This window comes from Bubalus kerabau, chromosome X (genome assembly GCF_029407905.1).
Source record: "Bubalus kerabau isolate K-KA32 ecotype Philippines breed swamp buffalo chromosome X, PCC_UOA_SB_1v2, whole genome shotgun sequence".
NCBI classification, from domain to species: domain Eukaryota; kingdom Metazoa; phylum Chordata; class Mammalia; order Artiodactyla; family Bovidae; genus Bubalus; species Bubalus kerabau.
The window spans coordinates 17,935,961-18,062,805 of record NC_073647.1 but is presented as its reverse complement, the minus strand read 5'-3'; the positions used below and the strand labels follow the sequence as shown (position 1 = coordinate 18,062,805).

Genomic DNA, 126,845 nt, shown 5'->3' with positions numbered 1-126,845 from the left:
ACCACTAGACGTTATTACATCCACTGTCTACCTTGGAACTATCGTTATCTTAGTGATTGTGGGTTCAAAGGCATGAAGAATTGGCAAAGAACACTTCCTACAGACCTTAAAACGAGTTTTAACGTTGCATTTCTGTACATCTAATGCATACTATCTTTTTAGCCATTAGTGTAATTCCTTTGGATAAAGATAATATATTCAGAAAATATTGGGACCAAAAAATGCACTTGTTTCTTGCCCATATATATATATAGATGTATATTTTTTTTAATTTGGTGTTTGTTTATTTTGGTTACATTGAATATAGATTTGCTGAACAGTTTTGATGTTATTACTTATTTTTTTAATAAAAGTTGTATTGTTAAAGTGCCTCTGGAATTATTTTCTAATAAAGAACTTCGACTAAAAGCTGTAGATTTCCATACATCTAGGAGCGTTTCTTTGCTTCTTACATGGAAGCCTGATTACTTGGCCTACAGACTGAGTGCTTTATTCAATCTATCTTGTAGTTTTTCCTTCAACACAGTTAAAAGCTCACTATGTATACTTTAGGGATAACCAGATAGCTCAGTGGTGAAGAAGCCACCTGCCAATGCAGGATGTGCAGTTTCGATTCCTGGGTCGGGAAGACCCCCTGGAAAAGGAAATGGCAACCCACTCCAGTATTCTTGCCTGGAGAATCCCATGGACAGAGGAGCCTGGTGGGGTGTGAGCAACAGTCCATGGGATTGCAAAGAGCCGCACACAAGCACCCACATGCATCCATCATTCATCCATGTATACTACTGTAATTTTTAGAACTTTGAAGACTGGCAGGAGTCCCTTTATAATTTTAATAACCATGAAGCCATGGACAGGCTGAGAAGTTGTTTGACTCAATCATGAGTGAGTTTTATTTTTCCCTCTAAACATTGGAACTTCTTGAACTGTACTTTGAAACTTTGTTTGAGCTGCTATATTACTAACCTATTCTGTTATAAGAATACCATAGACTGGGTGTCTTGTAAACAATAGAAATGTATTTATTTCTCACTATACTGGAGGTTGGAAGTCAGTGAACAAGGTGCTGGCAGATTCAGTCTGTTGAGGACCCCTTCCTGGTTCATAGACAATTTTCTTCTTGCTGTGTCCTCACGTGGTGGAAAGGACAAGAGTTCTCCAGGGCCTCAATTACAAGGGCATTAATCTGATTGACTTGGGCTCTACCCTCTAGACCTAATTACCTAATGAGGCCCCACCTCCAATACCATCACAACTGGGGATTAGGTTTCAACATATGAATTTGGCTGGGAAAAGGGGGACACAAATACTCAACCTATGGCAGAAACATTTTGAAAGCCAATTTTAATTTTCACTTGTTATGTAGTCTACTCCTTGTAACTCATAGCCAAAAGACTTTAATTTTCCAGACTGATTTCTGCTGTAAATAACTTTGCAAAATTTCCAAAAGTTGCTTGTTTATGAGTGGACTTGGTGATATTCTAGTCTTTAGTTCCATTTCTGTATCTTAAGATACGTTTTCATTTACCATCTTAATACCTATTTTTTTTTCAAAAATCATGGTAAAATTATATAACAAAATTTACCAGTTTATTTTCAAGTGCATACTTTATGTGTTAATTACACCAAGTTTTAAACTTTGGCCCAGGAATAACATGGTTTTAGTGTAGGTTGTCTATGAATTTTCTCTGCCTCTGTCATAGTTTACAAATATGAAAACCACAGTCTTGCTATAGCAATTATTTTATTCAGGGTTGCATCTTTGTGTTCTTCCATAGGATTCTATTTCCACAACATATGTTCATTTTCTTAAAGTATAATGCCCTTAAAATTCTGTGTCCTATAGCATTTTTTTTTACTTCATTTAAATAAAACATCTCAGTATTAAGCTTGCTTATTATAGTCAGATGGGTTTTAACTGATGCTAATGAGTTTTAGCTTGACAGTCTGATCCCTTTACTTTCAGGCTATTAATAATTCTTTAACCTTATTCAGAAATAGCCATCTCACACATGAGTATTTCTTGGTTACAGCTGAATAAAAGGTGTAATTGACTTAGTTTCTATTTATCACTATTAGAAAAATGAACTTAGCTACAAAGACTGAATTTCTTACTGTTTCCTCAAAACTTTGCCAAAACACCTCTTTGGGCCTCATTGATTGGTTTAGCAAATGTTTACTGAGCACTTACTTTGTGCCTGACACTATTCTAGGTGCTGCTGGTAAAACAGACTGAAATCACTGCCCCTGTGGAGTTTTTCAGTGTTGGAAGACAACAGAAAATAAGAGAAGTATATAGTATGTTAGATAATGAACAGTACTCTTGAGAAAAGAACAGGAGGATAGTATGGATTAGTAGTTTCTGCTTCTGCTAAGTCGCTTCAGTTGTGTCTGACTCTGTGCGACCCCATAGACGGCAGCCTACCAGGCTCCCCCATCCCTGGGATTCTCCAGGCAAGAAAACTGGAATGGGTTGCAATTTCCTTCTCCAATGCACACTGGAATGGGTTGCATTTCTTTCTCCAATGTGTGAAAGTGAAGTCGCTCAGTCCTGGCCACCCCGTGGACTGCAGCCCACCAGGCTCCTCCATCCATCGGATTTTCCAGGCAAGAGTACTGGAGTGGGGTGCCATTGCCTTCTCCGGGATTAGTAGTTGGGAGGTTGCAATTTTAAATTGCTGGCCCAGATAGGCCTTCATGACAGGGTGACAACTGAGTTAAAGATGTGGAGCTGAGGAAGTGAGCCACTTGGGTATCTCTCAGAAAAGCATTCCAGAGAGAAGACAGCAAAGGGGAAATTGGAATCCTCACTCACTGCTGATGTAATGCAAAATGGTTTAGGCAGTTTGGTGGTTGCTCAAAAAGCTAAACAGAATTACCATACAACCTAGTAATTCCCCTCCTAGGTGTATACCCAAAAGACTCAAAAGCAGTGACTCAGTCGTACATGCATGTTCATAGCACTATTTCCAATAACCCAAAGAGGGAAACTGGCCAGATGTCATAAGATGAAAGGATAAATTCTATATTCATGATGGTGGTAATATTTATGGTGGTGGTTTAGTCCCTAAGTTCTGTCCAACTCTTCAACCCCATGGGCTGTAGCCTACCAGGCTCCTCTGTCCATGGGATTCTCCAGGCAAGAATACTGGAGTGGATTACCATTTGCTTTTCCAGGGGGGTCTTCCTGACCTAGGAATTGAACCCAGATCTCCTGCACTGCAGGCAGAGATTCTTTATCAACTAAGCTGTGAGGGAAGCCTTTGTATATTCACACAATGGACTATTACCTAGCCATAAAAAGGAATGAAGTAATGATACATGCTACATCAAAACACATGATGCTAAGTGAAAATAAAAAACAGGTCATGTTATGTAATTATATGAAATACATACAGTAGAGGCAAATCCAGAGAGACAGCAGATTAGTGTTTTCCAGGAGCTGTGAGGAGGAGGGAAGCAGGAGGAACTGCTCAGTGGTAACAGGGTTTTCTTTTCAGGGTGATGACCGTGTTCAGGCACTAGAGAGAGGAGGGCTGCACAACACTGTCAGTGTACTGAATGCCACTGAATTGTTCACTTTAGAAGGGTTAATTCTACAGTATGTGAATCTTCTAAAAAAAATCTTAGCAAACTAGGAATATGAATGAAACCTTAACCTAATGTATACCTAGTAAAAACATAGCTAGCAAATGATGAGAAGAAGAAAAAGGGCCCTGAAGTGGGATTATGCCTGGCTCAAGGAAGAGCAGCAAGACGAACAGAGCTGCAGTAGAGTTGAGGGGAGGGAGAACAGTAGTAGGAGATGGGGCCCGAGATGTGATGTGGACCTTGCACTATAGAGCCTTAAAGGCAATTGTGAAGATTTGATTTTTATTCTGGGGTAGGAAGCCATTAGTGGATTTTGAACAAAGGAATGTTTCTGTTTTGTGTTTTTCGCTTTTTATAAAAAGTGTGAAAAAGCTGGCTTAAAACTCAACATTCAGAAAACTCAGATCATGGCATCCGGTCTCATCAGTTCAGTTCAGTCGCTCAGTTGTATCCAACTCTGCAACCCCATGAATTGCAGCACGCCAGGCCTCTCTGTCCATCAACAACTCCCAGAGTTCACTCAGACTCAAGTCCATCTAAGTCAGTGATGCCATCCAGCCATCTCAATATCTGTCGTCCCCTTCTGCCCCCAATCCTTCCCAGCATCAGAGTCTTTTCCAATGAGTCAACTCTTTGCATGAGGTGTCCAAAGTACTGGAGTTTCAGCTTTAGCATCAGTCCTTCCAAAGAACACCTAGGACTGATCTTTAGAATGGACTGGTTGGATCTCCTTGCAGTCCAAGGGACTCTCAAGAGTCTTCCCCAACACCACAGTTCAAAAGCATCAATTCTTCGGCTCATTGCTTCATGGCAAATAGATGGGGAAACAGTGACAAACTATTTTCTGGGCTCCAAAATTAATGTAGATGGGGACTGCAGCCATGAAATTAAAAGACGCTTCTTGGAAGAAAAGCTATGACAAACTTAGCATATTAAAAAGCAGAAACATTACTTTGCCAACAAATGTCCATTATAGTCAAAGCTATGGTTTTTCCAGTAGTCATGTATGAATTAGAGAGTTGGACCATAAAGAAAGCTGAGTGCCGAAGAATTGATGCTTTTGAACTGTGGTGTTGGAGAAGACTCTTGAGAGTCCCTTGGACTTCCAGGTGATCAAATCAGTCAGTCCTAAAGGAAATCAGTCCTGAATATTCATTGGAAGGAATGATGCTGAGGCTGAAGCTCCAATACTTGGCCACCTGATGGGAAGAAATTACTCATTAGAAGAGACCCTGATGCTGGGAAAGATTGAAGGCAGGAGGAGAAGGGGACAACAGAGGAAGAGATGGGTGGATGGAATCACCAACTCGATGGACATGAGTTTGAGCAAGCTCCAGGAGTTGGTGATGGACAGGGAAGCCTGGCGTGCTGCAGTCCATTGGGTCGCAAAGAGTCAGATACTACTGAGCAACTGAACTGAACAGAGAAGTGTAGTTGATACAGCAAGGTGCTTCACTTATATATATATGTTTATGTGTATATTCTTTTTAATATTCTTTTGCTTTATAGGTTATTATAGGATATTGAATATAGTTTCCTGTGCTATACAGTAAATCCTTGTTTGTCTATTTTATATATGGTAGTGTGTATCTGTAATCTCAAATTCCAAATTCATCCCTCCTCCTTTCCCCTTTGATAGCCATAAATTTGTTTTCTATGTCTGTGAGTCTATTTCTATTTTGTAAATAAGTTCATTTGTATCATTTAAGATTCCACATATAAGTGATACGATATTTGTCTTTCTCTGTCCAACTTACTTCACTTAATATGGTTATCTCTAGGTCCATCCATGCTGCTGCAAATGGCATTATTTCAGTTTTTTAATGGCTGCGTCATATCCAAGTTTGTGTATGTGTGTCTGTGTGTGGGTGTGTACCCCACATTATCCATTCATCTGTCAATAGACATTTAGGTTGCTTCCATGTCTTGACTACTGTAAATAGTGCTGCTATGAAAATTGAGGTTCATGTATCTTTTTGAGTTAGACTTTTCTCCAGATATATGCCCTGGAGTGGGATTACTAGACCATATGGTAACTATTTTTAGTTTTTTAAGGAATCTCCATACTGGTTGTTAGTTCACATTCCTACCAACAGCGTAGAAGGGCTTCCCCTTTCCCACACCCTTTCCAGATGAATACAGGAGTGTTTTATACCTCAATGAAAAACAAAAATTCTTAAGTACAGTCAACAGGATCACGCTACTGCTGACTTGAGAATAGGACGTGGGGGACCAAGGGCAGAATCAGGGAGATCAGCTTGGAAGCTACTGTAATAATCCAGGTGGGAGATAACAGGGATCTGGGTTAGGATGGTAAGAGTGCAGGTTTATAAGTGGTTCAATGGGGCTAGATCGTGAAAGTTGAGCCAACAGAATTTGTTGATGGTTTTAGGATGTGAGATGTGAGAGAGAAAGTGTTTGGGGAACAGCACAATCAGTAGCCTAAGCAACTGGGAAGAGAATGTTGATATTAACTGAAATGGAAAAGGCTAAAAGAGGAGATTTGGGAGGGAAGGTAGGGACTTTGATTTGGGGCATGTTTGAATTTGAGATACCCATTAGATATCCAGTTGGGGAGGTCATGGACATTCTTATGTGTGAGCTTGGAGTTTAGGGGACAGGTCCAGGCTATCAGTAACATTTAAATCTTTCAAGTCACAAGAGTGAGATCTCCAAGGGACAGAGTAGAGGTAGAGAACAGACAGGGTCCACAGATAAAGCAGAGAGATGAGAAGGAATCGGCAGAGGAGACTGAGGAGTGGCTAGTGATGTGAGGACACCAGGGAAATGGCTGTATCCCTGACTTCAGATGTACTATTTGTAAAATGTGGATAATAACTTGTTCTGAAGTTCTTAGGTTTTATTATTCTATTTTGGTTATACCTATATATAATTTGTTCTTAGAAGAAAGTGAATTCAGAAAGTGTGTTCTTGAAACTCTATCTTCAGCTGATTTTTATCTGTTGAGTTTCTTGTTCTGTAAATTTTACTTCCTATTTAAACAGCTTCAAGAGATTTTCCTTGATACTAATATTATAAGCTTCAATCCCAAACTCCACAGTAAAGCCTCCCTGTAGCTTAAAGGGGCAGTTTGGTGGAGTGGCTAAGAGCCCAGGGCCTGCAGCAGACTGCCTAGATTGGAGTTCCTGCCCAGCCAACGACTAGTTTTTACTTTGGACTCTGTGCTTCAGTTTCTTCATTTGTAAAATGCAAGTAACACTACCTACTCCTAGAGTTAAGGGAATTAAATGAGTTAATATGTGTATATAGCACTTAGAGTAGTGATTGGCATACAGGAATGTAAGTCATCATTGTTACTATTATTGTTAGTCTATTACTACCATTCCTGATTTTATTTCTACCTTCTTTTATTCAGATTGAACGGCCCTAATCTTCCCCCCCTATTTTTCACTTCCACCTTCCAACACCACTTTTTTTTTCTTTTTCTTTTTTATTTATTTATTTATTTTTAAATTTTATTCTACTTCTAAACTTTACAATATTGTATTAGTTCTGCCAAACATCGAAAGGAATCCACCACAGGTACACATGTGCTCCCCACCCTGAACCCTCCCCCCCCTCCCCACACCATCCCCCTGGGTCGTCCCAGTGCACCAGCCCCAAGCATCCAGCATCGTGCATCGAACCTGGACCGGTGACTCATTTTGGTCAACTTTATTTTCCTAATCCAGTACCAGATACCTTTTCCTAACCTAGTACCTTTTTTTCCCTAACCTAGTACCCAATGATTCTTTCTCGAGAATCATTGTTCAAGCATACAGTACTGAAGGTAGGCATACCATAGCTTTCGGTGTCTCAAACTCACCAGACTTCTATTTTTAGGGAACATGTATGAACACTCCTAGGTCTGGGTCATAATTGTCTTTTATAAATAGTATTAGGGCATTTCCCCTAAATTAAACTGCCTTGTACTTGATCACACCATGGTTCTCCTCATATTCATACTCACGCACCTCGATTCTCTGATTTTGAGATCATTCTACAACCTCACTTCTGTCTCTTTGGTATTCGACCACCTGGAAAATCTTGCTTTCATCAACCAACTTGGAGAGCCTACTGTGCTCCTCTTCTACTGTTTTTAATCCTTCATACTGAAAAATATCTATTTATCCATACCAGTGGATTATATGGTGGTGTGAAGGGAGTTCAGCCTTGCAATAAGATAGTCCTAGATTTAAATCCTGGGTTTGAACCTAGCCAGCTGTGTGGCCTCCAGTGAATTACCTAAACGTGTCATGCCTCAGCTTCCTCATCAGTGAAAAGTGTGTGTGTGTGTGTGTGTGTGTGTGCATATGCAAGGCATATATAGAAATAATTTGGCCCTGGCCTGGAAAACAGTAGGCCCTCAATAAACGCAGCTGCTTATCCTAATACCATGAATGTTAGTGTTGTTCCTGCTTACTGGGGTCCAGCCCTGGTGGATCCAGGGAATTTGAAGCGGGGACAGTGTTGGCGAACTGGATACAATAGCTTTAATTATCAATTAGAGATATAAAAAGTAATAGAATAAGGATAGCTCAGCAGGAAATTCAGTGGAGAAAAGAGGCTGAATAACTTGGTTTACGTGGAAAGCTAATAAAATTCCAAAATAAGGAATTTGCATCACCTACATAGGCTGCAGGCGTCCTCCCGTTCTCCTGAAGGAGAGGAGACACTAAGGCCTCCCTGGTCAGATTTTAGAAGCCCAGGCATAATTAGTAGGCTTGACGAGCCTCCACGCTACAGATGGGAATTCAGCCAGAAGGTGAGAGAAAGAACAACATGGGGAGACCAAGCTTCGGTGAACAAGGCCCGCACTTTATTTTCCAAAGTAGTTTTTATACCTTAAGTTGTGTATAGAGGATAATGGGGGAAGGGGTAGGGTCCGCAGTAAGCCAGGCTTTCTTGCTGCAAACTTATTACATGCAAAAGTTTAGGTGATTTACATCATCTTCTGGCCCAGAGGCCTGTCAACATTTTAAGATCTTTCTTTCAGAAAACTTATTTTTCTCTAAAGGTGATTATTCTAAAGTCAGGCGCCACCCTCCAAAAGCATTAAAGTTGCATTCCTATAGGGCAAAGGTGTGGTGGGCTATAAAAGAATTAACTCAAGGGTCCAAGGTTACAAACACTAAAGCTATTACTTACATTCCTTTTTTTGTTTAATTTTATTTAATTTTATTTTTTTTAAACTTTACATAATTGTATTACTTACATTCCTATACACCAATTATATTAATCAATACACTCCCAGGGACACAGTAGGTAAGGGATATGGAAACTTAGGAGCAAACATTGGCCCAACAAGTGAAAAACGCTTCACCAATACAATTTTTAATCAATCTTTTAACTGCTCAAAGGAATCTGCATTTAGACAGTTTAGAACATCTCATGCCTCTCACGGCTGGGAGGCTCTGAACAATGACATGTGGCCGGAAGAACCTATTCAGGCAGGCTAGAGGACTTCCAAAGGAGTTTGTAGGTTGAAACATCCTTGGCAAGCCCAGGAACTTTATTAACTGGAGCTGTAAGTTAACTCTTTTTTAGAGAGAGAGATGGTGGTGGGGGACAGCCCCCCGTAAAGTCAGAGGTGTAGGTGAGAGCACAAAGCAGTAAAGTAGGCAGACTCTGGTTTTGGGGGTAGATGCTCGAGAATTTCCAGGGGGACTCCTGAGGCTCGATCCCACCTTTGCGTATGCCGAGCCTCCTTCCTCATGACCTTTGCCATGCGTGGAGTTTCTCACGTTGGCTCCCAGCACCTGCTGCTGCCCCTGCCATGACTGTTCTCATTGCTGTTACACTGTTACTACTGCTGGAAGGAGACCCTGGGAATACACATCAGTGGAATATTCTCACTGACAGCTTTAGAAGCAATCCATCAGCACTGTGGTGATCTGTAACTTTGGCTTATAGTTCCCAGGTCTGGCGATACATTCCTCCAAACTGTTAGGTGGATAACATCTTATTACAGAGCTTCAATTATACATGCAATAATTCTCTAATGTTGGAAATGAGGGTAGTTCTGGCTTTTCCTGTCACGACAATGATAAGACACTGACTCATTAAAAAATGAGTACAGAATCCAATCTGCTTTGGAGGAAAACATTTCTTCTGTGAAAGAATCCCATGTTTACAGGAAACTTTTTAAATGATTATTACCAGGAATTCATTTCCAGGGATCTCAGCTGCTTGTCTGAGATTAGCAGTGTTACTAGTATTATTACATTATTACTAGTATTAGTATTAATTAATACTAGTAATTTAATTAAAAAGTGTCATTGTATATACCAGCAGTAAAGTAGCCTTTCCTTTGGTGGTTTAGTCACTAAGTCATGTCTGACTCTTGTGACTCCATGGACAGCCTGCCAGGCTCCTGTGTCCATGGGATTCTCCAGGCAAAAATACTAGAGGGGGTTACCATTTCCTTCTCCAGGGGATCTTCCTGACCCAGGAATAGAACCCGGGTCCCATGGACAGCCTGCCAGGCTCCTGTGTCCATGGGATTCTCCAGGCAAAAATACTAGAGGGGGTTACCATTTCCTTCTCCAGGGGATCTTCCTGACCCAGGAATAGAACCCGGGTCTCCTGCATTGCAGGCAGATTCGGCCTTTCCTTTAGTAAAGCTTTGAAATGATTAAAAAGTCCCTGCTTTTCTCAGAAATTTGGGATATTTTCAGTAGATCTGGGAACAGCTCTGTTTGCCCCTTATCTCCTCTTTTCCTGCCCTCCATTTCCTCCAATGTATCTACCTGGGCAAGGAACAACAGACTGGTTCCAAATAGAAAAAGGAATATGTCAAGGCTGTATGTTGTCACCCTGCTTATTTAACTTATATGCAGAGTATATCATGAGAAACACTGGGCTGGAAGAAGCACAAGCTGGAATCAAGATTGCCAGGAGAAATATCAATAATGTCAGATATGCAGATGACACCACCCTTATGGCAGAAAGTGAAGAAGAACTAAAGAGTCTCTTGATGAAAGTGAAAGAGGAGAGTGAAAAAGTTGGCTTAAAGCTCAACATTCAGAAAATGAAGATCATGGCATCTGGTCCCATCACTTCATGGGAAATAGATGGGGAAACAGTGGCAGATTTTATTTTTTTGGGCTCCAAAATCACTGCAGATGGTGACTGCAGCCATGAAATTAAAAGACGTTTATTCCTTGGAAGGAAAGTTATGACCAGCCTAGACAGCATATTAAAAAGCAGAGACCTTATCTTTCCAACAAAGGTTCATCCAGTCAAGACTATGGTTTTTCCAGTAGTCATGCATGGATGTGAGAGTTGAACCATAAAGAAAGCTGAGCGCTGAAGAATAGATGCTTTTGAACTGTGGTGTTGGAGAAGACTTTGAAGAGTCCCTTGGACTGCAAGGAGATCCAACTAGTCTATCCTAAAGGAGATCAGCCCTGAGTGTTCATTGGAAGGACTGATGTTGAAGCTGAAACTCCACTACCTTGGCCACTTGATGCGAAGAGCTGACTCATTTGAAAAGACCCTGATGCTGGGAAAGATTGAAGGTGGGAGGAGAAGGGGATGACAGAGGACGAGATGGTTGGATGGCATCACCGACTCAATGGACATGAGTTTGATTAAACTCCGGGAGTTAGTGATGTACAGGGAGGCCTGGCATGGTGCAGTTCATGGGGCTGCAAAGAGTTGGACACAACTGAGTGACTGAACTGAACTGAGCTGAACTGAATATAGAACAGAAAGAATGCTTAAAGTTGTGCAAGTTTCTTTTTCTTGATAAAAATGTTGGGAATAGAAAGGGGCATTTCTACCTAGCAAATCTTCAGTATCTTAAGTATCCTTGAGTAAATCAGTAAATATCTCAAGCTTAGAAAATTAGGCCATTTAATCAGTTGTCTATTTATTGATTGATTTATCCTAAAGGCCAGATTGATTATTTTCTTTGCAGCCAAAGATGGAGAAGCTCTATACAGTCAACAAAAACAAGACTGGGAGCTGACTGTGGCTCAGATCATGAACTCCTTATTACCAAATTCAGACTTAAATTGAAGAAAGTAGGGAAAACCACTAGACCATTCAGGTATGACCTAAATCAAACCCCTTATGATTATACAGTGGAAGTGAGAAATAGATTTAAGGGCCTAGATCTGATAGATAGAGTGCCTGATGAACTATGGAATGAGGTTCGTGACATTGTACAGGAGACAGGGATCAAGACCATCCCCATGGAAAAGAAATGCAAAAAAGCAAAATGGCTGTCTGGGGAGGCCTTACAAATAGCTGTGAAAAGAAGAGAAGCAAAGAGCAAAGGAGAAAAGGAAAGATATAAACATCTGAATGCAGAGTTCCAAAGAATAGCAAGGAGAGATAAGAAAGCCTTCCTCAGCGATCAATGCAAAGAAATAGAGGAAAACAACAGAATGGGAAAGACTAGAGATCTCTTCAAGAAAATTAGAGACACCAAGGGAACATTTCATGCAAAGATGGGCTCGATAAAGGACAGAAATGGTATGGACCTAATAGAAGCAGAAGATATTAAGAAGAGGTGGCAAGAATACACAGAAAAACTGTACAAAAAAGATCTTCATGACCCAGATAATCACGATGGTGTGATCACTGGCCTAGAGCCAGACATCCTGGAATGTGAAGTCAAGTGGGCCTTAGAAAGCATCACTACAAACAAAGCTAGTGGAGGTGATGGAATTCCAGTTGAGCTATTTCAAATCCTCAAAGATGATGCTGTGAAAGTGCTGCACTCAATATGCCAGCAAATTTGGAAAACTCAGCAGTGGCCACAGGACTGGAAAAGGTCAGTTTTCATTCCAATCCCAAAGAAAGGCAATGCCAAAGAATGCTCAAACTACCGCACAATTGCACTCATCTCACACGCTAGTAAAATAATGCTCAAAATTCTCCAAGCCAGGCTTCAGCAATACGTGAACCATGAACGTTCAAGCTGGTTTTAGAAAAGGCAGAGGAACCAGAGATCAAATTGCCAACATCCACTGGATCATGGAAAAAGCAAGAGAGTTCCAGAAAAGCATCTATTTCTGCTTTATTGACTATGCCAAAGCCTTTGACTGTGTGGATCACAATAAACTGTGGACAATTCTGAAAGAGATGGGAATACCAGACCAGCTGACCTGCTTCTTGAGAAATCTGTATGCAGGTCAGGAAGCAATAGTTAGAACTGGACATGGGACAACAGACTGGTTCCAAATAGGAAAAGGAGTATGTCAAGGCTGTATATTGTCACCCTGCTTATTTAACTTATATGCAGAGTACATCATGAGAAACACTGGACTGGAAGAAGCACAAGCTGGAATCAAGATTGCCAGGAGAATATCAATAACCTCAGATATGCAGATGACACCACCCTTATGGCAGAAAGTGAAGAGGAGCTAAAAAGCCTCTTGATGAAAGTGAAAGTGGAGAGTGAAAAAGTTGGCTTAAAGCTCAACATTCAGAAAATGAAGATCATGGCATCCGGTTCCATCACTTCATTGGGAAATAGATGAGGAAACAGTGGAAACAGTGTCAGACTTTATTTTTTTGGGCTCCAAAATCACTGCAGATGGTGACTGCAGCCATGAAATTAAAAGACACTTACTCATTGGAAGGAAAGTTATGACCAACCTAGATAACATATTAAAAAGCAGAGACATTACTTTGCCAACAAAGGTCTGTCTAGTCAAGGCTCTGGTTTTTCCTGTGGTCATGTATGGATGTGAGAGTTAGACTGTGAAGAAGGCTGAGCGCTGAAGAATTGATGCTTTTGAACTGTGGTTGGAGAAGACTCTTGAGAGTCCCTTGGACTGCAAGGAGATCCAAGCAGTCCATTCTGAAGGAGATCAGCCCTGGGATTTCTTTGGAAGGAATGATGCTAAAGCTGAAACTCCAGTACTTTGGCCACCTCATGCGAAGAGTTGACTCATTGGAAAAGACTCTGATGCTGGGAGGGATTGGGGGGCAGGAGGAGAAGGGGATGACAGAGGATGAGATGGCTGGATGGCATCACTGATTCGATGGACGTGAGTCTGGGTGAACTCCCGGAGTTGGTGATGGACAGGGAGGCCTGGCGTGCTGTGATTCATGGGGTTGCAAAGAGTTGGACACGACTGAGCGACTGAACTGAACTGAAAGGCCACATTTTGAAGTGATTTTAAAAGTTGATTTAGTTATCTCAGTAACTTTCAAGTGACTTTGTGGTTAAATTACCTCAATTCCAAATAATTTAAAAGAAAAATATATTCAATGCTGCTTTATTTTTTGTTATTTTTCTATGATTGTGTTTTTGTTTTGTTTTGTTTTTTAATCTTTTGGCCACGCCTGTGGGATCTAATTCCCAGACCAGAAATCGAACCTGTGTCCCCTGCAGTGGAAGCACAGAATCTTAACCACTGGACCACCAGGGAAGTCCTGTTGATGCTTTATTTTAAAAACTGAATGATCTGGAAGAGCCTTAAGTCTTCCATTTTTTCTTCCTAAAGCCCTTTATACTAGAAGAATTGAATAAAGTATAATATACAAATGTTTACCCATAAACTACATTTCACATGCTATTTGAATCTTCAAAAAGCCTGTAAAGATGATTTTCAAAAGAGGAACAAACTGAGGTCACTTGTCATTCTGAAAATAAAATGGTATCATCCTCCCTGTTGGGCTTTGGTCAAATCTGAATATTTCCTTTTTTTGTTGTCTCACTGTCATGCACAAAAACAATTTTTTAAATTTATTTTTTAATTGGCAGGAAATTGTTTTACAATGTCATGTTGCATTTTCTTTAATGGAAGATCTGCACAATTCTGAAGCTTACTTCTGATCTGCAGACTAGGAAGCAACCCTTATCCAAAAGCCTAAAACTTGACCATCTTCACAACTGGCTTAAAACACATACGGCCATTGAAAAAAGCTAGTGCACAATCACACTATTCTCAGGGTTGTTCATACAAATGGAGAACTGGAAAGGTTCTTAAAAGTCCTTTCTTCCCATCTCTCAAATGGTATTAGAAGCTCTTCTAAAACATCTATTTTTTTAAAGTTCCAGCTGTTAGAACCAGCCCATGTCTAGACTTTCCATCCTCCTGCCCTCCCTCTCCTCCTAGGAGGACCGTTTGATCCTCAGATATCTGCTCAGTCCCTACCCTTGGGTTTTGGACTTAGCCCTCTGCCAAGAGTGATATCACCAGGTCAAGCCCTGGCATATAGGATCAGCTCCCAATTAATCTGCTACTTTGTCCTGGATGCAACAGGAGTAGAGCCCTTTGTCTCAGGCCCAGGAGCAGCTTCCTTCCAGGCTTGAAAGAAACAGAGACAAGAGAAGTTAGCGATGTGGTTCTGGCTCTGCAGTTAGACTTGGGTCACCCCTGCTCTGACACTGGGCAGCGGTGTGAGCCTGGGCAAGTGACTTTGATAATTCCATGCTTCAGAGGTTACTGTGAGAATCAAGCATGATAGTCCATGTTAAGCACATAACCAAGTACTTCAGCAGTGCAGAATAGACCGTAAAGTTTAGCTGCCATTAATAATTGTTGTTATTTGAGTTGGAGGTAGAGAGCTTGAAAACTGGGTGAGATTTGACATCATCCTCCCCATGGAATAATATCCCTTGAAGGACAGGAAGGACCGAAATACCTGGGTGCCTGAGTGCATGCTAAATTGCTTCAGTGATGCTCAACTCTGTGGGACACTATGGACTGTAGCCTGTCAGGTTCCTCTGTCCACGGAATTCTCCAGGCAAGAATATAATGGAGTGGGTTGCCATGCCCTCCTCCAGGTATCTTCCCAACCTAGGGATCAAACCTGCATCTGTTATGTCTCCTGCATTGGCAGGCGGGTTCTTTACCACTGGTGTCACCTGGGAAGCCCCAATACCTGGATAATTCCCCTTTATCTGCAACGTCAGGGTTTCCACCTGGGATTGGTGGGTAAGTATCAGATAAGCCAGGTTTCTTATCCACAGTTTAATCTGATGCTTCCTCCAGTACTTTAAATGCCGCGGGTCATAATACATACTTATTTTATTGCTGGAGAAGAGATTAAGTACCAACCAGAGTCAGCTCAGGCCATAAGGTCCATTTGTGTCTATTTCAACTGTGTCATGGCTTAGGGGATTCTCCCTGTACCCCCAGGGCTCTCTCTTCAGGCTCCCAGGGTTACTTACTTACCTAGATTCAAAATCTATCTCCCTGGACAGGTGAAATGCTACTCAATGTCTCCCCTCCTTCCTTGCCGCCAGACTGAGCATTCTTCAGGGGTCACAAATTTCCCTTAGGAGAGTTCAGCCCAGTGACTCAGTGAGGGAGCTTAGTTCTAAGAGTAACCCGTAACATGAGATCTTTACTGTGGTGTTTTTGAACTGTGCTGTTGGAGAAGACTCTTGAGAGTCCCTTGGACTGCAAGGAGATCAAATCAGTCAATCTTAAAGGAAATCAGTCCTGAATATTCACTGGAAGGAGTGATGCTGAAGCTGAAGCTCCAATACTTTGGCCACCTGATGGGAAGAGCCAACTCACTGGAAAAGACCCTGATGCTGGGAAAGATTGAAGGCAGAAGGAGAAGGGGACAACAGAGGATGAGATGGTTGGATGGTATTATCAACTCAACAGACATGAGTTTGAGTGGGCTTTGGGAGTTGATGATGGACAGGGAAGCCTAGTGTGCTGCAGTCCATGGGGTTGCAAAGAGTCGGATACGACTGAGTGACTGAACTAAACTGAACTGACCCTCTTTAAAAATTTAAAGTACTAGGGGAAGTGTTCTTGACACAAAAACTGATGGTGGTGGTGGTGGTGGTTTAATCACTACGTTGTGTCTGACTCTTGGGACCCATGGACTGTAACCTGCCAGGCTCCTCTGTCCATGGGATTCTCCAGGCAAGAATACTAGAGTGGGTTGCCATTTCCTTCTCCAGGGGATCTTCCCGACCCAGGACAGGAATTGAACCCGTGTCTCCTGCATTGCAGGAAGATTCTTTACTGACTGAGCTATGAGGGAAGGTTAGTTCGAAATAAAAAAAGTGATGGATATGTTTATTACCTTGATTGTGGTGATGGTTTCACTGAGTATGTGCATATGTCCAAACTCATCAAATTATATAAGTCAATATGTTCAGTTTTTATGTATCATTATTACACCTAAAATTCTTTTTTAGTTAGTAGCCTTCCTAGCTCCAGGTGTCCAAGTGCCCACACTGGGACCAGGATTCACTCCTTCTGTATGGGCTTCCACACCAGGACATGGTCAGCACCCATCAGACATTAAAGAATCCACCTGCAATGCGGGGGACCTGGGTTCGATCCCTGGGTTGGAAAGATTCGAAGGAGGGCCTTGCAACCCACTCCAGTATTCTTGCCTGGAGAATCCCATGGACAGAGGAGCCCGGCGGGGTACAGTCCATGGGGTTGCAAAGAGTTGAACATGACTGAGCGACTAAGCACAGCACAGCAAACACTTTCCAGCCTTCACTAATTTTACCAGCAGAGGGCACACAGCAGACATGCAATCTCTATTGAATTATCAGTCTTGCGTCCAGAGTGGTCCTCATAGTGTTGAGCTGTTAATGCTCCAAATTAGTTCTTCACTTTCCTCTCATGGTTAAGAGGCTCTTGTCTTCTATTTCAGATGAACAGCCCAAGGACATTTGCTATGTCTGGAACAGTTTCATTTATCCTAGGAAAGGATCACCAGGCTGGATTCTGTGGTTATCTAGATCACTAATTTTGAAGGCATGGCTCAGGAAAGGTAGTTGTAAACTTTAGGGTTTATCAGGATGCCTGCGGGGGTGGAGGGGGCGAGAGACACAGAGACCTGGAGGAACATCAGAATCAACTGTGCATATTAAAAAAAATTCCTGGACGTGGCCCCCAGATCTAATACATCAGAATGTCTAGGCTGGTGCCCTAGGAATCCATACTATAACATGTTGCCAAGGGATTTCATACAGTCAGCTCTGAATCAGCACTGGGGACCTACTGCTGCTGCTGCTAAGTCACTTCAGTCGTATCCGACTCTGTGCGACCCCATACACGGCATCCCACCAGGCTCTCTGTCCCTAGGATTCTCAAGGCAAGAACACTGGAGTGGGTTGCCATTTCCTTCTCCAATGCATGAAAGTGAAAAGTGAAAGTGAAGTCGCTCAGTCGTGTCCGACTCCTAGTGACCCCATGGACTGCAGCCTACCAGGCCCCTCCGTCCATGGGATTTTCCAGGCAAGAGTACTGGAGTGGGGTGCCATTGCCTTCTCCGTGGGGACCTACTAATCCAGGGCAATCTCTGGTGTTCCCATCTCAGTCCTGCTACTGCAGCAACAGCCCTTAGGGCCATGAGCAGTCATGGAGTCAGAAGTAGGTGTAAAGCACTGGGGCCTGGACCAGCCCTTCCTGAGGGAGCAAGGCCCCTCCCACTGAGGGGATGTGGAGGGTGGTCTCTAAAGTTAAGGTAGCAACTCTGTCCCCTCTGAGGGATTTTTTAATATTTATTTATTTGACTGTGCCTAGTCAGTTACCACACGCGGAATCGTCAATCTTTGTTGCAGCATGCAGGATCTGTTAGTCGCAGAATTCAAACCCTTAGTTGTGGCATGTGGGCTCAAATCCCCTGACCAGGGATTGAACCTGGGCCCCCTGCATTGGGAGCATGGAGTCTTAGCCACTGGACCAGCAGGAACATCCCCTATACTCTCAGATGTGATCAGAGAATAGCCACTGCGTTTGCCACTCACAGTGACAGGAGAAGCTGAACCTTGCTTCCCAGGGAGCTCTCAGCTTGTCTCCAAGCCCTCTGTCCCCACTCTGCACACAGGCAGGGTGGGCTGCAGGCAGCTACATTTGGGGGCCGGGTCTCCTCCCCAGCATGGCTCCAGATGGCGGTGCTTAGAGCAGCTTCTATCTCTCTGACTGAAGGGTCTTCCTGACAGAGTTATCAGTCACACTGAGCTCAGCCAGAGCCCGTCCTCAGGCTGAGTCGGGAGCTGAGCACATGCTCAGATATTGGTGGGGGAGTAGTCCTGGGGGTCCCAGTGACAAGATTCTACAGACCCAAAGGCTGAGCTGCAGAGTCCAGCCAGCTGTGTGGTTCCGAGCTACTGTCCAACCCAAGGGCATCTTAGGGACTCCTTTGGCCGGGAGTTGACGCTTCTGTCCAGCACTCGGGTTTCCTGGAGGTGTCTCATTCAGGGAGGGAAGTCCCTCTCTGGCCTCCTGGATACTGAATGGCCTCCTGTTCAGGCCTCCCTGGGTTGGGGGACTGACTGGAGGGAACCTGCCATCCCCGCAAGGGGAGAAATCCTGGAGCTTGGAAGGGACTTGAAGATGGTGTAAAATCATAGAAAAAGGCTAGACATGAAGTAAGACATTACTACCTCAGACAGGTAAGCACGCATATTCTTATCTGTAAAATGGAAGGTATTATAGCTATCTCATAGGGTTGAAGGAACATTAAATGAGCTACTGAAAGAATATAAAGTGTTTCAGCACAGCGCCTGGCATCCAGTCGGTATTGAAATGTTGGCAGTGACTTCTCCAAGTCTTGTCTCTGTAGCACAGGTTAAGACTCAAGGGTACAGGTCTGGAAAATGAAGGCGAACTGTAGAGGGGAGATGCTGGCCATCATGGATTGTTTCAGAGCCTCACTGGGGCTGAATGAGAAGCCTGCATCCCTTGAAGCCCCCTGTTCCTTATCACCCTCACAGCAACAAGGGTGTCACCATTCTCTGGATTCCTGTGTCCCCTTTCCTCTGGGTGCACCCTGGTAACAGCCCATTCACACGTTCTCTTGCTCAATCTGTGGGAGACTTGGGGACCAACAGGCCGGCCTGCTGCTGCCAGCAGGAAGTTCTGGGGCTGGAAGACTAGGTACAGCCTGGGGCTTCTCAGGATTCCTGGGGCCACTGTGGAGAGCCCCTGGACTTCTTGACTGTCTCCAGGTCTCCAAGCCAGAGCAACATCATCCTGTGTGAAGGGCCGGGATGGGGCAGGTAGGAGTGGAGAGAGCCTGCTTTTGGCAGCGAAACTCCCAGAGCCTTGGAGGGACCAAAAGGTAAATGTCTGGGGGCAGTTTTCAGAGTCTGACTTTTAAGTTCAGGCCCAACCAGTGTGAAAGTGGCAGCCACACCCTCCTCCTTTCTGTTCCTCAAATGCACAAAGTAATTCAGACAGTAAAGAATCTGCCTGAAATGCAGGAGACCCAGGTTTCCTGGGTTGGGAAGATCCCCCTGGAGAAGGGAATGGCTACCCACTTCACTATTCTTGCCTGGAGAATCCCATGGACAGAGGAGCCTGGCAGGCTACAGTCCATGGGGTTGCAAAGTCAGAAATGACTGAGCGACTAACACTTTCACTTTCACTAACTCCTGCCTCAGGGCCTTGGCATTCATTAGCTGTTTCCTCTGCTTGAGGTTCTCTTCACTCATGGCTGGTTGCTTTCTTTCATTTAGGTTTCATCTCAGGTGTCCTCTCTTCAAAGATGCCTCTTGTAAGCACTCTAATACGTTGCTCTCCCCCAACTCCCACACTTTCTGTCCATTTACCCCGTTTTATTGCCCTTAGAGTCCTTATCACTCTGTCAAACGATCTCATTTATATATCTCATTTCTTGTTTAGTGTCTGTCTCCTTTATGAAAGTAGGATTTTATTTTGTTCACCTCTCTATCCCCAGGGCTGAGAACAGAAGCACATAGTAGGTACTCAGTACACGTTTGTTGAGTGCTGGAAAGGTGTTGGATCTAAAAGAGGCAGTCCTGACGGTGAGAGAGGTTTTGGAATATTGTCATCTTGACCTTGTTAAAGCAGAAAGGGGCGTGATCAAGGCGGACCAGGACTCAAACTAAAATGCACCCATTAGGGTGAATGGATAAGTGTCCTCGCAGCCACTGAGAGGTGGCCTGACTCTGCAGCCAGGTCACAAGAGCCAAAAGACATCACAGCAGTCGTCCATATCCTAGATGAGGAATTGGCATCTGAAGTCTGAGACAAGGTCCTGGGGTGTTCCACTGCGGAGAAGCACAGTGACGAGGGTTCAGCAGGCAGTTCACCCATAGACAACAAGACCCCAGCTCCTCAGGTGAGATTCAGGGGCAAAATGTTAGGTGGCAACAACTGGACAGAAAACACAGCCTTAACCAAGATTACTAGGGAGACTCCAAAAACCAGAATCCAGGCAGAAACCAAGTCATGAGACCCAGAGTGGGAGCTGGGCTGAGCCTGAGGTCAAGTGGGAATTGGGCTAGCTGGAGAATTAGCCAGTGAAAGAGGCAGGACCGGACAGGCTGTTTGGTTGGAAAACACATCTGTGGCCCTTTGCTGTTGGGGCACAGGGCAGAGCTGTATTTGCCTACCAAAGACAGTGCTCAGCGGCTGTCTTCAACCCTCTCCCCTCCTCTTGGGCTTCCAACAAGAGAGCTGCCTTCAGCAGCACCCCTAAGCCAAAAACTCTCCCTGGGGCTGTTATGGATATGCCTTCAGAAAGACTTTTAGTTATTTTAGCCATTGGACGAGGAGCTGTCATATCCACAGGACCAGACATACAAGAAATACCTATAGGACTTCTGCTGGAGAGTGACCCAAAGTTCCCATTGGCTCAAAAAGCAATAAACTGCCCTGCCTGGGGCATGGGCCTCTCCAACCTTGGCTCCCCATGAGGGCTGCTCAGCTGTCAGTAGGCCAGACTCCTAGTTGCCCTCCTGCTCAAGCCACAGGCTCATTCCTGCCTCCCTACTTCTGCCCACTCCCCTCTTCTTTACCAATCCAAATATTACACTTTCTTCAACAACCAAAGTAAGTTCAGTGATTTTTTTTTTTTTTGGTGACCCCTCCATGATGTTGAATACATAATGCTCTCAATTTCCATAGCACAGTCTTACACTTGGTAATACTCTGGACTAATTTTTGTTCCCAAGTAGTTTCAGCATGTACCTTGTTCTCCTAACTAGATCAGAGGGCCCTTGAACGTAGAGGATGGATCCTCCTGCTGTATTTCTTCCAGAGCACCCAGCAAAGAGCTGGGGACATCATAGATCGATGTTAACTTGAACCCTGCCCTCTTCAAGAAAGGGCAGCGGGAAAGAAATATTTTTGGTACCTGGGGCTGCTCGGTGAAAAATGGGGAACAGGAGCTAAGGGCATGGGAAAGAACTGGGCCTGTTGGGTAACCTACACTTTGTATTTTTAAATTTTGGAAATAAAAGGAGAGCAGCTTAGTCTCGACATCCAGGGAACCTAGGAAGTAATGATGAGTCAATGTCTCCTTTTAGAACTTCTCTATCCCTCCCCCTGCACTGGCTGTCAAGAACCACATACCTGGCCTGTATTCCACCCCCTCTGGGTGCTTCTGCCCACTGATGACACCATATGAGAGAATGAATTAGTCCTGAAGAAGTGACTCAAAGGATGAGCATTTCAGGTGGCATAGAAGACTGATAGAAAGGGTGCCTAACTAGTAGGGTGAGCTGCCTCTTCTGCTCATCACAGTCAGAAATGTCTTCTTGGAAGAAAGCAAGACATGAAGGCATGTGATAATCTATACAAATTTTATTTTAATATCAATTTGTATGGAAACAAGCAGGTGTCAGTGTTACGCAGGCACGGAAAAAAGGGAAAGAAAAAACCCTCCAGTGATAATTGCTCTTGTATTTATACCATTTGGTTTCAACAGGGACAGGAAGTTTTACTGTTAGCTTCCTGTGGGAACTCCAGTTTTTGCACCTTTCCCTGCTGCCTCTCAGCATCACGATAGAGCAGAGATTTCTGAGCCTTCAATCGGCAAGCCAGGCACATGAAAATTGACTCCACATTCTGGCTCTCTTTGGGGTCCTTGGCCGACGTCTCAAATAAGAGCATGTTGTGGGCATCAGCAAATTTCAGGGCTAAGTTGGAGGGTACCTGGATCTGTTCCCTCAAGTCACACTTGTTGCCCACAAGCACTTTCGGGACTAGTGGGGGCACAGCATGCCCATTGCATTCTTGGATCCACATTTTGAGGTTGGTGAAGGAGGTCATCTTCGTGACGTCGTAGACAAAGACCACAGCATGCACGTTGCGGTAGTAGTGCTCCACCATGCTCTTGCGGAAGCGTTCCTGACCTGCTGTGTCCCACACCTGTACCTGGAAGATACAAAAGACCGACATTTGGAGTCAGAAAAGGAAACATGAAATAGAGATAGGCCAAAACATGGTTCTGTGGCACTATAAAAATGAGGTGACAAGCCCTGACACAGGAAGTGGTTCTTTGACAAATTGGCAGAATGGTCTTTATCAAAGTAGAGAGAGAAGTTTCTTCCAGCGTTTATTAAGTCTTTCTTAAGATTTTGAGTTGAAAATCTTAAGGTTTTTAGTTGAAAACCTGGAGTGTAAATTGGTCAATTTTCCTGGAGGGCAATTTGGCAATATTATCAAAAGCTTAAAAATGTACCAAATTTTTAGAGCCTAGAATCCCATCCAGAAATCTGTACAAAAGAAATAGCAAATAATGTAAATAAGTAGTTGAGATGTAATATACAGCATGATGCCCATAGTTACCACTGCTGTATGATATATATGAAAGTTGTTAAGAGAATAAACCTGAAAATTCTCTTCACAAGGAAAAACTTTCTCTTTTCTTGCTTTTTCTTTTTATTGTATTTGTATAAGATGATGGGTGTTCACTAAAGTTACTACAGTAATCATTTCACAACATATGTAACTAAAACTATTATGCTGTATACCTTAACCTTATACAGTGATGTACATCAATTACATCTCAATAAAACTAGAGGGGGAAGCAAAAAGAGAGAGATGTGGTCAAAATTCTGTACAAAGATCTTAATCAATTTTTACAAAACAGGAAACAACCTAAATGTTCACTAGGAGATAAACAGCTAAAATGCACGTGTGCATCTATACAGGTGGGCTCTTCACCAGCTGAGCCACAAGGGAAACCCATCTACACAATGGGCTATTATGCAGCCATTAAAATACTCTTTGCAAAGAATAAATCGTGTATGGGAATTCCCTGACAGTCCAGTAGTGAAGACTGTGCTCTTTCACTGCCAAGCTCCCAGGTTTGATTCCTGGTCAGGGAACTAAGATCCCACAAGCTGCACAGCATAGCCAAAAAAAAAAAAAAAAATTAAATGGTGCAAAAATGCTCACAAAATACAAGCTTAAAAAGGAGGATATAAAATATTTTGTACACTATGGTCCCAATATTTAAAAAAAATTAAACATAGACATATGCATAGGAAAGATCGGAAGTGTACAAAACTAGAATATTAATGGTTATTTATGAACAGTGGGATTTTAGGTGATATTTATTTCCTTTTTTGTATTTTCCAAATTTTCTACTGTAAGCATACATCACTTTGGGGTTTTAAACTTTTTTTGTATGACTTTTTAAAGAAAATAAAGTCAGTGTTAAAATCTCACTTTGTGGCTCAATTTATTTTAAATTCACTTCTTTCTTATGTAAAAGGTAAATTAGCTCATTGGAATTTTCTTCTGCATCTTAGTTTTTGGGATAAATGCCAATTAGCAACATACATAAAGATATAGTTCCCAGGGGATGCTCTGGAGTCTACACACATTCAGCCCAATCTAGTTTCCTTTATATATCCAAAGTCTTGGACAAGGGAAATCATGCTGAGAACAACTGTCCCAAGGCCTTGTACAATTCTAAGTTATGAAAGAGAATGTGGTAATAGTCACTAATTGACTACTATGGTTCTTAAAATGAAGTATAGCCTTTATTTGGAATTAGCAGTCAGTAAGTATAATCTAGTAAATACAATTAAATCTTTTTGCTGGGTAAACATCTTACAGGGCACTAGAGTCATCATTCTGAGCATCAATTTTCATCATCCAGGCTTCCCTTCATCTCCTTTATGGAGATGGGTGCCATGTTCCTTTGGCACGATCTTCAAGTCATCACCTTCTTCTATTCAGATTTCCATGTATTTTGGTCAGATTCTTCTCTCCTCACTTCTGGACTACAGCAAAGTCTTTTGCATTCTAGATGTCTTCACCCCAGTGGCTCTTGCATACTGCTTTCAAATCAGCCTTCCTAAATCGCTGCTTGTATCAGCGTGTCATCCTCCTCTTCAGCCAATTCCAACAGCCCTCTACTGTATATGGCATCAAAATAGAAACGTTTCTGTCTGCCATAATTCGACCCCACCCAACCCAGTTTCCAGCTACTCAGCTACACCTGGTTCATTCTGTCCTTTGTACCTTTGGTCCTACTAGTCCACCTTCCCCTATATAAGTGGTTGCCCCCAAATTGCTCTACCCAAATCCCACCCACTCTTCCACGCTCAACTCATATTCCACCTTCTTCCTAAAACCTTCTCCAATTTTTCAGTTCTCTTTCCTTAGGAACGTTTATTGTACTTTGAGTCTCTACCACACCATTTAGAATATATTTATTTGTTCTCTGGGCTTCCCAGATGGCTCAGTGATAAAGAATCCATCTCAGTGGTAAAGAATGCAGGAGATTTGGTTGGGTTCAGTCCCTGGGTCGGGAAGATCCCCTGGAGAAGGAAATGGCAACCCATTCCAGTATTCTTGCCCGGAGGATTCCATGGACAGAGGAGCCTGGCAGGGTGCAATCTATGGGATCACAAAGAGTCGGACACGACTGAAGTGACTGAGCACACGCGCATACTCGTTCTCTAGTCGTTTCATCAGTGTTCTTGGCATCCCTCCAGATAGACTGTAAGCAGTCTTTTTCTGCATCAGGTCCCTCATCATCATGCTTGTCATTAACATTGTCGTCTTGATCAAAAAGCAGTATTGGCCAAAGTCACCAAAACTACAATCCATCTGACATCCTAGGTATCTGCCAAGGATTTCAGAGACAACATTCGACTTTGGTTACCCAGAAAAACGTTAAGTCCTCAAAGGCTGATTTGCTTTGGCAAGCAGAGACAGAAGGGATTCTCATTTCTTCCACCTCTCTGGTGCTCTGAGCAGGAAGAAAGAGGAGAGCAGGCCGGGAGAGGAATGGAGGTCAGTGGAAAGAGGGAAGGTATCACCAGAGAATATCCTTACCACTTGGCTCCTGGTTTCCCCACCCCTACCCTCCGGTAGTCGTAACTCTTGCCTCTGAATAAGGCTGAATCCCTACCAGCTCTCAGGCGTGTGGCAGATGCTTTAACACCATGAGCTCAGGACTCTAAAAATACCTGCCACTAGCAGGAACACGGGTGGGAGTGTGTGAGGTGTTTGGGGCTGAGTAGGTTGCTTATTTGGCTTTTCTAAGGTAGGGCTTCAGAATGATGCACACCACCCAAGCCTATGGGGACTTGAACCTTTGATTTTGGGGGCTTGGAATTTCAACCCCTCTCTGGTGAGAGGGGAGCCAGGAAGCAGACTACTCACAGCAGAAAATCACAAGAACGGGTGCTGTGGCTTCAAGAGCCATCACAAAAGGAGAGCACGACAGTCAGGCTCTCTGAAACAGGAATGACCTTGTTTTGTTTCGGGGTTTGGTGTCCCAGTCCTTCTCGGCACCCTCATAAACCCCTGGCCTCTGTTGGACAGTGAAAGCAGCTCCTCCCCCTTTGGCAGCTGGCGTTCCCTCACCCAGTCCCCCTCTCCCCCATGGGCACAGCATCCACATGGTGGCCAGCGCTGGCGCCTGCCCCTAAGCCACACACATGCCCCCAGGACCCTTTTTTTCTCTCCAAGGACCAGTGGGGTTTAGTGGAGTCAAACCAACAAGGGTGCAAATCCCAACCCAATCACGTCCTACTAGTTAGGTGTCCTCAGGCAAGTTACTTATCTTCAGTGTCCTCCTCTGGAGACTAAGGATAAACACAGCAATCCTGTAGGGATACTGTGAGGATTAGCATCCTCATAAGTACAGGACACAGTGCCCAATACAGTCCCCCTTCATCCCTGGCCCGAAACCGCCACCACCAAGTCTGGTCAGACAGCTCATTGAGCGGGCACCCTTGGAAATGCAGCAGTGGATATGGAATTGGGAGACGCGAGTTCCAGCCCCTTCTTTCACTAACTGAGTCAATGACTAGGCAAAGGAAATAACATGTGAGAAAGATCTTTGTGCAATATAAAGTGTTCTGCAAATATTAGTTGTTGCCATTGTCTCAGGGGGCCCAAAAGCCCTGTCCTAGTAGCATTGCTCCTTTAATCCATTGGTTCTCTTCTTGGAAAGCAAGATGAGACAGCTTGGCTTCTTCTTTTTTTTTTTTTTTTTTAGCTTGGCTTCTTGATGATGAGCTAGAGCCAAGGCAAAGGCAACCAGTGGGGAGGGGGAAGAGAGAGGAAGGCCAGCAACATGTCCTGGTGGCTGGGGTCGGGCCCAAAGTGACAGGCACACTAGAGGAGCATCGAGGGGCACAGGGGAGCTGCCAAAGACACCTCTAGCCTTGTAAACCTTTTTCCTGGGGCTACGGCTGCCTGAGCAAGTCCCTCACCCCCTGCACGTGCTCTTAGGTGACTTAGGTATTTCTTTTCCCTAGAGAAGATATCTGGTATCTTTCTACACATGAGGTATGAGGTATGAATATCCTTCTGTTGAAGGCCGGTGAGGGAGGGTAGAAATGGAGAAAGGGAGAAAGTATATCTGTAATCTTTGGAGGATGCCCGAGGGGATCACGGGGAAAGTTTAAGACAAGTCTTTCTTCAGAGAGCTGGCCCATCCCATCTGCATCTAAGATACAACCAGCTTCACACGCCAGGCTGACACAGAGAATGGCAAAGGAGGACGGAGAGACAAAAAGAAACTCACACACAGCAAGAGAAGCAGCAGTGGAGACAGAGAAACAACCAAACTGATGGCTAATTAACCATTAAGCTAACTGGCAGAAGATGGAAGCTCAGAAGCCCTAAGGAAGACATGATGTCATTCTGACTGCAGGCAGCTTCTGAGGGAACACTTAGTTCATCCTCCATCCACTCGGTAATGTAACACACATGAGGGTGTTTTTCCAAGTGAGTGCGGAGGAAGAGAAATCCACAGTCTTGAGCGGCACCTGTCCCCAGCCATGGCTGACTGCAGGATGCCTGGTCCAGAGGCTAGGGCAGAGGGTGTGCCTGGCATGTAGGAGGAACCCAACTGGACAGGAGAAGATGCTTCCATGAAAATCTACAAAGAGGGGCTCAAAAATTAGAACTGAGTCTCCCTTCTACTACCTCCCCACCCCCAAACACCCAGTCCTGTTCGGCATTTTCCAATGCTTTTAGACTGAGACAGGCGCAATATGATTTAGCTAAACCTGTAAGACAACACTTAATGTTCTTTCAAGGAAGTTCCACCCTTCCCTTGGGCGTTGGGGGAGGCCTCCATCCTTCCTAGGCTGATGTCAAGAAGGCCTGTCAGTTTTCCCCTATGATGTCTCACTGTATCCCTGTCCCAGGTAACTTTGTGGGTTGGATGGACCACGGTGCTGGCCCAGTGTGGGGATTTACAGACTCTTCTAAGCCACCCTGGTGGCTCAGACGGTAAAGCGTCTGTCTACAATGCGGGAGACCTGGGTTTGATCCCTGGGTCAGGAAGATCCACTGGAGAAGGAAATGGCAATCCACTCCAGTACTATTGCCTGGAAAATTCCATGGACAGAGAAGCCTGGTAGGCTATAGTCCATGGGGTCGCAAAGAGTCGGACACGACTGAGCAACTTCCCTTTCACTTTCACTTTCTAAGCCAGGCAGCACAGTGTGTGGAAAGAGCACCAACAAGGGAATTAGGAGACCTGAGTTGTAGGCCGGGCCCTGGGTGATCTCAGACAAGTCACTTTCCCTCTCTCAGCCTGAGTTTCCTCTCTGTAAAACAAGGCAGTTGGATTAGAGATGCTCTAAGGTCTCTTCCATCTCTGAACATTCTCTGATTCTTACACTCAAGGTAAGACAGTAAAGGGACAGAAAGGAAAACCTAGGTACTCAGCACAACGTCTGCAGTGCAGCTGAAGGGGGCATTCTTGAAGGCTCATGAGTCCAGGGGCTGAAACCCTGGGCCCCTGGGATCCCATAAGGCTGGCTGCCTGGCATGCCACCTCCCCCTGTGCACAATCCCTCCCAGCCAGATATTGCCCGACTGGAGGAGAGAGCAGTGACAAAACACATGGGCTCTGAATTGTGGCTGAATGCTGGCCCTATCACAGAGAAGGCAGGACAGTGAGATGGTGCAGTGCTGGGGCTCCAGGGTCAAAGACCGAAGCTCAGATCCATGTGCCTTGGGGCAAGTTATTTCATCTCTCTAACTTTGGTCTCCTTATCTATAAAACAAGAACAGTAATAATAGTCCTAATTTCATAGGGCTGCTGAGAAGATCAAATAAGATAGTACATGAAAAGTGCCTAGCCTGGGCTCTTTGTTTCTTCAATAAATAGAAGTTGCTGTTGTTGTTATTATGATTATTGCTGACTTGCTGCAGGCTTTTCTTGATGTTCTTGTGAATCAGGAAATACTGGATTATAAATGTCGTGAGGGGGTTCCAGACACATAGATTGCTGACACCAAATGGGGCTTCAAGGCCCTACAGATGGCACTGGCATTTTGTTTGGTGTTGTAGTTTGTTTGGTTTTTGGCCATGCCTTATGCCATGCAGGATCTTAGTTCGCCCACCAGGAACTGAGCCTGGGCCCCTGCATTGCGAGTGCAGAGTCTTAACCATTGGACCACCAGGGAAGTCCCAGCACTGCCATTTTAGAGCCTGACAGCCTTCTCCTGCTGAACCTGTGGTCTAGGGCTGCCTAAGTTTGGGGACTTTTCTCTCTCTCCCAAAAAGAGGAGCCTTTGACAGTCACCTCCTAGTCTGGGTTTGGTACCCGTTCCTTGAGACACTTCAGGCCAGCCAGAGTATGCGGCAAAACTGTCTCCCCTGGAGTACCTGTGCTAGCTGCCGTGCTCTGCCATCTCCCCAAAGACACTCCAGTCTCACCTGCCAGCTTGGGCCCTGGGCTTGCAGCAGCCTTGCTGGAGGCAGGGCCCCCATCCCGCTGCTCCCACACCCTACCCTGAGCCCCTTCAGAATCTGTCCTCAGAGGGCTCGCCCATCAGCAGTGTCACAAGGTTTCGTCCTCTTGAAAATATCATCTTCCCAAAAAAGCCTGTATTAAGCACTTATCTGCACGTGGTGCTGTGCTGGGCTCCATCTCTTGTGAGTCACACTGTCACAGGCTCTGCCCTCTGGGAAAAGGTCCGGAATCTTTGGTGGACACTGTAAAATCCAGTTTGACTAAGTACTGGATGTTAGAATGGAAGGAATCTTTGCAAAATTTCCCCCAAGGCCACTGGACAGTGACCCTCTTCCACTCGTTTTCACCTTCCACTTTCTGGCTTCCTCCTTTCCTCTCCCCCTCTTCTCCCTTCCTAGACTCCCAAACATTTCCTTTTTCTTTCATCTAAATTTCAAGTGGACTTCTTTTCCCCTCTCTTAAATGTAAACGACTCTTTGGCTCAATGTGACATGATGTTAAACAAGCGATAGCATTAAATTCGAAAGGTTTTGAGGGTTTAAGAACACATCCATAAGTATATTTCTATTTTGGATTTTAAAAGGCATGTTTTAGAAATTCCAGAGTCTTACAACCTTACATTAAAGAAGTTCTAGCCAAACAGACATTGACATAAGAGCCCTAGGAAAGGATGGAGACAGATACCTACTTTGACTTTTAAAAGGAAATGTAGCAATGCCCCCCGCCCCGCCCCCACCCCCTGACCGCCTGGCAAAATGAGAGGGGCAAAAAAGATCACTATTTCAAAACAGTACCTTATCTTCCTGATCCTGGGGTCAATTGTTCTCAAGAGCACTCCCTTATCAGTACTGAGCTACCCATCTTCCTGACATCAAGTGCCTTGGACCAGTCCCTGAAGCCATTTTAAAACCTGTTCATTTTAATAACGAAGGAGTCGGGAATCTTGTACAGTTTAGAGCATTTCATCACCCTCCCCAGTTACTCAGCCCTTCTCTCTACATCACTCAGAAGAGAGGTCCTGTGGTCATTTGGGCTGTTTGCCCAATGGAAAGGGAGGGTTAACTTCACCTGACAGTGTCTGACCACAGGCTTGAGAAAAGGCCAGATGTGGCTCTAGAGGAGTTGGTCTTCAGTGCCCAGTGCCTTTTGAGGTGTCTTTTCTGCCCATAACCCTGCCCCCTCTGCTCCCCTGGCACGTGAAGCTGCCCTTGCCAGGTCCTCCCTCCCTCCATCTTCTGCACATTGAAATATTCCTGTCCTCTTGAGTTTCTGCCTTTTCTGATCCGAAAGTGAGCAAAATGGTCAGACAAGAATATCTGTACTTATTGACAAACTAATGAGAGGGGGGCACCAAGATACTTTCCTTAGCCCTCAGACAAGTTGCTCTGCATCTTTACAAAGGCCCACTGAAGACAATACCAACAGAATGAGTAACAGGCATTAGGTACCCCAGACAAATAAAGAAGCTATCATTTGAGGGGTGCTCTTCCAAAAAAACTAGTTTTATCTGTTATGAAGTGCCGGCAGGTAACCCTGTGTCAATTTCTTTAAAAGGGCTCATGGCTTTGTGCCAGAACCACTGCACACCACTCCTATTCCAAACCAGCCCTAATATCAACTATAAATTTTAATTTAAAATACAGCACTTTTAAATACAGGCCTGCCCACTGCCAAGGCCTGAGGGCTTAGCCAAAGCAGGTTTGTGCAACCTATTGGCATTCACGAGGTAGAAGAGACCTCAAGATATGTGAAGTGCTTTGGGATCCATTCCACAGACCAGGACGGAGATGCCTCATACCTCCCTCTGCCCACAGGTGCCGCTGCTCCCGGCTCAGGGTCGAGGATGGGTTTGAACCGGCTTTTCCTGGCAGGAGCTGTCAGGCAAGGGCAAAGGGCATGAATGCAACCACTCCCTCCAGCCCTCAAAAAAAAAAAAAAGGTGGGGGGTGAGGTGGGAACTGGGCCACTGAGAGAGGCGAAAGGGGATGAGGACTTGCGGAGGGTCTTAGGCTCAGCAAGCGGCGACACGGCCACACGCCGGACATTTACAACCAAGAGAGAGATACCTCTGGCAAGACCCCCTCCCAGATCCCTCCCTTTCTGGACCTGACCGTCCGAATCACCTTGATCTTCTCGCCCTCTATTTCCACCGTCTTCTCCCTGAAGTCAACGCCGATGGTGGCTTCAGTCTTGTCCGGGAAGGTACCCCCGCAGAAGCGGAAGGTCAGGCAGGTCTTGCCCACGTTGGAGTCCCCGATCACGATGATTTTGAAGATGCGAATCTGCACGTACTGGTCCAGCGACGAGTCCAGCTCCAGGGAGGCCAGGCCAGCGGCCGAGGCGGGCTGCAGGTTCCCATGGCCCAGGATGGGCTGCGCCATCTCCCCCGGACCAGACCGGGGCCCCAACCCCCCTCGAGGGCTCCACACAAAGAAAACGGCCACGTTAGTGCGCTCGAGGCGAGCGAGCTTTGTGCGTGTGTATGTGTGTGCGTACGTGTCTGTGAGTGTGTACCCGCGCGTGTGTGCGTGCGCCGGCAACGTGTGTGCGCGCGCGCGCGCGTGAAGGGGGTGCCTCTCACCCCAGCCCCCTTCCTCCAGCGCACCCTCCTAGCAGCTCAGAGACAGTGACACAAAAGCCAGAGAGGGGAGGAGAGATGGAGGAGAGCGGGCAAACCTTCTCCTTGCGCCTGTGCCCTCGGGCTTGCGATCCTACGGCGCTCCCCAGGCCGCCTCTGCCGCCACCGCGCCTTTGCATAAACCCTCCCCTGCCGGGATCCCAGGGACACACCGGAGGGAAGAAGCCTAAGGAGGAGAGGGTGGGTGGGGAGATCCGCACACGCCAGCTCGGGATGGTCTTCCTTTCTCCTTGCGCCCATTTATTTTATAGCTTTCGGGCTCCCCACTCCCACTTTCTCAGAGCGCTCGGGGTCAGCGGGCTGAGAGCACAGCTGGGGAGGACAAAGAAAGCTGCACCCTCGGGCGTCTCTAGAGCTACTTTGGCCCTGGAGCGACACTACTCGGCGAGGGTGGGATGTGGGGCGGAGACACCTCTTTCACCTCTCCAGCGGCGGGCAGCTGCGCCCCGCCTCCGCGGCCCCCCTCCCAAGCCTTAAGATAAAGGGATGCTCTGTCTTATTGAGAAAGCAGGTGCGCTCGCGCGCCCCAGGGATCCGGGGAGGGCGCTGCCAAGACACGCCATGGGTTGTGGGAGCCCGCGCAGCTGAGAGGAGGAAGGCAGGGGCACGGGTGTGCGTGTGTAGGGCGAGTTACTGTTTCTGTCACAGACTTGCCAGATGTAGGGGGGCGCGTGCCAGGCGCCAACCTCCCCTCATCACACCACGAGCACCCATCCTCTGAATGTTCAGGAGAGTGGCTCCCATTGGCTGCTGCAGTCGGTTGTGTTTGGCTGGCCAATGGGGAAGGCCCGCCGCGGCAGAGGGCCGGTGTGTGGGGTAAGGGAAGGGGGAAGCTAGTGCTGGCAGCTTCAGTAAAAGGGGACTTTGTTTCCGGGGCTAACCATGACAGGTCCAGGTGGAGGGATCCTGGGACATGGCGTAAACCTCACAGTGTCTTGCACTCCTGAGCTCTCCGTACAATCACAAATCCTTGCAGAATGGTGGAGTTTCAAAAGGAAGTGGAAACCCCTAGGAGCGTTCACCCCTCTGCAACTGAATGTAGAACAAAGTGGTTGGGTCTAATTTGCCAGAAGCCTAGATTATGCTTGGAAGATGATAAATGAACAGAACTTTCTTACGGTATTAGGGGGCAGCTTCCCAAGGCTTGACAAGCATTACACATCTCGGTCAAGACCAATTCCCTCTGCCAAAAGTGATTTGCAGGTTCAGAATTTGTTTGAAATCAACTCTACTGAGGAACAACTTACATACAATAAAATGTGCCCGTTTACATTTCCTTTTAAGACTTTATCCCTCCTCCTGCATATTTCATATGCTGAGATATTAATGACACATACCAAGAGCACCGACTTTCGAGATATTTGCTAATACCATCAAGGTCAGGGATTCCAGCAGCACACGTAAGTTGCCATCTTATTTGGGTGTGAGGTTGAGCTGCAGAAGAGATGAACAGGACTAAATCCATTCCCACCATAAGGAAAACAATTCAGAGCATCAGTGACAGATCTGTAAACAAATTGGAATGTGACTGCTCAGCCATTTCCACGTTACTCAAAATGGCTGGGAAAATGGAGTCTTTTAGTTAGTAAACTTTTTAAGCTGAGTTAGCAGATATATTTATAGCTAACTCTTTTAGCACATATGTAGGTCACCCATTTCTAAAACCCTAGATTATACTATTCAATGTTAAAACCATTTCGAGAAGGACTTAATCTTCATTGACTAATCCAAGGTCATCATTATGAATACCTAGTATCATTGTATAGAGTGAATAGCAATCCTCATTGTATTTTGTTTTTGATTGGTTGATGTCTAAATAGCTTGCCAGATAATTCTCCTCTGTATTTGAAGCTAATGTTCCTGGTGATCATTATACAGAAGAGTAGCTATTTTAAAAAAGAGAGAGAGAGATAACTATTAACTAGGCTTCCCAGGTGGTACAGTGGTAAAAGAATCCACCTGCCAATGCAGGCAACCTGGCATCCATCCCTGGGTCAGGAAGATCCCCTGGAGAAAGAAATGGCAACCCATTCCAGTATTCTTGCCTGGAAAATCCCATGGACAGAAAAGCCTGGTGGGGTGCACTCCTTGGGGTCGCAAAGAGTCAGACACAACTGAGCATGCACGCACGTGCACACACACACACACAAATATATCCAGGAGGTAAGAGTGAAAGTATTCCCTGGTGGCTCAGAGGTTAAAGCATCTGCCCACAATGCGGGAGACCTGGGTTTGATCCCTGGGTCGGGAAGATCCCCTGGAGAAGGAAACAGCAACCCACTAAGATCCCCTGGAGAAGGAAACAGCAACCCACTCCAGTATTCTTGCCTGGAGAATCCCATGGAAGGAGGAGCCTGGTGGGCTACAGTCCATGGGATCACAAAGAGTCAGACACGACTGAGCGGCTTCACTTTCACCTTCAAGAGTGAAAGTAAGTTTTGCTAATTATAGCCATAATTAATGCTATCTTTCTGAGAGATATAAAAAATATTACATCCACATAAGATTATTTAGATGCGTGCTTCCAGCAAAAACTTGTCACTGAGTCTAAGAGCTCTCATTATATTTGTAAGGTAGAAACATTGATTTCTGGGAATGTGGTATATCAAAATGGGCCCATGCCCTAATAAAAAGTCTGTGGAGTGAGATTTTGAGGGACTTTCACTCGTATTTTTGGAGTTACTCATATGTGTACATTGTTTTTGCCCCCCGCAAAAATGATAAAATATCATTTTTTATTAAGAGGCCAAGAAAAGTACCTCATTGCACCTATGGCAAAAGTATTAATAACTTTGCTGTACAATGCCCTTTTAAAGATAATTTTATTTATTTTTGGCTGTGCTGGGTCTTCCTTGCTTCCTGGGCTTTTCTCTAGTTGTTGTGAGTGGGGGCTACTCTCTAGTTGTGGTGCGTGGGCTTCTTATGGCTGTGGTTTCTCTTGTTGCAGAGCACGGCTCTAGGGCATGTGGGCTTCAGCAGTTGCAGCACATGGGCTCAGTAGTGGTGGCTCGTGGACTCTAGAGCACAGGCTCAATATTTGTGGCACACGGCTTATTTTGCTCCTGGCATGTGGGCTCTTCCTGGATCAGGGATCAAACCCCTGTCTCCTGCATTGGCAGGCAGACTCTACCACTGAGCCACCAGGGAAGCCCTGCACAATGTCTTTTTTGTGTTAATGTTGCATCATTAAATGATTGTCTTTCAAATACACTCAGTTGTTTTCATAGGTACCTGATTGTCAAGATTTTGAGTGTTTTCTGAAGTTTCTTTCACCACCAGATAGGATTAACTTTGTATTTAATCAATCCTTGTTCATTACTGACTTTTAGAAATAGTAATAAATGTCAATGTCTGCAAGGCCTTTAAATATGAAATAAATAGAAATTTTTTACCTTATTGTGGAATTGATATTTTCAATATTTATCCCCCTCAAACAGCCCTACTTTAAAAGAAAACTATTACCTGCACTTCTGGACATTAATCTATTCTCAATGAGTATGGGGATCCTGAATAATTTTCTCCCAATAAATATTGTTTCCTGGGTTAAACTTCCTAAAACGACATTGTAATTTCATTGTCGATCCCTAATTCCACTAAAAATAATAACTTCATCACCTACAATATTAGGGCCAAACTTTTTTGCCTGTTTGAATCTGGCCCCACCACATTCACCTGTCCTTATTTACTTTCTAGTATGTACTTGCTGCCATTGTCCCATGAAAATGTGGTGGGTTTTGTTTGTTTTATTCTTCCAAGCATTTTAAACAGCATGGTGCTTCCTCTAAGATACTTTACAAATATTAGCTCATTTAATCTTCACAACAACCCTATGGGATTGGTAGATGAGGAAAGTGAGGCATAAGTGACTTGCCCCAAGTGGCAGAGCCAGGATTCAACCTGGAGCAGACTGGATCCAAATTCAATGATGCTTAACCACTGAAAATATTACTTTTGGTCCAAAGTATTCACCATCTGAAACATCATTTCTTCTCCTCCACTGTCTATGTTAATTTTACTATTCATTCTTCAAGACAGAGCTCAAGTAACACTTTTTATATGAAGTCCTTCCTTAGCTATTCCATCCTATACCATTTTCTCTTGCTCTGGAACTACATCAGATGTTATTATTTAAATGACCAATATATCTCATCTCCCAACTAGACAGTGACCACTTCCTATACTTTTCATATCCCCCAGAGCTCCTTTCATGGCACAGTCCAAGTGGCAAGTGCTCAATAAATACTTGTTAAATGAACATGTAACTCAAGGGGGTGGGGAGGGAGGCTCAAGAGGTCGGGAAGATATATATATATATATATATATATATATATATATATATATATAGCTGATTTAAGTTGTACAGCAGAAACTAACAACACTGTAAAGCAATTATATTCCAATGTTATATTTATATAATAAATTTATTGTATTTATTATATTTCATTATTATTTACATTTCATTATTAAATTCATATTTATTTATATCATAAAGCAATTATATTTCCAATTATATGCCAATTAAAAATATGTAACTCAAAACTTTGAAAAAGGCATATGGTTTGCATACTGCTAAAAATATATTCTTGCATTTGTATTTTTACATTTGGTGGAGTCAAAAACACCTATTTACACTCAGTCCCTCATCCTACTCCTCCCATAATTCTTAAAATCCTGCTTAGGATTTCTCTCACAGAAAGTTGGTGAAACACTAACTCTTTGCCAGCATCCTGCTCTCAAGCACGGAAGCCATAATAGCAGGAGACTATCCGCAGCACCTGGGACAGCGTCTAAGACACAGAACTGCACGACGACAGATTTGGGAAAGAGCCCGTAATGATTCCTCCTCCAGGAAACAAGGGCTGGGTGGGAAAGCGCCAGCAACTTGTAAAAGAGAGAAGTCCACTCCGAATCTGCATAGCCAGGTGCCCCGGCTGGACCTCCGGAAAAACTGGAAGTGGACTACCGTCAGAGAATCCGGAAGGCTTAGGACCTAGTAATCAGTGGCTTAAACAGAAGAACAAACTGTGCTGGGGCCACGCTTTGTGAGGTTCCGTTACAGGTTCCCGCCATCGACACAGCGGCAGCACCGGCCACCACCTCCCAGCAAAGCGGCTTCACCGGTCCCTCCTCAGACAGCTTTCTGAGCTCGCTGAGCGGAACACGGTACCCCCAGCCCTTGGAAACTTGCAAGCAACTCCGCCTGGGGTCTTGCCAAGTGTTCGGACAGCTAGGCGCCTGCGCCCAGCTTCTCCCCGTGAGGGCCAATCGCAATGCGGCGCGGAGCGCCACGCCTGCGCAGTAGGCCTCCAGTCGCGAGTCCCCTTCTCCAGCTCTGGCAGGCCGGCTTAGCTGTCCAATGCACACCCGGAGCTGGGAGGAGGAGCCTGCGTAGAGTGCGTGTGAAGGGAGCAGGGGGAGCGGGTCAGGGCCCAGGGTGTTTGACCCGTTGGTACGTGCGTAAGAAGAAAGGAGAGGAGGAGGAGGTCCAGGGTAGCGGTTGCCGAAATGTTCCGGTGTGGAGGCCTGGCAGCGGGTGCTTTGAAGCAGAAGCTGGCGCCCTTGGTGCGGACAGTGTGCGTCCGAGGCCCGAGGCAGAGGAACCGGCTCCCAGGTGACTGACCCATCCCGGGCAACCCCCACCTTGAAGACCAAGGGCCTGGGTTTCACAGGCTCCCTATGCCGCTCAGGGCTCCCCCCACCCTACCCCCATCCCTGGGGAAAAAAACTAAACACACTCACGATCGATCCTGTGAATTCCGAATCGGCGGGATCCAAACCGTGAGTTTCGCAAGCCGTGCCGACCTGACCTTCAAAGGATCTGAGTCCGGTAGTCGGCTTGAGGCCTCTTCCTGTGAGGGTTTACTGTTCAGGGGTAACAGAAGAGCTGGCTGCCTTGTATTGTCCAGTGCCACCTCCTGGCCACCCCCAGTTCGCCTTTTTAGAGCAATGAGGTCAAGTAGACTTTGTCATTTGTCGATTGTGAGACTTGAAGCAGGACACAAGCCCTACGCCTCAGTTCTTCTGTAAATGAGCATGTAACCTGCTTACCTTACAAACCCCAGATGAGATTCACAGATTTGAGTCCCTTGGGAAACAGAAATAGTGCAATGCAAGTAAGAAGTCTGTCCGCTGTGCGCCAGCCACCAGAAAGAGTTGGCCCAGAATTAATTTGAGTTGAGTTGCCTGGTCAGTGAAATTCTTGATGGTCTCTAATCTTTCGCAGAAACAGTTTGCAGAACACATTGTATTTACCCCGCCCGCCCGTGAACTTGTTTCAGCAAATTTTAGAGCTGGAAGGGATTTCATGGTAAAATTCAACCCACTCGTTTTATAGATAATAAACCGAAGCACAGAGAGGTGAAATTACTTGCTCAAGGTCATATGCCTAATTAATAGGTAGAGCAGAGGATAGTTTGCCGGTCTCTAGGTCCCTAATCCTCTTGCCCCAACTCCACACTGTTTGCTAAAGTTTTATCTCAAAAGGTTAAGGATAAATCTGGTTCCCCTTTAAGCCCATTGGGCATCAGATATCCTTGAATTTATCTAAACATGTCTTGAACCTGCCAGTTTTCAACCTGCACAACTTCAAGGGGGTAAAGAATTATCCACCAGTACAAGGTGCTTGGTTTTGTTGGTTTATTTATTTTTTCATCAATAATCTTTGAACGGTCACCCAAGGATATTCATATTAGCAGTGTCAATATAGAATTGCCTTGAGGCCTTTTCAACGTGGAACTGCTTGCTGGGTGCTTTTTAAAAAGTAGAAAATATTTCCCTTAGATTGTGAGAGTCTTTATAAATGTACATTTGAATAGTTTTTCCAGTTGCTATCCCTCAAGAAAATGTTTCCTGATGGGTGTACCTGAGGTATGTCCTAAGGCGTGTTGCTCTTGAAACTTAACACTTCTGCCTTTGCAGAAGTTTGAAAAACTAGATTAGGTTTGAAAAACTAACATCCTGTCTATGATGTCATCTGCATGGGTTTTGTGCGTTAAATTGAGGATGCTGTATTTAAGTTGGACAGAAATTTACACAGAAATTTAGGTAAGCTGAAGATTTTCATCCAGACTGGGCTTTCAAACTCTGTGTACTTATTTTGCCTAAAACGCACAACTTTTGCCACCATTCTGAAGTCTGAACAAACGTTCTCATCAATTAAGTGTGGATTTGCAAAGGTGAATCGATTTAAGAGACGTTTGAGATGGTTGGTGATATTAGAATTACTGAAAAATACTCACTAAAAGTGTTCTTTTCCATTGCATGACTTTGTTTTAAGGCAGTCTGCTGTAGAGTATATTATGACTTCTCGACAGATCCATCCATCTCTTCGTATACAGTTATTTGTCCTTTGGCCAAGCACCAGAGGATAACCTTATTATCTTTAGCAGTGGGTGGGGGTGGGGTTACAATTTCAAAAAGAAATGATTCTGTCGTTGTAGGAATCAACTTTGTTTTGTGGCTTGATGACTAATTGCTCTTAATCTGAATTCTTTTGCCCATAGTAGCCATAGTTTACCATATGTTTTTACATAGATCAGGGAGAGGCATGTTTGTAGATAGGCCATTTCCCCTTCCTGTTTTCCCCTCCCTCCCCACTAGTTTTTGCCAGGATTATAGCAAACTTTAAACCTACTTTGGAACATCTCATCCACATCTGTTACTATTGTCGAGTTCATTTGCATTATATATTGCCTTTTGCCTTAAAACAATAATTGCTACTATCTGGTCATTTACTATATTTGGATGCTCTGCCTCTTTCCAGAAATGATTGAAGGTAATTTATAGTAACCACTTTGTGTCGGCATTCAGAATTGAGGAGCATATGGGTTAGGTAGGTAATAGACGTTTTCTGTTCTGTAGTTTTTTATTTGGTTATCAAACATTGTACTATCAATGTGATCAAACTCATCACTGACCCCCGACCTGAGGGTCAGATGTTTGAACATTTTGCTCTGTTCAGAACCCTTTTCACTCTCTTAAAAAAGAAACTGGATTCCTTGTGGGCAATGATCCAGACTTCCTAGACACTGCCAAATGACACTTTTTTGAAGCCTAGAAGACAAGCCTTTACCCACTCCTATTGCTGGGACAGAACTTTCCAGAAGAAAATTTTAGCAAGTCAACATTTTCTTATAGACATTTGCTATTATTTTAAGGGAGTTGCTGTATATTGTAACTTTCATGTTTCCAAAACTTGCCTGGTCGAATAAGTTAAAGTGGAGGGCCAACCCCAACTGTACCAAATGATAATCTTTGGAAGAGAGCCGTGGGAATTTATATTTAACAAGGCTGCTGATGTAATTCGAATGATCAGGCAAGTTTGGAAGCTGCTATTCTGAATGAATAATGACTCCCTTCTGTTCCACTGACCTAAGGATTAAAAAGCCTTATGGACTCTGTGGGAGAGGGAGAGGGTGGGAAGATTTGGGAGAATGGCACTGAAACATGTAAAATATCATGTATGAAACGAGTTGCCAGTCCAGGTTCGATGCACGATACTGGATGCTTGGGGCTGGTGCACTGGGACGACCCAGAGGGATGGTATGGGGAGGGAGGAGGGAGGAGGGTTCAGGATGGGGAACACATGTATACCTGTGGCGGATTCATTTTGATATTTAGCAAAACTAATACAATTATGTAAAGTTTAAAAATAAAATAAGATAAAAAAAAAAGTTAAAAAAAAAAAAGCCAAACTGAGCAACCTTGAATCTCTTGTGATTTGTGTCAAGCCCATTTTTCTGATATTCAGAATAGTTATAGCCATTCTCCCCTCCTAAACTATACACTACCCGAGGACAGGCATTGTGTCACATTTAGTTTTGTGTCCTCAGCATTTTGTACAGTCTGGTACATGGTAAATTCTCAGTGACTGAACCCTAGTACTGTGAAGGACTTAACTTTGGAGAATAGAGTTAGATTTTTTGTGTGTCATCAAAATCATTTTTCTTCTGGTGCCGTTCTTCAGTGTTTCACACAAGAGACATTTAGCTGCAATGGACAGATCACCTAGGCTTGTCTGATCCTGTGTTTTAGACATGTCAGAAGAATAAGTTTGATGTTCAGAAAACAAGATTCAAGACAATATTAGACCTCCTAACCACTTGAAATTTCTGGGCGCCTCAATTGTATGGATGTATTTGTGGAAAAGGGCTTCTGGGTGTATGGAAAAATAGGAGATTATGAAACCTACAGCAGTGAATTTGTTGATTTAGGTACTATTCTAATGCTAGCCTGTGGTATTCAAAACTTCTTTGCAAAAATTTCTTCAAAACGTTCAGTCCTTATCAGTAGAACTGGGGTGAGTTTCTATTTATCTTATTCATTAATTCATGAAATATTTATTGAGCAAACTCCTACAGGAATTGAATCTTTCCATGATATAATGAATATAGACAATAATATTGTATTATAGTATCAGACTTGCTAAGAAACTAGATCTTAATTATTCCAACAACTACAAAGAAATGATAGTTATATGACATGGTAGAGGTTCTAATTATCACAAAAATGGCAATCATAGTATTACATATAAATGATCAGTTTAAAAAAATCATAAGTGTGAGGAAGAAAGCTCTACTTTGGTACATGTGGTCTGACTGCAGAAAATCTAAAATAAGTAGATTGGCGCAATGAGAAGTCAAGGAGTAAGGGGGCTTTCCCACATTAGTAAGACAAGTGAAAAGGCATGTTTCAGTCTTTATGTAAGATTTCCTAAAATTCTGAGGCTGTGGTAGGAAAGGTGTGAGAATAATTTTATAGGTAAAAGAAAATTGGAGGGAAATATGAATATCCATACCATATTATCACCTTTTACAAAATTAAAGTCACTAGATATATAAAAAGTTGGTTTGTTAATGACTGTATTGTGTTATATTTCTTTTCAAGCAATAGTGTAAATGTAAACCCATTTCCTTTTTTAAAAGTCAATTTGCTTTTAAATGTCTTTTTTTTTTTCAAATTGAGGCAAAAACTGCTGAACTTAAATTATTATATTAAAACAAAGTTGTTATGGTTTTTAGATTTAGGATCTTCTAGAGGAATAAGTGGAATTTTAAAAACATTTATTTTTGGTTAAAAAAAAAAAACTTGGGACTGAGGTAAGAGACAACTAAATTCATTGTACTATATCTAACCATGTGGAACTTTTTCTACCCAGTTTCATTTTCTAAGCTCTGAGATTTGTCAGTTTCTATTTCTGATGCTTCATCATTTTTATGGACTTCTGAAAATCAAAAGCTTGCCCAGATTGAGATAAGCGTCTCAACCCTTGCCCATGTTTTTATTTTCATGATTTGTTGTTGTTCCCAAATATAAGCCATTTTATTTCATTCAGTGATGAAAGATTCTAAAACAGGTAAGAAATAAAAACAGTAGAGAAAAATACATTTCCAGTTCTAAGAATATAGATCCATAGTTTCTTATCTATATTTAGCAATGAAAATAGGACTAAAAAAATCAAGTTTTTGAAACTCATTTGTCAAGTTTTTGGAACCTGAACTGGAGAGAAGTTAACTTAGGATCTTTTATTTATTCTCTTCATTGTGATCGGTCATAGAAACATTAATGCGTGTGACTGGGTTGCTGCCCCTTATTGTGCTGGGTGTTGCTTACTATATGGTATATGTAATATATACTTAGCACCTAATAATTCTAAGTTCTGGGATGCCCGTCTTCCCAAGGATTTCAGGTAAGAGAATGCAGCTGCGTTTTGGACATGTTTATACCCCTCTGAGCCCTGTAATTGTGAAAGCTGGGGAAAAGCTCCCTGTTTCGAATTTCTGCAAGTACATATGGACCAGCTACCGGCGCTGTTCTGTTTGTCTTTTAAAGCTTGGTCAGATCAGAACATAGCTACTTGCCTCTAGACCAGTGATTCTCGAAGTGTAGACTGGCAGCATCAGTATCACCTGGGAACTCATTAGAAATGCTATTTCTTGAGCCCTATCCCAGATCCTCCAGCTCAGAGACCCTGAGGTGGGGGTGGTGTAGGTCTGGCCTTCCGTGCTTTAATAAACCCTCTGGGGGGACTCTGATGCCCACTCAAGTTTTAGAACCACTGCTGTAGATCAGGATTGGCAAACTACAGCCCACAGGCCAAACCCACATGCTTTCCTATGCCCCTTGAGCTAAAATTGGTTTTTACATTTTTGAGATGGCTCAAAAATTTTTTAATAGACAATTTTTTGAAAATTATTTAAAATTCACATTTCAGTGTCCACTAACAAAGTTTTGTTGGGACACAATCACACCCGGTCATTTTTATGTTGTGGTTGCTTTGGCACAACATCAGCAGAATTAAGTCGTTACAGCAGAGACTGTGCGGCCTGCAAAGCTGAAAATATTTTCTATCTGGTTCTTTACAGAAAAAATTTGCAAACCCCTGTTCTAGGTCAGTAGTCAACATGAAGACTGTCACAAGCAGGGAAGGTGCTGGGACCTTCTTCCTTCATTTGAAAATGCCAGCATCCTCCTGGAGAAGGAAGTCTATGAAACTCGGACATTTCCATGTGTGAACGCTGTTATGATCCTCAGATTCTTAATAGGCATTCCGAGTTTCTACATCAACATAATCTTTGTATTATTTTGGAGGACTAAGAGCCAAGTAGCCAGTGGATATTTTAAATTTTGTCATTCTAAAAAATATAATCCAAAATTCTTCAGTTCTTTGGGGGAGATAAATTTACCTAGTTTTTTTTTTGTGGTTTTCTTCTGAGATTTAGCATTTCTGTCTTCCAGGACACATTGCCTTTCACACAAGGCTAAAGTCTATTCTAGTTAGATTGTGTTGCTGGAGTCTATTTGTGCAAGGTTTGAGCCAGCCATTTAAATTACTCCTTAAGTGATTGTTAGAGTGTCCCAGGTAGCCTGTAGTTAACTTGTTATATCTGTCTATTCAGTCATCTCTCCATGTTTGCTTCATTTACGGTGAAGATGTGAAGCGAGTATTTGATGAACTGCCCGGGTTTTCCATTACCTTTTCTGGAAGCAATAAATTCCTCCCTGGACAGCATTAAATTATACTTGTAAAACTCCAACAACTTTAGAGTGTACATTCTGATATCTGTTGTATTTGTGTGTACAGTTTTAAGTTTTTTTCCCCCTTGGTCATTTAACAGTGAATATGACACAGCCCAATGTGCATTTAAGTCTTTACTTGTGCAATGCATTGACATTTAGTCATAAACATGTATTAACTATTTTATTTTTGTATGTGTGTGTGTCTTAATAAATTGTGTTCCTTAGGCAACTTGTTCCAGCGATGGCATGTTCCTCTAGAACTCCAGATGACAAGACAAATGGCTAGCTCTGGTCCATCAGGGGGCAAAATCGATAATTCTGTATTAGTCCTTATTGTGGGCTTATCAACAATAGGAGCTGGTGCATATGTAAGTAGAAAAGCACCTTGTGTAAAGAAGCTGCCAAACAGCTCCCGTTAATAGACTCAGTACTACTCTGCTTTAAGACTTTTACAACTAATTCTCCTTTCTCTTTTTGGAAGAATTTCCAAAGAGCCTTCTTTAGAGTGCCTACTATCTAATAGTCTGTGAGAACCAATTTGAGAATGACTGAAATTTCATCTCTCGTTGATGATCTTTGCTCTTTGCACTTGTCTTTTTACTCTTTACTTGAAAGCTTCTGCGTTAGATTTGACTAATCTATGGAATTGTATATTTTCTCTTGGATATAATGCACTAACCTATGAATAAGGTCAAAATTCATTGCAGCTCCTTAGCACAATATTTGATTTTGACCCATTTGCCAAATATTGTATTTTTCCTTGGCTTGGGATAATAAACATTTAAAAACAATAATCTTCAGTTCAGCATTCCCTGAAAGGAAAACTTATCCAGGAACCTCATCCAAAGACTAAATTCTAGAAGTAGGTCTAGTATCTCCAGGTTTAGGATGGAGTTTGTGTGAGGTGAGAAATGTGCTTTAAACTGTTATATAGTATTACCACAATAATATCCCCTTAAATGAACTGTGATCAGCTTAGCTGGTGACAGAGGGCATTTTTTTTTAACTTGGCAGAGTTTACTGTGACTAAGCAGATCAGTCTAAAGCTGGATCATGTAAGGTTGAGTGAACCAACTTAGATAACACCTAGTAACACCCTTGATTGAAGGAAGCTGTTTATTTTACTTATTGAGAGCAAATGGTTGAACATTACAATTTTAGTTCTTTCTACATTGGTAAGAGGGTGAACTTATCTTTGTTACTCGATCACTGCATTAAAAAAGGGGGGGACATGAAAATTATTTGACGTCACTTAGATGATCATTCTCTGACCTAACTCCAAATGCACAAGGAAAGTAGATAGCTCTTGCCAGCTGTGAGGTGAATCAGAGTACGAACTAGGTGAGCTCTGTCTGGTGACAGACTTTGAGGATATATACATTCTCCTCCAATCCTGGAACAGCATTTGTTTTTCTTTTTAGCACAGGGTAACCAAAAACACTTCCCTGCCTTTATATTGAATGTTTCTTCATTAATACTTAGTGCTTTTTCTATTTCCCTTTGTTTCTTTCTTGGCCTTATCTTTACCTACAGTTGTGCAGTGTCATCATCTAGGATCCCCTTCTAGATCACTAGCGTCTACAGGTGCTTCTGGGAAAGATGGCAGCAGCCTAGTATACTTCTTAATTGTAGGAGCAACAGTCACTGGGGCAGGAGTTTACTATGTAAGATACTTACACTCAAATATATTTTGGGGGTAGGGTGGGTGAGACCATGGCACTAATGAAAACTTGATCCATTAGAACACGATGAAACATTCATAGCATGTGCTTTCTAGGTATTTATTAAAGGGACATTGTCAGTCACTAGGGAGTCCTCAAATCTCATTCTTCAAACTGTTAAAGTCTTACTGGAAATATCTAAAGCCATATATTTAATGATTGCTGTAAATCCTTGTCATCAACCCTGTCTTTGAAACTTTTGCCAATTTCATAATTCTTTTTTTATGATGCTAAATTATATTGTGCTTTAGTGCTGCATACCTAACAAGATAGTCTCAAAGAGTAAACACTGAATAAGCAAGTAAAGGTGACTTGAACATCATCCATTTTGAATCATTTTAGGTAAAATATAATTTCTGTGTTTTGTGGGAAATAGCAAATTAACCCTACTTTTATTGTGAAAGGGCATTTTATTGAATGCTTCTGAGGAGGTCCAAAAAGCCATAGAAATTGCAGTGTTCTCCACACTCACCCCCAGCCTCTATTTCAACTAAATTCATTTGGCAGTGTCCCTTTTGTAATCTGTATGTAATGTGGTCAAACTAGTGGCTGAAGTGGTATAAGCTAATGCATTTGTGCCAACTGCTTTCTTAAATGCCTCTCTTTCATTATTTAGATACTACCCTCTAAACCTTTAACTTTTCCATTTCATAGCTCTCTCAACTTTTCCCATCAGTTCCACCCCATTCATTCAGAAATAGATTTTAGGTGTTCATATCTGATATGTCTGTAACATTTGAAACTCATTAAACCTCTGGTTCATGTTGCTGTACCAGAGTTGGATGGCCTCCACAGAGCTGGCCAGGTGAATCTCTTAATGCCAGGCCACAGAACAGGGCCACTCATACTGTTGCTTCCTCTTGTCTTAGAAATGTCTGTGAAGCACAAGTTCCTCTCAAGCCATTCAGTTAAATGCCTCATTGCCCTCTGTGTTTATCCAACACTGGTAATAATAAAGCTGCTGTATTATGGTGGTTTTAGGTTAAATGATAAGCTTTTGTCTACCTACAACTTATCAAACTATTGTGTTTTGTTTTAGATTACATTTTAAATCATTTAAAACATGATCTGAGGTGACTTGGATTTGTCAGTGAGCAGAGGAGCCTGGTGAGCTACATACAGTCCATGGGGTTGCAAAGAGGCAGACACTGCTGAGTGTGCACGCACGTGCGCGTGCACACACACACACACACACACACAGAGCCAAAGTGGCCTTTAGAATTTTTAATGAGATTTAGTATTTGAGCCATTGTTCAACTGATAGGACCACATTGCCTCACTCAGAAAATGAACTGTTACCTTTCATATTCCTTTAAGTGGAATAGATGCCATTATATTCATCTGTTTAGAACAGTTGTCTGCTAACGTATTTCAGAATTTTGTAGGTTTTTTTTAACCTGACATGTATTCATGTCACTGACTGGAAATCTGCAAACTGGGGAGACAGAGACACTTGGGGGAAAAGTTAATTTTTATTTAGTAGGTCTGTAACTTATTTTTATATCAGAACATTTACTTAAAAGCTAAACATATAAATATATGACAAACCTCTCTCTTGTTCTTTCCCCAGTAAACCTCAAGGTGTTTCTTGGTCTCCTCTTCCCTGATGTGTGAAGCCAGTAGGAGGTGTGAGAGGGCCTAGGCTATTACTGGACATCTGTCTCAGTGTGAGCATGATCCCAGTTTACTTCTCTGCTCACTCGCAGTGATCAGCTTAAAGCCATCTTTTTAGGTAGAAATCCCTTTCTTAAAAGAAATATTTTTTCAAGGAATGAGTAAATGCTGGACTTGTATATATTGCCAAGATTTAAAAAAAAAACTCTTCCTGAAATTAGTGTTACTTGAATTCAGTTTATGAATTTGATGAATTTAGTGGTAAATTCAAGGAATAACCATTATCTTTTAACATACAGCACTTAATTTTCTAATCCATTCATGTTGTATATTAGATGTTTCCAGGCTGATAAATGTCAAGTGCAAATCTGAGAATTCAGGTTCCTTAATGTAGTACATTGCCTAGTGGATTACTCTGTAAGAGGCTCATATTATTCTTAAAACATGTTTTTATGCTACTTCCTCTGATTATCCTTACTTTTTCCTCCAATTTAATTAATAATGTGGGATATCAGCTGACATATGGTCACTTAAATTTCTGTCTTGTTGACCCTGTGGGTTACAAAAAGAGCAAAAGTGTTATAATGAAAACAAGTCATTCTTGCCTACTGCTTTTTAAAATATCTTCAATAAATTCTGATGCTGAATTAAAAAAAGAAAACTAGTCAGTTCTAATGCTGTGTTAAAAAAAAAAACCTAGCCCTTCAATTTGAAAGGATAGAGAAGATCAGTTCAGTTCAGTTCAGTTGCTCAGTCATGTCCGACTTTTTGCGACCCCATGAATCACAGCACGCCAGGCCTCCCTGTCCATCACCAACTCCCGGAGTTCACTCAGACTCACATCCATCGAGTCAGTGATGCCATCCAGCCATCTCATCCTCTGTCGTCCCCTTCTCCTCCTGCCCCCAATCCCTCCCAGCATCAGAGTCTTTTCCAATGAGTCAACTCTTCGCATGAGGTGACCAAAGTACTCTAGTTTCAGCTTCAGCATCATTCCCTCCAAAGAAATCCCAGGGCTGATCTCCTTCAGAATGGACTGCTTGGATCTCCTTGCAGTCCAAGGGACTCTCAAGAGTCTTCTCCACCACCACAGTTCAAAAGCATCAATTCATTGGCGCTCAGCCTTCTTCACAGTCCAACTCTCACATCCATACATGACCACAGGAAAAACCATAGCCTTGACTAGACGGACCTTTGTTGGCAAAGTAATGTCTGTGCTTTTGAATATGCTATCTAGGTTGGTCATAACCTTCCTTCCAAGGAGTAAGCGTCTTTTAATTTCATGGCTGCAGTCACCATCTGCAGTGATTTTGGAGCCCAAAAAAATAAAGTCTGTCACTGTTTCCACTGTTTCCCCATCTATTTCCCATGAAGTGATGGGACTGGATGCCATGATCTTCGTTTTCTGAATGTTGAGCTTTAAGCCAACTTTTTCACTCTCTACTTTCACTTTCATCAAGAGGCTTTTTAGGTCATCTTTACTTTCTGCCATAAGGGTGGTGTCATCTGCATATCTGAGGTTATTGATATTTCTCCCGGCAGTCTTGATTCCAGCTTGTGTTTCTTCCAGTCCAGCGTTTCTCATGATGTACTCTACATATAAGTTAAATAAGCAGGGTGATAATATACAGCCTTGACATACTCCTTTTCCTATTTGGAACCAGTCTGTTGTTCCATGTCCAGTTCTAACTGTTGCTTCCTGACCTGCATACAGATTTCTCAAGAGGCAGGTCAGATGGTCTGGTATTCCCATATCTTTCAGAATTTCCCACAGTTTATTATGATCCACACAGTCAAAGGCTTTGGCATAGTCAATAAAGCAGAAATAGATGTTTTTCTGGAACTCTCTTGCTTTTTCCATGATCCAGTGGATGTTGGCAATTTGATCTCTGGTTCCTCTGCCTTTTCTAAAACCAGCTTGAACATCTGGAAGTTCACGGTTCACGTATTGCTGAAGCCTGGCTTGGAGAATTTTGAGCATTACTTTACTAGCATGTGAGATGAGTGCAATTGTGCGGTAGTTTGAGCATTCTTTGGCATTGCCTTTCTTTGGGATTGGAATGAAAACTGACCTTTTCCAGTCCTGTGGCCACTGCTGAGTTTTCCAAATTTGCTGGCATATTGAGTGCAGCACTTTCACAGCACCATCTTTCAGGATTTGAAATAGCTCAACTGGAATTCCATCACCTCCACTAGCTTTGTTCGTAGTGATGCTTTCTAAGGCCCACTTGACCTCACATTCCAGGATGTCTGGCTCTAGATGAGTGATCACACCATCGTGATTATCTTGGTCGTGAAGATCTTTTTTGTACAGTTCTTCTGTGTATTCTTGCCACCAGGTAGTATATTTTAAATACAGTAGTTGTTTAAGTGAGATGTTTGCCCATTAAGTATCTGAGTTTCATTAAAGAACAGGCCTTTGAGGGAAAGATGGGTTACTCTATGAGACTAGGCTTACTGTTGGTCATGCTTCAGGACGTTACCTAAGTCCTGTGATACTTAGATAACTTGGGACATCTTCTAAGATAACTTATGGCCCAGCTTCCTACCCAGGACCCTATAGGTTGGTTTCACAGCTAGTATCCAGCAGAGTCCAAAACCTCTTTTATAAAGTTTAGCTCTTCCTAGCACTTTATTCTTCCAGTATAAAGTATTTTTCTTTTTTCTTCAGCTGTACCTTCAGAATTAAACATGAGGAAAATTCTTCGCATAGAGCCTAAGGAAATCTGAAACGGGAACATTTTCATCTGTTTACCTGTATTCTTTCCACACCAAGTGTGTACACACTAAATATTTTTTTTTATTTCTTAAGAAAACATTTTTGCCTTAGTGATTCTAACACAGAAGAACTAACTTCATATAGACAAAAGCTTCTCATTTAATTGAAAGATAATGAATGTTACTTATGATGTGTGCTAGCTAGCTGTATGATGAAATAAATTTTCTCCCTGTTTGGGTCTACAGGCCTACAAGACAATAAAAGAGGACAAAAAAAGATACAATGAAAGAATTTCAGGGTTAGGGCTGACACCAGAAGAGAAACAGAAAAGAGCCACATCATCTGGTGAGTATGATTTGAGACTCAATATATAAAGGGAAAATTATAGACAATTTGCTATGTTTTGCAGGTATCTTGTTGACATGATGATACTGTGAGATTGTACACTTCCAGAAACTATGGTATTACAAGTGTTTGACTGTAATTTAGGTTTGAGAATAAACTTAGTGATTAGTGATTGGTTGTTTTTCTTTATATTAAACTCTTAAAAGGCAAGCTTTAAATTAAAAAATGCAAGCTTGGCAAAGATACTTATTGGAAAAGAGATGAAAGCCTTTTTCCCCCCCAGTGAGGATATTCTTTTGGTCTTTTTTGTTCCCCTTGTGAGTCTTTGGAGTTCAGAGTTGTTCAAGATGTGTTTGTTTGCCTAAAGCCTGTAGCGCTAGCCATCATTTCCATCCCACACTTCTGGCTTGATTTCTCAGGAATGTTTTAATCCTTTAATAAACCCTACAACTCCAGGTAGGCCATTTCCATCACTTTCCTCCATAACACCTCCTTATTCTTGAACACTGTTTAGTAATCCCCAATTGATCTGCTCGGTGTTCCCCCATTATTACTAATAAAAGGTGAAACTGAACTTGATATTTTCCTGTGGGCCATTAAGAAATTAAGTGGGCAGGACAGAAGGCTTCGAATATATACTTTCTAGTATATTTGAGAAATAGCTAAACATTGAAGCAGGCAATGGCACCCCACTCCAGTGCTCTTGCCTGGAAAGCCCATGGACAGAGGAGCCTGGTGCACTGTAGTCCATGGGGTGGCTAAGAGTCGGACACGACTGAGCAACTTCATTTTCACTTTTCACTTTCATACATTGGAGGAAGAAATGGCAACCCACTCCAGTGTTCTTGCCTGGAGAATCCCAGGGACGGGGGAGCCTGGTGGGCTGCCGTCTGTGGGGTCGCACAGAGTTGGACACGACTGAAGCGACTTAGCAGCAGCAGCAGGTTCTAGTTCTGAGAGGCTTAGTGAGTCAATGACCTTGGCCACATCATTCACCTCTTTTTTTGAGTATTCTTCACTTATCACAGAGATGCTTCCTGTTCCTGTCGTTTCAGAAGATGTGACGTTTGTTAAGATTAATGTACTTGCAGTGTTCTACTAGCTTTTTATATAAAGGATTGAGTCAAGTTCAAGGTGATTTTTTTTTAATAGTGGCAAGGAGTCATCTGAGACTTAAAAAATATTCACCTTGTCTGATCTTTTGCTTATAGCTCTGGAAGGAGAGCCAGAACCCCAAGTTAGGATACCAAGTCATGTTCCATTCCTGCTCATCGGTGGAGGCACTGCTGCTTTTGCTGCAGCCAGATCCATCCGGGCTCGGGATCCTGGAGCCAGGGTAAGGCACACACTGTCTTGCTTGACATGGAAGCTGTGGTCCACAAGCACTTAGCCAACGTGAGCACTTTGACATTTGCCTCTTAAACAACTTGGCTGTGATAAGTATCATTATTTTGTGTCCAAAGGTACTGATTGTATCTGAAGATCCTGAGCTGCCTTACATGAGACCTCCTCTTTCAAAAGAACTGTGGTTTTCAGATGACCCAAATGTCACAAAGACACTACGATTCAAACAATGGAATGGAAAAGAGCGAAGGTGTGTTCACTTATGTAAAATGGGCCCAACCAGCAACTTCAGCTGGTTGTACTGTCTCTTTAGCACAGAGAGTAAGACAGGATTTAGCAGGAACTGCACACAGCACATAAGACAGGTGACTTGGCAGCACTCCGGAGTCCGCTGTAGTACACACTTAGAGCGAGTGTATAGCTTAGAGCGAACATCAGGCTGTAGTGGCAAGAGTCCTGGATTCTGTTAACCAGTGCTACCAATAGCTGAAGTTATAAGGTTGGCCTCTGAAGTACTCATGCCCCTGTTCCCAGGACCTTGTATTAGACTTCGAAGAGCAGCTCAGCCTGTGTTGTCATGTCTTCACACTTGCCTAGGCATGTGCCATAAAAGCAGAACAAAAGACACTGTTCTATGGCACTTTCTTTGACGCCCCAGGAGACATTCAGAATTGCAGGGATACAGTGGGAACACTAAGGAAGAAACTCTTTATTAAAATCTTTGCATGAGAGACTTAGGAATACAAGTCAAGAAGCCCTTTCCTTTAAAAGGCTCCTTGGATCTCCTGAGTCCAGTACCATGTTCTTGGGTATCAGTTTTTTTCCTCATTAGTGGATCCCTTTGACACTGGACTAAATTTTATAAATCTACCTGCCTCCCTCACTCGTATCATGTCCTGTTATCAAGCAGGATGCATACTTCCAATTATGTGCGTATGCTTAATTGGTTAGTTGTGTCCAACTCTTTGCAACCCCTTGGACTACAGTCTCCTCTGTCTATGGGATTCTCTAGGCAAGAATACTGGAGTGGGTTGCCATTTACTCCTCTAGGGGATCTTCTTGACCCAGGGATCGAACCCACGTTTCCTGCATCTCCTGCATTGGCAGGTGGATTCTTTACCACTGAGCCACCTGGGAAGCCCTCCAATTAGGTTGTTGTGCTCAGTCGCATCTGACTCTGTGCAATCCCACAAACTGTAGCACCCTCCTCAGCTCCTCTGTCCATGGGATTCTCCAGGTTACCCATCCCTTAATTAATCCCTCATAGACAGTATCTACTGTTTGGGGTGAGATCATCTCAGGAGCTAGACCAAGTTGTCCAGTGATCAGTGCCATCCTGGACAGCTTGTGTGGGTGGATGTGAGTATCAGCACCTCGGCCACTCCTCAAGTCCTGACTTGGAAAGGAACCTAAATGCAGAGCACGATTTCTCAACCTCGGCACTATTAACATGGAAGGTTGGATAATTTTTTGCTTTAGGGGCCTGGTCTGCATACTGTTGGATGTTTCACAGCATCCCTGGCTTCTACCCCCTAGATACCAGAACCATCCCTCCTGCAAAGCTGTTGGAGCCAAGAATGTATCCAGATTGTTCCCATGACCAAGATTTAGTGCCCTTGGGCACCTACTTGAGAAAATATTCCTGAAAGCTTTCCGTGGTGGAACCAATTTTTCTAAACCTCTGGGGGAAGTTGATAGCCATTCCATGTACTTACAACGTTTTCTCTCTTTTCTCTGTACAGCATATATTTCCAGCCACCTTCTTTTTACGTCTCTGCTCAGGACCTGCCTCATGTTGAAAATGGTGGTGTGGCCGTCCTCACTGGGAAGAAGGTGAGCCAGTAGGCTGCTTTCTTAGTCAAGCTCCACCTATGTGCCCACAGGGGCAGCAAGGATGGTGACTTGCATTCCCACTGGCCCGTCCGTCTGTCTGTCACTGTAGTTCATCAAAGAAAGAGCAAGTCATTTTAAGGTTTAATATTGCCAGTCGGTACTAATTAGTGTCTCCCCCAGGGGAAAGCACTGTCTCTAGCCTAGAGTAGCAGGCTAGCTAAACCTTCCCTGGGAAGTCAGGTCATTGGGGACCATGACTCTGAGGCTGTTCCTTCTCCTGATTGGCTCCTCTGCCTTTCCTCCTTCTTTCTGTTTTTCCACACTAGCATTTCTTTGGGATTATTGATGACAGGAGATTGACAAATGTATATTATTTAGGATAGTAAAAATAATTCAGGCATGACATCAGCATGGAAAATATTGTTGGATTTTACAAAGGTGAGTGCCTGAATACGGGGGTGGGCAGTGACTGAAAGGCATTTAGGGTTCAGGGAGGGTTTTGTTTGCTTGCATTCTGTTTCGTGTTTGTTAACAGGAGGGAGGTCTAGAGTGTGTCTGTAAACTACTGGCAACGTTCCAGTAGAGAGGGAAGGGCTATCAGAAGTAGCAAGGCCCAGAAGAGATGGGATCCAGAGCTTGAGTGGAAGTACTGACCTTTGATAAGGACAGGTTCATTTCTCCTATACAGGGATGTTAGGTGGAGAAGATGGATATGGGTTGGTGGATAAGCTGGTAAGAAGACTGTATTAAGTATCCCCTATGTGTAGCACACAGGCCCTGCCTTCTAGGGGCTAACAGTATTAGGCAAAAATGTGAGCAGATAATCCTAACATAGATTTGGAATAAGAAAGAAATTCGGTATATTGTGGGAATTACTGGGAAGTGTGCCCAGTATGATGATGGAAAAGCTTCCTGGAGAAGGCAGTCTCCTTCTATAGAATGGGGAATATGATGGAATGAAGTAGCATTCACCAGCTTAGAGAAAAGTGAAGAGCATTCAAGTGAAAAAGAATAACATAAGCAAAGGCACAAAGGGGTGAAAAAGCGTGTTTGGTGCAGGGAAATACAAGCAGCTCGGGACTGATATAGCAGGAAGTTAAGGAGTGACAGGAGATGAGAAAGCAGGAAGTTAGGGGCCTGATGGTTGAGCTCTGTCGTGTGAAAGATCTTGAGTTTTATGGCATTGACCCTGAGGAGTTGTTGAGTTTTAGACAAGAATATAAAGCAGTTGGGTTGAATTTTAAGTAATCACTCGGTTGGCTGTGAAGAGAATGGATTTCAGGAAAACAAGACTAGAAAGAGACCATTTCAAAGACTTTTTTAATAATCCATGTGAAAGATGGTGGGAGTCCACATAAGGGCAGTAGTGCTGATGGTGATTAAGAAGAAGTAAGCACAGTATGAAAATGCTTTATGTGTGTTCAATTACATCATGGTGCCCTTCACAATAATCTTATGAGGTGGGCACTATTAATATTTCCATTTTACAGAGAAAGAAATGGAGATTTAAAAGAGGTGAAGTATCTTGCTTGAGATTACATAGTTAATAAGTAGTAGAGGCAGAATTTGAGCCCCAGATCTCTCTGATTGGAGAATTCTGATTCCAGAGCCCAAGCTCTTAATACCATCATTGTATAGCTTCCTAACAGAAAGGTGATGAAGAGTAGGGAACAGACTAAAAGCATAAAGTCAAACTTGGTGGAGTGTGGTGGTGACCGATTGGAGGAAGAACATGAGAGAGGAGAGAGGCGAAGATGACTTTCTGATTTTCAGCTTGTGTGGTAGATGGTAGTACACCCCCACATGAGAGAGACATTGCAAGAGGAAGACCTAGTTTAAGGGGGACATGACATCTCATTTGGGACTGTTAAGTATGAACTAGAATATCTGTGTGGATATGCCCTAAGGGCAGTGGTGGAGACATGACTGTAATGTTCAGAGTAGAGTTCTGGGCTCAGATATGGATGGGGAATCGTCCACATATGAGTCAGAATTGAGACCATGAGAGTAGGTGAGGCCCCCCCATGGAGAACTGAGGTAGTCATGTCAGAAGAGGAGTGAAGCAAAGATGGAGCCCTGTGGAACCCAAATTTCAGGAAACAGGCTTAAGAAAAAGTGTCCTAAAAGGAGACTAGGAAAGAAGTATTAAAAGGGCAGGATGAGGCGAGCTCAGGGCCGGGGCCAGGGTTGGAGTGAGTTTCAAGAAGGAGGATGTGAGCCAGGGTATTACCACAGCAAAAGAATCTGCTAACAAAGGAATTCTAAAATGACCCATTACATTTAGCTGTTCAGATATCATTGTGAAGTTAGAAAAGAGGAGAAACTACTCGTTCAGAAAGTTTAAATGACAAAACGGAGATGGCATTGGGCAACAGCTGGAGGAGGACATACATAGAATCACAAGTGGTACATTTAGGATGGGGCAGACTTAAACATGTCAGTGGACTAAGGTAGAAGATGTCACGAGAGAGATGGGGGAGTGAGTGGCTGACTAACAGGAGTGAGAGGAAGGGTAAGAGTCAGGCATAGAAACGAGACAGAAAGGCCACTTCATCCCAGTAACTGGCAGAGAGGAAGTGAAGTCTGTATTCAGGGGTTAGGAGGTGGGAACCATTATGGGAAGCTGAGGAAGCTCACATCTAATGGCTTCACTTGTGTTTGCAGTAAACTAGGATACCAGGTTGGAGAGGGCAGTGGCACCCCACTCTAGATCTCTTGCCTGGAAAATCCCATGGACGGAGGAGCCTGGTAGGCTGCAGTCCATGGGGTCGCTAAGAGTCGGACACGACTGAGCGACTTCACTTTGACTTTTCACTTCCATGCATTGGAGGAGGAAATAGCAACCCACTCCAGTGTTCTTGCCTGGAGAATCCCAGGGACAGGGGAGCCTGGTGGTCTGCCGTCTATGGGGTCGCACAGAGTCAGACACAACTGAAGTGACTTAGCAGCAGCAGCAGCAGCAGGATACCAGGTGGGTTACCTGAGAGGTTTGAGTCAATGAGTTGGATTGAGGAGGGAGCTTACCCAGGACAAATCAAAGGTGGCTAAAGTAGCTACTCACCCATCCCATCTGTTTATATCATGGCCCCCTGGACAGCTTGACCCAGTGCACCTGTCATACATTTCTAGCAGTACCTGCACTGTCCTTATTAGAGTGTTTCTCATGCTTAATTATAGTGCTTATTAAATTATCTGTCTTGGCTGCTGCACTCTGAAGGCAGCAAGGTATCAGTTTTTCTCAACATTGTGTCCCCAGCACTTAGCACAGCACTTGACACATGAAAGTGCTAGTCACTCAGTCATGTCCAACTCTTCATGACGTCATGACTATATAGCCCACCAGTCTCCTCTGTCCATGGAATTCTCCAGGCAAGAATACTGGAGTGGGTTGCCATTCTCTTTTCCAGGGGAACTTCCCGGCCCAGGGATTGAACCCATGTCTCCACATTGCAGACAGATTCCTTACCATCTGAGCCACCAGGGAAGCCCAACACATACTAGGTGTTTAATAAATATGTCTTGAATGAATGGTCTCACTGCTCATAAGGAGTGGAGTGGAGCCAGAAACCCCAGTCTCCCTGACTGCAAAACTCAAGCTCTTCATCATAAGGAGCAGGGTGCATGGAAATGAGGGATGCTGGCAAGAGCACAGTTTGAGAGATCTACCATTGGCCCAGATTAGATGGAATGGAACAGCCCACTGGGTAAATGGAGAAAATCAGAAACAAGGAAAGGTGCCAGTGGGACTGAGAGAAAGCTGGAAGGATGGCAGACTGTGACCAAAGAGTGAGATATTTGATGTAGAAGTTTGAGAGAGAGGATTTGGATGTGGCTTAGAGGAAAAATATGAGCCAGGTGCCAAGGACTTCAGTGACTGAGGGGTGACCAAGAGCAGGCGGGATAACACTTGAGTTGTAGGGGATATAGGTCAGTGTCCTTCAGAGGGGATGAGTGTGCGAGAGTACCTTGGAACCATCAGCAGCTATAATCCTTTCCTTGTAATGGGGAGGAGTGTGAGCGAGTAAGCAATCTCTACATATGAGCTGTCCTGTGCAGGCGGGGGGAGCTCAGGTTTAGTGAAAGCTAGAAATTGGGAGAAAGCATCCTACAAGAATGTTAAGGATATGAGAGAGTTGTTAACAAAGAAGTAAGGGTCCCTGGACTTCGTTGGTACTCCAGTGGCTAAGACCATGCTCCCAATGCAAGGGGCCCGGGTTCAATCCCTGGTCACGGAACTAGATCCTACGTGCCACAACTAAGAGTTTGGAGGCCACAACTAGGACCCAGCGCTGCCACTTTTTTTTTTTTTAAAGAAGGGTTCCAAAGAGCCAGGCAGAAAAGTCTGTCCCTATTCTCCATTCCCACAAATTGGGCATGAGCTTTGGGACACTAGGAACTTACTGTGATGTTGGCCACTTAGGAAATTATGACTCCTTGAAGAAATTGGTACCAGTGATTAGGTTTCTTAAGGATCACTTTAGGTCAAGAAGTAACTCTTCTCATTGGGCTGATGACTGCCAGGTTCAGGTTTTTTTGGAGGGTGATGGAAGTGTTCCGGAATTATATAGTGATGATGGCCACACAACTTATGAATATACTAAAACCCACTGAATTGTACATTTAAAAATGGTGAATTGTATGTTGTATGAGTGATATCTCAATAAAAATTTTTAAAGTGAATTTATCCCTTTCTGTGTGTGTATGTTTGGCGGGACCAGGTAGTACAGCTGGATGTGAGAGGCAATGTGGCAAAACTTAATGATGGCTCTCAAATAACCTACGAAAAGTGCCTGATTGCAACAGGTGAGTACTTCTGGAGATAGCTTCATTCCCTGATAGAGCTCCCTCGAGTTTTAGTGTAAAGACATTACTAAGAAAACTGAAACCCAGACTCTGAAGTGGATGTCTTCCCTTGGTGCAAAGCATGGCTAGCTAACTACAAGCATCTGAGCAATAGCCCCTCTGGACAGTCCTTACTGTTCCCTCTGCTAAAGGCAGGGATGGCTATTGAAAAGGATTGCCTTTCCCTTCTTAGCCTTTGTCCTCTGCCCTGAAAGTGATATAACCTCATGGCTTCATTGCCACTTTCAGCCAGAAATCAAGAGAGGGGTTTGAAGCAGATGCTTCAACAAACATGACTGTGCTTTCTGGTGAATCCTCGTGAAAAAGTAGGAGAGAATGGGAGCAAAAAGTGAGGCCTTCTGGCCATCTACAGGGAGGGTGGGCCCTTTGAGGAGAGACTCTCAAATCTGCTTTTCAAAGGAAATTGATATAAGCCTGCTGCGGGGACCAGTGGAAGGAAAACAAAGCCTTGTTGCGAGTTGATGCTTCTGTTGGGCCAGCTTCTGCTTGTTGGGCTAAAGGGTTTTTCTCCTCTGATTTCCAGGAGGCACTCCAAGAAGTCTCTCTGCCATTGATAGGGCTGGAGCAGAGGTGAAGAGTAGAACAACACTTTTCAGAAAGGTAATTGTCAGCTTTAGTGCTTTTGTCGGTTTTGAAGAGGTAGCATAATCTCGTGGCCCCAAGTACCCACCTGGGAATTGGGAGATCCGGGTTCTATCTATGGCTCTTCCACAGACTTATTATCTGGCCTTGAGCAAATCACTTCGTCTCTCTGCACCTCAAATACCTCACTCAAGAGTTTTGAGCTCCTAGGTAAAAAATACATTTAGCGTTTTTTAGTGCTTGTTATAGTTCCTTCCGATTTCCCGTCCACAGTTGTTTTTTTTCTTTTTTTCTGATGCATTTGAGTCATTGGAACTCCTTAGAGCCCCTTGGCATTTTTCACTGCAAATGCTATTGTGGAGACTTTGGGGAGAAAAGTTAAGAGTACCTAAGTGAAAAAGAGGAAGGAGTTGCCTCTTAACACAATGTTCTACTTATGAAAACTGAACATTTCCAGCCACTTCTATAGGTATTGGAAAAGATTTTTACTATCCTTTAAATTCTTAATACAACAAGGTTTGTCAGCCTTGGCACTCTTGGCATTTTGGGCCGGATAACTGTTTGTGGTGAGGGGATGGACTGTAGGGTGTTTAGCAGTGTCCATGGACTCCACCCACTAGCTTCAGGTAGTACCTGTGACAGCCAAAAACGCCACAGACAATGTCAGATATTCCCTGGGGGAGAGGGGGCATGCCTGTCCCCAGTTGAGAACTACTGTTAATAGAGTGTTACATTGGAGAAAGAAATTTGCATCAATAAAATAGAAGCTGTAATTGAGCCACTTCATACAAGGAGAAGATTTTATGTGCAAATTACTGTTGTCAAAGATTTATCAGAAAATATTTCCTAGTATTATCATTGTATACCCCTTTGGGAAATCAATGGATTAAACTGGTGTGATTCTACAGATCGAAGACTTTAGAACCTTAGAGAAGATTTCCCGAGAAGTCAAGTCGATTACGATTATTGGCGGAGGCTTTCTTGGTAGCGAACTGGCCTGTGCTCTTGGCAGAAAGGGTGAGTATTGGGGAGTGACCTCCATTTTCTTTCTCTGGCCTTATAGCACATGCTTTTCAGAGATGCATTTGCCAGCATCAGTAGAAAGGGGTCAATTAATGTTTACATGATGAAAAACTAATCACGGAGCTTAGCTCTGATGTGGGTCACCTTAGTGATTGAAAGGCTGTCATCCAAGCAGCTGAGCAGTGCTGCTTTCTTTCCTTTTCCTCTCACCTCTGGGCCAGAACTCCTTAGAAATAAAATATTAAGGAAAGTGAGTTATTAAGATGGTAGGAGCAATGTAGACTAAAGAACTGCATGTATCTTTGAACTGCTGCTCCCCGTAAAAGTCAAAGACTTCTTTCCGACACATGATGGTTCGCAGCTTGACTGATCTGTGAGTTCCAGTTCGAATGTTTCACGGCAGTCATTTGTTTTCTTACCGTGATTTTTCAGCTGTGTGAAATCAGAGCATCTTCTCAGGAGGGTGCATACTATTCAGAGCTTGCAAGGCACTTGTGTAAGCCTGGGTGTATGTGCACCGAGTTCACTGTATGTCCCTGAATCCAGGGACAAATTCTGGCACCTGTTGTGTTTGCCATGTGGATGGATGCCCTTGTGCCCTAGTGGCCCAGAAATGGGTGCTCTGGCCCAGGTCACGGCCTTGCCTTGTGTGCAGTAGATGGCTATCGCTGGCCCCTTTACTTCTCTTCCTGGGGTTGGCCTTTGCCTCCTGCTTTACCTACTCTGTTTCTTCTTCCCAGCTCGAGCCTCAGGCACAGAAGTGATTCAGCTTTTCCCTGAGAAAGGAAATATGGGGAAGGTCCTCCCCGAATACCTCAGCAACTGGACCATGGAAAAAGTCCGACGAGGTAGAGACACTCTTTCCATGTGCTCCCACTCTTGCCTGGAGTTAGTTAGAACTGGCAGAGTTTGCTTCTTTGGGAACCCCCTGTACATAAGCCTTACCGGCTGCCAGGTGAAAAGTTTCCACCATTCTCCTGTCAGCTGGCTTCATGTAGGTGTTATGAATCTGATGCAGCAGATTCCTGGAAGTGCCGGAAATGAACTGTGGGTGTGGGTGCCTGTGGCTCTCCAAGGCCGCCCGTGTGCTGACGAGTCCTGGTTTTGTGGGGGATGCCTCTCGTCTGTTGTGAGGGTGGTGGGCTCACAGGCTCAGCCTCAGGTCTCATTTGCCTTCACAGAGGGGGTTAAGGTGCTGCCCAGTGCTATTGTGCAATCAGTTGGAGTCAGCGCTGGCAGGTTACTCATCAAGCTGAAAGATGGCCGGAAGGTAAGGAGGGGAAGACAGGCTGCCAGAAGACCTTCCAACCCTGCCCTGCCCTGTTTCCTCATTCTTACTCCTTCATTTGATACCCATAGATTAGTTGTCTTGGCAGTTACCATTGACCTGTCATAATTTTCTGAATGAACTGTCCTCTACTAAAATAAAAATGATGGGAGCCGGCGTAGACACCTGGGAACCATTTCCCATATCCCCTTCGTGTGTATGTCACACACTTTTGAGACCTTCTACGGTGGCAGATTTCTGTTTGGATGGAAGGGGGTATGTATGTGTGTAGGGGTGACACTTTATGAAATGGAACTTAGAACCTTTTTATCAGAGTTAATCAGTGATTTTTTGGTAAAGCCCCAATTTTTAGTGACGTGATATACAGTTGCTCCAACCATAGGTATACGAGGAAACTGTGATCATTGACTGAATTCTTTCTATCCTCAGGTAGAAACTGACCACATAGTGGCAGCCGTGGGCCTGGAGCCCAATGTTGAGTTGGCCAAGACTGGTGGATTAGAGATAGACTCTGATTTTGGCGGCTTCCGGGTAAACGCAGAGCTCCAGGCCCGTTCTAACATCTGGGTGGTAAGTGTGTGGTGATGGCCTGACCAGATGCAGTGCGTTGGCTCGGGCCTGGGCGCAAGTCTGCCTGGTGTTGCTCAGAGATTCAGCAGCAGCTTGCTCAAAAAGGGTCTCTGTGTTTGGAAGCTGAGGGTAGACAGCAGAAGCTTGTGAACTGTTTGGTTTACAGGATCAGGTCTGGCCTCACGCCACAGGCTTCTGGAAAAGGAAGTGAATGGTGCACATGGCCACAGAAGTAGGCCTCTCCCGGTTCCGCTGTTGGCAGCAGCCATCAGCATCCCCTTGACAGGCGTGTGTGCAGCTTTCAGACTGATCTGCTGTTCCTTTTGCCTGAACACGAGTCCAGTTTTGTAACATTCTCTGGAAAGGAAAATTACTCCATTTTCATTTTCCTTGAGTACTATTTTTAGGTGTTTTTAAAAATCTGTTACAACACAAACAGGACTATAGTATGTAGGAACATGAGGTAATTTCCCTATTGTTAGATCATAACAAGTGTATTGTGTTTGATTATGGACTCTGCAACCAAGGACGTAGGAACTTTGAAGGGTGTTTTTCCCTTAAAGCTCTTTTTTTTTTAAAGCTACATTGTACTGGATTTTTTTACAATTGTTATAAAAGCCATACATGCTCTGTGTGGAAAACGCAGCCAAAAAGGAGAAAGGGAGTCCTCGGCAGCAGCCACGGATATTTGGGTGTTTTTCCTTCCCTTCATTTCCTAGCACATAGGTGTTTTTCTTTGTTGTAGACAGTCATGGCAAGCATACTACGTATAAACCTTTGTATTCTTTTCTCTTTCACTTAACGTTCAAATGTAAGTTTTTTCCACATTGCTTCCAATTCTGTGAACAGTGTAATGACTGTATAATACTCCATTTGGTGGATCTCAGAATTTATCTCACTACTGCTCATGTGTTGGATTTTTAGGTTGCTTTGGGGGTATCTGAATAGCCACAAAGATGAACAAAGAGTGAGAGAGCTAACACGCCACCACATCCTCCGTGAAGCTGGCCTTGTTCACCTCCAGCCAGCAGGGGGTTCTCTCTCTGCTTGAAACCCTGAGCTCACTCACTGCATTCCTCTTGTATGGCACACCGTCAGTGCAACAGTGCCACACCTTCCTCAGTGCTTGTACACTCCACGTGGGCAGGGTCTGTGTCAGGCATGTCTCTGCAGCCCAGACAGTATGATGCTCTGTACAGAGTAAATACTCTGGAAATACTTGCTGAATGAATGAATGAATATTGAATGATCAAAAAAAAATCTCACCTTGGAAAAGATTTCTAGGTAAGAGGCAATCACATCTAAAAACTGGTTTCCACACAGGAAAAAATATTCTGCAAATCCTGGTTATTAAATACCCTGTTTCTGCTAAAGGGCAGAACGAGAAGAAAGTGCAAGCTGGAGCATGCAGAACTGAGGTTAACTTTGGGGAAGCATCTGATGTTTTTTTAAAAATGGAAGCGTACCTGTTTTTGATACTGTAGGTATGATTCTGACCTGTGGATGGAAGATGTTAGTTAACATCACAAGCATTTTTTTGAACCCCCAAAGTTTATGTTCTGTCCTTAACTTGCTTTTTTTTTTTTAATCATGTGCTCATGTAACATATTTGTCTCCAAAGGCAGGAGATGCCGCATGTTTCTACGATATAAAGTTGGGTAGGAGGCGGGTAGAGCACCATGATCATGCTGTTGTGAGCGGAAGATTGGCTGGAGAGAATATGACTGGAGCTGCTAAGCCGTACTGGCATCAGTCAATGTTCTGGTAATAGTTTTGTGCTTTGAGGACTCAGTCGGTTAGAACACAGAATTAATGGAGCCAGAATCATATGGTTTGCTTTCTTTGTGGGCCAGTCAGCTTCATACAGAGGGTAAAAAAATTGCATCTCATGTCTGTGCTTTCTACCCCTGAGCCATCTTCTGGTAAAAGGACTCCATTCGACCTAAGTTTGAACAGGTGAATGAATGGAGATGGCACTAGAACTTCTGCTAAAATAACTCAGAGTTGGAGCTACAGTAGGTAGGACAGAAGTGTGCCCTTAGATACAGACAGAAGTATATTTTCTTTGTTCTTTGCTGCTGATGCTCAGGAGCCCAACCTACGGACAAAGACAGCCCACTCATGTAACTCTTAAAATAAGCAATTCAGAGTCAGACAAATATAGGCAGCTTTCTGGATAATGAAAAGTTAGCGATGGATATTCCTGAGTACTGGAGCTGGCCCTGTTTGGCCCACTCTCATCTTGTTGATTTGAAAGATGGGATACATTAAAAAAAAAAAAAAAACTTCAAGGTTTCAGAAACCTCTAAGCCGTTTCTGTTGAGAAAATTCTCAGCTGATGGGAGTACATTTCAGGATGATCACACACAGTTTCATGAGTGGGCAGCAAAACAAATAATAGATGGATCTCGGGGTCAACATGTGTAAGATAATACACTTAAGAAAAGAATAGCTCTACAATTATCAGTTTCCATGAACAGAATCCAAGAAGTCATTGTAGACTGTTCCCTGAAGACACCAGTCCGATGAGCTTCTGTGGCCAAGAAGATAACAAAATATAGGGCCCCAGAAACAAAACAGCTCAAGTCACTGAGATGATTACAAAACCATGGCGTGCCTCTGCCACCAATATTCCGTGAACTTCCTAGCATGATGATGATGGGAAAAACTTCCAAGAAGAACAAAGAAAATAAAATGACCAAGTGAGCCAAGGTGCCTCTGTATAGAAAGCATTTCAGCTTTGAAAAAATGAAAGCTAAGAGGAAATGATGCAAAGTAAAGTAAGGAAGTTTATCAGTTAATAAAACCACAAAATATCTCACATTCTGAGTTCCATAGATATGGAGCACTCTTTAAAGTTTCAAAAAGGCAGCTTTGAAAAGAGGTAAAGGGAAGTAGTGAATAATAAATGTGGGGATGCCATCCTGCCCCAGATGTGGTGTATGGTATAAACACATGATAAAATTTTAGAACATATAGATGGCAGTATGGATCTGCGATATGCATAGTGGCTTGTTAAGGAAAAATAAAAACTGTTTGGGATAATCGTGCTTTCTCACAGTTGTCCCCAGATGCCCTAGCAGGCGAGAGATCACTTTGGGATTTCTCTTGCCACCAGGTTCTTTGGTTGGCACGAAAGCACGGTTGTTGTCATAGAGAAAACATTCTGCCACACCATTCTTGACAGTCCTCTGACAGAATACCTTCTCTCTCCTTCCTCAGGAGTGATTTGGGCCCTGATGTTGGCTATGAAGCGATTGGTCTGGTGGACAGTAGCTTGCCCACAGTCGGTGTTTTTGCAAAAGCAACTGCACAGGACAACCCCAAATCTGCCACAGAGCAGTCAGGTAAGGAAGCCCAGCCTCTTCTCGTGAAGAGCATTGAGAAGCCGTGGTCCAAATCCTCCCAAACAAGGGCTTTCTGTATTGGCCAGGGGGAACCTGTGAAAGCCACTCTTCATGGTGTGCTTTAAAACACACCAGACCCGAAGTCCTTACTCTTCAGTGGTCTGAGAGCTGGTGAAATCAGGTATCCTGGTCAGAGCATAGATGGTTACAGTGGGTGTTATCCTAGACTCTGGACGGTAGGTAACTCAATGACTGAAAGTCTAGTTTTTCTGGATGGACTAGGAAGACTGGTGTGATGAAGAAAACTTGTACTTTTTCAGTGCCACCCCCCCTTTTTTTTGCTTCCTGCTGATCCCAAGAACGAGGCCCAAGAACCTTAGTGTGGGACCTGCTCCCTTCCTTGTGCCTTGGACAGTGAAGAACTGGGCTGAGTAGTTCTTCCATACTCAGTCGCTCAGTCATGTCTGATTCTTCACAACCCCATGGACTGTAGCCCGCCAGGCTCCTGGGATTTCCCAGACAAGAATATTGGAGTGGGTTGCCATGCCCTCCTCCAGGGGATCTTCTGACCCAGGGATTGAACCCATATCTCCTGTATGGGCAGACAGATTTTTTACAGGGCCACCTGGGAAGCCCAGGTAGTTCTTAAGCTGCCTCTAGTTCCAGTTGTCAGATCTGAACACCAGGTTTTCTTTAGACAGGAGGCAAAGAACATCTCTCTTGAAATGAATGTCTCTCCCACACACATCTCTTTCATTAACTCCCAGGCCTCTTCTCTCTCCCTTCGTGACCTTGGCTGAAGTTATTTAACCTCTGTGTCCTCCTATTAGAGGCATTTTAAGGACAAATTGCTCTTTAAGGAGAAAGCAAGACATATGGATATAAGGGTCTTGTTCATGTATAATCTAAGTGGATTACGTTATTCCTCCTTAATTTGGACCTCTCCTGGGAAGTGGATCCCCAGAGGAGGACCCAGGGACTTATAAGCTGAAGGTCACTGCTCTGTCCACTGGGCAGTATTACCTGAAGCCTGGTTCTCAGAAGACAAAGTACCCTCTCCCCAGGCTGCTGCCACCACCCCACCCAGGAGGAAACACTTGCACTATGGTTTTTCCCTTTGGAAGTGCCTTCTGCTTTGGCCAGAGTGTCTCTAATGATGCTAAGAGAACTTTCTGCCATAGTGGCAGTGTTCTGTCTTCTGTCCGAAACATTAGCCACTCAGCACATATGGCTCTTCAGCACTTGAAATGTGGTTAGTGCAAACGTGCTATGTTGCTTCAATCACATCCTAGGAATTTCCCAGGCCAGAATACTGGAGTGGATTGTCATTTCCCTCCTCCAGGGGATCTTCGCAACCCAGGTATCAAACCCACATCTCTTATGACTCTGGCACTGGTAGGCAGGTTCTTTACCACTGGCGCCACCTGGGAAGCTCAAGAAGAAAGGCTTCCCTGACCGGGAATCAAACCCGAGCCTCAGTGGTGAGAGCAGCGAATCCTAACCACTAGACCACCAGGGAGCGTTGGGTTTCACAAATGAACTGGTTTGGCAAGTGAGGAACTGGATTTTACAATTTTTGTTCAATTTTAATGAAAATTAAACTTCAATTATGAATTAATTTTAATCAGGATAACTATACGTAACTAGTGGCTATTGTACTGACTGTAGCTCTAGGATGTTTCTCAGACGACAAGAACAAGTCTTCTGTAATTTGAAAAAGATACCAGGAAATATCCGTAGAGTCAATTTAAACTGAGATAGAAAGTTTGGGGTCAGACTGACCCAGTGCCCAGCAACTGGCAAGGAAGAGCTTTTGTTGGCTCTGTCAATGGAGAGGAGCTGGAGAAGACCAGTGTTTACTGAGGCAGCATAGAAAAACAAATCATCTAGAAGCAGCCTGAAGCAGGTGTTGAAAGATACTTGCCTTCTAGAATTTCCAAGCGCATAATAAGTGACTTTGTTTTGTTTTGACTTTGCTTGTTTGTTTGGGGGGTTGGCCACAGGCACTGGTATCCGATCAGAGAGCGAGACAGAGTCTGAGGCCTCGGACATCCCTGTTCCTCCCAGCAACCCTGCAGTCCCCCAGGTCCCCACCCAAGGGGAGGACTACGGCAAAGGTGTCATCTTCTACCTCAGGGACAAAGTGGTGGTGGGGATTGTGCTGTGGAACATCTTCAACCGGATGCCAATAGCACGGAAGGTAGGTGCCGGCACAGCTCTGAGAGGAAGATAGGGGTGTGGGCGGAAGCTGCTCCTGTGACTTCATCAGCTGTCCTGCCATGCACTGTCCTCCCAGGTCAGACTGGGCCTGAGCAGAACAAGGTGTCGCCTTGGCTCAGGAATGTTTCTTTCTTTCTTTTTTTATAAAAGGAATGTTTCTTTTTCACTCAGGACACGGTTGGGTGGCGTCCTCACTTGGGCTTTGCAGAAAGCCCTTCCCACAACTCCCTCCCGGTGTGGAGTGGGGGCTGGCCTGGCCTGCACACACACGGAGTGAGTTAGACTTCTTGTTCCTCTGTCCCTCAGATTATTAAGGACGGTGAGCAACATGAAGATCTCAATGAAGTAGCCAAGCTCTTCAACATTCATGAAGACTGAAGCCCTCGCCCTGGGTAGCAGGCAGGCCCTTGGCTGTCCCTGAGAACAGCTTAGATGAGTAGAGGAGCATTTTTTTTTTATTCAGCAGACTTCCTCTGAATGTATGGGTATGAATGATCAAGTCCTTTGTGAATATTTCAACCATGTAGGCAAATTCTTAATGTTCACATCATTAAATAAAACCTGATTCTTCTAAATTCTCTTCTCTTTGAAAGGGAGCGAGTGGGTGAAGGGAGGAAAGCTGTGTGAATGAGAGAGCAGGCCAGTTGGAGCCATTCCCAAATAGACCATCTTTCTTGGCCTCCTTCTCCCTGCTTCACACTCTCAGCTTCTTTCAGTTTCCTGAACTCCCTCGCCTTCCAGACCTCTTTGTACAGACCTGCTATGGCCTCTTCCCGCAGAACTTGACCCCTCTCCCCTCCTCTGGGGAAAATCGCCATCTCTGAAGACTTTCCTGATCCTCCCAAGCCTGTTCCTTGCTTACATGTCCCCCTGCTGCTCTGCAGCTCCCTGGAAGCCAGAACTCTGGGTTTCCTGTCTTCTCACAGTTCTCTCTCCAGAGCTGGGCACAGGGCTCATAGTTGGTGCTCAGTGAAACATTGAATGAGCACACACATAAACATGTGGACTCCACTCTGCTCTACCTGGGGCACCTCCCCTGTGTACCCCCCCAGCCCAGAACTGAATTGGTCGTGGGAGGGGAGAGCAGAAAAGACATTTACTGCAAACGGAAACAGAGGTTCGGAGACCAGTGCTTCAGGGCTAAGCTTGGAGTCTGACTCGTAGAGGGATCTTGGTCTCTTCAACTCCTCCACTCACTGTCCCCCAAACTAGAAATTTCCCTCCCCTATCCCCTTTTATCTCAAATAGGCTTATAGGCATGCCTCACCTTGCAGATGATTTCCTGGGAAGAGAAGTCAAAGTTTCATAAATCAACTCATATTTTACATTTCAAATTACTTAACTTTTAAAAATCAAATCTTAATTCCTATTAAGAGGAAAGTTTTACTACTTTCAAGAGTCCTATTGGGAATCTTTTTCTAAAGAGAAAATAATTACCAGGCTGGATTTTGTTATCGGTATTGGGTTTGTTTAAAGGGAGTAGCAGCTATAATGAAATCTCTTCTGGACACTAGAACGGGACACATGTCCACTTTAAGAGTTAGCTGCACTAGAACAGCTTCTTACCATATATATACACTTTTAGTGAAGTATGATCTGAGGCATGACATACCTAAATCCATAGGTATAAAACTCATCTAGTATTCTGTGAAACGGGACTTATTATATAGTGATTGCTGCTTACAGAGATGGTACCAAGACGCTGTAAGATCCTGAAGCATTTAAATCATTTTTTAAAAAGGTCAAATTGTGATTTGCCTTGTTTCGCTGTTAGGTGCAGTTTCGTCTAATTCTTTGACAGTTGCCATCCTTGCATGGAATGTCATAATAATTCAGTTAACTAAAATGAAAGGATCTGTTCTTCTATTCAGTGTTCATTGAATACCTACAAGGAGCCATGTAGATGGCAGAATAGGAAGATAGAGAAAACATGGCTACTTCTCTTAAGGAGCTGCTGGTGGCAGTGAGGAAAGCAGACACATGAACCCAGAAGCATAATATAGTCAGTTGTGTCCACAGGAAGATACAAAAAGCCCTGTAGACATGCGAAGAATGGAGATCAGCCAGAGCACCCGTCCTTTACCAATCGCTGCTGCTGGATCACTTCCTAAAGCATCACTTGGTCCACGTCCCCCGACCCTACAGCATAGGACCAACATACACTGACTTCCTGTCATTAGTCATATCAAGTCCCAACCTTGGCCCCCTCTGCCCTGTGGACCACCTTTGAACATGCATATGCGCACACACATAAACATCTGGTTTATCTCCACTTTTAAACTTTTGTTTGTGCTCTTCACATCTGAAACACCGCCCCTGTTCCCTTCTACATATCTAAATCCTGCTCATCTTTCAAGGCCCGGATGAAATCCCACCATGGTGACGTAGTACCAGCTGGACTAGTGCCCACACATGATTTCATCTCTGAACTTCAGTTGCACTTACTGCCTTTGAACTTGATTGTCCTTTAAGTAGTCTCCTCATTATTAGTGTTCACTCCCTAAATTGGCTGTAAGCTCTCCCAGAGCAGACTTTTTCCTCAGGATGGGGACAACGTTCCCTATCCCCCCCGAAAACCCTGGCAAAGTGCTGACCAAGTCCTTGGTTGCTGGATGATGCTAGATAACGGGGCTTATTGTAAAAGTGAGCCTCTGCCTTGGGGCCTCAGTTCTCTGTAATCCAGGTTATCAGACCTCCGTTACTTCACCCACTGCTACTTAACCCAGGATGTGTTTCATCCTGGGATGAAACCCAGGATGTGTGATCCTGGGTCCCCAAGGATCACAAGGAACAAATCCAAGGACCAATTTCTGACTACACACAAGCAGTGCCAACTGAGGTTTGGCCCTTGATAGCTGGCCTGTGATTAGCTGGGCCACAGAACAGGGCTGGTCACACCCTGTGAAGTTGGGGCTCTGCCAAAATATCAAGCTTTTGGGGCTCACCCACTTGACTGCAGCCTCGCTTCTCTTTGCCATTTTACAAATGATACCTGGTGGTGCCTCGGCCCCACTTCAGGATGGTGCTGACGTTTGCCCGGCCACCTGTAGGACACACATGGTGAGAGATGTCCTCGTACTTGAGCTGGCAAGATGGACCTGAGGGCAGGGAGTGTGTTTGATTGGAAAGGGGTCAGAGTAAGCCTCTTAGTGGAGGATGAGGTCAACATGTGGGACTTTCTTCTTGTTCTAATCAACAGGGCCTGTTTTGGAGACAAGAGGCTTAGGGCAGAAAGGGATGGGGGTGGGGAACCCACAGTGCTCTAGCACAGGCTGCTTCCTTGAAGGAAAACCAGCAGCTCCTCTAGAGACCCGTTTATACAAAGGAACTCTCCCCTCCCTTCCACTACTGCCCCTTCCCGTTCCCGCTCCTCACTCCTCGCAAGTTTGGCTGCCACAATATCCCCTCTGCCCTTCCCTGACTCCACCTGAAGCCTGGCACCCTTGCTGCCCAAGAGATTGCTGGGGCTCCATCCCAGTGCCCTGTGCTCTGGGCAGAGGGAAAGTCCTGCCGGCCCCAGAGGTGAAGTAAGACTGCCTCTGGCCTCTTTCCCATCTTATCAGGGAATTTCTGGCGGGCACGGACACATGTAAACAAAACCACACACAGAGACAGAGCCCAGGCCAGTGATGACGTTCCCCTGCCTGGCTGGTTCTACAGATGGGTGTGACTGGGTCAGAGTACAGGGAGGGTCTGAATATTTAAATACTGGACTGCCAATTCCTGGTTGGAAAACGGACCATCTCAAAATGAACATTTTGAGAAAGAGAAACACAGCCCCTGACACCTGGAAGCTGGCCTGGGACTGTCAGCAAGGCCTTGGTGTCGCTAAAAACTCCCCACTGGGCCTGGGTGTGCTGTTGAATGTAAACAGGTTCATGGGACATTAGCAGCATACGAGGCCACCCTGACCATGGTGGATGGAGCCAAAAACAAGACTACTCCAGAATCATGTGTGAACAGGGGCAAAAAAAAAAAAAAGCCAAACACTGCCCAAACCACAGAAATGAGCAACCACCACCCTCCATCCTGGCTAATCTAAGTGACTACTGCTTCCTTACCAATTACAGATTGAGCCACACTCCAGTCTGCCCTCCTATTGGATATGATTTATTCAGTAAGACACTTCCCGACAGCATCTAATTCAGAGTAAAGCCTGGCTTCCTTAACCCCTCCCCCAAATCACCCAGCCTGGCCTGAATTCTACAAGTCCTTCCCAGCACCCTCTTCCTGAGACACCCCACAGGTCCCCAGGGCGCACACCCTCCCTCACTGCAGCCTTTGGCTGGTAGGTGTTGACAATTTGGTGGTAGCCAAAATATCTTCAGGAGGCCCACCATGAGTTTTGCCTAGTCTCATACTTTCTTGAAGATCTTTCCTGGTCCCGGTGGAGTCTCCAAGGTCTGTGTCAGTTGGAGAAGCCCAGGAGTCACATCTGGTGTGTGGACAGAGCTGCCTGGCTCCCGGGCAGGTTCCCACCTGTGCTCTCGTGGCATTTGCAGTGCAACACAGAAATGCTTCTGAAAGAGCACTCAATGTGGGTGTTGAATTTATGAATACATATATACATTTGTAAATGGATTTATTGGTCAGCTAGCAAACATACAGCATAACTTACTGCATGCTGTGGGACAACAGGCCCCAGAGATAAGACGATGACTAATATACAGTCCCTGCCCTCAGTGGCTTTATAACCTAGTGGCAGACAGACAGGTCATCGGGAACCATCAGTGCAACAGAGGTGCTGGGAGTATGATGTGTGAGTTCACATCAGATCTTCATCACTCCTCGGATTACTGTTCTGCTTCCATCTACTCCAAGCTTTTCCTCTACTGACCGAATCATGGTTCTTCCTCCATTCTCTTCTTGTATCTTCTCTCATCTCTGGGAACAGAACATGAGTCTGTTTACTTAAACTCTCGGCAGCCTCATCTGTAAAATGAAGGGAAACAGATCATCCCTCCACCCTCAGCTCTAACCTCCTGTGTATGGAAAAGTCTCTCAGATGCTCACCCAGGACTTCCTTCAGCCCTCCACAGACTCACTTGCCTTTCATCTCTACGGTCTACAGCAGATGCTAATGGGACCCCAAACCCTTGGCAAATGTTTCTGCACATTGCTACTGCTATCCCTTTGACTCAACAGATTGTTTTTGTGGTTGTTTTAGTTTGAGGCTTATGACTTAGCAAGTTACATGTAATCGACATAGCAAGTTACACCTAGACCTAGGCCCCTAGAAATTGCTCCTTGCCTGATTTGCTCTTCATGGAGAGTCTGACAGCCTTAAAACTGCTTCATGAAAGGTGGCATCCTTTAGCCCCTAAAAAAGGCTGGCTTCAAGCCCAAAATTGCCCCAGGAAGGCTTTATGGTGAGATTGTTCTCAGCCATGATCTTAGCACTATGTTCCTACCCAACCATTCAGTGGCTCCCAGTCCCCAACAAACACACCCTGCAGAGCTGGCTGGTGAAGAGCCACCTTAACCAAGCAGCTTTCAACTTGAGGCTGAGATAATGAGCGCAGAAAACCCCCTTCATGCCACATTAAACCTCAAGTCTGAGACTAGTTTGCAGGCCCCCTTTGCTCGTTAGTACATTGCCATTTCCACATCGGCCATAGCCTTGGTAGAGCCCTGCCCCCAAATGCAGCGACAAGTGGGCCAGGAAGCTTGCAGGCTTCACCACCCAACCCTTACTGTAGAGACAAAAGGAAACTGCATACAGGGTAAGAAAGAAAATCAGCACTGTGATTTGCTGGGTGGGAAAGGATGCTTAGAACTTCCCAGTTGGTGCTAGTAGTAAAGAACCTGCCTGCCAATGCTGTAGACTTAAGAGATGCAGGTTCAATTCCTGGGTTGGGAAGATCCCCTGGAGGAGGGCACAGCTACCCACTCCAGTATTCTTGCCTGGAGAATCCCATGGATAGAGGAGCCTGGCAGCCTATAGTCCACTAGGGTCGCAAAGAGTCGGGTACAACTGAGGCAACTTAGCAAGTACCTACGTACACATGCAAATAATGCTTAAGGATCTCTGTCTTTCCAGAGGGAAAGGGGATCTTCAGGTGTTTCAGAGCAGGCTGCAGAGCCCTGCCAACTTGAAGCCTTCCCTGGCCCAGGCCTGAGGTCCTCTGCCACCTTTGTTGAAACTAATTTCTGGTGTCCCACTCCAGTGGGAGTCCTCAAACCAGCGGCACAGTGCAGGAGCAAAGACTGGTGGTGAAAACAGGGAATTCTTGGCCTCAAAGTCACCCCCAATTCAGCCTGGCCTGCACCAGTACCAAGTCATAGGAGGAAGGCCACAGCGACCTCTCAGGCATTTGATCAGCTTAATGGACGAAGGAACCTGGCAGGCTATACAGTCCATGGGGTCATAAAGAGTGGGACACGACTAAGCGACTTCACTAATGCCCGGGTCGAGGGCAGCTCAAAGCTCAGAGCGCTCCGCGTTTGTCCCCTTGGTGGCGCCAGCCCTTGTGCTGCGGCTGTTCACGGGAACAGGAGGTTCCAAAGAGATTTCAGCCTCCAAGCGAACTCCCCAGCCTGTCCTGAAGCCCCGAGGCCTCCTGCGTAGGTGAATAATTGCAAAAGGATACCCGGATGGGAGTTTTGCCCACAGTTGCAAAAGCGCACTTCCCTCCGGGGCAGCCCCCATGCGCCCCAGAAGAGCGGGGCGGGCAGGGGCCGAGCGCGGAGGTCTTCACGCGGACTCCCGCCCGCCCTTCCTCTCCCAGCTACCCCAACAGGCCTTCCCTGGGAGTCCGGAGCCGCCCCTGCTCGCCCGACGGGGCGCAAGGAAGGGAGGGAGGTGCGGGAAAGAAGGGATGGCGGAGAAGTTTCAAGGGGTGTGCCGGGGACGGGGGAGGATTCTCATGAGTCAGCGGATCGAGCTCGGTGTGACTTCACTGCTTCGCGAGAAGAGGCGCCTGGGGCAGGAGACCGCAGGAGTGGAAGGTCCGAGCGCCGGGCGGGGCGCGAGACGGGGCTAGGCGCTGGCCAGGCCGCTCGAGGCTGGGCGGCGCCAGGAGGCAGCGGGCGAGCGAGGAGCGCTCGGGGCCAAGGAGCCGACCTCTCCCCTCTCCTCCTCCGCCCGCTCGGCCTCCGGTTCCCGCCTCGGCCCGAGACGTGGCGCGCGTTCCGCCTGCAGGTGGCGCTGCAGAGGCTCCATGGGCGCACTGCTGGGGTCGGGGTGGAGAGCTCGGGCCCCCGCGGGGAGCCCAGGGGTGCGGGGCGAGGGGAAAGCTGCAGGGGCCGCCACGACCCCACTGTCCCTCGGGCCCGGCGCTCCCACCCGAGCGGCAGTAGAATCCGGAGAGCCGACCAGCAGCGCTAGCGTCCAGGCGTGGGGCTGCCTGGTGCGCGCTTCTTCAGGGTCCCTCGGGCCACCTCCTGGGCCCTGCAGAGCTTGGGGAGACTCGCCTCCAGCCAAGAGACCGCGGTTTGGGGCAGCGTTTGCTCTCCAGGGACGGCGCTCTTGACCCGCGGGCAGTAGAATGGAAACTCTGAGTCGCGTCTCGGGCGTTAGGAGTGGGTTTCCCTGAACAGCCATCCTCCAGCCTGGCTCCCATGAGACCAAGGATGCGTCTTCTGCAGAAGGACAGGCTGTGGCCGGGGCTGGGGAGCAGTCTGAGACCAGGGCTCGTGCTGGAGGAGGGACACGGGCTCGGCCTTGGGCTGGATGGAGGGCGATGGTTAGGGATTCCGTGCTTGTCAATCCGGAATTCAGCAGCTATGTAAGAAAAACGGCCAAGAGGCCCATCTGGAGCTCAGACTTGCAGCCTCGGCCTCGGTTGATCGAGCTTTGTGCCCTACCTCTGTGCAGGCCCTGAGCTCTAGAAGTCATGATGCCGCTGACCTTTCCGTGTTGGTTCATGGTTATGTGGTGGCTGGTTAGCTAACGTATTGAGAGTATCAGGGCACAAAAATAACCTGTGGCCAGACACCTTTAAGCTGAAAAAAAAAGCTGTTGGGGGGCGCAAGCCTCACCCTTTCCAGAGGCTCCAGTGGCTGACTTTTCCCATGATACAACTTTACATATAAATGCCTGGGTAGAGTATGTCTCCCTTATTGGTACAAAGATGTACACCCTGTGCCCTGAGCTAGGGTTCTGGGTGCGTCTTGTCCTCTGTCTATCACTACAGGTCCCCTGCTTTCAGGATGTCCAAAACCATCTGAGAAAGTTATCTAAGGATTTTCCATGAAGAAAAGGAAAGGGAGAAAAAAAAGAAAAAACCCCAAAGGATCCTAAACGTTCCCAGGTTTCACTGTGTGCCAGGAGAAATACCGTCTGTCTCCCGCCCAGACCTCAGAGCCCGGGCCTCCTTCCTACAGGGCGGTGCCCAGCTATTCCTGGAAACCCCCTCCTTTCTACCAACCCCCTCCCCAAGGTGTCTCCTCCCAGAGCACGACCTAGGAAAATGATCATATTGTCCAAGCTTGATGTCCCCGTCCCTCTGTCTGACCTGCCGCAGTCCTCAGCCTGCCCCCTCCCTTGATGCCCACATACTGGCTTCTCCTCCCTGAGCTAGTGGGGCCTCTCCCTCCAGCCTGGCCGTGCACCCTACTAGGTGACTGGGAGAGGATATGATATACTAATTTGTGTTAATGTGATAATGGGTGCTAATGGGGTCACGTGCTAACCACGGCCTCAACCCCAAGCCGGGGCTGCAGGAATGGGAATTCCAGGCTGACTAATCTCCACGGCTGGCTGGAGAAGGGGGAGCGTGGGACCCGGGACCATCCCAGGGTGCTGCCGCTTCGAGCTGCCGCCTCGGTTTCAGTTTCATCCTTGGCTGACACTTTCCTCCGACGAGAGGAATTGCTTTGGTTTCCCTCCAACCCCTCTCCCCTCCGCGCCTCCCTCCCTTCCCTTCAACTGCTAGCTTCCCTCAGCCAGCCCTTCGTTTCGTGAGGGGAGAGATGGGAAGATAATTTGGCAGCGATGAGGAAAAAATGTACACGTGGACACCCTCAGATGCACAGGCTCACACACCACACTGCCTTGCAGACACACACATGCACACTCCCTCCACAAACACACGCGTGCTTGAGGGGACTTGACACACCCAAGAGTCGAGTGCATGTGTACGTACATGTGTGTGCACGCACACACGCACACCAGCCCCAGTTTCTCCCTCACTCTGAGGGGCACACAGACTCACACATAGGCAGGCAGGGCCCTCCAGAGACCCATCCCACATACAGACCCACACGCACACTCACTCACTCACACAGAAACCAGCAGCAGCAGCCCAGTTGGATGGCTTCCTCAAAAGAGGGCTGGAAAGTTTGTTTGCTGCCAGCGAAGGGGCCTAGACATTCCGTGAAATGACTCATACTGCACCTTTATAGACATTCAATGTTGTATTTTTCTGAATTCAACAACAACAACAACAACAACCCTCGCCCCCTGTCCTGGGGGCAGGGTGGGTGAACTGAGGAGTGCCTGCAGGCCTCACGGGCCTCCGTCTAGCGTCCAGCCTGTGGCTCAGGCTTGTCCTTGCCTCCCTGTGGGATGGGGTGACCTTGAAAGGGCAGAATCCTCTACATCCTGTTACAAGCCTCAGCCCAGAACCGCCCCTTGGCAGGATGTGCAGTGGGTGACATTGGGAGCTAAACCCCCCTCATAGCATCTCCCCATCACTCTCCTGCATGTCCAGTTCTGAGGACCTGGGGTCAGGCCCAGTGTCCCCACTTCGTGTTCCAAAACAAGGCTTTCCTTTTCTCTCCCCTGCATTCAAGCACCCCTGCCCTGTGCTTGCCTGTGTTGGTCCTTACTGCCCTCTCCCTGCACAACTCCAGGGGGCGCCATTTGCCGTATATAATACCAGCACCCCATGTAACGTGACTGGGGCTCCCTCCTCTCTCCTGAGCCTCCTTTCCATCTGAGGAGGGAATCCCCAGTTCTGTGGCTGCTTGTGACCCTGTCTCCCCCAACACCCCACACACGCAAGGGCCACAGAAATCACTTGGTGCTCTCTCTGGCAAGTCCTCCACAGGCTGGCGTCCATCTGCACCTCTGTTTCACTCCTTGGTCCCTAGCAGCAGCTCCTTGGGCCAAGGCCTCCCTAGGCCCACTGGTGTTTCCTGCAGCATTGAGGGGTGGCACCTTCAGAGTGTAACTTGGAATCCCTGAAGGGCTGTGGGCACAGCAAGGTGGCCTGCCACACAAGATGGGTGCTGGGGCAGCAGATGCCGGGGGTTGAGGGGTTAACTCTGGTTCCACTGGACGATTGCCAAAAAATTCTGGATACTGCGCTGCTTCTGATAGGTGCCCCAGAGCAGGCGCCTGTTCTCGGCTTTTCTCCAAGGGACTTTTCCAGGCTGAGCCTAGGCCCCAAGATAGGGGCTAGGGACCAGTGGGATTAGAGACTCCAGAGGCCTTGCCCTCAGTTACTGAACTCTGCCTGAAGCCAGTTCTTCCTTGTTTTTTTTTTTTGCAAATGAACCAACAGGATTGGGTTCCTCCCCCTCCACCCACCCTCCAGATCTCCGCCAAACCAGAGGCACAGAATCTGTTTTCCCCAATACTAGGCCGGCTCCCCTTGCTGTGCGAGCAGTGGGGACAGCGCCTCCCAACAGCCCCTGGGCCCAGAGCAGACACGCAGAGCACTCGCTCAGGGCCCATGGCACCTCCTATGTGGGGCTGTCATCTTCCTCCAGGCAGGCCCCTGAGCTGCTGTCTGGCCTAAGAAGTGAAACCCAGCACTCCTCTGAAATGTTGTAGGGGCTCTCAGGATGCCAGGGCCTGTCCCAGTAAAGATCTGGAGGGGAAAGGTAAAGCTCTCCATTTTAATGAGAGCAGGGGTCAGGGAAGGGTAGGACTGAGACAGGCTTTCCCAGAGCCCCAGCCAAGGAAGGTGGCTGGCCAGAACATGATCTGTGAAGTTGCTCCCAACTATATCCTCCCACCTGTATGCCTGTGCTTTGACCTAGGCCCCTCAGCCCGGCTGCCCCCCAGTATGAGCCACACAGGGAGCAATTTGGTATAACCTATCCCAAGGAATTCTTCTTTTTTACAGCTACTCAACAATCTTTTGAGAACAAAAACTCCTTATGAGGCCCAACCACAATCTGTCCATCATTTGCATCTAAGGCCTCATCAGGTCAATCCAATAGAGGCGAATCTGAAGTTACTGAACAGAGGAACGACTGCTGGCTGTATAGAAAGGATTAGAGGGGACATCTCAGCTTTACAGGGGAGAGGGTTCCTCTTAAACCATAACTTCTCTCCTGCCTTTCGAATATGGTTTACATTCTGAAAGTCTGATGGACAGGTGACCTTCCTAGCATGTGTCTGTGATGGAAAGTAAGGGCTATGGCCACAGAGGCTGCAGCACTGTGGTATTTAGTTCTGGCCACAGGTTTGAATAGAAGTTGTTGAGGCTAAGGGATTAAGGGAGGCGGGGCGGGGGGGAGGGGTGGAGAGGGGGGAACTAGCCAGCCACCTTGTCCCCAGAGCACCTGGGGTGATTTGCAGGATAACATAGGTCATCACTCGCTGCTTAAAAGAGGCGACATAAGAGGGGCTGAGGAAGTGGCCAAGGCAGAAAGGCAAGTGGAGCGCAGAAGCGGGGAGGTGGCCCTACACAGGCTCTGGGCAGCCAGGTGGTCCCACCTCTCCCCAGGGGACCCCGGTGCTGAGCCTCGAGAGGATCAAACTGGGGCTGGAGAGTGAGGGGAAACAGGGCTGGAAGGAGAGAGGCTGAGAGGGCATGCTGGATGGCACAGCCTGGGCATACACAGGGAATTCCTGCCAAGTCGGGGAATGAGCAGTTGGCAGAGACAGGGTGGCTGTCATCAGGAGTGGTGATCTCCAGCCGCTGGCCCCACCTGGCTGGGGCTCACCCGACGTCGAGGGCTGGGGAGCAGCAAGGTCATTGGAACGGCAGCCTGGCTGACCTGGAGTCAGGAAGGTCATTCAGGTGGCCGAGGGCTCCCTCAGGCGAGGTCAGCACCAGGTTTCCATCAAGGGGGTGGGGTTTGCTTTGGCTGCACCTCCCAGGTCACGGGGCTGTGGTTAGTTCCTAGTGGCTGCGGATGGTGGGAACTTCTGGGATTCCCACAAGCCATGGGCTGCGGGTCACTGGGAGGCATCAGGGCTGTGAGCAGGTCCTCATGGTGCCCCTGCCATCCTCTCTCCCTGCCCTTCCCAAGAAGACCTCTCCTCTAGCACTTCCAAACCTTGAGGCCTCGAGCTTGGTTTAAACCACAAACACTCATAGGAGGCAGCCACCATTCTCAGCAGCTTCCAGCCCTGCACACTTTCTCCCAAGAGCTGGGTTGAGAAAAACGAGATGAGACGGAGATGATGCTAAAGGCAGCTAACGTTTATTGAGGGCTTACTAAGCACCAGGCACTGCTATAGACAGACTATCTCATTCAAGCCTCCCCACAGCCTTGGGAGATAGATTCTTATTTTCCTCAATTTAAAAATAAAGAAAGTCAGGCTCCGAGAGTTTAAGCGACTTGTCCAAAGACACACACAGTCAGTAAATGGTGAAGCTGGAATAGGAACCCAGGTCTGTCTGATGTTAGAGACCTCTGAACTCTTAGCAAAATGGGAAAGCCTGTGCCCGCCCCCTCCCCCAGCGCGCGCTTGTGTGTATGTGCGTGTGTCAAAGTAAAGGCCCCTTAGGGATGGCTGAGATCTACCACAATTTTGAGAGGGGAGCCTCACTGGCAGGAAAATTGCGTCTTCAGACCCAGAATCCCCTGGGGAAAGTGTGTTCATTTACAAGAGAAAAGGAGTGGAAATTTTCTCTGGGCACTTCTTTCAAGGACTTAGCTTTAGGTGGCCAAGAGGTCTCAAGGTGTTCGGGTGCCCCAGTCCAGCCCCTAGGTCTTTCCCTGGAAACCGGTAATCCACAGCTACCTTCGGCAGCGTCACCCAACACTCCTGTTCCCCAGTCCTGTGCCAGGGACTCTCCTTTCCCAAGGCTGGGGAAGCGGACATGCTGGTGGCTGAGCAGGCCCCTGGACCTCAGGTCCTTAGTCCACCCCCACCCCCGCAGAGGGCCCCCCTCCCCTGGGGCCTTTTCCGCTTTGCTGCGTTCTGCGGAGGAGGGAGATGCCGGCTGAGGCCTAGCAGGGCCCCTCCTCCAGACCACGTTGAGCCAGAAGTGACAATTCCCAGTCAACTCCCTCCTAGGGCCTCCTAGGTGGGGGAGGGGTGGGGTGGGGTGGGGGAGGGGTGGGGTGGGGTGGGGGTGGGGTGGAGTGGGTGGGGGCAGGGTGGAGCGGGGGGCTGGGATGGATGCTGAGGCACGTGAGAGGACAGGGTTAGGGGGAGGCAGAATGGGCTGGATCCAAATAGATACATCAAGCAGAGAAGCCTGCCTCTGGACAGAAGGGGGCACGAGTTTTTCTGCAACACCCTAACTCGATACATTTGCACCTGCTGCACCAGCCCTCTCCCCCCAATCCTTCCCCGCATTCATATCCTCTGGCCTCCCTCATCGGGAGCCCTAGGCTCGACCTCCCTAAGAAATCCCCAAAACTCTCTAGTCGCGCCAAGTGCACGAGGCATTTGGCCCGGGATTCCGCGGTGTCTGGCATATAGTCCCCAAACTGGATCCTCCGGGCATCTCCCGGCCTCACCTACCCGCTCGGCCCGCCCTCGAGCAGGTCCGCCGCACCGCAGGCGCTCAATAACAATTGGGAGCGCGGGGCTGGGGCCAAAGCCGGTAAGCGCGAGGAACCGAGGGGGCCGGATATAGCCATCCGGAGTCCCCCGGGAATGGAATGGTTTTGTTTTTGTTTTTTGTTTTTTTTCTATGAGACACGGTGTGGGGCATCCCGGCGGAAGCTGCGGGCCCCGGGACGCGCCACGTGGGGGGCGCTGGGCGCGCGACGTGAGCTCCGCGGGAGCCAGGTTCTCGCCGTCCCCCGGGGGCCAGCGAGCCGGGAGGGGAAGGAGAGGCCGCGCGGGCCCCTGGCACGGCTCCCCCTGCCGTGCTGGCGACCGCGGCGGGCCGGGGGTGGAGGGGCGCTGTTTCCACCAAGACGCCTCGTCCCTCCCTCTCGCCCTCCTCCACCCCGCCCGCCCGCCGTCCCTCCCGTCGGTCCCTCCCTCCGGCTCTTCCCTCCCTCCCGCCCTGCCTCCTTCGCGCCCGCCCCAGCCGCCGCCTGCGGGGACGTGTGTGTCTCTAGCGCAATTTCCCCTTTCGCTCGGTTGTCTCGGCGCAGGTCTCCGTTGGCTCGCGCCCCCTCCGCGGGCGCCCCAGCCACCCCCTCCTTCGGCCTGGCGTCTGGGCTCCCCGGGCACTCCACCCCGCCCCCCGGAGTCGTTTTATAAGGGGCGCCGTCGTCTCACCTGGTATTTGCATCTCGCCCTCCAACTTGCCATTGGCGGCGCGACGTGTGGGAGAGCCCTGCGCCTCGCCCGCCCGGACCAGCCTGCCCCGGCGCCGAGGTGAGTCACAGGCGCGGGGCCGCGGGGGCCGGCGGGCAGGGAGGAGAGGAGGGAGGGGAGGAAGGAGGGGAACGGTGGCCCCGGCGGCCGCGGGGACCGACCCGGCGCTGCGCTCAACTTCCACTTCTCCTTTCGCCGGCGCCGAAGTCCCGGCACCACTCGCCCGGCCCGGCTTCCGAGGGGGAGAAGGCGGGTCGGCCGGGCTGGGGACCCCGCGTCTCGGCCTTCCGAGTAGGGAGGAGACCGCGGCGGTCGACCCCGGCCCCGCGACGGAGCCCGCGCAGTCTCAGGTACGTCGATGGCGCCGGTTCTCCGAGCCTTCGGGGCCCTCGGAAAGTTTGCCGGAGAGCGGGAACAGGGACGCCGGGGCCCCGGGGCATTAGGGGCTGAGGGGCCCAGGGAAGGGTGGGAGAGCTGAGGCGTGTTGCGTCCCGCCCTTGCCTCGCCCCACCGCGTGTGCTTTGGGAAACCCGGGCTGCCGGTCCCGGGTTAGAAGCCCAGTCGATTTCCCCTGTCGGGGTGGGGGCGGGTTTGCCCGCTCCCCGGGCAGCCCGAGGTCCGTGAGAGGGCCGGTTGTGACAGCCTGCCCCAGCAGCTCGGTGCCCGAGGGCAGGCGGTCGGCCTCCTTGTGGCGGGGCTGCTAGATTGATCTGGCGGCCCCTAGGGCTTCTGGGACCAGGCGCCTTAGGGTAACACACACATTCTCTCTTTTTCTCTCTCTCTCCACACACACACACGCGCGCCCGCGCGCGCGCACACACACAGACACATACACAGACACACACACAGACACACACACACAGACACACACACACACACACCTATGACTTGGATAATTGGATCGCCAAAATAGAGACCTCTTGGCAGGGGCCGGAGTTTCCGTGTGAGCCGGCCGCCAGCCTTCCCGCTCCCGCGTTCCCGCTCTCCCGCCTCTGTGTTCCCTCCTCTGCCGCCGGCTCGTGGACTCGGCAGCCGCGCAGCGCCGTGTGCCCTGCCGACCGCGCCTTGCTTTGGGAGACTGCTGAGGCGGCTGCTTTTCGGATTGCCTATCCCTCCATCGCACCCTACCTAACTCTGTCGCCCTGCCCTCCCTGCCCGGCCCTCCTGACCAGGGTCACCTCCTAACCCCCTAATCCCCTCCGCGCCTCAGCCAGCTTCTACCTCGCCGCCCGCGCCCCCCATCCCGACCCCCCCCACTTCCCCCCCACATCCCAGCCGTGGGATTTGATGGTCCTGACCCTCATCTCTGCCCAAGATAGAGGCCTGTTTGGTCCTGCAGCTTCTTCTGGTTAATGTTTGACACTTCATTGTGGCTAATCATTTTAATTAGCTCTTAAAGTGGGGAGGAACAGTTAACCTTGGACTTCTCGATTTTGGCCTGGTGGGGCCTCATAGGGGAGGAGTGCTGGGGAGGTTGGAGCGGAAGTGAAGTCACCACCCCAGGGCCTGAGCCACCACTGCTCGGCCCCAACAGCTGGTGGGCACGCCCATGAGGGATTCACCCCCAGCGAGCTGACCCCTGGCCTTAGTGCTAGGTTGGGGGGGGTCGGTGAAGGGATCAGAGCTGGCTCTCTGCTTTGGGGAGACAGGATACGTTGGGACTGAAAATACCCAGGGTCCCATTTGTACGACTAGAATGCAAATTCCTCCTCACAGTGAACAGTAGGGTTTTACTGGTTAGAAGGTGCTTTCTCAACCATTAATTCAGCGGACCCTTGGCAGTAACAGCCTGAAGGGGAGCTCTCTTGAGTTAAGTGAAGGACTTAACTATCCTGGAGGACTTCCTCTCCTGGTCAGTGTGGGGAAGAGGCTGCCTTACAAGTGGTTGTCTCTGGGTTCAAGCCGGGGAGGTGTGGGGGGGGGCGTTGAGCAGGGTCCACGTTGCCACCCTCACCCAGCCTCTAGCTGTGAGCGGGAGGAGTGGCTTGTTTGCAACTATGTCTGGCATTCCTCCCACTGCTGCACTGTTTGCTCCGCCGTTGCTCAGGAACTGGCGCCCACCCCTGGACAAACTGGAGGCCTGAAAGCAGCCCTCTCCGTGCCTGGAGCTAAGTGGTGGGCTTCTGTCTCCTCTGTCCTGTATTGGAATCTCAAAATGAGGGTGTTGTGACCTCTCATTCATGGGCCTGATTAATGGGATGTCCAAAATGTTCCTAGCCTGCAAAATTCAGGGCCTCCCTGAGAGGCCCAGCCAGACACAGGCTGAGGGGATTGCTTTCCCAGGGAAATCCCTGCACAGAAGTTTGGCCTTGGTCCTTGCCAACCCCCTTCTCTCCCCTCAACATTTTCATTTTGCCTCCAATCCCTAGAGCCAGACTGTCTGGGTCTAAATCCCGGTTCTGTTATTTACTAACTGTGTGATCCCATTTAATTGTATGCCTCAGTTTCCTCATCTGTCAAATCAGACCTACCTCATAAGGTTTTGCCAAGGATCAAATACGTCAAAACACATAAGCTGTTTATTTAGAACCATAAGTGCAAGCTAACCTTATGGTATTGTCTAATATGGGGCCTAAAACTCAGATTTAACTCAGCAAGCATTTGCTGAGAACCAGTCCCAGCACTGAAAGTAAAAAGTGAAAGTGAAAGTCACTCAGTCGTGTGCGACTCTTTGCAACCCCATGGACTATACAGTCCATGGAATTCTCCAGGCCAGAATACTGGAGTGGTAGCCTTTCCCTTCTCCAGGGGATCTTCCCAACCCAGGGATTGAACCCAGGTCTCCTGCATTGCAGGTGGATTCTTTACCCACTGAGCTATGAGCGAGGGGAATGCAGAGGTGAAGAAGACACCACTGTGAACTGTGTGTACCTTCCAGTGTGGGCCAGAGTCAGGGTGGGGGATGTGGGAGAAGACCGGAGAGGATGGCTAGGTCATCTATATAAATAACCATAATTCAAAGCCCGTGTGGGGAGCCAGTTACCCCAGACTTGGAGGCTTCTCCATGTCTGGGGACCCAGGCTGGGTTCTGGTCAGGATTCTACCCCTGGACAGAGGCCTGCCCTGAGATTTGGGTGAACAAGAGGGACAAGGAGACCCAATTCCTGTGTGGACCACAGGTGGCAAGCATCTAGTGCTGTGATTTGTTGGGTTCCAGGACAGGATGGCATTACTTAGGGCCACCCCCAGATGCCCCTCTAACCCCCCTACTTGCTATGCCCCTAGCCCCCACCCTGGGATCCCCCACCAAGCTCAGAAGGGCCTTGGGCAGCCTTCTTCCTTCAGTCTTGGGCCTGACCCCAACCCAGGCTTGGTTCTCTCTCCAGGATTTCTAAGCTGCAAAGAGGTTTCTGGCATCACTGCCAATTTATTCCCTTTGTGGTTCTCAGACTGAAAACTAGTTCTGCAGGGGAGAAAAGAAACTCACACAAGGTACCCAGAATCCCATGGGCGCTTTCCTAAGGGTCAGGGGCTTTTCTCATCAACACCAACCTGCCTGCAAATCTCCAGCTGCTGAGTCTTGTGTGGCCTGTAATAGCGGCCTCTCCACTCATGCCCTGTAGCTTGGACCCCAGTGCCGGTTGCCAAGGAACTGCTGGTCGGGGTGCTTATGACGGTTCTGACCTCATAGGAGCCGCTGAGTTTCAATTCAACAGACATTTATTAACACCTACTGTGTGCCCAAGCCTTGCTAGGCGCTGTGGGGGAGACAAGGGAAGAGGGTGGCAGGAGATGACTAAGACATTGAAAACAATCCGAGGTGAGGACAAGCTGCCAGGACTGTGGCTGGTCAGGTGCTAAATTGTGCTCCTTGGAGCAGGGGCCAGAGGTGGCCTGGCTCAGAGATCAGCAGCAGCTGGAGGAAGAGCGAGGACAGGCTTTGTGCGGCCTCGGCTCTGAGCTAGACCTTGAAGGGGTGGGGCACTGTGGGGGAGATCCAGCTAGGCAGAAAAGGGAGAAAAGCCGCCTTTCTCTTCCCTGGCTACATACTGACCTTTGAAGCCTCGGTAATCATTTGGGACATGTGTGTCACATAAAAGATCAGGACAGCCAATGTGGGTGGCTCAGTGCAAAGCCCGAGCTCCACTCCAGGAGATACACAAAGTGGAGGGCCCAGCGCGGATGGATGAGACACAAAGGGTGGCCAGGCTTTCCCAGGCGGAGGGGATTTCATTTTGAACTTCCCCTCACCACACACAGGCCCTGGAGGGGAGAGAGGAGGAAAAGAGGTGGAGGGCAGCAAAGGGACAGGATGACTGCCCTACCACGGTGTGCACAACCAGCACCGACTGGTTGAGTCTCACTTTCCCCAGCGTCCTGGGATTTCTCTGGGAGCCCAGAGGTTCAGGTAGAGGATGGAGATTTTCATTTTCTCAGCCAGCCAAGAGCTAAAAGGTCTAGAGAGTCCCACATGTTTCTGTCCGGACCCCCTGGGCAAGGGCAAGGACTAGCCGTTAGTTGTTCTGTGACTTTTGCGTCTCTCCTGGCTGGACACGCCGAGGAGACTTGATCCTTGTTAGATTTAACTGGATGAAAACAGCTGGACACATGTATACCACCCCCTCCCCACCCCAGGCATCAGTCTTCCTCTCTCTGCCCTCTGGACATGCGCCCTCCCCAGCACATTGCAAAACCATAGAGACACACCAGAGTACCCTGACTTCTCATCTGGGGAAACTGTGTCCTAAGGTGAGTTTCTTGGCAGAGACCTTACCCAGCCTCCTCACGCAGGGTGATGAGGAGGGTCAAGCGGCAGGGAGCGGCACTTTCCCTGGCAGATGCAGGAGGGTTGACCAGGGAAAGTGCCAGAACATTTCTCAGCCAGACCAACAAGAAGAAAGAGGTTAAACAACTTGCCCAGACTGAGGAAGCTTTGCCCTAGGTCCCAGTGCTGCCATTTCCCACTTCTCACTCCACCTGCCCTTCCCGAAGCTCCCTTCCTCTTCCAGTCAAGCCCTGTATTCTTCTCAAGAATGCTATTGTGTGGTATTGTCCCGAGGAGGAAGAGCACAGGCTCTCTGCATTCATATCCCAGGCCTGTCACTTACTGGCTGTGTGACTGTGGACTGATCACGTAATCACTCTCCCAGGGTTGCAGTGAGGGTTAAATGAAATAATGCCTGTAAAGCACTTTGCATGATGCCTGGCACACGGAAACCACCCAGTAAGTGTGAGCTGCTATTATTCTGTGGCTATTATTATTGTTGTTGTTGTTCTTATCGTTTCCTCCTCCCACACCCTTGACTTTACCAGGCTCCAGGGATCAACTGCTTCTCTGGCAGTGCTGGCAGGGAACGCGATGCTCATTCATAAAAGCAAGAGGGAGATTTTCTACATCTTTCTGCTAACTTTTTGTTAACTCTGCCATCATACTAGATAAAGAGGGATGTGGAAAAAGATGTGTGTGTGTGTTTGTAGTAAAATCTTTCTGATTTAAAAAAAATCAGAATAAAATCTTTCTCTTTACTACAGGCAGTGCTGTAGTAAAGAGCAGAAATCAAGTCTTGAACATTTTTATTAACTTTGCCATCTTTATCTCGTCACCATGTTCATCTCGATATTCATTCGCTGCAGGAATAAGAGTGAATTTGTTCCTTTGAGAGGAGGCCTCATGTTCCACCCCTGGCAAGTATTTAGCAATCATCAGTTTGTTGTTCTTCAGAGAAGGCAATGGCACCCCACTCCAGTACTCTTGCCTGGAAAATTCCATGGACGGAGGAGCCTGGTGGGCTGCAGTCCATGGGGTCACTACGAGTCGGACACGACTGAGCAACTTCACTTTCACTCATTGGAGAAGGAAATGGCAACCCACTCCAGTGTTCTTGCCTGGAGAATCCCCGGGACGGCGGAGCCTGGTGGGCTGCCGTCTCTGGGGTCTCACAGAGTCGGACACGACTGAAGCGACTTAGCAGCAGCAGCAGCAGCAGTTTCTTGTTCTTACCCTACTGAGTGTAGAATTCTGGGAGCCAACTGGCCAACCACTGCTCACTTTCTCCCTTCTTTCACTAGAACTGAGGCCTTGGGTTGGGGCTGGGACCCTGCCTTTGCCCAGAAGAGTTCCTGGGGGGCTGGGAGGCCATTCCCATTCCAAAGGCCTCCCAGAAAATAACTTGGAGGTTTCATCTGCTCGCAAATGGGTTGCGTTTGCTTGAGGTGCCTGTGGCCACCCACAGGAGCAGGAGGCCCTAGACCACCCTTGAACCACCCCTGAGCCACTTCATTCTGTCCCTTGGTCCCCGCCCCTAGGCCTTGAGGGATGGGAGAGTGGGCAATTAGTCTTAACCTCCCCAGATTCCTGATGACCTGACAACAAGGAGGTACTTAAGACATAGATTTAGCAGATAATGCCTTTTTTCCATAATGCCCCCAGAGAGGCTAGTTTAGCTCTGCTGATTTTGTGAGAATCCATGCACAGAAAACACCTGTCTCATTAAGTGACCACTTTCTTGGCGCCACCCTGATCCTAAAAAAAACACGGTAGGCCCAGGCAAATCTAAACCTGATTCTGGAGCTCTGGTCATACACATGCACTTAGCTTCACAGCAGGCAAGAGCTGAAGTGCCAACAAGCCTGTGGCACTTAAGGTTTGGAGAATAGGTAATAATCGGTTCAAGGAGGGCATACCTAGAGGAAGATCTTTCTTCTCCCTCCTCAGCTTAATTGGGGAAGGCTTCCTGGAGGTGAGAGGGCATTTCAAAGGAGGAAAGAGCACATGGGCTGAGCTCTAGGGGGCTTCCAGGCTCGGTGGGACAATGAAGCAGGCATGGGAGCGAGCCAAAGATAAAACAACAAAACACATTTGAGTCGGCACACTCAGTAACTTCCCAGGTTCAGAATTCGTCTCCACGGGTGGCACCAAGGAATGTGTTTTCCAGGAAAGATGTGTATTCTTGCTTCTTTTGTCTTCACTGCTGTCATACGATATTACTGCATAGTTAAATTATGCAATAATACTATTTGCTAAAATTACATAGTAAATGCTGCTGTTGTTATTTTACCCAATCTGAGGACCTTTTTCTTTCTCTTTTACAGTTTTATTGAGGCAATGTTGGCACACAATAAACTGCACATATTTAAAGTGTGCGCTTTGATAATATTTGACATATGTATATACTCATGAAACTAATCACCCCCAAGAGTTTCCTTGCACCCCTTTGCGATCCCTCTTTCTCATCCTGAGCAACTACTTATCTACTTATCTACTTTATGTGACTGTCGATTAGTATGCATTTTTTAATTGAAATGTACAGATCTTCTTTGGCTTATGATAAAGTTACATCCTGATAAACCAGTCGGAAGTTGAAAACACATCTAATACACCTAACCTGCTGAGTGCCATAGCTTAGCCTGCTGCTGCTGCTGCTAAGTCGCTTCAGTCGTGTCCGACTCTGTGCGACCCCACGGGCTGCAGCCCACCAGGCTCCTCCATCCATGGGATTTTCCAGGCAAGAGTACTGGAGTGGGGTGCCATTGCCTTCTCCACTAGCTTAGCATAGCTTACATTAAATGTGCTCAGAATACTTATATTAAATTACAGTTGGGCAAATTCATCTAACACAAAGCTTATTTTATGATAAAGTGTTGAATATCTCATGTAATTTATTGAATACTGTTGTCGTTGAGTCGCTAGGTTGTGTCTGACTCTTCATGACCCCATGGACTGCAGCGTGCCAGGCTCCTCTGTCCATCACTATCTCCCAGAGTTTGCTCAAAGCCATGTCCACTGAGTTGGTGATGCTATCCAACCATCTCATCTCTGTCACCCCCTTCTCCTCCTGCTCACAATCTTTCCCAGCATCAGGGTCTCTTCCAATGAGCTGGCTCTTCGCATCAGGTGGCCAGAGTATTAGTGTTGAGTAGCTCATGTAATGTATTGAATACTGTACTGAAAGTGAAAAACAGAATGGTTGTCTGGGTACAGAATGGCTGTAAGTATATTGGTTGTTTACCCTTATGATCACAGAAGATCAAAATTCAAAATTTGAAGTAGGGTTTCTACTGAATGTGTAACGTTTTTATGCCATTGTAGAGTTGAAAAGTCTCGAGTGAACCATCATTAAGTTGCGGACCGTCTGTATTTGACATAACATTGTGTAAAGTTAAGGTGTACAACATGGTAATTTGATATGATTATATATCATAGTGATAATGAGCAGTTCTATCGTTGCGGAATTATCCTCTCTATTTAGTAATTGGAATGATTAAGTTCTAGTCTCTTACCAAGTTTGATGATTGTTAATACAATATTGTTGTTTACATTTACTACACTGTGCATTTGAGTTCTCGGGCTTATTCAGTACTCATTGTAATAGTTTGCGTTTCCTAGAGTTTTATGTAAGTGGAATCATATCAAATGTATTCTCTCCTTCTTTGGCTTCTTTCATCCAGCACATTTATTTTAAGATCCATCCATGTTGTTTTCTACATCAATATTTCATTCTTTTATTGCTAAGTAGAATTTCATTGTCTGGACAATACCATATACTGTTGATCTGTTCATCAGTTGATGGACATTTGGTGGTTGTTTTGATTTTTTTCTAGTTTTTGGCTATTACAAGCAAAGCTTCAGTGAACTTCTTTGTACAAATCTTTCTATGGCTATATGTCTTTTTCTCTTGGTCAAATACCTAGGAGTGGAACGGCTGGATCATACAGTAGTTGTAGGTTCAACTTTTTAAGAAACTATCAATCTGTTTTCCAAAGTCATTGTACCATTTTACAGTTCATCAGCAATTTATTAAAATTCCATTTGTTCCACATCCTTGCTAACATTTGGTGTGGGCAGTCTTAAAATTTTAGTTATTCTAATAGGTGTGCAGTGGTATCTCATTGTGGTTTCAATTTGTACTTCCCTAATGACTGATGACGTAGAACATCTTTTCATGTTGTTATTTGTCATCTATATATCTACTTTGGTAATGTATCTGTTCAATTTTCTGCCCATTTTTAATTGACTTTTTTGTTTTCTTGTAGTTGAGTTTTGAGAATTCTTCATATAGTCTAGGTAGGAGACCTTTATCAGATACATGCTTTGCAAAGAGTTTGTCTGAGTATGTGCCTTATCTTTTCATTCACTTCACAGTGAAGAGCAGAAGTTTTCAATTTTGATAACGTCCAGTCAATTTTGACTTTTATGGATCATGCTTTTGGTGTTGTATCTTGGAATGCTTTACTTAGCCCTAGGTCACAAATATTTTGTCTTACAGTTTCTTTTAGAAGTTTTATAGATTTAGGTTTTACATTTTGGTCTTTGATCAATTTCAAGTTAATTTTTCTCTATGGTGGGCCGTAGAAATCCATTTGATTTCTTTTAAAATATGGGTATCCAGTTATTCCAGCATCACTTGTTGAAAAAGCTATCATTAGTCTAATACAGTTGTCCTTTCATCCAGCTTACGTAAGCTTATTTCTGGACTCTATATTCTGTTGATCTATTTGTTTATCTTTATGCCAGTACCAATTGTTTTGACTACTGTAGCCTTTATAATCATTCTCAAAATCAGATAGTATTAGTCCCCCAACTTTGTTCTTTATCCAAGTTGTTTTTGGGACTTCCCTGGCAGTCCCGTGGTTAAGACTCCGAGCTTTCAATGGAGGGGTCGTGAGTTCAATCCCTGGTTGAGGAACTAGGATTCCACATTCTGCATGGCACAGCCAAAAAAAAAAAAAAAAAAGTACGAAGAAACCAAAGTTGTTTTGCCTATTCTAAGTCACTTGCAATTCCATATGAATTTTAGAATCAGATTGTCAATATAATTTTTCATTGATATATTGTTGTTGTTTAGTCACTAAGTTGTGTCTGACTCTTCTGCACCACATGGACTGTAGCCTGCCAGGCCCCTGTGTCCATGGAATTTTCCAGGCAAGAATACTGGAGTGGGTTGCATATAAGTTTCAGATGTACAACATAGTGATTCACAATTTTTAAAAGTTGTATGCTATTTAGAGTTATTATAAAATACTGGCTATATTCCCTGTGCTGTGCAATGTATCCTTATGGATTATTTATAATATCATATTCTTTTAATACTTGAGAATTTATTCTATTTACATTAATTGTTATAACAGATATGTTTAGCTATTATGATCTTATTTTATAATCATGGATGAGCCTGATGCTACTGTCATTTTCAGAAGATGCCTAATCTTGTCATTGATATCCTTCAGTAAAGAGTTCCTTAACCTTACCATGCATTTGCAAAATAGGACCATTTATTATTTGCCCTTCGTTTATACCTATTTTTGGTGCAGTGTTCCATGATTATCATTTTCTAGATGCCAGTCATATCCCTTTTCAACCTTGTCTGTCTAGCAAACAAAAGGCCTCTTTTAAAAAAAGTTATCCTTGAATCCCATTCTCTTGAATCATTTTAGCTCTTAGAACTGATCCAGTGTTTTGAAGTCTTTCCCGAGGGTTCAGTGATCAGACCAGCACCCAATATTCACGGGGTAGAAACACTGTGGTTTGTACAAAGAGAGAGTGCTTTGATGATGACCTGATTGATTAACTGCCCTCTTGATGATGTTTGGAATAAATGACTCTAGCTGGTATGTGTTTTCCTTAGTAGAGGCCTGAAGCAAGAGAAGACAAGTAATATTTAAGCCTGGGGACCTTTGTTCCCTAATTCTATTCTTGTCCCCACCCCTAGACTATAGCCCTCAGATCTAGCAGGATTCAGGGTCTCTATTCCAGAGATTTCACTTGGGCTGAGAATTTACATGGGCTTAGTTCATGAATGCCCAGACCTGTGTTAGAGTCAGGAGAAGATAAAATAGACCTTGATCCCATGAATTTTACAGCCTGTTGGGGAAATAAGACATACACATGAAATAATTAAAGAGAAATTCGAGATTGCCTGGGATTAAGAGATCTTGTGGTGGAATTTAAGGGCTCTGGGAGTTTAGAAGGGGGCCCCATGGGTGTGGGCGCTAGTTATCAGGGCAAAACCAGCTCCATGGATTTGGGGAACTTGGTTGGGACCTTGCTGGATGGGCACTGTTTGATTAACTAAAACAGAGCAGCAAGGGCCTGGCAGGCCTGAGAAACTCCGTGAATGAGCCTGGAATGTTCCCTCAGGGGACCATGAGGAGACCACTGGGCTTGAAGCCCAGGCTTGAGTTGGGAAATCATGGGAAATGAGGCTGAGTAGGTAGGGTGGGGTCAGACTGTGAAAGACCTTTGGAAACCAAGCAGATGAGCTTGGACTGTAAGGCCCTGCTGAGCATGGCTGGTGTGGCCACAGCCATAGATCTAAATGTGTGCCCTGGAGTAGGAGCTGGTGCCGGCTCAGAGGCTGGGGGAGGAGCTCAGCAGAGGCAGGGCCCTGACTGGAACTTACTCTTCCTCATGCCCAGTCAAATGGGCTTTCTGCTGCCCCAGGCCTGGTTAGCTTTTCAAAGACTTTCACATCCCCTCTATACAGCTTCCCAACAGAAACTACAGGCATGGGGAGGTGATGGGGAAGGCCTGCTCCAGGGTTAATGGTATGACGGGAGGCAGAGTCAGCAAGAAACACTCTTTCGCTCACCTGCCCCCCTATTAACCTGCAGAGCCATTCCTTAGGTTAAAGCAGGGTAGCTCCAGATGGCCTTTTAAAATGAAAATGTGTTGAGGAGAGAGGTGACACATTAACCCAGTATCACCCATTAACACATTAACACTAAATGGTTTATTATTTTTGAGTGGTGGGAAGCTGTTCCTGGGGAGGTGGGATGACCTGTGGAGCCCTGACTGCTACTAGGGTCAGTAAGCTTGTGAGAAGCTCTGAGTAGCATGAAATCTATGGTGGAGGGGGCGGGGGAAGCCCGGGGCTGTGAGAGCCATGTGACATGGCATGCCTGTGGTTACATAGCCCATTAATGGCAAAATTGCCTGAGCAGAGTTTTTCCAAACTTTCCCACCCAAGTGCCCCAAACTATTAAATTCTATCTCAGAGACCTAGAAAAACACAGTTTCATAAAAGTTCTTTGAAGTATGGCATTTTTTTTCTATACTGTGAATGCCCGCAATCTACCGCCTGAACATATTTTAATTGACTTCTCAGTGAAGCAACCGAAAGATGAGGGAGGATCCGGGTTTGGATTGTGGCTTTGATTCTGGCTGTCAGGATTGGTCAGCTTTAGCAAGCAGGCTCTGTCCCTGTGGGAGCTGCCTAGGGACAGGTCAGAACTTGAAGTTTCAAGGTTTTAGCCCAAAGTGCTGGAAAAGAAATCCATCACCTCCTGCATGCTCATTCACCCAGTGCCCCCACTGTCTCCTTCCTTGATTCAAACTCATTTAATGGAAAAATCTAAGCCGTTGTACTCTGAGGGGAAGTCATCGGACCTGCTCAGTGGTTAGCTCAGGCCTCATCCTAGCCTTTGGGTGGGCTGGAGACAACAGCGGAACCCAGGAGGCCCTCAAGTCTGTGCCCACAGTTTCCCTAGCCTTCCCGCCTCCCCGGCCTCACCTGGAACTTGGAGTACTCTTCAGTTAAAAACAAAACAGCCTCAGAGCCTTCCACCCTCGTGCTGCTCCCCACCCCGCACCGCTTATTTCTGGGTGGCTGAGAACAGAAGAGCTGTCGGTGGAATCTGTCCAGGCCAAACTTGGCCTCCTCTGCAGCCCGAGGGCCCCATTTCTATCCCCACAGCCTGCAGATAGAGACCGTGGTAATAGAGAGAGAATGCCTGGACCAAGTGGACGGCTCGCTATGAATATTCAGGTTTCACTCTGGGAGGCCGCAAGGCTTCATCCACACCCCGGCCTGCCTGCGGTGGGGAGGGAATGAGGGGGGTGCCGGCCTGGAGTGACGAAACCACAGCAGGTAGGGCCCTGGGCGGGGCGGCTGCGCCGGGCGGGGCGGGGCAGCCTACTGGGTGAGGCCCAGATTCCCCAGGCTGATAAGGCAGCCTGTAAACACCCAGCAAGAGGAAGGGGCAGAGGGCAGGCGACCAGATGGCAGGAGAAGGGGGAAACCGGAGCCCAGGCCTAGCTGCAGGAAGTGGGGCTTGATGTGGAAACATCCTGTCCAGCGGGGACTAGATTGGTGGCCAGCAGCGATCGCTCCCTCCACCGCGGAGGCAAGCTCCGCGCTAACTGGGGGTGGCCTGGGCGCTCGGCCAAGAACATGGTTCACGACATCTCCAAAGGATGTGATCAGAGGGTCTCATGAAGGGTTATTCTACCACCTAGCACCGCCGGTGGGCAGGGGCAGCGGGTGGGGAGGAGTGAAATCAGGTCCAAGCCACCCCCATCCCCCCATAGAGAAACCGAGCTGCGGAATCCTCAGAGAGCTTGTGACTTTCGCGGGAAAGTCCTGCTTGTCACCATGCCTGTGAGGAGCATCAGCTGGAACACCTAGTCGCAGCTAGCTAGCTCCCTGCAGCACTCCAAGAAAAATCCGGTATCGGACATGCCAGTCTCTTCCATACTGCAGTGCTTTATAATGAGAACCGCAAAGGGTCAGAGCTGGTGGAGCCTTTTGTGAAGGAAGACCAAATTCACCCACCTCACTTAACAGATGGGGATGCTGGGGTTCAGAGAAGGGCAGGGACCTGGCCATGCTCATGGAGACCTAGGTTAAAGGCCCAGCTCTAGAGCATTTTCTACTCCTACCATGTTGCTTAAGACCCCGCCACCATGCCTCATGCTGCCTTGCACACTCGCCAAACTTCAGCAGTTATGGTTGCTCAGGGTTATGGGGAGGCTGATGGGAGGAAGGGAGCCTTGGAGTCAGAAGTAAGAAGACCTGGAGTGTGGTCTGAGCAGTTCTGTCTTCATCACCCCATAAAGAAACTATACACAGTAGCAGTCACTCACCCTTTTCCCCCAACCTCTGAGCCTCAATTTTGAAGAGACACTTCCTATAGAAGTGTTTTGAGGGGAAAAAACCCCAGCAATATCGTTTAGGCAGATGCGCTAACCCAGCTTACTGGGGGGACTTACATGCGAATAGACCTTACCGCAGAGAATAGGGTGGGCCCAACGATAGGCCCCAGGCCACAGACCTGGCACCTATGAGGTGTTCAGCTCTGACTTTCCATAAATATTTGAGTAAACATGTGAACCAACACCCTGAGATAAGAACCCAGACTTAAATTATGTGTAAGTTGAGAGCCAGTGTGTATTTATGGGGCAGGGACCATGCCTAGGCCACTCCGGGTCTGGAGCCAGGAGCCTTCTGGAAAGAGGCTCCTAAGGTACAGGAATAGAGGCAGACTCCTTCATCACCAGAAACTTCATCACTCCTACTCCACAGTACTTATCCTCCACAGGGGCTCAACTCATCTCCATTTGGGTGCATCTTTGCCCAGGGAATTAGGTTTCACCTATCACATGGAGCCTGAAAGGGACTGGGACATGGGAAGCCTTAGTTGAAGGATCTTACAGGGGCTCTGAGCCTTCAACCCTGGGTGTAGAATTAGGACTCTGAGCAGATGATCGCCAGCATGGGGCTGCATGGGAAGAGCACAGACATTGAGGTCACACAGACCTGGGTTTGAGTTCTGCCTCAATTCTTGACAGGCAGTGTGACACTGGTCATGTTACCTCATCTTTGCTAGGTCTCACTTGTGCTGTTTGTAAAATGGAACTATTAAAACAGGATTACTACCAAAGTACATGTAACTGAAAACAAAGTTCAAAGACCACAGTAGTTGGAAATAAACCTGGCTTCAAACCTGGGCTCTGCCAGCGACTAGCTACTTTGGGATGTTGTAAGAATGAAAACAGATAGCCTATGGAAAGTGCCTGGCGTGACATCAAGCCCACGCTCATACCCAGTAGATGTAAATCTGTGCTGTCCTGTCTCCCTGTAATGGTTACTCTTTGGTCCCCTGCCCCAGAAGCAGAGGAAGCAGCCTGGAGTGATATCCGAGGGCGCAAAAGGAAAACCTTGCCCGCTTTAAACAAGTACCCATGCCCCCCTGCCCCTCCTGCCACAGGTCCACGGCCGAGGCCATGGTGGCCACACCCACCACCCTGGGCCCAGCCCTAGCTCAGATTGGTGCCAACCCCGCAAGCACTGGCCCTCAGCTGGCAGCGATCTCAAGCGCTTCCACCTCCTCCGCTCAGTCAGATGAGCTTTCCAAACACGTGCCACCAGTTCTGAGTTGGGCTCGTAACCAAGCCCTGGCCCTGGGTTTGCACTGCAGATGTAGGGAGGGGCTGGCAGGGGCCCAGGTGCACATCCAGATGTTGTCTCTGATGCTTCCTTGGCATCTTCCATACCAGCTGTGAAGCAGTATTCACTCCAACTCGCGGGGCGGAGCAGGCAGTCCCCTCACGGGCGATGGGTCCTATGGCAGGGGTGCTGGCTCTTTTTGGCCCTGGAGGCATAGAGGGAGAGGGCAGAGGGCAAAGCCAGATTGCTGCCTTGACAGGAGGCCTGCTTGGTCTGGACTCTTGGTCAAAAGCCCAAGAAGATGATCTCTCAGCCGAGGGAGGTAGCAAGACCATCTTCCAATCCATTTTTGTTGGTCTTCTCAGAGCCACCATTTCTATGGGTCTCCTTAGCTCTGCTCACTGCTACTTGAACCTCATGGAACAATATTACCACAGGGGGCTGAGATCGTTGCATCTACCCACTATGAGGACCTCATCCCAAGCACTGAGGCTTCTAGAACCATTGTCATGTACTTCTAACCTGTCTTCAGGAGAACTAACAACTGGGCAGACGTGCAGAGCCTCAGGCGGCTACTGCTCCTCTGACCCATGGCCTTGGGTCACCTGCCCTGGTCCCTTGTGGGCATCCAGCCCCACTGCTAGGAGCACCACCTTGCAAAGGCAACTGGGAGGCATTTACAAGTAGAAGTCACCACACCAAATCAGCAGTGGCCATGGAATGTGATAGCTTCCTGTTCCATCACCTAGAAAATGCCACCACCCTTGACTCACATGTAATAGAATACTTTGCTCTCCATTTTTGCCTCTGTCCCTCAGTGCTAGGGACAAAATCATGCAAAGTTATGATGTGCCATTCATTTCAGTGTCACCTGCTCCTCCGAAATAACCCCTGTGGTTGGCCTGGTTTCCCCAGGCATTCTTGCTTCAACACGTCTCTGCATGTGAAGCCGCCCAGGGCTAGCCCTCAGCCCAGGTGGACATTGACCTCAGCATTTACAGCCCAGTCTTTTACCCAGCAGGCGCACTCTGCTCCCTGAGGTGATCACCAGGTGAAGTGATGAGCTCATGTCTACGTATCTGCTAACAGGAGAGGGTTTATGGAGGCACTCCACCTCCTACCCAGGTCCTGGCTCTCCTGGCCCAAACAGGGTGGCAGAAGAGCTGCTGGGGCGTCCCCTTGTGTAGACAACTGTCTCCTCAGCCTTCCTGTGAGGGATTGTCCCCACTCACTTGCAGTGCCCCTCCCTTCTCTGCACTCTCTGACCTGTGTGGGGCAGGGGCGGGGCTGGGAGGGCCAGCAGGCCCTGAAGGGGAAACTGCTGAAACCCCTGGGACAGGAAGTGGCAGAGAGGGGCTGTTTCCTCTGGCAGAGCAGGGGTGCGGGGAGGGCTGGCCCTGTCTCCTGCCTGTCTGCTGTGGGCTCTGGGAGCCAAGGAGAGCTGAGAGTCCCTCTCTCCCTTCCTCTACCCACCCCTACCCCTGCAGTAGAAGCTCCTGGACCACTGAGCTGGGGGTGCTTCCTCAGAGGAGGCCATCTTCATTTTGAAGGGAGAAGAATTCAGAGAGAAGGGCTGCAGAAGGGAAGGGTCGGGGGGACAGGTGGGTATAAATGAGGGGACCCACATGGTAGGGAAAACCACAGCTGAGGAGGGGCGCCTTCTGTGAGGTCTTGTTCTGAGAGAAAATGATCAGAATGGTGCCTGCTCAAAAGTATGTGAGTTGGACATGCAGGACACTGCTGAGTCTCTAAATCACAGGGCCAGAAAGGGCCTGAGGCCATGCCGGCCAACCCCCCCACCCCCCTCCACCCCATCCCCCCCTTGTTGTGCGGCTGAGGAAACTGAGATCCACAAAGCAAAAGTGACTTACTCAAGGTCACATCGTGGGCCAGAACATTCTGATGAAAATCTAGAGTTTGTATTTGATGTTCCACGGCTCCCTCCAGGCACCTCTGAGTCTGTGACATTCTTCTCTGAAAGGAACTTGATGAATGTATTCCCTCTGAAGGGGAGTGAAGCCTTTAGTCCAGGAGTCAGCAAACTTTTCTTTCAAAGGACCACACAGTAAATCATGTAGGCTTTATGGCCCATGGGAACTCGGTCACAACAACTCATGATGCAAAACCCACCCAGACAACACATAAACGAATGCGTGTAGCTGCGTGTCAATAAAACTTTCTTTGTGGACACTGAAATTTGAACTTCATATAATACTCCTGTGGCATGAAATATCATTCTTCTTTTGACTTTTTCCCCCCAATCATTAAAACAAAGTGTAAAAACCATCCTTAGCTCACCAACCACACAAAAACAGATGGTGGCATGAATTTAGCACGTAAAGCATGAAGAAGAGGAGGTGGTGAGGGAGGTGAGCCTTCGTCAGGTGAGGGGAGAGCAGGTAGAGCTTTGAACAGGGTGTGATATTTGTAGTTCTGGATGGGAATTGGAGCTGCAGAAATTGGGGAAGGGCATATCGGGCCTGGGGGACGGTGTGAACAAAGGCGCGGAGGTGGGGAAATAATTGCAAGAGTTAACTGTGTTCTGCACATGTGTGGCCTGGTTGTTTGCCAGCCCTGAGTCTCAGGCTGCTGTCTGTCACTGGAGGAAAGGGTTGGCTCTTTTGAGGCTGCCTAGAGACAGTGAGGAGGAGAGGAAGAAAGGTCACCTAGGAGTCACAGCAACTAGCTGTGTGAGCTTGAGCAAGTCACTTCTTCCTCGAGAACCCTGCAGCCAGATGACAGGAAGGATGGATGCGCTGATCTTTCAGGGCCTTTTTAACGTTCACATCCTGAGACTGAATCAAGGAGAGGCTTTCAGTTGTGTGGGGAGGAGTCCTAGGAGCTCACAGTGACACCGGGGCTCAAGCTGCCCTCCCTGCCTGCCTACCCCCACCCATGGGCTCTTTTCCACTTTATCCCTTGTGCACTGGATGCTGGACTGCCCCTTGCTTCTGCTCACCTGGAAAGTGTCCCGCAGGGGAAGGAGGCATTTAGAAGAAAGCAGGTCTCAACCTGGAGCCGCCCCTCCCAACTGGGGGAGCCCTCAATCTGAGCGGGGAGCCTCTGCATTTGTTTCTAGGACACGTGCTGGCAGGGACCTCAACAAAGAACACTGTCCCTCCAATAAAAGTTATCTGACTTAATATCCTGTTGGTATCTACTCACAGATTGCCCCAGCTTCTAAAAAAAACCACTAGTAACTTTAATTAGTCTCTGGTCAGTGTGTCTGTCCAAGCCCCGCCCTGCTGCCATGGAAGCAGGTAGACTTCCTAGGGGCAGGGGTCGGGTGGCAGAGCATCTTCCGTTCAGCACATGTGGCTTTCCTGCCACAGTGTTCAGAATGCAAGCCTCACCAGGCCAGGCCTGTTCCTCTGGCCACTGAAGGCTCATGGAAACTCCTCCTGCCAGGGGATGTGTGTAGATGTGTGTGTTTAGCAGAAAATGACTCTCTGGGCTGTCTTTTGTTCCATCATTAATCCTGGTTTTTTTAAGATCATCCCGACTTCAAAATGTCCGAACTGAACTCATGTTCTTACCATACTTCCTGCCTTAATCTCTGTCTTTTTACCATTCTCATGGGAAGAACTGGCTGCAACCTTGGGGTCTCTACAAGTCTATATGACCCCACCCTCTGTCATTTTATCCCTTCAGGGTGGACCTGGAAGTCACCTCCTTGGTTCCAGCCACCCATCTGGTCCCCTTCCATCTCCTCCACTCAGTCAGATCAAACTGATCTTCCTAGAAAACTTCTTGTTTTGTGCCCCTGCCTTGCTCAAGAATCAACAGCGACTTTCAGTTGCTTTCTGGATCGAGGCCTATGCACTCATCCTCCTGATTTCTCTGTGGTCCCCCCACCAGCCAATCTCATACACACCCTCCCCATAGTCAAACTTGTTTCTGCTCTCTACCATGTTTGATAATTGTTGGTTATGTCCCCCTCAGTGTCCATTTCATCCCACTACCTCCATTTCCCTTTCTTCCTGTCCATCTAGGTAGAGATATCATGAATGCTTAATGCATGACCTCAGCCTGAAAAACACAAATCTGACCCGGAAATCTAAAAACACACTTGGAATGTAACAGAGCTTTCACCTATGTTAACTTGCTGGCTTTCCACGACGACCCTTTGTGCTAGGGAGAGTGTCCCCATTTCACAGAGGAAGAAGGTGACCTACCTAAGCCCCAAGGCAAAGCTTCTCGCCTGTGCCCTTACAGTTTGCAGAAACTTCTGAGGTCTTCACCTAGGCTGTTGCTGGCAGTGCACCCGCCTGGGGGTTCAGGAGCTGCCTCAGACTTGGCTTTGGCCTTGTTCCTGCAGCCTGTCCTCCCCATCACTGACTTGTTCTTCTCTTCCCCTTCCCAGAGTACTCCGCCTCCTCCTGGTTCCTGGAGCTCTGGAGATGAGGGTGTGGTGGCTTCAGGCACCTCCAGGGGGTGCTCTTTCAGCCTTCTCAGGCCAGGCCCCTGGGAGTCAGGGCAGCTGAGAAAATAGGTTCTCTTTGACATAACCCTTCCCCCACCTCTCCTCCCTTACTGGGGCTTCTGTAGTGCTCTTCTTGCCACATAACCACAACCCAGAGGGCTGGGGCCGGGTGGAGGTGGTGAGGACAAGGGACTGGGAGCACCCCTCCAACCACAGCTGCCTGTCCCTCCTGCAAGGCCCCCAACCTTAGCAAAGGAGCCAGCCCCCTCCAAGGCGACAGCTGGCAGCCTGCAGCCCACCCTATGTTCTAGAGCCATGGGGGCACTTCTGGGAGCTTAAAGGGGTCCCCAGTCCCCTTTGGTCTCTGGGAGGTCACCTGGAACTTGTCATCTGAATGAGTGTGTTTTAATTTTCAAAGCACTTTCCCACCACCATCTTCATTCACCCGAGACAGCCTGGTGAGCCCCTACTAGGCCCGGATTCCCCTCAGCCCTCACCCACTTTAAGGATGACAGAAAGCACAACTCAGAAAGATGGCTGACTTCTCTGTGGGCCCACCTCTTGTTGGGATGCAGCCCGGAGAAGGCTGGTGGGTCTCCTGGAGAAAGAGGAGCATGCGTCACTGTGCTTGCAGCCTGGAGCCTTAACTGCCCCTCCATGGGGCCAGCTGTGGGGCTGGGAAGGCAGGAGCAAGCTTGCAGCTGACAAAGGGCAGGGACAGTGGGAGAAGAGCTCCAGGCCTGCCCCACCGTGAGAGCTCTGACAAACCCTACGAGGAATCAGGCAGTGACCGAGGGCCAAGGAAGGAAACTGGGTTTCTTGTAAATGAGCACAGAGAAACCCCAATCAACAGAGCTTGCAAAACATTTATTTTTTTCCCTCCCTCTTCCTGATTTCATCTCAGATGGAGGGGGTGGTAGAAGGCAGGAATAGAGGAGAAGAAGCTGACAAAATCGCTGTGGCAAGGCCCCCTTCACTGGGCATTTTGCTCAAGGAGGGGGGTTCGGCTGGCTGATTGGAGTCCAGCCCTAGTTGGACCAAGATTGTAGGGGAGTCCCACACTTGGGCTACTTCTGCTTGGTCCATGGCTACAGACTGGACCCCTGGGTGTGAACTTCTGTCTCTTAAACACACGCCACTGATCACGTGGTGCCGCATGCAAATATGCTGCTTGATGACTATTAGCCGGAGGAGGGGCTGTTTTTAAGTGGAGGGTACAGCTATTCCTGGGGTAGTTTCCACTTTGTTTGTGGTTGTGGGGGAGGGGTGTTGAGGGAGTGGGAAATGGCATGAAGGAAATTGTCACTTCCTTTCCAGAGAATTCCAGAAAGGTTTCAGGGAGGACGGGGTATTTCAGGAGTGAGGGCTGGCTGTGAGAGGACGAGGAACGTGAGAACGCTGCTCTGCGGGCCTGGCTGACCATCTGGCCCCCATGTTTGCTGGCGTGTGTGAAAATGCCACGGGTGTTATTAGCGATTCTGTGAGAGCCATTGGCTCGGCTGAGCGGCTGTAGATTTAAACTTGCTCCACGGAGACTGCGGACGTGGCTTTCACATTGGGGCTGTTTCCTGTGGAGGAGGCCCCAATGGGTGAGTGCTGGACACCGCTTGACGTGTTCCAGTGACAGCCCCAGAGAGGGTCTGAAGGGGGCCCAGCTGTGATGACGCAGAAGCAGCCCAAACCACTTCTATTTTGCTATTTTGGTTTTGAAATGCAGTCACAACCACAGAGAGCCAGAGGTGTGCATTTGCAAGCCCGGGATGTGGGCGCCCTCGCTTGCTTGCTCCCTCCTGTGGTGTGCCTGCACACACACACGTTCACACACACACACACACACACACACGTTCAGTAGCTGGGGCCAGCCATATGCTCTCACAGAGGCTTTGCTTTCAGCCCAAGCAAGACAGGCCCTGGGAGCTAGGGATACTGCAGTGGCCTCAAAGGGAGCAGAGCTCTTGCCACTCTGGGCGTGGACTTTGACTGGAGCCAGCTTTGAGCTTTGCAATGAAGGGGTGGGGTGGGAGGATCTCAGCATCGGTTACTACGGGTTACCAGGTGAGCCCAGGGTCCTTGTGGACCTCCCTAGCCCCCCACTCACCGATAAGGCAGTGTCCAGGCCTCTAGGCAGCTGAGTCTGTGTCCCAGAGCGTCTCTGAGGACGCCAGAGAGGGGAGCCCCTGTGAGGGCCTCTCTGGCCTCCAGCAGGGCGGGCCTTCTGTGCTGGTGGCTTCTTTGGTTTCAGGTTCCTGGGAGAGGGAGGTTATTTTGAGGGACTTGGGGGAGAGTGAGTGAACATGCAAATGACTGCTCCCCACCTCTCACTTTCAAATCCTCAAACATCTGAAGGGGGAAGGGTGAAACCTTCTGGACTGGAAGGTTCCATAAGGGTGAAGGGAGAGTTTTCTTAGCCTTGACCAAGAGAGTAGGACAGCCAATCCCGCCCTACACACACACACACAGAGTTCACCTTAGCTTCAGACTTGAAGAATCCTGAATTTGGATACTGAGATATGCTGATACTTAAAGAAGGCAACTGGATTTGCCTTTCTTTTATTTCAAATCTCTCTTTGCATTGATGGCTAAGGGCTCCATCCAGTCTAGTGCAGAGCTGCCTTCCCTCTCCTACCACACCCCCCCTAGCAGAGTGGGCCCTGGGGGCTCACCCCTAGGATGCATGGGCCACATACACATTCTGCTCTGGCATGCTCTCCCTGGGAAGCAAGAGGATTTTGAATTTTCCATGTCAGGGGGCTGGGCGGTGGTGGCCGCTAGGCCCCGCCGCAGCCCACTTCTCCACAGCCAGCCTCTGCCAGCCGACAGCAGCTAGTATTAGCTCGAGCTTGCCATTCTCAGGAAGGCAGGCCTGGAGGAGGAGGAACCGACGACTGTGCTTGTGGCTCTGCTGGCCCGACCAGGACCAAAGCCCTTTGACACACAGAGGCTCTCACGCACTTGTCCCCACACCCGGCACATACATATATATCTGCAGTGTGCTCGCACACCCACAGGGAACTCCCTCCCCAACTCCTGCTCCTGGTTGTAAATTACCATGCAAAAATACACAGACATAGCACACACACAGGGCACAAGTTTCTCTCTTTCCTGTAATCTAGACCACTGGACACCCACCCCACACCCAGTATACACATGCGTATACTCACAGGCCAGAGAACACACCCCACCTCACTGGTACCGATTGACCAGTGTCATTCATTCATGTGATCGTTCCACCAACACACATTGGGCATCTACCACATGCTAAGCTTGATCAGTGAGCAGCACCGGCGTCCCTGCCCTCAGCGAAGCGGCTTTCTAATGGGGGAGGTAAGGAAGGCGCCCAGAAGTTCCCCAGGCAGAGAGCTCACAAACATCAAACACTGATCTGCGAAGAGAAGCCAAAGCGATGAGCAAACCTGCAGGGAAAGGCCATGGCGGAATGACCTTGGAGGGAGAGGGGCAGACACAGGAGTTTCATGTTTAGACAAAGTGGGATTAGGTGAAAGTGATCACCTTTCATTTGATTAGTATGAGAACGCTTCCTGGGGGCAGACAGCCGGCCTGTGGGAGGGCGGGAGCTGCGGAATGCAGGCCTTGGGGCGCTTTGGCTGGGGGAGACAGACCTTCCAAGCATAAATGGCCCTGGAAGGCCTCTCTGGGAGGCCACAGACACCCGGTCACGTGGGTCATGTGCAGGTGGGGTGGGGTGGGCGCCAGTGGTGGAAGGCCGTCCTAGCCTCGCTGTGCTGGGCCTCTCATTCACCCGAAGGGAAACTCAGACCTGCCAGGTTGAGTCGAATGACTTAAAGTTTTTTGGTTGGGGGTGGGTGGCAAGGTGTGGGGGTGAGTGTGGGGGTGGGCAGAGGGCGGAGTCAGCCCTGTGGGCTAACGGAAAGGAAGTGGAAGAGGCCTGGGTGTCTTCTGTGGGGGAGAGTGGTCATCTGGGAGGGTCATCCATGGTCCCCCTCCCTTTCCTCCCCTTTGCCCCTCTCTGAAGTTCCTCATTTCTTCCTGGGCCAGGAGAAGGTTTTGCCACCCTGGCACTGGCAAAGGAGTGCCAAGGAGGCAGGGGTCTAGTGTGTGGCTCCTCCTCTGGTGCATGGAGCTGGTTCTTCAGGTGCTCGTGATTGAACCAAGCCGATCATAGGCCCACCACACCAACACACATGTGGACACCACACAAAGCCAAACCCTCGAGGCCAGAGCCATGGTACCTGGAGATGGAGAAGCCTGAGTGTTAGGGTGGAGACGCTGAGAATGCTTTGGTGGGAGGGGCGTGGGAGGGGAGCTGGGGCTTTGGGAGCCAGGCCGGGTGCGGCACCGACGACTTGAGAAGGGCAGGGAGCACAGGAAACAATCAGAGGCCCAGTGACATGTGAGCGCCAGAGGTGCAGACTATGAGTGCCAGAGGCATTCTGGGAGAGGAGAGACATGTGGGCTGCAGCAGACAGATTTCCTGGAAAAGGGGGCCCTGAGCTGGCCCTGGAGGATGGGGAAGGTTCCTGTGGTCCCCTCCCCCAGCTGGGGCTCTCCCAGGGTGACAGTTCACTCTTGAAACTGAAACCAAAGCTAAACCAAGAGCCCAAGCCACATACAGCACAGAGGCCATTGTGCCCGGCATCCCCAGCGGGTGGTGGTGGCTGGGTGGTGACTAGAGCAGGGCATGTGGCCCCCCCGGCCCTCTGACATCAGGCTCTCTGGAGGCGTGGCCGAGTCTGAGAGTGCCATCCGCTGTCACTGGCTCTGACAACACAACCCTTATAGTGAGAGATCACTTCCTCTGTGGACTCTGCCCTTCAGAACTAAGCGGCCCCTACTCCCAAGGTGGACCAAGTCAGGCAGAGTCTAGAAGACCATCCTGTGCACCGGGATATCCCCACCCCAGATCCGTCACAGGGGTCCTTTCCCCAGCCAAGGGAATTGTGGGGTTCTTCACGTTCCATCCACAAGGCCACTCGGGCTGCCCTGGCTTCCCCTATGGCCACACCCTGGGGATTAATCTTCAGGGCGGAGAGTGCACCAAGTCCCGCTGTGTCTCATCTTGTCCACATAGGGCAGTAAGTGAGGGAGACTACGTATCTTTGGGGTCCGCTCAGGTGTAGGTCCCCGTGACCCGACTGGCACCAAGGCTCAGCCCTTCTGTTCCCACTGTCTTCCCCTTTTCCTGCTGTCCCTCTTCCGGCAGTCTGTCCTGGGAACAGGACCCAAGGAAGGTGACTGGCTCACTGCCCCCATCTCTCCCTTCTCCATAGGTCGCTCCTGCGCTTGGCCCAGCCCAGCATGCAGCCTTGAACCTGGGTTAGGCCACCGCCTACTCCAGTTCTCTACAGCCCCTATTGTACTGTGACTCAAGGAGTAGGTGCTAGGCTCAAGGTATCTGAATAGCATCTTTTCATCAAGGAAACACCGCGGCTCCAGTGGGCCCTGCAGGCCCCACAGTCAGCTCTCTGACAAGACAGCATGGCTGTTGCCCTGCAGCCCAGTGACCTGATCTTTGAGTTTGCAAGCAACGGAATGGATGACATCCACCAGGTATGGCCCCAGAGAACAGAGCCTGGTCAGCCGGCACAGATGATCAGATAGATAAAGACAGGCAGGCAGATAGCCAGTAAGCTGGCCAGCTGGCTAGCTACCAGTCAGCAAACACTGATCAAGCACCTACTAGGTTCAAGGCATGGCGGCTGTGGGCCAGGCAGACTGTGCCATCAGCTAGTCCCATGTGGCCAGGCAGTAGTCATCGGGCGGTCACTTAGTGAGCTGGTTTGGCCAACAGGCAATTACAGGGCACGCGTAGTTTCCAAGTCAGCCAAGTAGCTGCTATGCACACTAGCTGATCTGTCAACCAGCAACGGGGGGCCGAGTGCACACGTGTACACTGACCTCCGTGTGCGTTCTCTGGCCACTTCACCCCATGTCATAGTGAGAAAGGTGCTGAGACAACCACACAGTAGGACGGAGAAATGCCAGCTGGCACCGCAGGGTACAGTCCATCCCCTGGCACCTTCAGACTCCTGTCCTGGCATGGTTGACAGGCCCTTCCATAACCATCTTTTCAACCACCATCTAAGGATTCAGAATAAACTGGAAATTGGGTCCTCTGGTCGGAGGAAATTGGGAACTAGGACAGAATTCTGGCACTCAGGCCTCTGCTGCTCCATACCTTGCCCAGCACCCTCCTTCCACACACTGGAGAAGAGGAGGCAGCCAGGTACTGCAGAAGGAAGGGGGGATTAGTGGTCCAAAGCCCTGAGTTCTCATCCCAGTGTGGCCACAGTGTCCCCTGGGCAAGACCTGTCCCCTGCCCTACCTGGCTGCCATCTCCCCATCTTCATCAAGAGGAGGCCCAGCTGGATCATCTCCAAGGGCACCCCAGCCTAGTTCTGATGCGGTCTCTCTCAGATCCCTGTGAGGACAGGAAACTTCGTCCCATCTCTAGTGACCAGCCAAAGGCTGCCCCCTAGTGGTCTTGGAGCACACGGTGCTTTCTGTCCTGCTAGATGTTAACCTAAAGTGGCTCCGTTTTATCCAACACCTCTGGCATGCCTAGCCTCCTGAAACAAGGGAAGAAAAATCTAACCTTACCTGGGTTCTCAGTGTGGCTAGTCATCTTTTACTTGTTTCTAGACCACTCAGCAATTCTTTCTATTCTTCTTAGAAGCTGCTCTTCATAGAAGCTGTTCTTACCTCCTGAACCCACAGCTGCCCCTCCACCCTCTGAGACAGCCTCTTCTCCAATCCACAGAGGAGCTCAAAGCCAAGGATGCCCTCACTTTCCCTCCTCCCTCCCTCTTAGCAACAACATCACCTGTTCTTATTTCCTTTCTGCTGGCCTGGGAGAAAGAAGTGGCCCTCTTCCTTCCAAGGGCAACACCTACCCCAGGGCTTAATCTCTTCTCTCCTGCTGCCTTCCAGACCTCACACCATCCTTCACCTCCTCTCTCTCTTGTGTCTTTCACACCTCCCAGACCTCTCTCCTCAACCTAGAACATCTTCATGTCCCCCTAACCCTAAGAGAAACCCTCCCTCCCTTCTGCCCGCCTCTTTAACATACCGCCTCCTTAGCGCTGTTCTTCTCCCCAATGTGACCTCCATCATCTGGGTTTACGTTCTCACCTCCCTTCTCTCACTGTTTTTAGGATACACTTTTGTTGCAAAATACAGTATGAATATAAAACAGATAACCTGTAATTGAAAAGAATCTGAAAAATATATATTTTAAGAATAACTATAAAATTAACACTCATTAACTCACCACCCAGGTTAAGAAATTAAATGTTACCAGTCTCCTAGGGGGCTTCCCTGGTGGTTCAGATGGTAAAGAATCCACCTTTAAAGCAGGACCTGGGTTTGATCCCTGGGTTGGGAAGATCCCTTGGAGAAGCGAATGACAACCTAATCCAGTATTCTTGCCTGGAGAATTCCATGGACAGAGGAACCTGGTGGGCTACAGTCCATGGGGTCACAAAGAGTCAGACATGACTGAGCGACTAACACTACAATAGTCTCCTCGGAGTCCCTGATGCCTGAAGCACATAATCAGAACCTACTGTATGCCAGACTCTGTTCTAAGTGCTTTATGTACATTGATCCATTTAAACAACCATATGTGGTCAATAATATGATCACCCCAGTTTTATAAAGGAGGAAACGGATGCACAGAAAGGTATCTTGCCCAAGATCACACTGCTCATAAATGGCAGAATTTGGTCTCAGACCCAGGCAGTCTGGCTCTAGATCAGCATGGTCCAGTAGAGTTTTCTGATATTCTAGAAGTGCTCTTAGCTTCCCTGGTGGCTCAGACAGTAAAGCGTCTGCCTGCAATATGAGAGACCTGGGTTCAATCCCTTGGTCAGGAAGATCCCCTGGAGAAGGAAATGGCAACCCACTTCAGTACTCTTGCCTGGAAAATTCCATGGATGGAGGAGTCTGGTGGGCTGCGGTCCATGGGGTCGCGAAGAGTCGGACAGGACCGAGCAACTTCACTTTCACTTTTCACTTTCATGCATTGGAGAAGGAAATGGCAACCCACTTCAGTACTCTTGCCTGGAAAATTCCACGGACGGAGGAGTCTGGTGGGCTACAGTCCATGGGATCACAAAGAGTTGGACATGACTGAGCAACTTCACTAGATTTGTGCTGTCCAGTATGGGGCCATGTGGCTATGGAGCACTTGAACTATGGCTGATGCAACTGAAGGACTGAATTTTAATCTTGAAAAACTTTATATTTACATTTAAATAGTCACCAGTGGCTAGCGGCTACTGTGTTGGACAGACAGCTCTAAAGTGAAGTGAAGTTGTGGAGTCGCTCAGTCGTGTCCGACTCTTTGCGATCCCATAGACTGTAGTCTACCAGGCTTCTCTGTCCATGGGATTTTCCAGGCAAGAGTACTGGAGTGGGTTGCCATTTCCTTCTCCAGGGGATCTTCCTGACCCAGGGATCGAACCCAGGTCTCCTGCATTGCAGGCAGACACTTTACCCTCTGAGCCACCAGGGAAGCCCACAGACAGCTCTAAACTCTGGCCTTAATCACTATACCCACCTGCCTGTCTCCCTCCATCCGTCCTCTCTGAGACCCCAGCACTCCCCTGAAACTGCTCTAGCCAGGTGACTGCCCAGCAGCCAAACCCAAAGGCAGTTTCATCAATTTTTATTCTTCTGGATCCTTCAGGAACATTAGGTAAAACTGAGCATTCTCATTCCTTTTTCATGAAGAAAGAATTAATAGCCCCATGAAAGAAAATTCAGAAAAGTAGAAAGGGAAAAAAAAAATCACCTGCAGTCCCACAACCAAAATATAATTCTTATGAACATTCCAGTACATTTCCTTCTATAATTTTTAAACAACAGTTGCAATCACACTTATTTTTAAAATTTACCTTTGTTTGATTTTAGAATAACTATGTCCTCGGGGGTCAAATTCTCATCCTGATGATTTTACCCACTCTCAGTGATGAGCTCATGGATACATATTTTTGACTCCTTGATAGGTATCTCCATTTTAAATATCTCAGTGGTACCTCCAACTGACCATATTCAGACACTTGCTCCCTTATCTTTCTCCAAAAACCCGCTCCTCTTCCTTCTGGCTTCCCCCTTAACAAGAACAGTACCCCCATGTGCCCACCAAATCAGGCCAGAAATTGGAACCCTCTCCCCTATGCAGGCCCTTACCTTTTAAAAAAAAAAAAATTAGTGTTGTTTTATTATTTGGCTGCATCAGGTCTTAGTTGTGGTGTGTGGGCTCTAAAGCTCGAGGGCTTAGTTTCCCGACTAGGGTGGATCCTTAATCACTGGAGCACCAGGGAATTCCCAGCCCTTAACTTTCTATGTCTCTAATTCCTCTGTTCTTCCATCTTCATTCCTACTCTTATCACAAACTGAGCCCTAAGATGTTCATGATCTGAGCCCTTCACCCTGGTACCCAACCCTGAGCGTAGGTTGAGTCCCTCAACTGGCTGTAGATTGAGCCCCTTGCCCTTGCCATGGACAAATCCTTTCCCACTGGTTTCAGAATGAGCCTAACTAACCCTGGCCACAGCTTAACCCATAACTGTAACCAGTTAAAACTGCCTGCCCTTGGTTGAGTGAAGGTGGTACAGAGCTAACCCATTTCTACCAGTAAAGACCCCACTAGTGAGTTTGGACCCAGAGCAATGTCATGCCCTACAAAGGACAGCCCCTGAGGGATCCAAGAGTTAGGAATTGCAAGAAGGGCCAGATTCTGGTATGGAGGGCTTCCTGGGAGAGGCGGGTGGGCCTTGAACCGGATCGCTGTCTTCTCCGTAGCTAGAAGATCCCTCCGTGTTTCCAGCTGTGATTGTGGAGCAAGTCCCCTACCCCGAATTACTGCATCTGTACTCAGGCCTGGAGCTGGATGACGTTCACAATGGCATCATAACAGATGGGACATTGTGCATGACACAGGATCAGATCTTGGAGGGCAGTTTTTTGCTGGCAGGTCTGTTTCCTTCCTGGGCAGGGAAGGTGTGGAGGAGGGAGGGGTTCTGTCTTCAGGTAACAGTAGCCCACAGAGGCTTCTAGTGACCCCATGCAGCCAGGAGCAAGGCCCCCAGTAGTTGGAAATTAGACAGGGTGACTAGGATAAGCAGAAGGTAGTACCACTGTAGAGAGGAGAAAGCCACCTAAATGGATCCATGATCTCCCGAGATGCAGTGGAAGAGTGAGGGGAGACCAGCTCTGCTGGGATGGGTGTAGAGAAAGGTGGAGAATCAGGGTGGGAGGCACGCTGCTACCTTCCCGGCTGCCCCTGGGCTCCTTAGCCTCGTTCTGGCGGCACCCACTGCCCTATGTCCTGAGGGAATTTTCTTCTCTCCCAACCATGGAACCTGGCACCAGATGACAATGAAACCACCTCACAAACCGTGTCAACCCCTGAAGTCTTGCTCAACGTCGAGTCTCCCAACAACATCCTGGATGACAAGCAGATCTGTGAGTTTGAACTGTGGTGCCTCAACTCGCGGCAACACAAAATTCCATTTTAAAATATCACATCTGTGTATTGGATTCTCAGGGGCCTGTGTGTGCGGGCTAATGTACCCATACCACCCCTATACCTGTTAACATGCTCTTGAGCTGTGAGTGGAGTGTGATGGGGCAGAATGGCCCCTGCAGACGAGGAAGGAGATGGAGTGACTTTTTGTAACTATGTATAAAAATAACCAGGTTGACTGGTTATTTTTTCCAATTTTTAAATTACAGTAAAATACACATAGGGCTTCCCTGGTGGCTTGGTGGTAAAGAATCTGTCTCCCAATGCAGGAGACACAGGTTTTGACCCCTGGGTCAGGAAGATCCCCTGGAGGAGGAAATGGCAACCCACTCCAGTATTCTTGCCTGGAGAATCCCATGGACAGAGGAGCCTGGTGAGCTATATAGCCATAGGGTCACAAAGAGTCAGACATGGCTGAGCGACTGAACAACAAACTACACATAACATAAAATGAGCCACCTTAACCATCTTCAGTGTTCGGGTCTGTGGTATTAAGTACATTTGTTATGTTGTGCAGCCACCATCATCCTCTCCAGAGCTCTGCATTTTGCAAAACCTGAAGTCTGTTCCCATGAAACACTAACTCCTCATTCCCCCTTCCCCGCAGCCCCTGGCCACCACCGCTCTACTTTATATCTCAATGAATTTGACTCTTCTTGGGGCCTCAGATGAGCTGAAGTATACAGTATTTGTTTTTTGGGGGGACTGGCTTATTTTACTTAACATAAGGTCCTCAAGGTCCGTCCACGTGTAGCACGTGTCAGAACTTCCTTGTTTAAGGCAGAATGCTATTGGCCAGGGTAATGTCAGGCCGCTCTGCTGTCTCGCTGAGCTCCCAGGATGTCTGTGCCAGATGCGGCTTAGTTAGAAATATACCGGGCTGGAGCCTCCTCATCCCTTCCCTGTTCTAGGAGGTTGGCCCCTACCTCCTGCGATGGCCCCTGAGGCAGGCTCTTCCCCCAGCAAATACCCCCATCAAGCATCTGCCATGACTCTACAGGAAGATTCCTGGCTCCAACTGACCTTCGAAGGAGGTGCTGGGATACAGGGTGGCAAAAAAGCCATGAAGCTGCAGGTTCCAATTCCTCATCCCACCTCTGGCACTAATTTTCACTCAGGATTCAACAGATATTTACTGAGTACCCTCACATACCAGGCATGTGTGACCAAGTTGCTGTGTGACCCTGGGCACATGCCCTGCCATCTCTGGGTCTCAGTCTCCTCATCAGGGCTAAACGAGGTCTAAGGGCCCTTCTGGTTGTAAAATGCGTAGATGACTAAATGAAGGTGGCCCTTTCCCTGGGTGTCACCTGGAGCTTCCCACCACCAGCGGCGGGCTGCACATGTGCATGCTGTGATTGGGGCCAGCTCGTGCCCACAGCTCTGCAGATGTTTCCTGTCCTCGTGCCGTGAGACACAGGAGGCATTTTCAGGTGTGTCCTGTGTCTGGGGCTGTGGGGAATGACGCTTCGCCCCCACCCCCACCCCCCAGGAACCCACTGTTCTCTTGAGCACGGGAGACCACACTCCTACCGTGCCCTGCGCCCACGCCACCTCAGGCCTTTCTTCTTGCAGTCAGCACCTCCGAAATGCTTCCAGAACCAGACCCTGCTCCAGCCATGACACTGCCCAACTACCTGTTTCCTGTCTCTGAGCCCGATGCCCTAAACAGGGCTGGTGACACTGGTGACCAAGAGGAGAACTGTCTGGAGGGGAAGGTCCCCAGAGAAGAGAGCTCTAAGAAGACTGGAAAATCCAAGAAGAGAAGTAAGATAGGGGGGGGAGAGAGTGTGTGTGTTTCCTCAAGGGGCTGGGCAGTAGGAGAGGGTTCAGGGAGACCACGGCTAGAGGTGAGTCCCATGCTTTACAGACATGTTCAGAGCATAGCCCTCTGATGTGGCAGAGACAGATGGAAAGTCCTCCCTTCTGGAAAGCCAGGCCTCGTCAGGTAGCTTGCCTAAAGCCTGACATTTTCCAGGCCTCTCCTGTCTGCCCAGCAGATATGTAAATGCTTATTAGCAAGCCCATGACCTCAGTGGGTTGAATCCTGCACTGAGTGTTCAGACACCAACCTTGGCCCCCTGGCCAGTTCCTGCCCTCTGGGGGCCTCTGCCTCACGCTCTGCTCTTAGCTTCCTTCTTGGAGCTTACAGAGCCGAGACTGTATATGGTAGAGGACTTTGGGCTTTCCCAAGCCCCATGTTATTGATTTACTCAGATGATGGCTGGTCGATACTGCCGTGTCAGTGTGGCAACCAAAGCCTGGTGCCACACTTATCTGCACAACAGGCACGCCTTCAGATGCCATTTTGTTTCAAAAATTAGGCAAGGCAGATTCTGTGCTTCTATAGGTGACTCATTGGCAAGCACTCCGTGGCCCCTCATTGTTTGGGGCCTGAAATTCGGGAGGGCCCTTGGGTGGGTGGAGCTACCTGAGTGCGATGCCTGTGGAGTGTGACCCTAGGCCTCCAGCCCCGGAGGCAACCTGCCTCTTCCTTGTCGCCGGGTGCCCCTCAGTTGGTAAGCGCCTGGGCCCTCTGTCTCGGGAGCCCTGCCCTGTAGCCTCAGCTCACTCCCACCTTCCCCCCATCCTCAGTCCGGAAGACCAAGGGCAACCGCAGTACCTCACCTGTCACTGACCTCAGCATCCCCATTCGGAAGAAATCGAAGGATGGCAAAGGTACAGCGGGGAGGCGGGTGAGGTGGGAAGGGAGCCGGCAGGGGTGGGCGGGGTCTGGGCACCCTATCACCACCCTGCTGCTCTGCAGGCAGCACCATCTACCTGTGGGAATTCCTCCTCGCACTTCTGCAAGACCGGAACACCTGCCCCAAGTACATCAAGTGGACCCAGCGAGAGAAAGGCATCTTCAAGCTGGTGGATTCTAAGGCAGTGTCCAAACTGTGGGGGAAGCAGAAGAACAAGCCTGACATGAACTATGAGACGATGGGCCGGGCACTCAGGTAGGAGCCCCTGCCCGGAGGGGTCCCCAAGCTTCTTCCTCTGTCCCAGGAGCCCCTCGCTAAGGGGTCTCCAACGTTCCCTGGAAAGATCAGGCTCTGTGTGGGTGATGAGTAAGTACCTTGCTCCCCTTGCATGGGTCACCTAGACACTCTTCTGAGGTACGAATTCCTGGGCCCATCCCCGCAAGTCTCCTGTGACTCCCGTTTGCTTACCCCCCAGCCCGTTTCCCAGGTCCTATCTGGGAGGGATAGTGCTCTTCTTCTTGTGTTTCTGTCCTAGCCTTTTCTCTTTTTAGAGTGGAAAGAGAATTTCAGGGCCTCCCCATCCCCAAGAAGGGCTTCCTTCACATTCTGCAAGCCAGGGACCAAGGAAGATGGGTCTGACTTACCCACAGTCGGTCTCTCAGGCTGGGGGATGGCTGAACCGCCATCTTCCACCCCCTCCCATGCTTCACTCACCCCATCCTCTGCCCCAAAGCAGCATGAGGGTCAGCATTGGAAATCCCCTTTCATGGACCCTTCGAGTCATCAGAGGGAGATCTCAGAAACTTCATAAAAGCCTTCTAAGTCCAAAGTGCCCCTTCCCTTGCTCAGGGCGCCCATCTGCATCCCCCCACCGGCCCTGGAGGGCACTATGTCCCTGACACTCCCTGCTCTTCACCCAGATATTACTACCAACGAGGCATCCTGGCCAAAGTGGAAGGGCAGAGGCTGGTGTACCAATTTAAGGAGATGCCCAAGGACCTGGTGGTGATCGAAGACGAGGATGAGAGAAGCGAGGTCACAGCCACATCCCCTCAGGCCTCTGCTCCCTCCACCTCCTCTGGTGGCAGCTCCCGGAGAGCCAGTTCCCGGGTCTCATCCAGAGCTGCCCCGCAGGGCAAGGGTGACACTTCCTGGGAAAAGCCGAAGGTGCAGCACGTTGGTCTCCAGCCATCTGCGAGTCTGGAATTGGGACTGTCTATAGACGAAGAGATCCCCACTACCTCCGCCATGCTTGTCTCTCCACCAGAGAGCCAGGCCAAAGTCACCAAAGCTGTGAGGTAAGGGCGCCCAGGTCGTTCCAAGTCTTCCCCTAGGGCTGGGGACATTTTCAGCTTCTTGCAAAGTTGTGCTCTGTCTCTGACTCCTGGGACCCTCACAGCATCCCTGGGAATCCAGTGGGACACTCGTGGCTTAAAAGAGGGAAAGGTCACTTGACTGAGGTCACACACCAAAATAACAAATGGCCAAGCCAGTCCTTGACCTGGGGCATCTTCTGTTGCCAGCTGGGGCTGCTCCTGTTACCCCAGGGTGCTCCTCAAGAACCTCCTCTCCTGGGCCCATCCCCACAAGTCTCCTCTACTCCAGAAAAGGGGCAACAGAGAAGGTGCCATTCTGCCTTCCTCAGGCCCTACCAAGCCCACCAGGAAAGCTCTTGCTACTACTTGTCCACACTGAGGTCCCTCCAATTTTCCCTGAGAAGCTCGGCCTTCGCCTGGGTTGTGCATGTGTGCCTGTTTCTGTGCTGATGCAGGCCACAGGGACGCCCTTCTGAAGGGGATGTCAGTGCACCGCAGCACTGATGAGCACAGTCTCTGGAGAGAAGGCCTAGGTGTGTCCCTGTTGCTGGCTGTGTGGTCTAGGGCAAGTTACATGACCTCTCTGTGCCTCCTTCCTCATGCAGGAAAATCAGATTGTTAATCTTATTCAACTCATGGGCTGATCAGAAGATGGAGTGAAATCCCACATGCGAACCATTTAAATGATCCCTGACCCAAGCTAAGGGCCCAACAAATACTGGCTGAAACACCTTCTGCTCCATTCCCCCAGTGCCCTCCTTCCACGCCTCCTCCCTGAACCAAATGTGCTTTCTGCTTCTCCTCAGTACTTCTGCCGTGCCCAGCAACATCCACTTAGGAGTGGCCCCCGTGAGGTCGGGCTCGGCCCTGACCCTGCAGACCATCCCGCTGACCACAGTGCTGACCAACGGGCCTCCTGCCAGTACTACTGCTTCAACCCAGCTCGTTCTCCAGAGTGTTCCACCTGCTTCCACCTTCAAGGACACCTTCACTCTGCAAACCTCCTTCCCCCTGAACACCAGTTTCCAAGAGAACCAGGTGGCAGCACCGGGGGCTCCACTGATTCTCAGTGGCCTCCCCCAGCTTCTGGCTGGGGCCAACCGTCCGACCAATCCGGCACCACCCTCAGTCATGGGAGCTGGCCCAGCGGGGCCCAGCTCTCAGGCCCCTGGGACTGTCATTGCGGCCTTCATCAGAACTTCCGGTGCCACCACAGCCCCTGGGGTCAAGGAGGGGCCACTGAGGCCCTCGTCCTATGTGCAGGGCATGATGACTGGGGCCCCCATGGAGGGCCTGCTGGTTTCTGAAGAGACCCTCAGGGAACTCCTGAGGGAGCAGGCTCACCTTCAGCCACTTCCAACCCAGGTAGTTTCAAGGGCTTCCCACAGTCCGAGCCTTCTGGGAAACCAGACTTTGTCTCCTCCCAGCCGCCCCACTGTTGGGCTGACCCCAGTGGCTGAACTTGAGCTCTCCTCGAGCTCAGGGTCCCTGTTTACGGCTGAGCCTAATGTAAGCACACCTGGGAGCCTGCTGACTAGATCCCCAACCCCAGCCTCCATCTCCCCATTCAACCCCACTTCCCTCATTAAGATGGAGCCTCATGACATGTAAATGAAGGGGGTCAGGGGGAAATGTGACTGCCAGGCAAAGTTGAGCAGCATTTGTACACGGACTTCCTCTAAGAGAGACTGACTGAAGTAGCACACCAGCCCTTACATTTCAGCAGGGTGTCAATACAACAGACCCCCATGCCCCACCCCTGCTTGGTGTCACCATGGCCAAGACAGGCCCAGTTGGAGCGTCCCTGGTGTCAGACCATGGCTTTTAAGAGTACTAGGGGATATGCTCTTGTCGGGGTAATGGGCTGACTTCCTGATGGAGGCAAACCTTCTGAGATGTTTGTAACCAGGGCTGGGGTAGGGGCTTCATGAGAAGAGTCTTTTCACCTGGCTGTATTCCACCATCTTCTTTCCCTCCGCAGAGTATTTACTATGCCATATGTGAATATCTCTGTATGTATTTTTGTGTACTTGTGCGTCGTCTTTGGTGAGGACGGGGGTGTAGCTGTGAGGTCTTCAAGGGTGTGTGTCTCTCTGGAGGTCAGCCACAGAGATGGGGAATTTTTTGTTTGGAGGGAAAGCATTCTCCAGTTCCCTTTGTACAAGCCAAGATTTGTTCTGAGACTATGGGGTACAGGTTTGAGCCCCCAAATCTGGAGAGATGTCACAGAGCTGGGGTAGGTCTGGGGAGGAGAGTTTTGATGGGTGTGTTTGTTGGGGAAGACGGAATTGTAGGGGACAAGGAGAAAGCCATGTGGGATAAAACCCTGAAGAGAGGGAAGGAATTCAGCCCTGTGGAGCAGCCCCACAGGCTAGACCGAGGTCTTCTTGGGCTCAGCCTCATTGCCCACCAGTCATTTGCTAGCAGGCCAGATCCTTAATCTCCCAAGTGCTTTGTGCCCCTCCAGGGTCAGACTCAGCCACAAGGTCCCCAGGGGAAGGGGACTAAATAATCGATGTTTGCACCCAGGGCTTGGGCTGTAATTCTAGCCTTCACGGCCACCCTGCTCTGCATCCCAAATCCTGGCTTCCGTCTTGGTTAATTTCGCCCCTGCCATCCACTGCTGGCAGGCGATGCAGGGGACGTTGGGTAACCACATGCTCGGGGTCTGCTTCCGTCCCTGCTCGTGCCTCCTTGCTGGTCAGCCTGCTTTCTATTCCCCTCACAGGTCTGCCCACGCACCCACTCCCTCTATGGCTGCAGTAGACCTCCTCCAGTGGGCCGAGGTCCTTGATGGCCAGCCTTCTCACTTCACCCTGACACCTCCTCCATGAAGATGGGGCCTGAACCTGTGAGCTCCTGTCCTTTCTGTCCTTCCGCATGCCTTCCTTCCACCTTTCCTCTTTCTGAGAAGGGGGTCAGTCAGTTATCTCTTAAAGTCCACCCCTCGGCAGGGGGCCTTGATGCCCTCCGCTCTCTCTTCTGTGAATTTGCCTTTGTCTCTCCTGCCAGGTTTGGGAGCAAGCTCTACTATGTCAGCCTCGGAAACAGTGATAGGATCTGGTAAATGTGGTTACTGTGAATTGGTGCATCAGGACCCTTGCTGTGTCCTTGACACAAAACCAGCCACTTGACCTCACTACCTCCCCTGGTTGCCCTTCTCTTTCTCTCCTTCTGGTCACTGCCAAGCCCATTATCATGCTCTGTCACCTCTTGTTCTCCCCCTTCTCCACCCTGGGAGGGAACCATGTATGGTTGTGCGGGTATATTTCTTACATGTCTCCAGCACTTGGCATTAATGTTCCTTTTTCTAATAAAATCAGCTTATGATGACAGCTTCCTGATGGTGGAGAGCAAAACATCTTGAGAAAGGGTCACCTTTGAAAACAACTTTACACAAAGGTGCCACATGGGTTAGGAGGGGCCCTGCCCCCTCACCTGAACCCCATAGAACTCTTCATCTGAAGTCACTGATACCCTGGAGATGATGTCAAATTTCTTCTTCATAGTTCTTGGCCCCTTGTAAGTCCTCACAGCACATGACACTACTTCCCCTTCCTCTGTCACCCTCTCTGTGCCCTTGCTAGCCCCACATCTACATTCACTCTGGGCACCCCACGAGCCTCAGCCATCCTCCTGGCTCCAGTGAGGCTCTTCGGGTTGGGTATGGAATCTAGAGGCCCAGCCCCTACTCTTCTCAGCTTCTGGCTCACATTTCTCCTGGATAGTTCTACCTAGATGATTGTCAGACCCTCAAAGATTGTCCCTCTATCAAAAATAGATTTTTGGAAGTCTTCCAACACACAAAACCATTCCAGACAAAAAGGCTGTCATGACTTGCCTATTTCTGTTATTGTCCTGACCTTCTAAGCTTGACATTTCAGAGCCATCTGCTGGCTGCATTCACTTGACCCTGCCCCTTCCTTGTTGCCTCAAGTCCGGTGTGGTTTGCCACGTCTCTCCAATCCAGCCATTGTTCCACACTTGCAGAAAGCCTCCAGCCTTGTTCAGCCTCCCCCAGAGCTTATCCCCTTCCCTGGACATATCAGCAGTCCCCCAGTGTGATCTGAGTCACCCCCTCCAACCTGCCAGGGCACCAGCTCTATTCTTCCTCTGCCAAAAAGTCTCCTGGGGCTTCTCACTGCCTACAAATGGGAGTAATACTCAAAATCCTTAACCTCCAATCTGTTCTTAGCGGCTGGGCATTAACCCTTTATTGTCTGACTCACAAGGCAATCCAGGGGTCCTGGAGGAGGGATTTGGGAGCACTTGATGGCTCAGGGCAGTTGTTCCAGGAGTATTTTGCACTTCACCATCACATCCTAGCCTACTTCCCCGTTCACCTCCCACTGCTCCCCTGACCCCTTGTATTGCTCCAAACAGATGGATTCGCTAACCTTTGCTCGTGCCTCTGTTGGAGTTGCCTCCCTCTGTACTTTTACTTTTCTTGCTTCTGCTCAACCACAGTGCTCTTCCCACCCCGCTGCTGCTGCTAAGTCACTTCAGTCATGTCCAATTATGTCTATGCGACCCCATGGACTGCAGCCTACCAGGCTCCTCCATCCATGGGATTTTCCAGGCAAGAGTACTGGAGTGGGGTGCCATTGCCTTCTCCGTCCCACCCCGCTAGTACTCATCAAATTATACCCATCCTTCAAGGCTCAGTTCATAGATGCTGCCTCCCCAGACCAGCCTACCCTAAGTGAGTTCATTCGAAATATGTTGCAAGTGCCATTCTTTGCTAACTGACTGTGAGCAGCCTGTGACATCGCCTCTATAATAATGACAGACTGTTACTTCAATCTTCAATGGCCTGGACTTATGTAGTCTCCCCAGTTAGTGTGTTACCTTCTGAGGGGAGTGGGACTGTCGCCCGTAGCAGGGCACACTACGAAGCATCTAGTGAGCGTCAACGGACGGTTACTGATTGAGCTGGGGAGAGAGAGGGACCAAAGTGAGGTAGGTGACCTCCGACCTCCCCTCTGCACAGACACTCACCCCGGGTGCTCCACTGCCCAGGGCCGGCCCTCCCTGGCTCAGTGCCCTCATGGTACCCCCACCCTACCCCTGGCCTTAGCACCCAAGAGTTGTTACTACTTTGAACATCCCCTGCCTCTCAAGAAACTTCCCTGTCCAGTTTCTTTCCTACTCAAAGTGTTAAATTAGCTAAGCTGATAAACTAACCTGTGCTGATGTAGTTATGGGAGAGGGCTAGAGGAGAGCCTCAGGAGATAGGTTCATTTCAACCAGGGTCGTGTAGCAACAGCACCCTGCCTTTGCAATAGTTTGATGGAGTCAAGAGACTGGCTCCTCACCCCCAACAGCTGATGCATTACTCCCTCCTCTGAGCTCCCACAGCACTTTGTATATACCTCTTATTGTAGCACTTAGCACATGGTAGCGCCTTAGCTATGTGTTTATGTATGTTTCCCCTCCAATAGACTGTGAGCTCCTCAAGGACAGGGACTGTGTGTTAGTCACTGATGTATCCCCAGCGCCTAGCACAGTGCCTGGCACACAGTAGGTGCTCAATAAATGTTTATTAAAAGAATGAATGGGTCCTGTTTCTAATCATGAGATTCCGGTGCTATACTAAGGCAGGCCAGAGAGGCCGGGAAAGGACACCCACACGGGGCCTACCACGGCTTTAGACCCCTCATAGAGCATGGCAGGCAGCTGCCTCCCTTGCCCATGTCTGCGGCCACCCCAGGACAACAGGAGCCCAAGGCTGCTTCCAGCAGTGCCTTGCTGTCACTAGGTGCCCGGGGCGGCTCTGAACTCCTGCCCTTTGCTGCTGCCTCCTTCCTGGGACAGACTCATCGCTATTTCCTCATACCTGGGTGGAAATGTCACTTGAGTGGTGGAAATGTCAGGCCCGGTAGGAGGGACAGAACAAGAAGTGATTCTCACGATCGTCGTTCCTCTGACCCCATCATGTATTTTTAAAGAGGCGGTTGCCTCCGGCTCCAAAGCCGCTGGATCCGAGGTGAGTGAACTCATTCCCCAGTCGCTCCCAGGCCAGGGAGGCCAACGCGGTCGCTCCTTTGAGAGCCTCGGCCTCGGCACGCCAGGCGTGCGGCCGGAGTCCAGCAGGTGGCGCTATGGAGCCGGCGCAGGCGGGCGTGTGGCCCAGCGGAGCCCGGGAAGGGAGAGGCGGTCAGGGCGGGGCCTGCCGCTCCCGGCGGATGCGGCCGCAGCCGGCATCTTCCTGTCCCTCTATCCTGACTCTGCACCCCAAACTGTCCCTGGGCGGCTCTGGTTCTCAAGCAGGCCTTCCATTTCTCGGGAGCTTGGAACTTTCCCCCCAGCCCCCTCCCCCTCCACTTTCCAGGGAGAATTTAACAGTCGAATAGCCTCTCCCCATTGGCCGGTCGCGCCCTGGCCCCGCCCCCGTCGCCCCCTACCCGTAGCCTCCGGGACCAGCAGGTGAGCACGCGGCGGGCCTGGCCTCGGTTGCCGGCCTGCACTCTCTCCCGGGTGGCGGGAGTGAGCCCGGGCCGCAGCCACCAGCCGCAGGGCTCCCGGCCTGGCCCACCTCCCACCGCAGCCTGCCTTTAGCTACAGATGCACGCAGCGCCGCTTTCAACCTTGAAATCGGAGAGCAGTTGAGGCGCCCGCGACAGCCTTCTGCCCGCGGAGGGCCCCAACCGCCCGTGGCGAGACCCTGAGCTACGGGAGGGCCAGCGCGCGGCCCGGGAGGCATCCGAGCCTGGTTGCCCAACGCTGCGGTTTGCCAGTCCGCCTCGCCGGGGAAACCCGTGGTCCAGGGGAACACGTGGAACCCGCCCCGCCCCGCCCCATGGCGGGGTCCAGAAGGCCCGAGCACTTGGCGCCTCCCGCTGGCTGCTAAGCAGACTGCCCTTGGGGCGGACTCCGTCCTCCCTAAACACACACACGCACTTGTCATAGCAGGGAACGTGAACGTGAACGTGAAGTCGCTCAGTCGTGTCCGACTCTTTGTGACCCCATGGACTGTAGCCGACCAGGCTCCTCCGCCCATGGGATTTTCCAGGCAAGAATACTGGAGTGGGTTGCCATTTCCTTCTCCAGATCTTCCCGACCCAGGGATTGAACCAGGGTCTCCCGCATTGTAGGCAGACGCTTTACCGTCTGAGCCACCAGAGCAGGGGTGGGACACAATAAAATGCCCAGCAGTCTTCCCCGTCGTGGGTTAAAGTATGCAAGGGGCAGGAGTTTGCTGCCCAATTCGCCGCCCTCCCCCAACCCAAATAGTGCTGCAGTGAAAGCGGATCGTCCTTTCTCGGAGTATGGAGACTCGGAGAGCCTCCCTCTTAACCCAGCACCTTAAAGAGAAGCACTCTGGTAAGACCATCAACTGTAGGCTTGCGACCTCGGCATGTCGGAGGAACTAACTTCAGCTAAACAGCCATGGTTACTCAGTATGTTTCTCTTCCATTGGCGGTAAATTGGGCCCCATTTGGCAGATGGAATAATGAAGGCTCGAAATACTAGGTTCTCTCTCACCCGCTATCAGCCTAGGTTGGAAGTGACGGGCTAGCTCTTTCCCTGAGACCGCACTGAAAAGGATTAGATCATTTAATAAGAGGTGATCGTCCTCTCCCCAGTCCGAACCCGGGAATGCAAACTCACCTCCCGCTTTATGGGATTCACCCCCCATTCCTCCATTTTTGGTCTTCCCACTCTGGAAGAAGAGCAGTGAGAAGGCTCCAGGAAAGGTGTGGAGAAGGGAGCCCAAAAGCAAGGAAATAAGAAACTGCTGTTTGGTGTGGCTTTCAACTCACTTCCTTTCTCCAGAGAAATAAAGGGGTGTGTGCAAGCCCACACACTCAAACGCCCAGGGCTGTCCAGGAGTCGCAAAGGACCATCACCTATTCCTTTGCGATCATTCTGACTTTGCCCACTGCATCTCCATCCTGCTCTAAGTGGAAATCCTTATACCCCTAAGGCTCTCCCTTCATCCTTTGTTCTGAATCAGGCAATCACCTTTTCCCCTCCCTCTGCCTGTCCTACCTCCAACATATTTTACCAATGTATTAAAAGAAAAAGGAAAAACCTCTGTCACTACCTGGTTTAGAGTTCTCATGGTTCCCCATCACCTCAGGCAAAAGTCAAAGCCATACTCCTTGGCATGGCTGGCAGGGCTCCTACACTGTCCTTCCCCACCTGTACCTTCCAGCTGCAGTGAGACTGAAGTGAGTTGTAGTTTCCTGCACGTACTACCCTTCTTCTTTGTCTCCAAGCCTGTGCTCAGATGTCCCCTTAGTTCAAGGGTTCCTCCCTGCCACCCCAATTCCCATTTTCCTACTTGTCAATTAGGCATTACTTCCGACCACCTCTGTGCCCTTGCCCATCCAGCTGAGCTCCCAAAGCATCCTGGGCTTAGCTGGATCCTCGCATTCACCACGTGGCCTCAGGTGTTGTTTGGGAAGCCTCGAGGCCTCAGGATCAGGAGGTGGGGAATGAAAGCCAATTGGGAGGATTAATGCTGCTCCTCCATCTGAGCAACTCAGGGGTCACTCCTGGGGCAGGATGGCTGGATTCATGTTGGCCAGACAGACAGACCCCCTGGCTGGTACATGACATGGCTCTCCAGACATGGCAGCCACAGTGAGAGATCCCAAGAGCATAGCTTACAAGGGCCTCATCCCAGACCTACAGACATCCCCTTCCCTTCAAACAGTAACAGGCTCATTCTGGAGCCAGCAGTCACAAGTCACAATCATACTTTCTACTGCTGGTTTTCAGAAGGGAGAAAAGGTGTAAAGTCTAGGATGGGCATCTTGCCTCCAAAGCTGGTGGGTCTTAGGAAAGCAGAACCATGGAAGATCTGCACAATGTAGGGGGCCAGAGGGGACACCGGCAAGACAGTGAGGGCAGTGAGTGACAAGACCATGAAGTTTGCTGCTCACACAGGGCAGGAAACAGTGCTGGCAGGCAGGTGATTTCCTTGAGTTAAAGAGGATCATCCCTCACAGCCACCTCAAAGAGGGCCCCTCCCTCTGACCATACTCCTCTGGGGATTGAGCAGTGTGTGCACATGTGCAGGGGCACCACTACGCAGCCTACCAAACTGATGCAGGTACTCACTTCTCCCCAGGATTTGTACCTGCCTTTCCTTTTCTTTCCAAATCTTGCCAAGGTGACCCAAATCCTCACTGGTCACTCTACCTGCTCTCAGTTGCTGTGCTGATAAGGACCCCAAACTGCAAAGCAGGGTGAGGGCTTCCCTCACTGACTTCATAAGGATACCCACCTTTTTTTTAACTACAGAAAAGCCAATACGGAGAGCAGAGAAAAGAGACAGGAGACAGAAGCCCTGACACAGGTTTTTCAGTATGCAAGTGTTTTTGACTCCACAGCCAGTTGCTTAAAATGAAACATAAAGGGCAGCCAAAATACACACCCAAATGCAAAAAAGTAAAGGCAAACATAAAATAAACCACACAATACCATGAACCCCAACAAAACCAGAAAATTAAACCCAAAAAACCCCTCAACTTTATATATATATATATATATATATATTTTTTTTTTTTTTTTTTAAAAAGGGAGAACAACTGTTCAAAACCAACTGGGCAGTATGGTGGAGGTGGGTAGCAGTCCTACAGAAGGGGGCCTAGAACTTCCCCCTGGGAACAAAGAACAAACACAATACAAAGAAAATAACCAACAATCCTCCTGCGAGGGTCAGGAGTCTCCGGAGAACAGATTGTCCCATCCTCAAACTGGCTTTTTTTTTTTTGCCTTTTTTTTGTCTTTTTTTTTTTTCCATTTTCTTCTTTTGTTGTTGTTGTTTTAGCACCTGTACAATAAAACTGTACCATCTCCAACCAGAGCCGGCCGTAGGGAGGCCCTCCTGCTTTTGGATGGTACATACTCTCTACAAGGATTGTTCGGAAAAATAGCAATTGGTAGAAAAATAAGAACAAGAGTGGGAAAGACAATGCCACAGAGGGGGCTGGGGCAAGGAAGCAGCCCAAACCCCTCCTTCTCTCTCTCCACCAACAAACCCAGTGCTGAGAGGGAGACCTGGTAGGGCCGGGCCGCAGGAGACCAGTCTCCTGCCCTCACCTAGGAAACAGCTGAGGCCTGGGTTCAACATCTGGCAGGAAATCCCAGAGCCCTCTGGAAATTCCAAAGGAGAATTGGGTGGAGGGGGGGGGGCAGAGGGAGAAGGAGCTGAGGACAGAGAGAAGAGAAAGGGATGCTTCAAAGGCAAGGAGGAGAATGGGGACAAGGGTAAGAGGGAGCTGAGAGGCTCAGTATCCAGGGAGGGCAAGGCCCGGGTGGGGTAGGGTGGCCAGGGGTGCAGGGGAAGAAACTGTGGGAACAAACCTATATTGTGCACTCTGAGGGCAGTGAGGACGGTAAGAGGAGGCGACCTTATCCTTCAAGACCCATTCTCAACTCTCCATTAGAGTAACTTATTAATAACCCCTTACTCCCACAATCCTCCCCTCCCCCAGTAAACAAGCATCTCCAAACAGCAGGGCTGCTGCAAAGGGCAGGGGGGGTGAACCAGGGTCGGGGGTGGGATTGGGGGAGGGGTGAGCACCAAAGCCTCAGGATTCACCCCCAACCCCCCAGGCCTGGGCCAGCACCAACCACCTTCATTACTTTTACAAGTCAATGGCCCCCACCCTTCCCTGCCTCCTCCCCAGTGGTGGAAAAAAACCTGGGAGTAACTTTTTCAGAGGGAGGAAACAGCTTCAGAGCTTGATCAAGAAAGACAAAGAAAGGAGGTGAAGAAAGTCCCTCAATACAACAAGTTGTCTCAAATCGTCACAGTGATACAGACTTATCAGAAACCAATGAAACAATACAAATTAAATACTAATAAAATAAATACTATGGAAGACAA

The 126,845-nt window shown here is 47.9% G+C and overlaps 4 protein-coding genes across 7 annotated transcripts; 2 read left to right on the top strand and 2 right to left on the bottom strand.

The window, feature by feature from the left end:
* Positions 1-22,161: 22,161 nt before the first annotated feature.
* RAB33A (RAB33A, member RAS oncogene family) lies at positions 22,162-32,374 on the bottom strand. The gene is made up of 2 exons (XM_055563593.1): positions 31,596-32,374; positions 22,162-22,664 (listed from the first exon to the last, which is right to left on the bottom strand). The coding sequence occupies exons 1-2, from the start codon at positions 31,851-31,853 to the stop codon at positions 22,209-22,211; spliced, it is 714 nt and encodes a 237-aa protein (XP_055419568.1). The 5' UTR covers positions 31,854-32,374; the 3' UTR covers positions 22,162-22,208.
* Positions 32,375-37,410: 5,036 nt separating this feature from the next.
* Positions 37,411-68,172, top strand: AIFM1 (apoptosis inducing factor mitochondria associated 1). 2 transcript variants are annotated; one of them, XM_055563592.1, is made up of 16 exons: positions 37,411-37,721; positions 45,662-45,792; positions 50,428-50,527; positions 51,739-51,863; positions 51,991-52,121; positions 53,614-53,704; positions 58,423-58,507; positions 59,091-59,167; positions 60,058-60,166; positions 60,913-61,020; positions 61,354-61,442; positions 61,890-62,030; positions 63,652-63,794; positions 65,253-65,377; positions 67,381-67,577; positions 67,904-68,172. In XM_055563592.1, the coding sequence occupies exons 1-16, from the start codon at positions 37,616-37,618 to the stop codon at positions 67,973-67,975; spliced, it is 1,830 nt and encodes a 609-aa protein (XP_055419567.1). In that variant the 5' UTR covers positions 37,411-37,615; the 3' UTR covers positions 67,976-68,172. The 2 variants fall into 2 exon arrangements, with proteins under 2 accessions (XP_055419567.1, XP_055419566.1); XM_055563591.1 differs by lacking the exon at positions 45,662-45,792 and adding an exon at positions 44,354-44,496 and having other exon boundaries at positions 37,414-37,721.
* Positions 68,173-72,182: 4,010 nt separating this feature from the next.
* On the bottom strand, positions 72,183-83,186 carry LOC129639567 (vasodilator-stimulated phosphoprotein-like). The gene is made up of 4 exons (XM_055564705.1): positions 83,166-83,186; positions 82,446-82,644; positions 81,906-82,289; positions 72,183-72,529 (listed from the first exon to the last, which is right to left on the bottom strand). The coding sequence occupies exons 1-4, from the start codon at positions 83,184-83,186 to the stop codon at positions 72,363-72,365; spliced, it is 771 nt and encodes a 256-aa protein (XP_055420680.1). The 3' UTR covers positions 72,183-72,362.
* ELF4 (E74 like ETS transcription factor 4) lies at positions 81,755-119,811 on the top strand. 3 transcript variants are annotated; one of them, XM_055563539.1, is made up of 10 exons: positions 81,755-82,004; positions 82,152-82,294; positions 106,721-107,000; positions 111,258-111,429; positions 111,828-111,920; positions 113,557-113,748; positions 114,577-114,660; positions 114,749-114,941; positions 115,607-115,984; positions 116,809-119,811. In XM_055563539.1, exons 3-10 carry the CDS (start codon positions 106,929-106,931, stop codon positions 117,611-117,613), a joined length of 1,989 nt encoding a protein of 662 aa, XP_055419514.1. In that variant the 5' UTR covers positions 81,755-82,004; positions 82,152-82,294; positions 106,721-106,928; the 3' UTR covers positions 117,614-119,811. The 3 variants fall into 3 exon arrangements, with proteins under 3 accessions (XP_055419514.1, XP_055419515.1, XP_055419516.1); XM_055563540.1 differs by lacking the exon at positions 82,152-82,294; XM_055563541.1 differs by lacking the exons at positions 82,152-82,294; positions 106,721-107,000.
* The last annotated feature ends 7,034 nt before the right edge of the window (positions 119,812-126,845 follow it).

Excerpts from the sequence above, each read along its gene's own strand:
- RAB33A (XM_055563593.1), bottom strand. The coding sequence starts at position 31,853 with ATGGCGCAGCCCATCCTGGGCCATGGGAACCTGCAGCCCGCCTCGGCC. Across the intron at positions 22,665-31,595 it reads TAGAGGGCGAGAAGATCAAG|GTACAGGTGTGGGACACAGC; the intron begins GTGATTCGGACG and ends TGTATCTTCCAG.
- AIFM1 (XM_055563591.1), top strand. The coding sequence starts at position 37,616 with ATGTTCCGGTGTGGAGGCCTGGCAGCGGGTGCTTTGAAGCAGAAGCTG. Across the intron at positions 58,508-59,090 it reads AAAGTGCCTGATTGCAACAG|GAGGCACTCCAAGAAGTCTC; the intron begins GTGAGTACTTCT and ends TCTGATTTCCAG. Across the intron at positions 67,578-67,903 it reads GGATGCCAATAGCACGGAAG|ATTATTAAGGACGGTGAGCA; the intron begins GTAGGTGCCGGC and ends TCTGTCCCTCAG.
- LOC129639567 (XM_055564705.1), bottom strand. The coding sequence starts at position 83,186 with ATGGGGGGCGCGGGCGGCGAG. Across the intron at positions 82,645-83,165 it reads TGGGGGGCGCGGGCGGCGAG|CAGCCCCGCCACAAGGAGGC; the intron begins GTAGAAGCTGGC and ends AGATCAATCTAG. Across the intron at positions 72,530-81,905 it reads GGGCGAGATGCAAATACCAG|ATGAGGCTGCCGAGAGTTTA; the intron begins GTGAGACGACGG and ends TTCATTTTACAG.
- ELF4 (XM_055563540.1), top strand. The coding sequence starts at position 106,929 with ATGGCTGTTGCCCTGCAGCCCAGTGACCTGATCTTTGAGTTTGCAAGC. Across the intron at positions 107,001-111,257 it reads GAATGGATGACATCCACCAG|CTAGAAGATCCCTCCGTGTT; the intron begins GTATGGCCCCAG and ends TCTTCTCCGTAG. Across the intron at positions 111,430-111,827 it reads GGGCAGTTTTTTGCTGGCAG|ATGACAATGAAACCACCTCA; the intron begins GTCTGTTTCCTT and ends ACCTGGCACCAG.